This window comes from Bos taurus, chromosome 12 (genome assembly GCF_002263795.3).
Source record: "Bos taurus isolate L1 Dominette 01449 registration number 42190680 breed Hereford chromosome 12, ARS-UCD2.0, whole genome shotgun sequence".
Taxonomy (NCBI): Eukaryota; Metazoa; Chordata; class Mammalia; order Artiodactyla; family Bovidae; genus Bos; species Bos taurus.
Window position 1 is genome coordinate 53,723,022 of NC_037339.1, and position 144,179 is coordinate 53,867,200.

At 40.9% G+C, this 144,179-nt stretch overlaps 2 protein-coding genes and 1 non-coding gene across 3 annotated transcripts; 1 reads left to right on the plus strand and 2 right to left on the minus strand.

The window, feature by feature from the left end:
• Nucleotides 1–18,509: 18,509 nt before the first annotated feature.
• On the minus strand, nt 18,510–24,198 carry POU4F1 (POU class 4 homeobox 1). The gene is made up of 2 exons (XM_025000143.2): nt 23,390–24,198; nt 18,510–22,698 (listed from the first exon to the last, which is right to left on the minus strand). The coding sequence occupies exons 1-2, from the start codon at nt 23,510–23,512 to the stop codon at nt 21,556–21,558; spliced, it is 1,266 nt and encodes a 421-aa protein (XP_024855911.1). The 5' UTR covers nt 23,513–24,198; the 3' UTR covers nt 18,510–21,555.
• Nucleotides 24,199–33,314: 9,116 nt separating this feature from the next.
• On the minus strand, nt 33,315–78,225 carry OBI1 (ORC ubiquitin ligase 1). Its single transcript, NM_001105458.1, has 6 exons — nt 78,123–78,225; nt 62,251–62,386; nt 60,065–60,156; nt 57,412–57,660; nt 53,793–53,881; nt 33,315–36,069 (listed from the first exon to the last, which is right to left on the minus strand). The coding sequence occupies exons 1-6, from the start codon at nt 78,192–78,194 to the stop codon at nt 34,554–34,556; spliced, it is 2,154 nt and encodes a 717-aa protein (NP_001098928.1). The 5' UTR covers nt 78,195–78,225; the 3' UTR covers nt 33,315–34,553.
• A 52,209-nt stretch (nt 78,226–130,434) lies between these two features.
• Nucleotides 130,435–130,541, plus strand: LOC112449158 (U6 spliceosomal RNA). Its single transcript, XR_003037650.1, has one exon. It is a non-coding gene; the product is annotated as a U6 spliceosomal RNA (small nuclear RNA).
• The last annotated feature ends 13,638 nt before the right edge of the window (nt 130,542–144,179 follow it).

Consider the following 144,179-nt stretch of genomic DNA (forward strand, 5'->3'; position numbering starts at 1 on the left):
AATGTCTCCAACTTCCTACAGTGTTCCAGAGAAGAGAAAATGTGCCTGAGAAGGATGATTTATTGGGCAATTATCTCTTTCCGCCCTCTGCTCTCTGAATGTGGACAGCAGAGAAGTCGACTGAATTATATTTGTAGAGTTCTCCGGATGAGCTTCCTCTCAAGGATACACAACTTTCCAGTTACTCATGAGGCAGCTCTACTTTCTTTCTGCACAACATCTGTAATTTTCACTTTGCCTCTCTCAGCCCATACTCGCTCCTCACTGACTGAGGACTGTTTACTGCACCAAGTCACGAAAATCATTGCATCTACCCTTTGCATGTTTATCCAAAGCCCTGGCTCCCTTTTTGCTTCTCCCCTCGTTCCTTCATGCTGATTCTACCCTGGACTATCTGCTCCCCAGAACATCAAATCCTTCATGTGTGACACCATCTTTCCTCCCTTTTCCTCCAGCCATACTTTCTTGGTTTCCCCATCTGCCTCATGGCAAATATCCCACAAAAAAAGAGCTTTTCTGGGCTCTCCTTCCCCAGGAGGTCTCTTCACACCCCAGCATCCTGAGTCTCCACTTACTCCGGTCCTTCCTTGGTTCTTACGACAGTTGTGGTGACCAGTGATGAGCAAGGAAGACAGAAGCAGAGGGAAAATTGTGCTTTGGGTTCAGTAATTACTCATATTTCATCTGCACAGCCTGAGAGTGCAGAAAACCTGTTTGTATGGAACATCCTACAGTCCCAAGTGAGGAAAGCCAATCTCATTTTTCACCTGCTGACATGATTAACTGGGAACTTCCAGGCATGGGGTGACTTGTTGGTACCTCAAGCATGTGCAAGCAAACCACTACATGAAGAATGCCAATAGATTCTAAGCCATCAGGTAATGGTTTAGTAGAGGAGCTATAGCAGGGAATATGTACAAAAGAGATCAAACCAGTCAATCCTAAAGGAAATAGTCCTAAATATTCATTGGAAGGACTGATGCTAAAGCTGAAACTCCAATACTTTGGCCACCTGATGCAATGAACTGACTCATTAGAAAAGACCCTGATGCTGAGAAAGATTGAAGGCAGGAAGAGAAGGGGATGACAGAGGATGAGATGGTTTAATGGCATCACTGACTCAATGGACAAGAGTTTGAACAAGCTCTGGGGGTGGGTGATGGACAGAGAAGCCTGGCATGCTGCAGTCCATGGGGTCACAAAGAGTTGGACACGATTGAGCAACTGAACTGAACTGATGTACCAGCACCTTAGATCAATTTCAGCACACTGTTTATTTTAAACCTGTGTTCCAGAGCTATCAGGCATTTGATCATTTTACTGTTGTTTGTATTACCAAATGAAAGGAAAACAGTTTGGGGCTGAGTATTTTCAGTGTTACCAGTGACTCAGTACCAGGTACAAGACTCATTTTACTTAAGATTGTAGGTTGAACTCAAACTGGAGTCCTTGAAAAGAAAGACCAGTTCTTTATCCAGTGCATTAAAGAAAGTATTTATTTCTATGAAACACTCAGGAAAGAAAATATTGTACAACAGCTAGAAGAGCACTGCAAATATCAGGGTTACCAAGAGTTACCAAGAAACCTTTAAAATAATTTAAAGTGGTGATAGAACAAGTAACATACGGTATCTCTATTGATACAGTAATCCTTACCCCTTGAACCTAACTTGTACTTGTGCTAAGAAGTCAGTAGAACTGTTTCTGGTTGATCTCCCAATGCAACTTCCCACAGTTTAGTTGAATGGGAGTGGTACTGATGATTTTCTCATTTAGTTATCCACAAAACACTAAAAAATGTGACTCTGTTGGAATTACCCTTCTATGAAAAAAGAAAAACTATTTAAAGAAATTACTTTAATAAATGAATCAAGATAATGCTATACCATGAGATTGAAATATATCAAAGATATGTGGACCAGAACTATGATTTTCTCAATTCTTTGCCAGGTACCAAAGCAATTCCAAGAAGTCTTGTTTTATTAGAAGTCGGGTTTTTAAAATATTATCCATGTAAGTTTACAGTGAGCAGACAACTACCTTGGAAGTTGAGTTAAGAAAAAATAAAATTCAAAGGTTGAAAAACAACTAAAAGAGCAGCAAACTGCTCTGAATCATTAACAGCACTACGCATGCACACAGAGACACAAAAACAGCTAAAAAGGCAAAGACAAAATTAAACAGTAATGATGATTTATAGTAAGACACTCTGAGACATGACCGAAATCTCAGTACACCAAAAGGAAAATCTTGTTTGCTCAAATTATTTGTTTCTTCTGTCTAATGAATGTAATTCTAATATACAAGTGATAACACTGGCATTTCTTTGAAATGTTGATTCAGTTTAATTATGAAAATCACCAAGGTATTTTCTAGCTGCTGCATCACTCCCTGTACTAAGATTAATCACATCAACATCATTCATTTAATCTTCAAAGAGGAAGCAGTTGTCCACAAAAGCCTTCAAATAGCTTCATTAGTGCAATTTTTCAGTCTCAAACACTTAGCTGGCAGCATGTGATGGAGAGTAAGGTCATTATATTCATCTATTTCCTAATCTAATTTTTTTTAATGTTTCTACATTTAATGTAGATTTGTGTAAGTGTGGAGTTTTTGCCTTCCCATTGTTTGGCAAACAGCTCAAAATATGAAGAAAAATATGGATGGTGATTAACAAAATATTTAGTCCTTGTGGTTTCAATTCATAAACTGTAATGTTCAGGCCCCAAACCGGTACATTTTCCCTTTGGGGGTTTGTTTAATGTGAAAAGAACTATGCTCAGAAACCCTGTGTTTTCTCATATATTGTAGACAAAGAAAAACTTGCTGCATGAGAGACTGTTCTCAGATGAGGAACTAGAGTTAAAACAGTCATTACAAATAAAAATTCTTTGGTGTTTTAAAATGCAAAATGGGTTTTATATTTAAAAACAGAAATAATCAAACGACATAAGTTTATGTTACTCAGTTATAGCATCCTTCCCCTTGTCGAAAGCAATAAAAATTGTTTCCTGTATTGAAGACCAACAGGCATCAGTGTCCCAGAAAATCACATTGTAACATTTGATGCACTGATCAAATCACAGTACCAGTCACTAAAAACTACTCAGCTGCAATCAAAACCATTCTCGGAGATATATAGAGCACCAAAAGGGCTATGGAAGTTGAGTCATTTGTAATTACTGTACCACTTTGAAGCGTTATAAAATGTGTCAGAAAGTAAAATTTGCTGAGTCCCATTACCAAGAAGCAAAACTTGCTAACTGGCACATTAAACTTTGCATCTTATAAAGGAATGATTTATTTAACTTTTGACTGGTCCACTTGGGGAAATCACTGCTTTGCAATATTCAGTGACTACACAAAGGGGAAAGAAAGAAAGAATCGCACGGAGACATTCTCACATTAATATCTAGCAACCATACAATGCCAAATTTTTCAGGCACAATCTGGGTCCAATGGGACAAATAACAGAGTGTGTTGGGATTTTAGGCAAAGAGACGGAGGCTTTGAGTCATGAGAACAGTCCACAGCAAGTGGCAATGATATGAGGCCAGGGCACAAATTTTGTTTCCACAAATTATATGAAGACAATTACAATATTTCAAATATCAACAGCTTTTAAATCACTTAAAATAAAACTATAATGAGCTTTGTGGAACTGAATTCTAATTGATACAACATAGTTTTAAGATAAAATATAAAAATGAGAATAACCTCAGCCTGAAAAGGTTAGTGTTGCCATTTGTCCACTGTGTGTGAAATCACCAGGGTAACATGCAATTATACGAAAGAAGAGCAAGAATCTGCATTATTTACACACAGGTTCAGTATGGTAATCGGGGAGAAACTTCGCATTTCTTAACTCATGTATTTATGAAGTTTTATTACCTAGCTTATGTAATTCTGTGTTAGACATTCTGGGAAATAGAAAGGTGAAAAAGATAAAGTGTCTTCTCTTGAGAAGCCTCTAACTATGGTTGAAAAGCAAGAGAGCAAACATGACTCTATGATAGAGGGCCAAGAGACTAAAGAACGGGAAAATGTGTCTCAGAATTCACAAACAGGTTTCTTCCTATTAGAAGACCACGGAAGGCTTCATGGCATGACAACACCTGTGCTTCTGAGGGTGTACCCATCCCTAAGATGTTGGAAAAAACAAGTTTGGGAAGAAGAAGATTAAGTTTTAGAATTTAAAGTATTCTATCTACCCTTCCAAACATTTAATGCATTTTATGCCATCTGCAGAGGATGATAAAAGCTCTTTTCTTTTCAGAAGTGTCAAAATGATTTTTATAATAATATATAAATAAATTTATGAAGACTCGATGCTCATTCCAGCTGGTTTTTCTGAAACTGAGCCTAAAATACCCATTTTAATGGTTAATGTCAGACAGTTAATGCAATTAATATAAAGTGTGATAAACACAAAAAACAAAAAATTGGAGCAAGTGTACTTCAACATATTCTGGAAAAAAGAGGATGTGTTTACTTTTCAAATAACAAAATAAGCTTATTTCTTTCATGTAAAATCTGGCAGGAAACAAAATGATCATAATTTAGAGATATTTCATACCCTTAATCATGCATTTCATAGATTTTTTTTTAATTGTTTCTTCTCTCACTCTCTAGATGGAGAGAGACAGAGATATATTCAATGTCTGCCTGGCTGCAGAAGTAGAAATTCAGTGGTGAAATAAAGTGAATCTCATCTAAACACCTGTAGTAATGTTAAGAATTCAAATATTATATTCAGTAAAGGGCAAAAAATAAAACAAATAATTAATAGAGTTTACTGAATTCATCTAACTGACAAGCACTTCTGGTATGCTTCTGGCAATTTCCATTATCACCCTAAAAGTAAAGAACTAGATAATATTGCAGAGCTAGATAATACTGGGAAATCAACACACTAAAATCATGTTTTAAAATATGTTTTCCTGTTTGCAAGCATATAAAGGATAACTACAGGTGGCTCAACAAAATACAAAGGGTTCAGGAACAAAAATAATCATATTCAAACTAACACCTGATCTGAGTCCTATTCTGAGATCTGGAAAGAGTCTCACTAATATAAGAATATGCAGTGGCTCTTTTAACTTCAAGTAACTGAGAAGCCTCTTTCACGGAACTCTAAGGAGCTCAGAATCACCTTTCTGACCATCTTTCCTGTCTTCTATATATCCTCATAAAATATTTACTGTTCTTCTGAATGACCACTCTGATTATCCTTAGACTCCTTTCAGATTCCCTGATGATGTCATGGAAATGTTAAACCCATTATGCTAAGTTAGGACCTCCATCTGCAGTGACCTCTTGGCACCAGCTTCGAGGACAGCATGATATTTTTACATAAAAGTTAGTCCTCATTCAAATCCTCGAGGTCTGATCCTGAAAAGAACACTGACAGCTCAATCAACCCTAATAAATACTTAACAAGGTCCATGGAAAAAAATAATAATACGATTCCTCCAAAAAATCCATTATACATTCACAATTGAGTCATAAAAATGTCTATTAAAAGTACAATTATTCTACCACATTTTTATTGGAAAACAAGCATTTATCCTAATTTACAGATTTAACCCAAAGGTGGTACATGACATTCCTTTTCATTAAGCTATTAGAGGAGTGACGAGTGATGGCGCCCAGCTCTAATTATCTTTAATGTAGTGTTTCAAATTGATCATGCATAATGCAATTACAAATCATAATTAAATTAATTTGTATTGATTTAAGATTTTATAAGTTGCTAATAACTACAGTGTAGTACATCTATTTCCGCAAGCTAACATTAATATTTTCAAACTGCCAAAGTACTGCCTCCTTTTCACTCCAGTTTTGTTCTCATTAAAAAGTTCACAAATTTGTCAGTACTCCATGCAGGTAAAAGCTAACATCAAAACCCTACCATAGGTAGAAGCCTTGAGTATTTTTAAATCCTCCAAAGGTTTCTCTAAGAAATGATGTCTAATACATTTGCAAGGATAGGATCACCTGCATTTAAAACTGTATCTATTTCTGAAATATTTTTCCCTCATTAAGATTGAGGGCAGGAGGATAAGGGTGACAGATGGATGGCATCACCAACTCAATGAACATGAGTTTGAGCAAACTCTGGGAGATGGGGAAGGACAGGAAAGCCTGGTGTGCTGCTATTCATAGGGTCCCAAAGTGTCAGACACAACTTGGCATCTGAACAATAACAATAAATCTCCTAACTACCCCACCAGACACGACTACCTTTTTGCACTTAATTCCAGCTTCTGATAGAGTGACTACCTGTGGGAAACCAAAGAAACCCACGGAAATGTAGAATTTCCTTCTATAATATTCCAGGAGATGGAAAAGTATCTGAGAGCCAAAGGAGGCCTGACCAAACTTTGTTCAGAAACAAAGCCCAGGGAGCTGGGCCTTCCTAGATACTTTTCGTGTCTCCCTAGCCTAACCACACACAAGGAATAGAGTTCCCCTAGAATTCCACATCTGAAGGCAAACTAGAGAATCAGCTAGAGCAAGACAGCCCCCAGACCACTAGGAACATCTCCTCCGCTGTTTTTCTTCATAACTGAGGGGAAGTTGGAAGAAGGAGGGGACTGAGACATGACTCCAAAAACCCATCAGTACATTTCCACTACAGAAAAAAAATCTTGAACAAATTTGCCAGTTCAGTCGGCCCAATTTCGTCACATAATAAAAGAAGGATTCCTTCCCCTCCTCATTCTGGAATTTCATCCAGCAAGACCCACTGGCATAAACCACAGAGATATAATCCAGTCCTTCCGTTCCCCACAAGCCTTGGAACTGGGATAGGGTCGTGTAGATTGTTCCTCTCCCACCGAGAGTGGGTCTACAGTTGAGGGTGTTTTTGTTTTTGTTTTCTTCCCAGTGTCTTTCTGAATATATTAAATGCCTCAAGTTCCAATGAGGGGGAAATGAAGTAATCAGTGTTTGAGAGGGCAGGTTTGGAAATGGAAGTGAAATGTTTATGAGAAAGCCTCAGAAATGAATACTGCAGGAAGTTTCCCGGATCGCAGCTGCCTTCTCCTATGACTGGTCCAGCAGCAGGCACCAGCGAAGCTTAGGGAGCAAGCGCAGGATCACTGCCAACCTGAGGCAGGAAAGCCGCTGCTCACTAGCGACCCCTCCAGACCTCAAGGGGAAACGAGCAGAAGCGGGAGCACATCCGGGACACTCTTCCCGGGCCAGGAGGTCCGGACGGACCCATCCCTGAACCCATCCCCGAGGCTGCAAGCGGCCGGGCGTAGACTGGGCGCCAGAGCCCGGCGCAGGGAATCCAGCTCGCGGGCCGCCCGGGCAGGCGAGCGCCGAGATGTTGGAGAAGAGCATCCCTCTCGTCACCACCTTAGAGAAGCTTCGGGGGATCCTGAGCGTAAACTGGGCAGGAGAGGGAAAAATACTAACAGTAAATTCAGGCGGAACCCACGGGGGGTTCCAAAAGAAACCAGGGCAGAGGCTGCAGGGGCTCAGGGACCCTCCCCCTGCACTGGCCGCGTTGGGCTTGAATTCTCTTGTGTATGGGGTCGAACATCAGGACGATTTCAGATACAAACAAGTTTGAACGACATTTCTGTACATATTTTCCAGTTATTGTATAATACACACACACGCAGGCAAGAAAGTAAATGGGGTCGAAAACAAAGAGGGTCCAAAACTTGAATGAGTTACCAGGTCCTGCTCCTCTCTCAACCAAGGCACAGCCAGCAATACATACACCCCTCTCATCCCCGCTGAGCCGGAGGGACTGCGTGCGCAGGGCACGCCTCGTGGATAAATGCATGTGTTCGGTTATTCCAGGGTTCTGAGGCCTCAGTTAGCCCAATCTCATCCCCAGCTGACAAAATCAGTTCTTCGGTCTGATTCTGAAGACATCCATTTCCATTCAAGCACTTTGTCACAACAGATGGGATCCTGGTGGTGACTCATTCTCCCACACACTACACAGAGAAACTCTCCAATGGACCTTTGCGTCTTTGCCTAAGACTTAGGAAAGATTCTCGAGTTGTGAAGGGGCCTGGCACTAAGATCGGGTGGGAGTGGAACAAATATTTTAAAGTAATCTCCAAACGCATTGCTACGTCGGAGGATAAAATTAATTCAACCAAACATATCACATTCTTTTCCTTGACTAATAATGTTCTTAAATGTAGATGTGGACGTCCTAGGACTCTAGCTACAGTCTAGCAGTACGCTTGAAACTGCTGCCCTGAGATTGAAGTGCCAGCCATGAATTCTCCTAAGTGTTCTCTCTCTGGAATTGAGATAATGAAGCCCTACCCTCCAGGAATTAGAACATTTTTCGGCGGGGGGGCGGGAGGGGGTGCGGAATCCAACCATATGAGAGCTATTTGAAGATAAGAAAAAATAAGACCCTGATTTTTATAAAGTCTTACAATTGAGACTGAATCTAAGTGTTTGTTTGGAAAAGATGAGTTTGATATTTTGTGGGGTTTTTTTTTTTTGGTTTTTTTGTGGGTTTTTTTTGGCATCGGTATGTGTGACTAGCAGTGAGGGTTGTTAAATTTCCAAGCAGGAATCAGCTTAAAATGCATGGATTCTATTATATGTACAATTTAATCACAAGGTATTTAAAATAGACATTTCCATCTAAAATCCAATCAGAAATCAACACAGTTCCTCCAGGCATTAGATGATCATCTCGATTTTGCATTTGTAAACTGGGAGAAATAAATGTGACTTGTGGATACCAAGAGGTCAAGTACGGCTGCTCAAATATTTTTCTTACAAAATGACGGATTTATTAGACAAATAAGTAGCCCGGCTGATGCAAAACCCCCAGTGATTGAATTTTGACGTTAAGTCAACAACAACTCGAACTACATCAGTGCTTCAAGATTTAGTTATGATGGTAGAGATTACTGAACAAATAAGAGCCCGAAATGAATACAGATTTCTGAGGCTCTGCCCTGGCACCCTTTTCTTGACATTCTCCTCCATATGCTCCCCCTATTCAGACGGTATTATAATTAAAGGACTTGCTTATGCCTAACGATTGGAAAAGAACTTTAAAATAATTAGGCATATTTTTTCTGTTAAAGAAAAAAAAGGACAGGCTTGGGGGAAAAGCCAATTGAGTTTTATTATAAATTCCTTCGTGGCCTGAAAATCACCCACTATTTTCTAATAGCGAGATGCAGTCTGTGCTTAGTTTTTCGAAAGATCTTATTTTCATTAACAGTTTTAATAACCTACTCTCCTCTCCTCACACGGCTCCCCCAACCCCACCCTATCTCTTCCTTTAAAACACAGCTTTCCAAAAGATTTGAGAACGTGGGCCACGTTGGTATCCCACTCGTGGATCTGAATCCACTGCTAAATAATTAAACCGCCCCTAGAATTCAGAAGTATTTAGATTTCCCCTTTCCTGGGTCAAAGGCGACCCTCCTACTCCCCCGCCCCTGGCCTCTACCCCCCACCCCCACCCCCGCCCCGTGCCTCCCGGGAGCTGGCCACGGTGCTGAAAATCCTGCGTGAATCTTGTGGGAAGGGAAGGCTTTTGCTCATGAAAGGGGGCTTAAATAATTGAGACTATATTTAAGCATAAAGTAGTTCATTTCTTCTCTTTTCATGGAGAAGGGGCTAATCTGCTCCTAGTGTGAAAATCTGCCCTTTATTTATTCTACGTGTGACGATCTTACTGTAGTGGAATTGGTGACTCAATTTCCATTTAAGTCTTGTTGAGTCAGCCAAGAACTCATTCCTTGCACCTTCTCCTCTTGTTTCTCAATTTTCGTCTATGGTTTGACTCCCCCTAATCTATGGACCTGCTTATTTTGCAAGGACAAATCTATATTTGATTTTAAAGCTTCGTGTGATCAAGGGCTTAAGACAATTCTTTCTGTAGCCAGAAATTTGCTTTCTGGGTATCCCGGCACAGACTGCTAGAGGCAATAAGCTGGTACCAGATCTTTATCCCAGATTTTATTTAAATGCAGTAATAATTGCACTCTGTAAAATAAGTTGCCCATCTGGGGGCTTCTCTCTCAGTTTGTCATATTTCCCTTCCAGGTATGCATGTGCCCATACATAATTTTTACATATGTTTTTATCATGCTGGTTTTTAAATCATCCATTGTATTAGCTGTTTTCCTAAGTAAATAAACCTGGAAATACAAAACTGCTAGCCCTGAAGTAGCAATAGAATTCATAAATAGGAAAGAATGTTTCATAATTATTTTGTCACTCTCCAGGACTAGGTAATAAGTTATGCAATTGAAGCTCTACTACAGGGTGGGTGGGTGGGTTGGGGTCAGGTTGTAGTTCTCCATTTATCCTTTTTTAATGCTGAATAGTACCTTCAGTCCAATAATACATCTGTTTACAGTTTGCCTGAACTTGTTTCTGGATTTATATTTCAATATGCTCTTTAGGATGCAAAATCCTGTCAAATTAAAGAGTGCTCTTGTCTTGCCCGCTTCCAGCAAATCACTTGCAGCATCTAATAAATCCAGCTGGCGTTCCTTCCGTAGCCCAATGCTGCCGAAATCATTATTGTCCTGCCTCGTTTCATGTCAGAGGCCTCTTCGCCTCATCTGTCATGAAACCAATTTCACTTTATTTACATCCATTTGCTAGTTTAATTACTGTGCTGATGAATAGCCTGAAGGAATTAAGTTACGAGTCTTTGGAAACCCAATGCGACAGATATATGGGCTACCTTTTAACTACAGGGAAGGAAACGAAGGCTCGTGTGGCATGCACCAAAATTTAAAGATAATAAATGTTTCTCTGTATGCAACTACTCTTGAGATTCAGGATGATCTGACTTTATGTATTCATCATCTCCTGAGTGAAATACAGTGCTTTAGAACCCCTCATATTTACAGACTGACTGCAGTTCTCTACAAGACAATTGTCTATGTTTTAAATGCTTCTTTTTTTCTTTTACTGAAAGAGTTATAGATGATTTTTTAAGCAAACCAAACAACATAATGGGTGTTTTTAATTAAAGGCACCTAACAATGTTAACGTTTCTCTATAACTGAGGACTTACTTCTATATGAACACAAATAGGTGCATTTGTGAAAATTTAAAAAATTAATATATCCAATCTAATACACAGTACAAAGTACTCTATTTACATACTCTAAATAATGTAACAGATATCATTTATATTTTTGTTTATCCCTGAGCAGTCTCACAAGTATCTTCTTTAATGTATTTCTAAATCATAAAAAAGAACATTTTGCTGCCTGTCTCTTCTTCACATCCAATATATAGAGTGCTATGAATCTGTTAATGACAGAGGATTTGTAGAATGAGTGAATAATCTTTGTTCTCAATATATATAAAGTCAATCACTTGCATATAGATATAGACATTTAAACTTAAGATGAGTAAATTTTTCAGTCATTTCACTATCCTATAAATACTTTAATATAAGCCTACTATCATGGCAACATTAAAAATCATAGTCAAGGGTATTCTTTCTTAAATCATATCATCAATTACAGGTTGTAAATTTAAAATGGATAATCCAGAAATTGAGTCTTCACATGAGTCATAATCATTGACTATCAATTTAGAAAATAATGATACCTAAATGAACATCTGATTTTATATTTTCTCTATCCCTAGGTAACACATGAAAAGAATGGAACTTTTAAATCTAAGTGCCTCTATGTTTTCCTCTTACTGCTGTTTCTGAGAGTTCTGACATTTTAAAATCAGTACTTTCATTTGATTTCCCTAAAAATTCTAAGTTTGTGGCACATGACAAACATATTCACTGCTTCAAGAAAAAAAATCTAAATTTTTCTAATAGACTTACTGTACTTTTTCATGTATGCCATCTCCATGTTGAGTACCTAAGATTGTGCAAACTTTCTAAAGTATTTATCTAACTGAAATTATTTTAAAATATTCAAGGGGCAGAGATAATTGTAAACAAACCAGAAGTGAGAAATAGGGAGTTTTAAATGTTTTCCTATTTCCTCTCCTCCTAAAAGAATTACTTTTTGTACCCTGTAGACTCTGCAATTTCATTTATCATAAAGCCAGCTTAAAAGAAGGATAAAAATGTAAACAGTTTACATGTACTATCAGAAGAACTAAAGGTGGAGCAAACTCTACTGTCAGTGCAGATACACACTGATAAATTATATATTCATTACAAATTCTCCAGACACCTCCCTTTCTGGCCCCCCTTCTATCTATGAGTGTTTACTCATTTGCCTCATTCCACCTCTCCTACTACTTTTGATAAAGTTTGTCTACAAAACAAACTTACGTAGCAAAAACAACTTTTTGTATCAAGAGTCTTGCTTATAAAAGTTTTGCAATAAAGCAACTCTAAATAGGACTCTCCAGGTAAAATTAACTTCTATATTAATAGAACTAGATACTATTCAAGATCTTGTGGTAGGGATTTATGAACCATCTTTAACTTGACAGAAAGGAAATCTGCAGTGGATGAGTCTGTAGTTATTTCCGTTCATTTTTCAATAAGAAACACAAATGATGGGGGGTTTTAAATGCTTTCTCTTTCCATCTCCCCCCTCCCCCATTACTTTCATTCGCTCCCTTTCCAAGGCCCTCTTCTCCCTCTCCAGCTCTTTTTGATTAATAGATCCATGTGGCTAACGGCCTGACATATGGTGTTCGAAGCAGCTTGAGATAGTACCTTAGGCATCCCCTACGGCCATTAACATATTAGGGGCTTATGTGCAGTCAGACAGTCAGACCTCATCTAGAGCCGGTGTGTTCAGAAAGGCTGCACCCCAGAGCTGTTTGATAGAGAGTTTCAATAATGCACCACTCTTCAATTTTAAGGGAGTTGCTCCTGGTGCTGAAACTCTGGGGCAAAACCAGAAGACAGTTGAGAGATATGACTCCACCACACTCAACAACAGTAAAAAATTGTGCTTAGTACAATACAGTAAAAAAAAATCTGTTTGTATAGAGATATGCACGTGGAGGCGCAGCTTCAAGCTCACAAACACGCACCAGCTCCTGAGTATTATCAGTAAACAGGCAACATCAGCTGCTTGGATTTATTTTGTTTAAAGTCCTCTTTATACTGGGAATACTAACAATACAATAACAGTACATTTACTGATAGAGACGATTCAAAAGTGAAAACAAAATACAGCATAATGTTTTAATCTAATTAAATCATGTAGCTTGGTGTTTTCTCCTAGTAGATGAAATTAAGTGCATTTTTACATCTGTAGCCTTGAAATAAGAAAGGGGAAGAGAGTGATGAAACTCTGGGTTTTAAAAGATGTGATTATATTTTAAATACATTTGCAGATCAAATTCCTGGAAAGATTACTATTATTGCTCTACAAAACCTAAAGTTACAAAGTCTTGACAATAACTCTGAAAGGTGGAGGAAGCCTCTAGGATGTACATATATGTGTAAACATATATATATATATATATATACACACACACACATAATGTATACACATGTGTATGTATACAATTTTGGCGAGGGAGATGATACTCAAAATCAAAGCAGGCATCCCACTTGAAGCTTATTTAATTCACTTTAACATCGTAACTGAAGCTTGAAATTCCCTTTACTCAACGTTCTTCTCCTTCCAGCCTCCTGCTGATAAACCGCTGTACCCCTTTTGAACTGTACTCTGGCTGTTTGCTTGGCAAATAAATGCTGTTCCGCCCTATTAAACCTTTTAGGTAGTTTCATCTTCGGATTTCTCAAATACAGAGCTAATAAGGAGGTGCTTTGATGCTGTTTTACTTTCAAACTATAGCCTCGAGGCGTTCAAACGCGCAAAAAGGTAACCGAAAAAGTAAATTGCCACGAGCAAGACGCACCCTCCCTTTCAAAATCGCTCCTACCCTCTGGATCGCACTGCGTGGCAGCCGAAAATCGCCTGTTCCTGTGCAGAACTGCGTCCTGTTGGCAGCCCCCGGGGTTCTGAACCCGTGCCACGTAACCCGGAGGATGAGGAGAAGGGGAAGCACTTTTAAGTTTAAAAGCCTGGGATTCCTTGAGGGAGGGGAAAGACAGGAGGCAGAAAAGGCAAAGCTTCCCCAAAGTTGATTCTAGACAAACAAATATCAGACGGGAAGTGAAGATTAAGAAAAGGCAACCTGTTTAATCACTCAGTAATCAAACTTTTGCATAAGGCGTGGCGACAGAGCTACAAGAGCGTGTTCTTAGGCGCTAAATCTGCTTTCAAACCTCGGGCTCTGAGTACACTTTGGAAGGAAGACCCCGGCGCGTACTAACGCCTTTCACACATTTGATTCCCCTACAAACCCAGACACGCGCTCGCGCGCGCCAGCGAACACACACACACACACACACACACACACACACACACCCTCTTAGTTGAATATAAGCAAATGAAACAATTGAAACCATATCTGTTTTCTTTAAAACTGGGATGAAAGAGACACCCCTCAAAGGCGTCATGGTTCCTCTCATTTAGATATCTGTTCAGAAGAAATGAAAGCCCCCGGGAGATACCTCTGCCCAGAGTCAAACGGATCCTACCTGCTTTTTAAAATGCCTGTTTTTTCCATTGCTAACTCATAAAATACATTTTAAGCAGGGTAGCTGAGCTCCAGTCTCAGCCTCAGACCTCCTTGTCACATTCTGCTTCTCTTTCTTTCCCTTTCTTTCATCACAACGCCTTGGTAAAGTCGCGTAAGTGATCAAAATTAACATAAATCATTATTAGTTATTAGGATTTGCTCTAAATTACACTGTGACTATCGCACCAGCCCCATCTGCCGCCCCTGCTCTCACAGCAATAGATTGCAGATAAAATAAATGTCCTTACCCCATTAGAAGGTTCCTGTCTCTGTAGCCAAAAGCCAAACAAAAGCAATAAATACCGGGGTTTTTCTCTCCACTATTCAGCTGTGACTCTTTTCATCAGCTCTTCTTCTAGAAAAGCTCGATAGCTGCCTGAAAATATTGCATTTTATATCACCAAAGGGCGATTAATATTGCATTAACTGTATTTAACATTTTTTTTAAGCGCGAGTACTCTACAATGAGTTAGTTTCCGTTAATAAGTACAGGGGGTATCAGAACTACTGCAAACCACTTAAGATATCCGTATAAACACATTATTTGTCTCACACTTTGTATTTTTACATATATGTAATGTTGGAGTGTAGCGCGCGATGTTTAAAGTAGAAGAAGCCGTGCTAATGGTCTGCTTAAAGGATTCAGACACTGGAGACAGCAAGATCCCTGCCTTCATTAAATGTTTATTGTCAACACTTGGAGGGGGCGGGGCGGGGCGGGGCGGGGGGTGGGGGGAGAGACTCGTGCAAGAGAATTTCCAAGGTTGGATATTGTCAACACTTTGTTTTATTCTGGTCATGCCTACAAAAATTTGCATGCGTTATGCTGCCCTGAAGCCAGGCATCAGAGCTACCAAACTTTGGTTTGCAATTCGATTTACCTAATCAATGCAAGGAGTCTGCCTCTCTTTCTCCTGCATCCCTCCTTCGCCACTTCTCTCCAGGCTTCCTTACTTTCCCTTCTCTTTTTCCTATCCTCCCTAAATCGGAGAGAAGCGACCTCCTGGACACCCGTGTTGGGGGCAGGGGATGGGAAGCAGGCGCTCCTCGCCCCAACTCTGGGGCTCAGGAACTGAACACTGGTCCCTCTACTTGAGCTTAGCCAGCACCTCTTGGGCCCAAAAGTTTCATCCTCCGTGTTTCAATCCAGAACTCCACAGAATCCTCCGGGACGAATGCCGAGCGGCCAGCCTTCCTTCCGCGCCTGGTATAAATTCCTCCCTAATAAGATCAAATTAGTAGCAGGACTTTGCTGGGTGCATCCTAACAGCAAAACAGAGACCGAGTCTTTATTGCTCCCCGTTCTTTTACAAAATTGTCGACCAGTTTTGAAAGTTTTGCGGTGTTTAAGACGTCTGTTGACTTTAGGCAGACGGTGGGGAAGGAAGTCTTTATAATCTCTGTGAGAGACTGGTCCATTCCCCTATTCTCGCAGGACGCCCTCAGAAGCACTTACAGGGTGGGAAAGAATATTCTGGGGGCGCTTAATTACCAGCTGCTGAACTCCAGCGCAATTCTCGGAGGAGATTCTGCCCACGCACTGCGCATGCGCTAGCTTGACGCGCCCGGTGCACGTCCGGAGCGCGCCGGGTCCGCCCGGCGCTCCCAGCGGTCCGCACCCTGCCGGTCACGCCTGCGCACGCGCGCCGGACGCCGGGGACTCGTTCGTTTGACCTGCTCGGGTCATCCACACGGCCTGGCTGAGTCCCGGCCGGGGCCCGTGGGCGGTGGCTCTCCCGCCGTCCGAGAGGAGCTGCGGTCTCGGGCATCTGGAAGCCTCGGGACCCGGGTGGCGGCCGGCGGCGGAGGGGCGCAGACCCAGCGTACCCTGGGCGCTCGGCCGCGGCCCGCACACCTCGGGCGTTGGGATGCCTCGCGCGGAATGCCCGGGTGGAATGAGTGTTTCTAGGGAGAACGGGGACCGTGCCTGGTGCCGGGGAGAATGGGTCCCCTCCGGGCTGCAAATTCTGACACAATCAGCTCTGCCTGAGGTTTGAATAGGTCCCCGCCAATCCGCCCAATGCAAAGTTCAGCGGGGGGGCGGACAGGATGCCGAAGGGGGCTGGAGGGGAGGGAGCGGCATCACGGGGCCGCCTCTGAAATCACTCCCTGAGCGAGAGGAGCGTTTGCCCGCTCGCGTTTCGAGGCCCATCCGGGCCCGCGCCCCCCGGCCCTGCGGAGCCACGGGATTTCGAGGAGTGGGGGAGGGAGGGCTGCCAGTCTCCCACCAATCTGACTAGACAATTAAGAAAGTTTTTAATTAGCTTCTTGTTATCATTCATTTTATTAATTTCCAGAACTCTCAGGCCATGAATTATTCAAAGGACAAACCGACCCGAGCCGTGCCGGGCGCCCCCGCCGCACGTTCGCGGCCTGGCTCGTGCCTCGCCGCTTGCCCGCTGCCCCGCGAGGGCTGGAGGCGGCCCGGCCCCGCCAACCGCGGTGGCACAAAGGTTTGATCAAATATTAAATAACGTAATTATTGCGACAAGACTTATCTCGCAGGTGGGAAAGAGGTCCCCCCGTGAGATTTAGAATTTGGCTGCTATTTTTAAAAAATCAATTAAGCTTGCGTTCTCCTTTGAAACCCAACTCGCGAGGACTGGGGCTAAGACTGCAGCGGCAGGAACACCCATCGGCTCACCCAAACCAGAGTAATTGTTATCATCACCTTTGTCACCTCGCCGGCCGCCAAGACCTTTTGAATGGGGTGGGGAACGCTGCTTTTAGCCAGGTCAAAAGTCACAATTCCAACTTCAAGGATTAGAGAATGAAAGCCCACCCAAGTGAAAGACGGGGTAGGGATGCTGCAGATAAGATTGGCAGGAGAGACCAGGGCGACAGGGCAGGGAGTTGAGGGCGGGAGCTGGCCAGATGAGTCCTGGACCCAGGGTACCCTGTCCTCCTTTGGCGCAGCCTTGTGTAGGAACGGGACCGAAGTCATCTTAATATCACAAGAAATTAAACATCGATACAGTCACGGCAGTGAGTGCCTACGGTTTATTTATGAGTGTAATAGAAGTTGAGAGCAATTTCAGAACACGCATTAAACAAAAATCTATTCAAAAGTTAGTTGAAGCGTCTTAAGGACATCATTATCTTGACCGACACAAGGAGCGGGACCCAGAACTAGGACTGGGTAAAAGAGGAAATTTAAAACGAATGGATGACTTAAACGTAGCAGATGCATTTTATGTTTACTTTTCTTTTACCTTTCCTACTCCACCTCCGCCTGGATTTCCTGAGAGGCTGAAATGCAAACACAGCACAATTTTCCCACTCTCTCCAACTTATTTTGAGATTATTTAAAAGAACCACCCACTATTTCCACTCAACGACTGGTGCAGGAATTCGCTTGAAGTTCTCTTCAGAACCAGAAAACTTTGAAAGGTTAACTACCACTGAGTAGCAAGCCATAGCACTCTCTCCAGGAGGACATTTGTTTGCTTGTTTGTTTCTTAATGGATTGACAGTTAAAGGTATCTTAGAATAGTCTTATTATTCCTTGGGACAGTACACAGATTCACTTAATAGAGAGCAAGACATTTCTTGTTTTGCACAGTTTCCTACTATGTAAAATAGGAAACTCTGCAAAGCCTGTATTTTCATGATCTGTTTTATTAACATAATATTGTCTTCTCTTTATTTGGTAAAGATTTTACTTAATACAGAACAATCTCAGGTTCTTATTACATACATTGATCATCATTATATAATACAAATATATCTGTCTGCAACATTTCTGTTTGGGGCAGACTGATTAAAAAAACAGCCTTTGTAAATCTGTTTATTTGTTCATTCCTGGTTTTCCAACAATGAGATCTGGTTATATTTTTCTATAAAATAACATTAAAAAAAACAAATGCATTTTATTTAAAACTGATGACATTTCAAGTTAATAACAACAGAAACAAATCAATTTTGATGGAAGAGATCTATTTTTAAAAATACCTCTGCTTTTTTAAAAAAACATTAACAACTGTTTAAAATCACAGCTTTTAAAATGTACTCTTCTTTTTTTTGAACATCAAGCATTTTGTTTCACAGATTTGCCAGTGAAATTAAAAAGATTTGGCTAAAGTGGGATGACTTCAGAAGATATAAGCGTAGCTATTAAGACACTTGATACATTTGGCATCTGATCTAGTCCCAGGTCACCAATAGGGAATCTCTAATCCCTCTGGAGCAGTAGGTGGCACACTAAAGTTCCAAATGAACAGAGGCATTTGACACCATGGCTGGACAGATCAGTGGATGGTTTTTATTTATGTTAACCTCCAAAGAAAAGTTATTTAGTTACAACATCTTCTTAGAAACTTTTTTTTTTTTTAGGCTAGAACAATACATATAAACCTCCAAATGCCTCTGCCCCTGAATCCTGATTCAAATATTTTGAAGGTGCCTGGCTATTTATTACCTTCCACCACTCTGAAGTGAGGGCTGTGCTTGAAGAGATTCTGCAGTTAGAAGAGGGAAAAAAAAAAAAAAAAAAACTTTGATAAACACAGACAACTAATATAGAATTCATTTTATTCAAGAGCACCACTTTCACATGAGTTATCTGAAAGTGAATTCTGATTCAGCAGAAAAATACATCATTCTCATCCTTTCCCCTCTTTTCGCACCCGCCCCCCCAACTTAAACATCCTCCCCTTCCCTGTATTTTTGGTTGAGTTGAGTCTTATTTGTTGACCGGCTCTACTGGGACTTGGCCCAGTATAAACACAAAAATGCACCCAAATCATAAAACTGTTCTTCTTTCAGTTATGTTTTATTTGTAAGTGTACTGGGACATATCTCTCTGTTGTATTTTGGTGCACAAAAGTGGTTCTGATAAGGGAGGAGGGAAAGATAATAGAGCAAAGACATAACCAAGGAAAAAGCTCAGCAGACATCCATGGACAGGTAGATCAATCCGTGAGACATTTCAGGATTAACACTGGCAGTTTGTAACCACTGTGTGAGTGTGTGCGTTCAAGAAAATATTTACAGTAATCTTCCTTTTTTCCTTTTCCTCTAAATACAAGAATATGACAAGAATGTTGTGTTTTCGGTGAAAACAGGCAGTCGACTGTGAAATCACACTATCCACAAAACGGTCTATCAGAAAGCTAGCCCAGTTTAGTGCTCAGTTTCAAATGCATAGAATGTTTGCGCTGCAAACAATGATATACAACGTAATTAAATAAATAATGCCTAACCAGAGTGAGATCTAGTTGTGTTTCTTCCTGCACCTTTCAGATCATGCATGGTTTCAGTCTTGTTTCTTATCTGTTCTCAGTTTTTTAGTTCTTATTAAAGGATGGTAATAAACCATCTCCACCCAGTCAAGATCAAGGGTGTCTTGTGCACCAAGCAGGCATTTTACCTAACCACCTTCAATTGTTTTCTCTCTTTTTAATCCATCAGCAATTCATAAAGTACCTTGATTATTACTATGAAATACTATACATGATTTTCTATTTGGGAGACTGATAGTGCAAATTAAAGTTCTTGCTACCCAACATTTATCCCCAGCAATAAATTACTTTTGGATAGTAATAATAATGAAACAGTTGTTCTGCTTCCCCCCTCCCAACATGCAGACCCTTTTGAAAGAAATGGAGGGCTTTAAACCTGTCTTTCTCTCATCTGGGATTTAGCTGATTTTCTCACAGCCAAGTCCTGCTCCAAGTGAAAGCAGAAACTTCTCACTATTTCAATGATTTCATGTTCTCCAAAAGAGAAGGGGACCTAGAAGAGTAAGATGGGTCTTGATCTGTGGAGAAAACGGGTCAGAGTATCTCTCCTACTGTCTGCTACCCCATCAATCTATTTGAATCAATAGAGAGAAAAAAACAAACAGCAGTTTAAAATAAGCCACTTAGAAAAATAAATGAAAGGGCAAGCACGTTCTATGAGTGGAGGGAAAAGCTTATTTTGAAATGGTCTGTTTTCTAGATCTTAGCAATAAGAGCACATATGGAAAGAGAAAAACCTGGCTTCAATTGTTTTATTTTCCTAAATAAATATTTATTTCAGAGCCTCTAAAATCCTGCTTCTTAGTCAGCTCTCTCCCTAAAGACCCTCACCGACCAATCAGGCCACAGGAGTATATAGGCTGGGTCACTGGAAAACTTGGACTTCACCTAAACAAGCAGCCACTACCCCCACCCACCTCCTTCCTTTCAGCTGGCCTCCCACTTCCTTTCTGGCAATGGACAGCAGTCATCGGAGGAGTCTTATTGAAAAAGAAAAAATAAATCAAAGAGGGTTTGGATGGGGTGTAAGATTTAGAGAGAACATTAAACACAGAGACAGAACAACTAGCTTTGCTACCCAGAATTTCACCTTCGGGTTCGTTTGGTTTTTTTTGGTCTTTGACTCAGTTCATGTGCGTAAGGTTGGGGCGGTGGTGGTGCTCTTTTTTTCTCTTCCTTAGGGTTGGGGGGGGGGGGGGATGGAATGAAGCTGCAGAATACGGCTCTCTGGAGTTACATTTCTAAAGTATTTTTTTCTTTGCTTTTGTTGTTTTGTTTTAGTTTGTCTTTATTTGTCTAGTTTTTGGTGGTTGGTAGGTTTTTTGTACATTGTTCCTTGGTCCCCAGGAGATTCTGGTAAGTGTCTCTGGTCAAAAACAGTCCATTTCCCTACCCTTCCCGTCTCCCCCCACCCTCACCCCAAGAACCATCCTGCTCCTCAAAACCCCTTCTCCAGTCTCCTCTTTCCTTCCCCCCACTCCTCCTCCCCCAAGTGCTCCCCCTTCACCTCCACCCTACTCTCCCGCATACACACTGGGCACCCAGTCCTTTAGGCTGGGGAGGGTAAGGACGGGGAGAGCAGAGGGGAGGTGGAGAAGGAGCGCTCGAGGAGGGACTCCTCAAATGCAAGCAGGATAACGGCCGCTCTAAATCCGGGGGAGGCGGGGGGGGGGGGGGGTGATGGTGGTAAGCAGGCTCGGGGAAGGCCCCCCTCCCGGCGAAATGCCCCCAGCTCTGCCCCGCCCGGTCCCTCCCATCTCCCCCCTCAGTAAGTGGCGGAGAATTTCATCCGCTTCTGCTTCTGTCTCTGGTTGCAAAACCACACCCGCACCACGTTCTTTTTGAGGTCCAGTTTCTCGGCGATGGCGGCGATCTTCTCGGACGAGGGCCGGGGCTGCACGGCGAAGTAGGCCTCAAGGGAGCGCTTCTCGGGCGCGGCGATGGAAGTCCGCTTGCGCTTCTTCTCGCCGCCGTTGAAGAGCTCGGGCTTGTTCATTTTCTCGCGCTGCGCGCCCTCGGCCTCCTCCAGCCACGCCTGCAGGATGGGCTTGAGCGCGATCATGTTGTTGTGCGAGAGCGTGAGAGACTCGAACCTGCAGATGGTGCTCTGGCTGAGTGAGCCCACGCCGGGGATCTTGAGGTTGGCCAACGCCGAGCCCACGTCGGCCTGCGTCACGCCCAGCTTGATACGCCGCTGCTTGAAGCGCTCGGCGAACGCCTCGAGCTCGCGCGGGTCCGTGTCCGAGTCGCAGATGGACGCCAGGCCCGCCGCGCCCACCACGGCAGCCGCCGCCGACGCCGCCGCCACCTGCCCGGCCGCTGCAGCCGCCGCCGCCGCCGCCGCGCCGTGGTGGGCCGCCGCCGCCACCAGCCCCGGGTGCGGCAGCCCCGACGGCATGTTCATGGCGGCCGCCGCCGCCGGGTGCGACAGGTGGCCCAGGCCGTGCATGTGCGGGTGCGGGTGCGCCGAGCCGCCCAGCAGCCCGCCGCCCGGGCCCCCGCCGCCGCCCCCCGGGCCGCCGCCGCCGCCGCCCCCGGGGCCGCCACCGCCGCCTCCAGGGCCACCGCCGCCGCCGCCCCCCGGGCCGCCGCCCCCCGGGCCGTCGTGGGCGCCGCCGCCCGCCGCGCTGGCGCCGCCCGCGCCGGCCATGAGCGCGAGCGAGGGCGAGGAGATGTGATCCAGCAGGTCGCCGGGCTCGAGCGCCTGGTGGTGGTGGTGGTGGTGGTGGTGGTGCGCGAGCGGCACGGTGGACGTGGACGTACAGGGCACGCTGTTCATCGTGTGGTACGTGGCGTCCGGCTTGAACGGGTGGCTCTTGCCTTGGGACACGGCGATGTCCACAGCCGCCAGCGCCTCGGCCCGCGCCAGCAGCGTTTCGTCTAGGCTGGCGAAGAGGTTGCTCTGCAGCTGCAGGCGACACAAACCAAACCAAAAAAAACAAAACAAAACACACACACACACACAAAACAAACCAAAAAAAAAAAAGCAAAAACACGAAACAAAACCACACAAGCCAGAAAGCACAGCGAGCCAAAGGCAACACACAAAGCAACCAAAATAATAACAACGGGAGTGGGGATAGTGGAGACCGGGAAAGACAGAATAGGGACACATTGGGGACGAGATAGGGGGTCAGATGAGAAGGGACAGGAGTGTGAGGAGAGGGGGGCAGATGCAGAGGAGAGAGGGACATGGGGACACATTCCGGGGACGGGCGTGAAAGACGAAAAAGGAGGGGGAAAGAAGAAGAAATGAAGATGTAACTCGCAGCCGGGGACCCGTGTCACGCACCCGAACACGAACAGAGACCGCCTTTCCAAGGCATGAAATCAACAGAGAAAGTGGAGGGAAGTCGAGAGACCTGGCCCCAGCGCTCCCCACTCCGATCGCCGGCGCCCGACACGGAGGCGGAGGCGACGGGAACCCGACATTAAGCGCCACGGTACAAAGCCTGCCTCGCAGCGGGATTCTTCTAAAAATCCCCGCCCGCGCATCCCCGCACTGGGATCTGTGCACACATCAGCACCCGACATGCAGCGTCTCGGAGACGGGAAGGGGGCGGGCGCGCGGGCCGGGTCCGCGGGCTTGGGGCGCTTACCGGCGGCGTGGGCAGGCAGGCCCGCCGGATGGCCTCGGAGCTGGAGTGCAGCGACGGGTACTTGTGCTCAGGGAGCGTGGGGTGCATGGCAAAGTGAGGCTGCTTGCTGTTCATGGACATCATCTTGATGGCTTAGCATGTAAATCCACAAACACTCCGAAAGTCCGCGGGAAAGTGCGCACGCCGGCTCCCCCGGCCTCCCTTCGGAGGCTGCAGCCGCGGCGACTGGCGGCGCGGAGGCGGCGCAAGCGCCGGGGGCCGCTGATGCTTCTGCCGCCGCCGCTCTCGCCCTGCGCTCCTTTTGACCGCGCAGATCGCTGCGCGCCGGCCTCGCGATCCCACTTCTCCGCGAGCTCTAGCCCCGTGCGCCGACGGGATGCACTCCTCTTACACCTGAGCCCCAATTCTCGCGGCCGGTCCGGGGAGCTCTCGCGAGAGCTCGCGGGCCAGCCGCGCTGACAGGCATCAGCTGTCTCCGTCTGTCTGACGCGCGCTCTCCCTCTCGGCGGCGCCGTGCGTCTGCGCGCGCGCGCGCGCTCGCCGGGCCGCGACCGGCGCGTGGGAGCCTCTCTTATAGTGACCACCAGCTAGGACAGCGCAGGTGATGCACCTGTAGCTACCCGGACATGCGCACTGCACGCCTCACCTTTCCCATCGCGGGTCTGGAGAAGATCAAAAGGGCCAGCTATTGTCTGAGGGTAGGCACCTTTCAAGGCGGAGAAAGACGAGATGCTCGCTGGCCCCTAGGTGGTTTCCCTCCCTCCTCCACGCCCGGACCCAGATTGCTAGCCCTGAATATATGCGCATCACTCGGGAACACCTCCTCTCGGGGACGTCTAACAAGCTGTTATATAATGTATACAACTGAGCATTTGTATGTTAAATTATGCCCGCGCGTTCCTCTGTATACAGTATAAATAACACAGAAATGCAGAAGGTGCTGTCTTTTGCTGCAAGAACCTGTTTCTTTTCATGGTTTATAAATAGGTTCCTGGAGAATAATCGCGGTGACAGACATTTGTTTGAAGCAGTCAGCTGGTATTGATTTCCATATAATTTAATTTCCTCCGCACACTTCGTTGTTGTTGCGAATATAACTGTATCAGGCACCGACAGTGACAGCCACTTAGGAGCCACAAGGAGCGTGTGCTTTCTACCAGGCAACGGCTGTTGAAATGAAATTGTGCATTTCTCTTATTGTTTGTCTGCTGTAACCGTGTACAAACCCACATTTCAAACGAGCTCCGGGTGATCTGAGGCTTCTTGTAATCAAAAGGAAAAATAGTTTACAGGGTGTAGTTGGGATCCTTACCTCGCTTCAGCGTACACACACACACACTCACACACACACTTCATGTTGGAAACTCCAGGAAAAGGAAATTGCTTCAGAGAAAAGGGGATAAGGTATTGAAGAGAACTTTATTTTCCCTTACATCGTGTTGGATTGTTTGCCTCTTTCTCTATGCATCTATCTATAAATAGATGTATATACAAACACATTTTTTTTTCTTCAATAGGAGACAGAATCAAGCCAGTTTATAGAAAAGCATGACTAAAAAATTAATTCAAATAACTTTAAAAGAACCGGACTCAAGCTCTGTTCCAACCTTTAATTATTTTTATTTTATTATTGTGAAATCAAAATGTAAGAGGAATAAATCAATTAGCCAACCTGCTATATGGCCCTTATGTGGCAGACAGATCAAGGGGCTCCCGGGGAACCCAGTTCAGGTGCCCGAGTCCCCAGGGACTCAGCGCTTGCCCTGGGTGATAATAACAGCCCAGATGTTATCGCATCTGCGGCGAGAGAGCTGGATAGTGGCAAGGGGCTGCTTGTGGGAGGCAGAGATCGGATAGATAATCTTTCCAGTCTGTCTCACACCAAGGAGATCTGTATTTCCACCAAAGATTAGATTCATTTCTATAAGCCTAATTTGCATTCGCGTGGATCTCTTTGGATAAACGCGAGCGTGTTTAGCGGACCCATTCACTACTCACTACCCAAGAACAGCCCACAGGCGTCACCAGGGCTTTTTTCCTCTCTTTCTTTTCTTTTCCCTCTACCTTTCCCTCTCCCCAACCCCCTTGCAGCTCGAGAGGGGAGTAAGAAGGATGCTCTCTTGCTAGTGTGAGAAAGAACCTTGTTTTCATCCATTACGCGGTCCCCTGGGACTGCTAAATGCAACTTTATCTCTACGGGGAATGGACGGCGAGCAGGACATCGCTGGAGGGAGCGAGTGAGTCTACGGTAGTCGTCGCACCGGGTGTCCAGGTGCTTAACTTAATCCTTCCTGACACCTACGGCGGCGGTTCCCTGAGCTATCCTTCGGGGGTGGGGGCGGGAAGGTGGGGTGGAGGAAGGGCCTCGCAGAAGAGGAGCGCCTAGATCCTGTCTCCCCACCCCCCAACCCCCGCACCGCCCCCCCCCGCCCCCCGCCCAGGGAAACAGTGGCTTTTAGGGACCCCGAAGAGTGCAGGGGAAACAGAAATTCAAATAGCACTGGTTTGGGGCTACGTGACATGGATCCTGCGTTGGTGGAGGGGAGGGGCAGTGGTGGCACCTGAGTCCCCGAAGCCCATCTCAGTTTACCTTCCAACTCTTGAGAGGGTACCAACTAACCCACTAGTAAGTCCCTGGCCTGAGGGCAAGAGTTCACCATCTTGTTGAGACTCTGTTCCTAGTTCACTTGAGTGAACTGGCCCAGTTGGGGGTGGGGGGCAGATCTTTGCCCAGAGTATCTCACTTTTCTCCAGGGTTGGGTACAATTACCAACTCACTACCCACCCCTCCCAGTAACGGATTGGAAGCCCATTTAGAGCACATCTGTGTGTACCCTGGCACTTAGGAAAATACCCCATAGAACAATACATGTCTGTAAGAAGGAAGAGAAGGCAGATGGGAAGGGCCAGGAGCAAAAGGGAGTTCAGCAAGCCAGGGTCATGGGGGTGGGGGGCGGTGAGGAGGGGGGCCAAAGGGAAGATCACTGAAGGGGTCTCCTCTCTACCTAAAAAGGAATGCAGATTCGAACAGAAGGGCCTGTTGTCCTCAGGTAGAGCTGGATATCTTGATTCCAGACAGCTGTTTCTCTGAAATCATTTATTTCATCCCTCCCTCATTTACTTTCTACCCTACCTTCCTTCCTCAAATACTTGCTGAGTACCCATCTTGGCCAGGGCAAGACATTGGAGATTAAATGAAGTACAATATTCAGGTATCTGCCCTCTAGGCAGCCTATGAGAGTGGGGTAGCCACAGGTGAATGGAGTGTTTTTTGTGGTCCAGGGCAAGACCAAGGTGCAAAGACAGGGAGCTGGTGGGGGATGATGCTTGGGAGAATTAACCTGCCACTTCCCTGCCGGGCCTCAGTTCCAGGCTAGAGAGTGGGAGATGGTGGTGGATCTGCAGGCAGTTCCTTGGATCTTATCAAGCTTTTCCCTACTTTCCCCAGGGCAGTGAAAAGAAAGGGTGGCCAACTGGGGCTCAGTCCATCCACGTCACTGCTTTGTTTTCCAGGTTTGGCGAGTGCAGTAACTGGATGGCCCGTGCCTGAACTAGTGATATCCACATGGGGTCAGAGCCCTGGCATAGAATTCTGGGCAGGGTTTTTTTTTTTTTCCTGTTTAATGACCAGCACAGATTCCCTCCTCCCCCATCTCATAGCTTTGCATTTTATCAAGAGGGAGGTAATGAATGCACAGCTATTGATTTCCAAGGAATTTCTGCCCCCAGGGACAGGGAGTCTATCATCTGGATCAGAGACACATTTCTTTCCCTCATTAATTAATTTTCTCCTCCTTCTTTGGCAGGCCCCACTTCACGTTTCCTTTGGCAGCGCCTCTTTCTCCAGCTCAGGGAGCAGACGTTGGTAGGTGGGAGTGAAGACCGGCGGGAGAGAAGCAGCGCAACGGGCCGGGGGGTGAATGCCCCCCGCCTTTGACCACCCCCTCCCCACACACTCCACAGCTGCCACCCGCGAGGCAGCCTTTCTCTCTCCAGAGGAGCGCGGGGACAATCTGCCCCTACCTCCCCCCACCTCCCCCCCCGCCCCCCGCCCCGGGGTTAAACCCGATTTATTAATCCACGTCCAGGGACGGGGATGGGGGTGGGGGCGGTCCTGAGGGATGTCCACTGGAGTGGAGATTGTGTGTGTACAAGGGGAGGAGGTCGGACCCCACGTTCTTGCCCAAACCCGGGGAGCTGGGCCAACCTGCAAGCCCGGGCGCCCCCAGAGGGAGCTCTGCTCCTCGCAGATCAGGGGCGCCCCGTTTCCGCTGGGCTCCTGCCCAGAAACTCGGCCCATTCACCGCGCAGCCAGCGCCCTGCGCGGGGGGAAGTCGCCAGAACCCGGAGTTGGCCGGCTTCCGAGGCCTCACTGGCTTGTCTTCAGCGATGAGGCTGAACTGGTCAGCAGGGAAGTGGCAGGCCTAGAACTGGGGGGTCGGGATCGGTCCTTGGAGGAGGGAATGCACTTGGGCCTCAGACCCCCTCCCCCTCCGACACCGTCTGTTCGAAGGGTGGGACAGAGGAGGGACTCTTGCCGGACTTTTGCTTCCCCTCCGGGCGGCGGTGCGAGCGCCAAGCCTGGGCTGCTCTGACCCAGGGCCTCTCTACCCCTCGCGCATCCCGGCCCAGCCTTCTGGCCCGCCCGGCCCGCTCTGCCAGCCAGGCGGTCCTGGGTGGTTGCCCAGTCCTGTGCCACCCCCGAGGCCCAGCCCAGCTCAAGGCGCAAGTCCATAGCCAGGCTCTCGTTGCGAGAGCATGTAGATTTCCCGAAGGCCTCTTCCTTCCTTTTCTACCTCCTCTCCCACCTGCACCCAGGCCGCTTGTCTCGCTCGGTCCCAAAAGGCCGTGGGTGAGTTATTGAGGCCGGTGATGATCAACTCCTGTAAAGCTCCGGGCTAGGACCCGCGGCGGAGGTTCTCGAGGAAGCCGATGGATAACCCACTGCTTTCATTCCTCTGGCCGTTTAATTCAAAGGCAACGTCCGTTGGGAACATTGCGACCACCCCACTCTCTTGATACACTTGCGACCTGGGTGATGAGGCAGTAAAGTTCACTGCTGGTCATTATTACTCTTAGCCGTTACATTTGTAGATATCCATGTATATATACCTCCACCCTAACCCCTCGGTGGACTTAAACCCACCTACCTTGTGAAAGCCCTAAGGATGATGCATGACCGCGTCTCCGTCCTGACAGGGGCCGGCCTTCCCCTCCCGCTAGTTGCCAGAACCAGTTTCGCTCTCCGAGTGACAAGGGTGGGACCACTAAGCTTGGTCACAGGGCCCCTGGGGTTTAGGTCCCAAGGGAAGCAGACCTCCCCCGCCCCGGCCCCTTCCGAAAAGGGAGATCGCGCTGGTCAGAGAAGGGGCTTCGAGGTCTCCTGGTTAAGAACAGCAACGAACCCATCAGCTCTACAGTAGACACCCGCTTCCCTGACCCCACGCGACGAGATGGAAGTTGTGTCGCCTTCCTGTCCCCGGAGAGCCGCCGGCGCAGCGCTCCTACCCGAACGCGCGCTCGCGCGAGCTAAACAAAACCGGAGGACCCCAGCCCCCGGCGAGTGCAGTTCCGGGGACGGAGAGACGAGCGCCCATCGCACTCCGCAGGCTCGGCTCTGATTGCAGGAGCGGGATTCCCAGGAGGGTCCCAACGCCGCGGAGCAGAGCGCTAAGCCGAGTGCGCACGCCGAGGTGCGGAGCTGGGTCCTGCCGCCCGGCTCCAACTCTCGCCCGCGCCGTCGTCAGCCGCCCCTCCTCCCGGCTGCCTGCACAAATCAAAGCCCCTTGCGAGGGACTGGGAAATAGTTGCCTTGTCATGTAACACATTGCCCTGATTTATTATAAAATTTTAACGAAATCATGCATATTTTAACAGTCTTTAATCACTGCATGAAAATTTAATTCATGGACTGTAGCGCGTTTAAATAAATGAAGTGTTAATTCATTAGGATTAATTAATTTGTTAAAGGATTGTGTGCAAGGTTAAGGTGGAAAGAAAACTCTTTGTTGGTTTCGCGTCTTAATCGCCAGGTTTCGCGAGTAGTAATAAAATGAAAGGAATCCTCAGCGCGTGTCCCTTCTTTGGGTGGATCCTGAACGGGAGCCTCTGAGAGCGCCCTCAAGAGCGCGGGAAACTCGAGCTGGAGGGGCGCGGGCAGGTCTGTAGTCCCGAGAACCTGGGGGAGGTGGGGGAGCGTCACTGGCTTCGAGAATCCGGGAAGGAGGGGTTCGCCGGAACCAGAGGAAAGAAAGCGGGATCGCAGCCCAGACAGACGGGCCAGACCTCACCTCCCCACCCCCAGCACAAAGATGACCCGGTGAGTGAAGCGAGGTCGCGCCTTGCGGCCCTCGGAGCGCCAAGCCTCGGCTTAATGGACAGATGATGGCCCAGCCCTGCCACCTCCTGAGCCTTCCAGTGCCCAGGGAGTCACAGTCTCGCCGGCAGGCCGCCGGTTCTGGCGGCGAGGACGAGCCTGGAGTCCCAGGGGACGCGCAGAGGAGGCGGACCAAAGCCAAACTTGACAGCGCAGGCTGAAGCAATCGGGAAGCCTTTGTCCATCAGGAGCCCTATTAGGGTTTCTTCAGCACCTCTTTTGAGACGTCTGAGAAATAGGCGCCCACTTGCAGGATAGTGGATACACACGCAGAAGTAGATGTTCTCTTCTGCATCAAACTCTCATCCATCCTTAAAAGACCCAATACAAACAGCACTTCGGAAGCCACCAGGTTTCCTCTCTGCTCCAGGCTATCCCCGGCGCAGACACTTTTGTACTCACCAATGTTATATAAGAATTAGAGTGAGCCAGACCTAGGTTCTCTTTGGTATATTCCTATGTGAAATCCTTTCCTTGGGGTATTGGATCTTTACATCCTCAAATTATGTGTCACACTAGGCGCACACTTCTACACATTTGGGTAATCCAACTAACATTAGAGAGGATCTACTTCCTGTTACGGAGAAGGCAATGGCAACCCACTCCAGTACTCTTGCCTGGAAAATCCCATGGATGGAGGGGCCTGGTAGGCTGCAGTCCATGGGGTCGCTAGGAGTCGGATATGACTGAGCGACTTCACTTTCACTTTTCACTTTCGTGCATTGGAGAAGGAAATGGCAACCCACTCCAGTGTTCTTGCCTGGAGAATCCCAGGGACGGGGAGCCTGGTGAGCTGCCGTCTGTGGGGTCCCACAGAGTCGGATACAACTCAAGCGACTTAGCAGCAGCAGCAGCAACTCCCTGTTAAGACAAAGCAGACCTAGGAATGTACTTAGTTTCAAGAAGTGGAGCTTCAAAGGCATTCTAGACTGCCTCTGTCATAGCAGACTGATCAACCAAGCCTAAGCTTCAGATGGGTTCTTAAAAGAAAACTGCAACTTAATAGATGCTTCCTCTCTGAGTGGGGTTCCGAGAATTAGGCAATAAATGTTCACTATGCACTCTGACATCATTGCTTAAAAGGTTTTCTCTCTGCCAAGTATTATTAAAAGGATCGGGTTACATCATGATAGGCAAAGACTGTGGTAGGACTCCCTAGAATAGGAACAGAGACCTTCTTATGAGGCCTCAGGAAACCCTTCTAATCTAAAAGGCCAAACTCCATGAAATAAAACTGTTCTCTACTTACGTCATTCACAGGTACAAAAATGAGGGGGGAAAATTCTAGTGCATGAATTACACTTTGAATAATTGAATACCATTCAAGTATATAGAAAAAAGTTCCTGAAACAGCTTAAGAATCAAGACCAAATTTCTTCCCTTGTTCAGCGGTACCATTAGAGGTTTCAAACCAGTGTAAATATGAGTTTATAAGAACACACAGCAGATTTGATATTAAGGGGCTATATATCTTAATGTCTGCCATTTTAGGTCTCAGTTGATCCATTAAAACAGGAAAAAGACATATAATTTTGGATGGGATGGAGATTTTAAAAATTAAAAGATAAACACTAAAGGTCATGTCAAAAAAATACCTAGCATCTTGCCACATTTGCTTAGCCATAGCATTTTAAAGAGATGAGCAGTCAAAAGGTACTGTTTTTATAAGGACATGAAGTGATGTGTCTTTTCCCTTTACCACTTGCACATCTTTTTCAAACATAGCCTTAGTGCTATTTTGAAATTCATCTAAATGTCAGAGTTAATGTGAATCTTTATAAACTTAAAAGTGGCACACACACAATCCCCATCACTGAGCTTCCATTTAGGAGCAGCCTTAGATCCAGGGCACAGGCAGGAATTAAATGCTACTTGAAAAGAAACATGCTAATACTTCCAAAATACTACTTTAAAAAGAATCCTTGGAAATTTCAAATCCACTCATCCTTTGGCCTGCAAATGTGAGCTCCCGTGCATCTGATGCTTGAGGGATGAAGACTATAAGCTCTGGAGTCTGAGGCCCAGCTCCAGGACAGGGTTCTAAGCCCATTCTAGCTGTGTGATCACTAATTCTCAATTCACTTATTGGTAAACTGGAGAAAATTCTTGGCTCACAGAGTTTGAAAAGATTACAGAAGACAGAGGCTAGCAGAGTACTTGGTATCAGTAAAAGGTAGGTTTTGTTTGTTTTGAGTGTGTATATACAATAGGTATATTTTAAAATGGGACTGGGCCTCCCTGGCGGCTCAGTGGTACAGAATCCGTCTGTCAACGCAGGAGGCTCGGGTTCAATCTGTGGGTCAGGAAGTTCCCTTGGAGAAGAAATGGCAACCCACTCCCGTATTCTTGCCTGAAAAATCCCATGGACAGAGGAGCCTGGTGGGCTACAGTCCATGGGGTTGTAAAAGAGTTGGACGTGACTGAGTGACTAAACAACAAAATGAGACTACCATATCTGTCATGACATTTGAAATTATGGTAAAGAGGTTAGGAGTACAAAAGTGTCATTAAAATCAAATCCTTCCAATTATTTCCTTTAATTGAGTAATGTCAGGTTATTTTAATATGATACTTGAGATAGTGTTTTGGAGAGGATGAAGCAGTGTTTCTGAAGCAGCTGGGAAACACTCCAGCCCAAGAGAGACACCCTCACCCCCATTAGGCATTAGTCAATTAGGCTACACACTCTGCATTTCCATGACACAGTGTCAGTTTGTATTAAAAACTAACACACTCATGGTGAAAAATAAAAAAATTACAGACAGAATTAGACTGAGGTTTACCCCCAAGTTTACTCTATTCAGAAAGATTTTAGATTTCTACATTTAATATAATTTCAAATGCATATCCACATTGTCAAAGATATTTAAATGGCAGTATCTATGAAAGTTTATCCATTAACGTGAAGATTATCAGAAAGACAAAGTCATGCACAAATACTTATTAGAAAAAATATGATAGAACAAAAATTATACTTTACAGTAAGCCTTTTGTGTGTGGGGGGAGGGGCGGTTCTTATTACTTCTAAAAGCAAAGGTCATGATTTTCCAACTCATAAAAATGATTTTTTTATACTTCTATGGTTTCATTGAATCCTGAGTCAATTATAACAAAGGTCAGCAAATTTCTCTGTAAAAGGCCAAATAGTAAATATTTTAGGCTTTGTGGGCCATAAGGTCTCTGCTGCAACTATTCAGCTCTGCTCTACCAGTGCTAAAGCAGTCCTATCAGATAAAATGTAAAACGTGTAGCTGTGTTCTAACAAGACTTTGTCTAGAAATATTGAGATTTAAACCTCATATCATTTTCCTGTGTTATGAAATATTCTTTGGATTTTTTTTATTTCCAAAGTTCTTTTATTAAAAAAAAAAACATTAAAAATGTATAAAACATTTTTGGTTCACAGGCCTTTCACAAAAACAGGCACAGGCCAGAACTGGGACCACTGGCCACAGTTTGCCAACCCCTGTATAATAAGAGCAATACAATAAAAAATGCTAAGTTGTACTGGTCTTTGTAGGCTAATTCAACATGGGACAACATCAAGGATTACAGTGTTTATGACATCCTTTATTCAGTTCACATAGAAAAGCATGCAGTATTAATGTAAAACAGTACAGTATTAATGTAAAATGTTCAGTGCACATTAGATAAACAAGTCATTAACATACAAACCATTTTTAAAGGCCTATCCGGGCATACCAAACATGTTTAGAATATACCTTTTAAGAACCTAAATTAAAAATTGTGCTTAGCTCACCTATTCTCACACTCCTCTCAACACTCTTCATGAAAAACCATCTTTTTTCTGTCCTACATAAAAGATAATCTTTTAGCCAACTGCAACTTCTTTTTCTTAAGTAAGTAAAACAGTGCAAGCAAGACTGCTACCATGCATACAGAGTTTCCATAAAGAACAGTAACATGCAAACAAGAACTTTACCACGCCAAAGAAAGCTCCCCTGGGACATAAGTGGATCAAGAACTTGGCAATGAGTGCTTTTGCACCTGTGTATCTGAAATAATGAAAAGCTACCATGTTTAATCTTCTCCAAACCCAACTGTTCCCTAACTTCTTGCTAAAGTAGGCAAATTTCTGACTTTCAACACACACAAAAAGATAAAAGAATGAAAGCTACCAGACATAAAACAAAATGCATTCTCTCTTACTAGCAACACATTTTCACAAAAACTGGACAAAACACATTGTTAAAAATGCAAACATTTATGTAAAACCTAAAAAAAAAAAAAAGCCAGTGAGTACTGGACTAAGGTTTGAGTGCTGTTTCTCCATCGTGGCCTTGAACAGGGGTGCCATCTCCTTCTCCGTGAATAAAAGTTAGACTATCACTAAACATAAATAAAAAGGGGCAGGAAAAATAATTTCCACCCTAGGAAGCTTTAAAGAAAACTGTCTTATGAACAGTATTTAGACTGCACCAAAGCTTTTATTTAAGAAATCCAAATTCTGAAGATAACTGAGGCTTACTAATAGGTCATTGTATCCGAATAGATGAATCAAGATTCAAGAAAACAAAATATACCCAAACCAGACACAAAAGGAACCCTCTCCCTAACTTTTCTGGTCAAAAAGATCCCTAAATGAAAATGAAAGACTAAACTCTTCAAAATGAACAAAAGTATCCAGGGTACAGGCTAATCCACCATTCTGACTTGACACCTGACTAAAGATTATCAATTCAAAATTGTACAGAGCTTTTATGAGGGGGAAAAAAAGTAACTTTAAAACCTTATATTCCTCTCAGGACAAAAACATAAATGACATTGTCAACTTTTAGTTGCTTTTGATGGGCTGGCATTGGAAAGGCTGCTCTGGATTTTTCTTTTTGCTGATTGATTCACATTTTTATTCCTTTTTTCAGGCACAAAAGAAGTAGACCAAGGAGATTGAAGGTGGGTATGAAGACCAGGCATCTCTGAGGACATCTTAAACAAAGATGACCCAAACCTCTGATCTTCAAATAGCCGGTTTGTACTGCTTAACAAAACACCCTGGGAAAACTCAGTTTGAAACAAACAACTTGGTGGTTTGATTTCATTGGTTCCTGGGTTCGAACTGGAATGGAGTGAAAAATCTTCATTCATTTCTTGGTCAGATGGAGAGAGGAGAAAAAAAGAATTGGGTTTCCATTCATTTCCATTTTCCAACTGATCAGTAGTTAGAGAACCTTTAGAAAGGTTTGGTTTAGTTCTTTCTTCCAACTTATCTGTTTCCTCAAGGAATTCACTGCACTGAGATGACTTTGATAACCCATCCAAGTCCAGCGACTTAAAACCGTTATTACAGGGGCTCTTGCTGTTGTCTGACTCTGACATCATTGAATCCAGCTCCGAGATTTTGTCAAGGTAAGCTGCATCCATTGATGCTTCGCTGGATGTTCTTGTCCGATTCATTTCAAAAGAGCGGAGGGAATTCAACCTCTTGGATAAACACGAACCTGGTTTCTCACTCAATTTTGAAGAAATTTCTCCAACACAATTTGCTATTGTGTTCTCCTCTGAGTTTTCAAAGTCCAAGCTGGGGGCATAGCTTGTGGAACAACAATCCCAAAACCCTGTCTTCGGGGAAGTAAAACACTCTGATTTCTTTTCACTCTCACTTCTATCATCTTCTGAAGAATCTTTATTACACACATTTGGAGAATCACAGAACTCATCAAACATCAATTTTCTGAGATGGTTTGACTGCTTTTTAGAACCTCCTGCTTTGACTACAGAGCTCTCTCTATTATCTGGCGTATTGAGCTGAAGACAGCTAAGGGACAAAGGAGCACAGGAAGCTGGTAGATCGTAGAGTTCTTCATCTTTGTAGGGCATGCAGTCACTTGGCTTATTTCCCCATTCTCTTTCCAGATAGGTATCCATACTTGTATCTGTCACAGTGAGCATTGTTTCCACTCGCTTCTGATACAGGTCTTGGTTCTTAGAACAATTTGGTTCTGTTTTGCTGGTGCCTTCCTGCCTGACAGAACTGCTAGAAGGTTTTGCCAGGTGAGAACTCGAAGTGGCTGAGCCAAGCTGCTTTCTGGCACCATCACCTTGGTTCTTGGATGCCATATCCTCCTCGGTGCCTTTGCTCCCCTTGCCGTCTGTAGAAAGTGCTCTCTGACAAATGGCATTCATCGCTTCCTTCTCGTCACTTGAATTCTTCAGCTGTGTAATTTGAGACTCCAGTTCCTCTATATATTTATCGCTTCGTTCCAGCGCTTTCTTGAGACGATTGGTTTCACGTTCATACTGCTCTACTTTGGACTGCAGAGCAGCTACTGTAAACCTTCCAAACCTGCAAGGAATGGAAGGATAGTTAACTTTACAGTTTAAGCTTTCTTCTTTCTAAAGTTTAAGAATGCAAACTGTCCCCACCCATCCTAATTTCATGTAACAGTGACATTTCAGACTGCTCAATGAAGAGGATAAGAGCAAGGACAGATATAGTATCTTCAAAAGAGGGTTCCCCCATTGATGTAATTACAAGCATATGATAATAACAGGAAAGACCTAATAGGATACTTCTGTGGTCAAATCACGCTAGTGCTGACAGTGAGGCGGAAACTTGCTGATGATTTCCCTCCCCAAGTGCTGGCACTGTCAATTCAGCTCATATATGCATGAAGAGTTATACCCTAAAACAATGGCAAAGATTTATGATAACATTTGAACAGTGGTCCACATCTTGAAATATTTACATTCAATCATTTTCCTATCGTACAGCAGTGTTTTACAATACATTTCTTATACAATGTCACCTTGTCAAACATAAAATACCAATTTGAAATTCAGAAATCTTAGCAGTTCCAGCAGGGAGTGGTTTTAAATACTTATTTGGACCCTTTCAATTACATCTACCCTTGATCTGAAGTTTTCACTTGGCCTTTCTGAATACTGGGCTTTAACTCATTTCAGCTCTACTTATTTTTGGCATTTTACAACCGTGTGGGACATCAATCTCATTTCTTCTAACTTTGAGATACAAAGTCAGTGCTTGAGGTTCCAATGTAATACACAATAAACATTTTCAGATTTTCTGAAAAGTATAAGAAAAAGAACACAACAATAATTCACTCCTCTCACTTGGGATTATCTTGTGTTCACTATTTCCTTAAGAATGAGTACTGGGTTTGGCTCAGAAAGCAGTTTTTGAGTACCAAATGTATGGCTGGTGGTATATTTGGAGCTGATGATAAAATCATTGGTAGGACTGTCCAGCTCCAAGGGACATAAAATATCTACCATAAATTCTATCTGATCTGGCCACCAACCAAGGAAAATCCCATCTTTCAGGAAACTGCTTCATAGGAGTCAATAAACATAGGTTTTATATTCTAATCCCATGAAAAATAACTTCTCTCCACAAAAGCGTTTTAAAAGGCTTTTTATTAATCATTTTTTCCAACGACTTAAATAGAGATACATCTTAAAGAATTCAGGGATTGTCTGTTTGGAGCAAGGTACTTGAGAAGGTGATTTTTAAAACTTGTTTTAATCTATGGGTTTATATTTTTCTTTCTTTTTTTCCCTAATTACAAAAATAATTAAAATTAATACAATGTACTAAGTATTAAAAAAAAAAAAAAGGAGAGGGAGTCAACAGTAACTGAGCGACTTCACTTTCACTTTTCACTTTCCTGCATTGGAGAAGGAAATGGCAACCCACTCCAGTGTTCTTGCCTGGAGAATCCCAGGGACAGGGGAGCCTGGTGGGCTGCCGTGTATGGGGTCGCACAGAGTCGGACACGACTGAAGTGACTTAGCAGCAGCAGCAGCAGTACCTCTTTGAGTCAACCACTGTATGTTCTATGACTCCCACTCAGCACCCATCAACTCCTCCTAAACTAAAGCCCAATTCATTCCCCAATTCTCCCCTAACATGATTCCTGCTCTTATACTAAGGGATAAGAATAAGGGCAAAGGTAAATATAGACTCATAAAATCTCAGGATTAGAAAGGGCCTTAAAAGACAGGTTGCTGAATATTCATCTATTCCCTGCAATTAACTGAACTCCTAAAAAAGAGCATATTCCCTTCAACTTCTAAAAATCAAGCAGGCACCATAACAAAAATAAAAGCAACTACAATAAGTAGCCTCCTTGTTTTAAAGACAAAGTTTACGATTACGAGTATTTGGTTAAATCAATGATGGGTGGTTTTCCTTCTTAGCCAAAGAAAAATAATTTTGGTTTGTAAAGGTGGTATTTGACAGAGAGGCAGTTTCTGTAAGAGAATTTTAAAAGGTGAATAAAGATCTTTAAGTTCATTCAGCAAAAATATTTGTGGGGTTTGGGGACTTGCCTGGCTGTCTAGTGGTTAATTAAGACTATACTTTCAATGCAGGAGGTATGGGTTCAATCCCTGGTCAGGGTCCAAATACCCTGCACAGCTTAGTCAAAGAGCTAAAAAAACAAAACAAAACTGTGAGTTCCTGACTGTAACTACTCTGGCATAATCAAACCCACATATTTTTTAACAGATAAACTGTGCAGCATGTTTAGTTAATGCAAACAGCAAAAGTGACAGTCTTAAATTTGCTTACCGAGATAAAACTTTTTTCTTATGCAACTTTAATAATAAAACTATCCTCAGATGAAATATCAATAACCTCAGACATGCAGATGACACCACACTTACAGCAGAAAGCGAAGAACTAAAGAGCCTCTTGATGAAAGTGAAACAGGAGAGTAAAAAAGTTGGCTTAAAACTCAACATTCAGAAAACTAAGATCATGGCATCCAGTCCCATCACTTCATGGCAAATAGACAGGGAAACAATGGAAACAGTGACGGACTTTATTTTTTGGGGCTCCAAAATCACTGCAGCCATGAAACTAAAAGACGCTTGCTCCCTGAAAGGAAAGTTATGCCCAACCTAGAAAGCATGTTAAGAAGCAGAGACATAACTTTGCCAACAAAGGACCATGTAGTCAAAGGTATGGTTTTTCCAACAGTCATGTATGGATCTGAGAGTTGGACTATAAAGAAAGCTGAGCGCTGAAGAATTGATGCTTTTGAACCATGGTGTTAGAGAAGACTCTTGAAAGTCCCTTGGACAGTAAGGAGATCCAACCAGTTCATCCTAAAGGAAATTAGTGCTGAATATTCATTGGAAGGACTGAAGCTGAAACTCCAATACTTTGGCCACCTGATGCAAAGAACTGAGTCATTTGAAAAGACCTTGATGCTGGGAAAGAATGAAGGTGGGAGGAGAAGGGGGCAAAAGAGGATGAGATGGTTGGATGGCATCACTGACTCAATGGACATGAGTTTGAGTAAGCTCCGAGAGTTGGTGATGGACAGGGAAGCCTGGTGTGCTGCAGTCCATGGGGTCACATTGGACACAACTGAGCAACTGCACTGATCCTCAGATGAGGAAAAAAAATCAAATCAAAATTATTTGATTTTAAATCATTATTTGATTTAAAATCAAATAATTTTACTAGATAGTAAATCAGCTATTCCCATAGGATGTCCTTGGGGACTCAGTAGTGACAAATAAGGAATGTTTCCCAAAATATTAGCAGCTTCTTATTCTAACTTCAGGAGTTGGTGAGGGACAGGGAGGCCTGGCGTGCTGCGATTCATGGGGTCGCAAAGAGTCAGACACGACTGAGTGACTGATCTGATCTGATCTGATTCTAGGTTTTAGCCTGAAATTCAGATATAATGTCATTTTATGATGCTATATTTGATGATGCCCCTCATTTGTTATTATTATGTTTTTTTAAAAAGTTAGTTAACAAATGTTCTGAGTTGAAGTCAAAATGATAGCCTAAGTGTATTTTTTGTATTACTTTGGAGAGAAAGCCAAAGTGCATGAGAACTAACAACAGAGGCCAGCAACAAAGCACATCTGAGAGGGACAAGCAACCAGGAGTCACTGATGGAGCTGCTGTTTTCTAAAAGGTCACTGCCCTCAATTCTCCAAAGTTCTACTTCAATACTTCATAATACTTTGAATAGTCAGACCTTTTTTCCATGTTAATAAAGACCCTGGGCTGGTGGGCAAACCAAAAGATATATATAGTGAAAGTCAATGAACTGATCAACTAAATTAATTGATCCATGTAGTTTATCTGTTTTCTGTCTCTCTTTCTCATTAGAATATAAGCCCCAGGAAAGCAGGAATCATGGTTAGCTCCCTAGAACACTCCTTGGTCACAGTAGTTTCTCATTAAATATTTCTTGAATAAATGTTATTTTCTTACTTTAAGATACATCAATGCTTTACATCAAGACAGAGCCAACACCATAGGTCCTTGGGCCTCTTTTACATGTATTGTGAGTCACTGTATTAGTAAACTAAATGTTCCATATATCTGACTGTTTATTCCCTTTTTTTTCTACTGACACCAAGGAAAGCAAGAGAATGAAATACCAGTAGGGTTCTTATTATACAGGCTTGCTGTTCTATACTCCATTTAAAATAACTTTCCACTTTCACCTTAGGAAAAGAATGAAAACACATGAGACTTCTGACATATTTTTAGCTTACCCTGCTGCTGCTGCTGCTGCTAAGTTGCTTCAGTCGTGTCCGACTCTGTGCGACCCCATACACAGCAGCCCACCAGGCTCCCCTGTCCCTGGGATTCTCCAGGCAAGAACACTGGAGTGGGGTGCCATCGCCTTCTCCTTAGCTTACCCTAGATACTGATATTAAATTTGGCAAAAGACAGTTTACTTGCTCATAGAGAATAACAATTAGAGATGCATAACTGATGCTATACTTCCATGGAAGAAAACAATGAGGATAAGAGCTTATTTAACTTGGGTTTTAATACTTCCTTATTCTCTAATTCCAGATATTTCCAGAGTACATAACATTAAATGAATCAATGCCAAGGCAAGCTAGAGGGATTTCTAAAAGGGATTTCTAAAATCATTTACCATACTTCCTTTTCCTGAGCAAATTTCAAAATAGAGTATTTTTATAAACATTCCATTAGAGACCAAAGGCTTTGATTTTCAAAGCAGCGGTGATGGCCAAAGGCTTCATTACGTCAGAGAAAACAGAAAGCAGTTTGGGAGCTGTATCTGATATCAGAAGTATGTTTTGCTAGAATCTAAGTAGTTTAAGGGATTTTCCCTCTTGCAGCGTTAACTGATGTACACATTCTGGCTGAGGGCTCTCCTCTCCAAAAAACAACAGAGGTACAAGAGTGTTCCTGTCCCTACTAGAAGTAAGAGAAACGAAAGTCCTACTGGTTTGACCTCCGCGGTATTATAACTAGAATAAGGGCATCTCTAATAATGAAAAAGTCCCAAGACCAAATTTTCTCATAGCTCATCACAAAGGAGGAAAAGAATGTGTTTGAAGGGGTGAGAAGAAGTAAATATGGTAAAAGAATAAATGCCAGAACCAGGTGTGAAATGAATGAACCTCTAGAGCTCTGTGGCCATTAACGAGCTGTGAAACTTGAGTGAGTGACTTTGCCTCTCTAGTTCTCCATGGTAGTCTGAACAAAACGGATTAATGCAGCAAGCCCAGTAGGTTGCCAAGACCACCAAATTTCAGAAACATCTTCTTGAGGAACAAGAGGGGCTCTGGGGAAGTGAGCCCCTCTGCCTCAGGTACCTTTGATTTTATATCTTTTCCTAACTTGGCACCTGAGCTAAGAGTGAAACAAAGTAAAAGCAATCTTTGGATCTGGGCCAGCGTTTGTGATCCAGCCAATCTGTGACCAATCGGGTCATTTCTCTCCAAGTTTGAAAGTGACTGTGCACGTGTTACCCACTTCACACACAGACAATAAAACATAGAGCTGTGCTGTGACATGACATTTTTACAGAAATGGAAACTCAAAACACAAAACTGGCCAACAAAGATGAGATGTAGCAAACAAATCGTAAAGTGATTAATGCTAGTAGTCAGTCAGTCAGTCAATTGAGCTGCTCAGCTGTGTCTGACTCTTTGCGACCCCATGGACTTCAGCACACCAGGCTTCCCTGTCCATCACCAACTCCTGGAACTTGCTCAAACTCATGTCCATTGAGTTGGTGATGCTAGTAGTAAAGTTAGAATCAAACGGAAATATAGAGAAGAATAGCTGACCGTAGGAATGCTGAAACTGTTGCTATTGAAGAAAACCTAGGTAAGCCAGAGGAACTGGGAAAGGCGAACTTACTGACGCAAACTTAGGAATATGACCATTTGTTGAAGTGTCAGAAAAATTACTGCCTTTATTATCATAAGCTATATGATAAGAAGGCAAGCACAATTCAAATTATTGTCCATAAGTTTTCAATAAAGAAATGACATTCCAATTCTCAATGCTTCTATATATAATTCATTGTACTATATAAATATTAAGTACTAAATAGATATCAGTTTTACTATTTTTTCATCTTTATATACATTTATAGAGATTCAATGTTTTGATAAAAGTATTAAAGTTTATAGAACAATGTGATTTTTCTCACTGATTATTAAGATTGCTTTGCATGGTTTTAGGTTCAGTGGTCATTTTTATGGTTCTATACAACATGGAAAGTGAGGATTACCTGTACTAAAGTAATGCTTGGTATGTGGGAAAACCAAGTAAACTTAAGTGAGTCTCAGCAATTGGTTTTTAGAGAACTATTACACATACCTAAGAAAAAATGACCCAGTCATAGAGCAAATTTTATTGTAGTGCTGCCTGGCTACATAGCTGCAGTTGCATACCTTCTCATCCCCTGACTTGCAGAGATATCAGGCAAGTATCTTCTTCACTTTAAACATGGAGGAAAGGTAGAGCTTCAGGAGAACAAAACTTTCTATTGTTCCCTTCCCTCAGTATATTCTCATAAAGCATGATGTGTGAGCTGGAGATTCCTTAAGTCTGCAAATGCCTCTCTTTGATTCAGTTCAGTTCAGTCGCTCAATCGTGTGACTCTTTGTGACCCCAAGGACTGCAGCATACCAGACTTCCCTGTCCATCACCAACTCCTGGAGCTTACTCAAACTCATGTCCGTCCATAGAGTTGGTAATGGCATCCAACTATCTCATCCTCTGTCGTCCCCTTCTCCTCCTGCCTTCAATCTTTCCCAGCATCTGGGTGTTTTACAATGAGACAGTTCTTCACATCAGGTGGCCAAAATATTGGAGTTTCTCTTTGATTAGATGTAACTTAAGTGAGTAGTGTGTAATAGGAGCTCCTTGGGACCTGAGTTTGGCTAGAAGCAGGAAGGAAAGGAGAGGTCCCAGCATGTGCTTTGCCATGCGCATGTGTGGAGAGGATGGGGAGGGGTGTATTCCAGGGAAGGCGCACAGGGAGGGCCAGCACTGAGGCAGCTCCAGACTGTATCTGCTGGTGGGGGCCTTTCTCTCACCCGCTCCCAAAGACCTGTCTGTGTGTGACCCACATCTATTCTCATCCTTCTGGGTGTAACGGCAGGACTGGGGAGAGTGTTCTGTCTTTAAACTACAAGAGAAGCTTTGGGAAGTGCCCTAGACATTTTCAGCCACTGCTGAACCCAATGACTTGCCAGGGTTTCCTCAAGAGAGTTTTCTCTGTTTAAAATGAAAGACTCAGTTATGAAAATGCTACATTCCTTGAGACTTTGGTAATCATAAAAGTTACTATCTATGGACAATCCTGTCACAATAGTTGAGTCCACAAAAATTTATTAAGCCACATGAAGCCTACTAAGAGAGAACTGGGAAAAAACCTTCCCTCCTGAGGACTCCAAACAATGTTTCTATTCCCTGGCCCAACATCCAAATAAATAAATACAAGTGAACTCTGGGGATGGACATTACCAAAAGTGTAACAGGTAAATCTACAGTAGTGTAAGTGACGATTAATGACAATGATGGTGACAGTAACAGCAGCAGTCACAATTTACTAAAGTTTACTTGTGTCAAGTACATTGCTATATACTTGATATATATTGTCATGTCACCTTTATGAAGCAAGATCTATGTTTCTTATTTTAAGGATGAAAAAACGAGACACTTAAAGCACTCGTCTCTTGTCCCAGGTAATATAGAAAGGAAGCAGCAGGAAGCCAAGTCTTTCGAAGTCCAAATACCATGTATGAAACCAAGAGATGCCTGAACGTGAGATCCCTGCTTAAGTAATATCAGCACCTCTTTATACTATGAGGTAGTAAAAATGCTAGCATGTCTACTGAGTGCCAAGTCTAGCTCTGTTGTAATATTTATTAATACATACATTTGCTAATAGAAATATGGAGAGGAAATAACAAGATGTAGGAAGACATTCAGATCTGAATGCACAAAGCCAATAAACATTTATCAAACATCTATCATGTTCTAGACATAAGTTCAAGAGAATTTTCAAGCTGCCAAAGATCCTTTATTAAAATGGCCTTCCAGGAAACTGTAGCACAGATCAACCTGGCAAATGCCAACCCAAAAAGGGTGACTATTTTAACCAGAGATATATAAACTAAATCTGAACTAGAATCATAAACTGGAAGCTCCATCTTTAATTGTTCTATGTATAAAAAACATACATGATCTTCTTGTCTACCTCATGCACAATCAGCAGGCATTTTCAACTACAAAGAAACAAAGCTACCGATGAAATGAGCAAAATTTTAAATGCAAAAATTTTAGGACCTAAACATCACATAGTACTTACTTACACAGGGGTATAATAGGAATAAAAAACATAAGCTATGCTATACTGCATCTTAGTTTTATCCCCAAACAGAATGTGCTCCAATATTTGCAAGAATTAAAAAAAAAAAAAAGCCACAGTTCCTCCCTAAAGACAGAGGTCAGCCCTTGCAGCCATTCCTTTTTCCTCCACCTCTCAAAAAATAAAGGCAGTGTCTGGATTTGCAAGTTTACAAACACAGAACCGAATTTAAAATAATAGCTCATATTACTAACACGACTTTAAAGAAAGCTTTTTTGTGTATGTTTATTAAACTAATCATGCATCCGCCACTTCAATTCTACCTAGAAATTCTTAATAGAGAACACGCAAGTGTTGGGCAGTATATGCAAATTGAAAAGGAATAAGTTCCTTTTGTGGTAAGTCTCTAAAAAGGGCCATCCCACATCTGTATTTGCTGCCTGTGAAGATGGACTACTCTTTTTACTGTGAAATAAATTCCATTCTATTTGATAAATGTATTTCAGTTCCATACAGGAATGCCCTAATTTTCCATCCTCTAAGAGCAGCCTTGAAGTTGACATGACATAAATGGCGATCCTAATCTTTCATGGAAGGAGAGAATCTTGAGACATGCTATTTCATATCTTTTTACAGTCCTCAGAGGAATAAAGGATTTCATACCTTTCCCCAAAGTATACTAACCTTAACAACAATAAAATCTCAATAGTATAAAAGAATACAACTGTGGTTGGGGGAAAAAAGCATACTTAAAAATCTCTGGACTAATACGATCTATACATTTGTCACTACAGTTAAATCAATCTTTCTCTCTCAGCATGAGGAATAATATGAAACAAAATAAAACAAAAAACTGTGATCCAGCCACTCTGTAATTATTACTCAGATGACAGTTACTGAAGACTAATATATGCTGAGGGGCGATGAGGAAGAAAACAAAAGGACATTATCCTTGTTCTCAAGCAGTTCGTAATCGTTCTGACAACCTTACCGCTTAGTCATTAGCATGCACTGCAGGCTCCTAAAGTATCTTATCAATACAATAAAGACATGGTGACAGAAAACTGCAGTAACTGTCCACCCCCAATTAGCTGAATATCCAGAGAAGGGCCCCTCAGGCGGCTGAGGGGCCTGAGCACACCCAGCTGTCACAGTCTGGCCCCAGGGTATCATCAGGCTCCCCTGACAGTCTACAAGTTCCCCTTCCGGGAAAACCAAAGGGCACAGCAGAATCAGTCAGCGGATCAGGCTGGGGTCAAATACCAGGAATCATTGTGTTTGTCAGAGCAGAATCATGAGAAACAAAAAAGGCCAGAAAAGGTCAGGAAGAGAGAACAGCCGAGGCTAGCAAGAGCAGAGGTGTTGCTGAGGAAGCTGAAAGCCAGGCCTGGTACTGGTGGTAGGTCTTGAGACACAGTTGAGGAGTTTAGACCTGTGAACTAGGAAGGGGCACAGCTCACAGTCAGCATGGAGACGGGTAAGGGCAGGAAAACCTGTTCAACTGAGGAGACTCAGACTCAAAATACAAGCCCTGACACTGTCTCCTCTTTTCCTCTTTCAAACTCTCAATCTCTAGGATGATTTTGGAAGACTTCAGGGAATCTCTCTGCTCTCCTCATTTGGAGAATGCCAGGAAAACTTTCTCTGCCTTCTTAAACCCTATATACCTTAAGCTTCAAGAAAGCTCAAGTCTTAATTCCTGGTCAGTTCCCTCCAAACAGCAGTGTAAAGCATTAGAGTGTGAGAATGCTATGTCCTTTTGCTATGTCCCAGAGGGAAAATACACACACACACACACTTTATATAGATACACACTGAGTTCATCACACACACAAAAAGAGTCTTGGGAATTCCCTGGCAGTCCAGTGGTTAGAACTCTGTACTTCCATTGCAGGGGCATGGGTTCCATCCCTGGCCAGGGAATTAACATCCTGCAAGCCATGTGACATGGTCAAAAAAAAAGTCTTAATTCCAAGGAGTTGGAAGATTAACTGAGCATGACAGTCATGTAACTGATAATCCTTAAAACAATACAATAAAAGAACAATAGGAAATCTTAAGAGAGTCTCATAGACAAAATGACAACTGGGCTCAGTCTCAAAGGATGGGTAGGGATTCACCAAGCTGAATAAAAAATGAAAGGCTAATGGAGAGGACCAGGGGCAAAGGAAAAGACATGAGCAAAGGTACATGTCACCACATGCAAATCCAGGCCCAGTGAGAAATTCATCAGGGCCACAGCAGCGTACATGAAGAGGAAGGTTTGAGAGGAGCTAAGAAGGCTAAGCTAAAGTCCTATTAGTAAAGAGGCTCATGTACTATACTAAGAAATCCAGCCTTCAATTTGTGAAAAATAGAAAATCACTCAAGGTTATTAACAAGAGTGAGATGATCAAATTTATATTCTAGAATTCAGGCAACATACAGCAAATGCTCCAGAGCTGTGACAGGACAAGAGCAATGAGGCAGAGGGCTATTAAAATTGGCTAAGCATGAAATCACGTGGATCGAAACTAGTGGGAACAAGAAGAGGCATTACACAGGAATTTAATAGATAGGATAGAATATACTGGACAATAAGGAATGGGATGAGAAGAAGCGGTGGAAAATGCAGGAAAGGAAGACTGAGGTTTTTATCTTGGGCAACCAGATAAGTAGTAAAGCCATTAACGAGGACAGAAACAAAGCGAGAGGATAAACAGTCTCTAGCGTGGGATGGATAATGGATCCAGTTATTTAGATGCAAACCTCCACCAGTTCTCTGTGCTACGTGGTGTGCCAAGGACATACAATTATTTCATCTTCAAAGTGGTACATTAGGCACATTTTACATTAAAAAGTAATGGCTCCAACAGGTCAAGTAATTTATCGAACGTTATTTATCTGTTTATTTAATTACTCAACAAGTATGTATCAGGTGCCTTTCAGGTGCTGGGGTTTTGCAAGTGAAGGAGATGGGCAGTAAGGCTAGAATCAGCTCATATAGGCTTCATTCAGATTTCATGTCACCTGAAGAGTTATTAGAGAACAAGCCTTCTGTACTTCAAGTTAGTTGATTTGAAATATTTAAGAATTGCTAACAATGTATTTTGGAGAAGGCAATGGCACCCCACTCCAGTACTCTTGCCTGGAAAATCCCATGGATGGAGGAACCTGGTAGGCTGCAGTTCATGGGGTCACTAAGAGTCGAACACAACTGAGCGACTTCACTTTCACTTTTCACTTTCATGCATTGGAGAAGGAAATGGCAACCCACTCCAGTGTTCTTGCCTGGAGAATCCCAGGGACGGGGAAGCCTGGTGGGCTGCCGTCTATGGGGTCGTACAGAGTCGTACAGAGTCGGACTACTGAAGCTACTTAGCAGCAACAATGTATTTGCAAACATTAGTGCAGAGTAAATTAAATTTCCTGTTGAATATTTTCAAGCATTCACCTCATAAAGCCACCGTTAAATGTTAAAGAAAGGGAAGGAACGAAGGGAGGGAAGAAGGGAGGGGAAGCTAGGAAGGAAGCGGCCCTCTGCTTCTGCACCTTCTACTTCCTGACTCAGTCTTAACTGCAGTGATAAAATCATGGCATGGTGAAGCAATACAGCATAAGATTATTAGCAGACTCTGGAGCCAGACTCTCCAGAACTGAACTCTGGCTTTGTCTACCTTCTAGCATTGTGATTTGGGGGAAGATATTTAAACTTTCTGTACTTCAGTGTTTATCTTGTGAAATGGAGCTAGTAGTGGTACCTATCTAGTAGGTGGGTGAGGTTAAATGAGTTAAAGCTTGAGATGTACTTACAATAGAGCCCATAGTTAATGCACAACCAATGTTACAGTATTACCTGTCTTCTTAGCCCTTATTACTGTCTGAAATTACTTGTTTGTTTAGTTGCTTGACCTCTTGTTCTGTCTTCTCCATTCTAAACTCCACAAAGAAAGGTCATGGGGACAACTTCAGAGGACTGCTTTAGATGGAATGATCAGGAAAAGCCTCTCTGAATCTGATAATGGGAGACAGCCATATAAAGATGTGGACATTCTAAGAGAGGGAAAAAATTCTAGCATGTTTTAGAAACAGAAGGCAGCCAGTATGGCTAGAGCAGGATAAGCTGTGGGGATGAGATGGAATAGGCAAGCATCGTGACTAGCTGGCAAAGTGTCCGGATTGTATTTTAGGAAAACACTGGACAGTTTCAGATAAGAGATTTAATAGCGTGATTTACACTTCATAAAAAACCATTTTGAGTATAGCAAAAATTGAATTGGGTAGGGGAAGGAGAGAGTAGAAGAAGGGAAACTTCAATCCAGGTAGTCTGTCTCCAGAATTAGGCATTTATTTCACTCTTGTGCTTTGCAGTGAATTTAAGGTACAGGATCTTGAGTGAAAGTATAAAATAGACAGATGGAAACATGAACCTACAGTTTCGGAGAAAAGGCAAGGCCAATGATTTAGATTTTATTTTGTAATCGTTGACATATTAAGAAAATGATTATTAAAGCCATGGGAGCTGATGAGACGGCTCAAAGAACACACAAACACAGCAAGAGGGGAAGAACGTACAGCTTATGATTTATGAAGTCTATTCTGTCCTCCTAAGAACACTTCTTTTTGCGTCCTAATAGAATACTGATCACCACCCAGGAGTATCTGGAGCATTCATCTTCCTCCAGAAGTTGCTGCTACCTGCTACCTGCTAAGTGGCTTCAGTCGTGTCCGACTCTGTGCGACCCCATAAACAGCAGCCCACCAGGCTCCTCTGTCCCCGGGATTCTCCAGGCAAGAACACTGGAGTGGGTTGCCATTTCCTTCTCCAATGCATGAAAGTGGAAAGTGAAAGGGAAGTTGCTGAGGCATGGGTAAAAACTGGTCCATAATGATAAGTCTTAGGGTTGCTGGGCAGTAAAAATGATGCTTGCAGGGAAACACTATCAAACCCACAGGTCTCACTAAAGACACAATAACATTACCAAATACATAATTATAGAATGGAAAGCCATTATTAATCCAATTATAACCAAGTTTGATTTAAATGACCTATGCAATTCTATGTATACAAAATTTTGTATATGTACATATATATTTCATACCCTACACTATTAACATAAGTTAGAAGCTAAGGGCATGGGCCAGCTGCTGTTTAAGCCTCAAAATAGGTGGCAACATGGCACAAACTCTGCCCAGTGAGACTAGAGCAAAAAGAATGGCACAACTGAACAGAGCAACCTCGGAGACAGGGCGTAATACTTTCAAATGCTTTACAAGTCATTAATAAGCTTCATAATATTTGAAGCTAAAAAATCACTAGGAACTCCTAACTCTATCAAGGACAAATATATCCAGACTTCAGGGCACAGTTTAGGAATATGAGAAACGCAGTTCTACCTTCCTTCAGCTTCTTATTTTTGTTTCTTACTATGTGGAGGTGTGACACTCTTGGGATCCCCCATTAAATGGGAGATGGAGAAGAGGAAGAGGAAAAATGACTAAATTTCTTCATTAAATCTTTGGCAAAATAGAAGGGGAATTCTCTCAGGAGCTACATTTTTATTCATTTACTCAAAAGATACATACTAGGAGCAGAACTCTATAAAATGCACGGCTATAATAGTGAATAAAACTATAGCCCTCACTCAGAAAAATATGAAATAAGTAATAGTTGTTGTTCAGTCACTAAATCATGTCTGACTCTTTGCAACCCCATGGACTGCAGCACTCCAGTTTCCCCGTCCTTTACTATCTCCTTGAGTTTGCTCAGATTCATGTCTATTAAGTTGGTGATGCTATCTAACCATCTCATTCTCTGTCACCCGCTTCTCCTCCTGCCCTCAAATCTTTCCCAGCATCAGGGTCTTTTCTAATGAGTCAGCTCTTCACATCAGATAGCCAAAGTATTGGAGCTTCAGCTTCAGTCCCTCAAATGAATATTCAGGGTTGAATTCACTGGAATAGTTACACACAACTTTAATATTCATCGAAGTAATTACACAAAACACTAATTATTAGTAATTGTGATTATGTGCTAACAAGGGAAAGTACAAGATAGTAAGGGGAACCTAACCAACTTTAAGGGTCAGAAACAGAATGTGCATGGTTCAAAGCATCTAGGATACTGTCAACAAGTAAACTTTCAGTATTTCTGGGCTGGCTGGGAGAATGGCTTTTCTTCACATACCAGTCTTGCAAACTAAAAGACATTATCACCCCCTCTTGAGTTCCAAATATCAAATCTGATTCTCTTAGAAGTCCATGTTAGAGAAAACTGAAAGGGCAGGCAGATGGTTTTCTTCAGGTTAAAACAAATTAGAAGGGAGAGACTAATTCAGGAAGTGGCTACATCAAGTCAAAGAAAAAGTTGCATTTTTCTGGACCACCAGTTTAGCTATCAGGACAATGAAGTTTTGACAAAGAACAGAATGGATATTATTGAAATCCAGAAGAGTATGCTTAGTGAGATAGCTGCCACACTGCACAAAAGGGTTTCTAAGCTAAAGTTGAAAAAGGAAAAATATCCAGGTACACATTGAGATTAAATACAATGGAGGGTAAAAGACTAGAAACACAATAGCAGAGGAGATAAATGATAATCCAGATTTCATTTTAAAGATTATACCACTGTTTTTAAAAATCATAAAATACATTACTTTTATACAATACTATTTACTTGAAATCAGTGTAAATGTCTAAGTCCCCTTTGTTCACACTAGACTGTAGTCTAGTTTTGGGGCAACAGCATGATATTTGCTTGAGTGCTAAAAGGGGGGCTTCTCAGGTGGCGTAGTGATAAAGAACCCGCCTGCCAATGCGGGAGACATGGAGGTGCGGGTTCAATCCCTGGGTCAGGAAGATCCCCTATAGGAGGAAATGGCAATCTGCTCCAGTATTCTTGCCTGAGAATCTCCATAAACAGAGGAGCCTGGTGGGCTACAGTTCATGGGGTCAGAGAGAGTTGGACACAACTAAGCAACAGAGCACCCCGCAAGTCCTTAAAAGAAATACCTTCTGCCATGGACGGAACTGTATTCCCATTCTCCCCCACCCCCCCACCAAATTCATTTGTTGAAGCCCTAACCCTCAGCATGACTATATTTAGAGACAGGGTCTTTAGGAGGTAATTAAAGTTAAATGAGACCATAAAGAGGAGGCCTTAATCTAACAGAACTGCTGCCTCACAAGAAGAGAGACCAGAGTACACACTCTCTCTCTGACATGCAAAGACATAGTGAGAAGGCGGCTGTCTGCAAGTCAAAAAGAGAGCCCTTGCCAGAAACCCAAACTGCTGAACCTTGACCTGGGATTTCTAGTTTCCAGAACTATAAGCAAACAAATTTGCAATGTTTAAGCCACCCTGTCTATGTATTTGTTATGGCAGCCCAAGCTAACAAATACACCTTCCTAATTTTTTTCCCTTTCTAGTATCTAAATTTTAAAGCTCTCTCTTCTGCCTGATTCATAGAGTATGTCTGAACAACCTGAAAGATACATTAGACACTCAGGCCACGTATATAAAAAGTACACCTTGACAACTAACCGAGTAGAGGAGAAAAGTAATTGGTCAAGGCACTTCCTAATCAAGGAAATGAAATGGAATGGATGGCTTCTGTTTGCTTGCATTTACTTTTGAACTCTCGAAATTTCGTACTGTTTTCAATACAAACAGGAGTGCTCCTCAAGTGAACCAGATTTGGGTATTTTCAGCTGTGGTCAGCTTCTCTCTGCCTCCCACTAGGGCTTGGTGATGCAGAGGTAAACAAGGCTATAAATCAAATGCCATACTTTTAATACCTCAACGCATTGCACATTGATCTGGAACAGGGGTCAGTTCAAATCGTTTTTTAAGTGAACCTGTTCCCTTTCCCCTGAAGGGAAGCAATGGAAGCTAAAGACAGTGAATCACAAAGTTATATGAGATTCAGAAGTGTGACTGCTTGTGAAAACAGACAGAGGTGAGGTTTCTTTAGGTGAGATTCTTCAGTTGCTTATCAGGTAGGAATCAAGGATATTTAAAAACACACATCCTGGTGGCTAGTGCTAAATCTGAAATCTGGTGGGCAACTTTTCAAGAAATAAAAGCTACGAACAAAATGGCTTTAGTTCCATTCAGCCTGCTGTGGGAAATGGCTAATGGATAAACATTATTATGACTGGCAAGGCGAGCTGCCAATAAATAAGAAGAGCAGAGATTCAAACCACCATATATTAACGGCAACACTTCCTAAGCTTATTTCACTAATTCATCAAAGTAGGACATTATCTGAAGTGAAAAGAAAAATGAGGTTGGAGAGCACAGGGGAAGGAACTATTTAAAAGTAAAAGCTATGCTTCTTTCTCTATTGGTTAGTGATCTCTGCTTTGAGTAATTATGGTTTACTTCTACCATTTCCTGATACCACAGTTGGTTTTACTGAAGGCAATATTTTCTCCTTTTCAAATGACAAGCAGAGAACTACTTCTGGTAGGATAAATTTCCAATGTTTGTTTATGCCTTTCTTGTCTTTTTCCATTAGGAGAAAATGGCTGGACAGGAAGAAAGTGTGGAGTTCTGATATGCCACTCCTCAGAGGGATGGGGGGTCACATTTTCTTTTCACTTGTCATTTTTTTTTCCCCCTAGAACAATAACAACCTCAAGAGCTCTCTCTCATCTTTTCTTAATCTTCAAATCTTAATTCTCAACTGTTTCTTAGCATTTTAAACTAACTGTTCAAAATTTTGCAATCTTGTATCTTTTGGAATGGAGTGAAAATAACCCCATCATAAAAGAATTCATTTAATTGTACAGTTCAAATCAGTACAAAATTCAACAAATGAAGCCTTAAATTCTATTTCAGATAGGCTTTTTAGGGTAATGGGTAGTGTAACAGCTTTCAGTGTAATGTAACAGAGCACAGCTCTGGGGCTGGACTACCTGGGTTCGAATCCTATTTCCACCACTTACTAGCTGTGAAGATTTAGAAAAATTAATTTGATCTCTATTCCTCCATTTTATCATCTGTAAATGGAGAATAGTAGTTCTATGTCACAGGTTGTTGTACATGGTAAAGACAAAGCAATGGATGAATTTTAACTATCATTAAGATTATTTCAAAAAATATCCAAAAGGCATCATGTTAGTCTCCCTACTCTTTGTTAGGATCATTAAACAGTTATATGTAAAACCAAGTGGAGGCTCACCAGTCTTAGGTCACATAAAACAAACCTCTTGATAATTAGGTAAGGAAAAAGGATAAGAAGGAAATCCTTTCTTCCGACATTAGCATTAACTGAGACTAAGATTTTACCAATAACCTAAGTATACACTTGACATTTACAGGTAAGACACTCTACTTAATCTTCCATGTTTCAACAAAGAATCCAATGAAAAACATAATGTAACAGCAGCTTATTCTAAAACATTGACATAACCTGAAACATTGCACTATGAGCAAAATACATACTTCTGAGGTGATCTGTTATCAACTTCAGCTTTCAGTCGCAAATTCTCCCTCACCAGGCCACCATTTTCCAATTTCAATTTTTTATTTGCCTTAAAAAAAAAGTGTTGAAAATAATTAAGCATATGTTAAAAACAAATGTGTAAAAATTATGACATGAGCCATCTGTATTTTTTAGAGCAACAGTATGAGAAAACTGAATACTAGAGCATGTCTTCAGAAACTTAAAACCACCATTGGGAATGACTTGGGAAACTAAACATGATCACACATTTTAATCCAAATTCCCCAAGCACTTTGCAAATCTTCTATCCAGGGAAATAAACAGAGCTATGTTAGTTAGCTTAGAGTCGTTAAGGGACTAAACTAATGGCAAATTTTTTTTTTCCTTTTTCATATAACTGAATACTCTAAGCATGGTAACAATATACCACATGCAATTATTCACAAAACTAATGGTTAAGTATCTTGCATTATGAGATTGATTTTAAAAGTTTTTAGTGATAACATATCTAATATCATTAAACTACTTGCCTGCTTTCTTCAAAATGGTTTTCCCAAATGCTCTGGCTCACAACTTCTTGGATCAATATTTTCTAATAAGTATGGATTCTCTTTTGATTTTTTTTTAATCGCAAGTATGATTTCCTTCTTTGAGTTGCATGATACCTAAAAACTGCCTGACAAAATATTTATTGCTAGAAAATCTAGAGGGTCAATATTGATCCTGGGTAGCCCCAAAGTAGAGTGTCTGTTGTAGAATCTTCTTAGAAGTGACTTCTTTTAAATCTGCTAGTCACCGTGCTTCTGAATTCCAACAAAAAATAAGACTCCCTAGGCTAGGAACCAATCTCACTAACCTAGCAAGAGAAATTCATTGTCTGACTATTAACATTCAAAGTGTCAGAACAATTGTCAACAAAAAGGTTTAAACTAAGAAAATCTGAAAACAGATTTTAAAAATTGGACCAATAATTTCTAGAATTCTTGACTGTATTACTTGTCCATCCACACACAAATGCCCCAAAAGGGTGACAAGAGAAGCAGGACGGAGGACACTCTTTTCAACACTCAACCTCACTCTCTCAGATGTATCCAGGTTTCTTTTGGAGCCTGAGTACCTGCTTATCTTCATGGATGCAAACCAACCAGGACTGTGGAGAGTTAATTCTTTAAGTGACTGATAAACACCATTACTGCCCCTCTGAAGACACAGGAAAGGTAATATACTTCCTCATACACACACATGCGCGTGTGCACAGGCACACACACACACACACACACACACACAACGAATTAAGCCCTCAAGCATAGCACTGTAAGAGGAGGCACTTAGTGAATGCTTTTTGATGATGAATGACAAGCTTAAATTAGAACCTCATTTGATTTCTTTTCCCCATCCCCCTTGACAAGGTCTCTCACCAGTCCTGAGGCTTTCTAAGATGCTCTTTATGGGCTGGCTAACCCTCAATTATCAGAGATATTTTCAAGTTCAGGAGAACTGGATGGGTCAAGTTACAAAGGGGAGAGTCCTGCCTATTTGTTGCACCTAAAAGAGTAGTAAAGACTTCAGCTAACTATTATACTTTGCAATCTCAACACTGGCTTCATAATGGTTCAAAACTTACTTGTCTTGGAAACATGAGGAAAAAAGTCCATTTCACTCAAACTAGGTAGTCCTTTATTCTGAATCTTCAGCATTCCTATATTTGTTTTATAATATGCTGTTATTTCGTATTTTGCATGCAAGTTTTGCCTCTGAAGTCCATTTTTTTTAGTTTATGTTCCAGTTTATTGCCTGCTGCTGCTAAGTCGCTTCAGTCGTGTCCGACTCTGTGCGACCCCATAGACGGCAGTCCACCAGGCTCCCCCGTCCCTGGGATTCTCCAGGCAAGAACACTGGAGTGGGTTGCCATTTCCTTCTCCAATGCATGAAAGTGAAAAGTGAAAGTGAAGTCACTCAGTCGTGTCCGACTCTTAGCGACCCCATGGACTGCAGCCTACCAGGCTCCTCCATCCATGGGATTTTCCAGGCAAGAGTACTGGAGTCGGGTGCCATTGCCTTCTCCAAGTTTATTGCCTAGTTCTACCTAATTCCTTCACTAGGTATTCAAAATGGGCTTTTCAAGTATCCCAAATAATTGTGAGGTCTCAAGGTAACTTTGGGTATTGAATTTAACATATGATCTTTAAAAGAACAAAGAAAAACTGTATTTTATGTACTTTCCTTTTACATACATCCCTTATACCACTCTCTTTTTTTTCTTATACCACTCTTATAAACTCAGAGTTTTCATACATATCTTCATGCTCTAAGAAGCATTTATTGCCAAATATTTTAATGAAATTCAATAATATAAAAGAAACCATACAGAACTTGCTGATAGTTCAAGAAGGACAGTTAATGAGGACATGGCTGATTGATAAACACTAACTTCTCAGCTACCTTTACTTTCCATGTCCTCTTCTCTTCTCAAACTAACACGGTAATGGTGGCCACTATAAACCAAAGGAACAACACACTTCCCCTAGACTTATAGCAAACTCAGTGCAGTTACATCCATAGTTTCTTTTTCTCTTAAAGCACTATGTTCCCAACTTTGTCTCATCTTGGCCTTCCTGAGCCCAAATGGCATTTATTTTATACGTGGGTATGCAATTTGACTTAGTATTCACACTAAGTTGCAGATAATTCTCTGCTACTTAATCTTATTGAGGATCAGAGAGCTGGTATGTGGCAGCACATCTCTAAAATATGTAGAGCATTAATGATTTCAGGAGGTGGAATTCAGTAGTTCAGCACAGTAACAGTATTTTAAGAGAATGCAGATAGGTTGAATAGGGGGCTATGAACCTGGATACCACAAACCCATCTCTGTTCAGCACAACAGGCCTCCACTGTGGATAAACCTGAAGCCAAGACAAAAGGCTAGTCCCTCTGGCCAGCACAGCTCCACATCACTTCATTACCTCTAATGCTGATGCCATGGATTTCATCTCCTTTCCTAGACTGGCAAATCCTAGAGGTCTGCCCTTTTCACCTATGCTTTCTCTATCTTCTTGCATGGATGAAGAATAACTGAAAGAATTAAATTGTCTCTCAATATTCTTTTGCGTGGAGTAGTCTAAAGCCATCACTCACAGTTCTCTTGGAATTAGTAAGTCTTTAACTATTTACAATATTAAAACTTCAGAGAAAGGGAGTGCTAGAAAAAAGATGGTCCAAACCTTCCATTTTATAGGTAGAGAAATGGACAGGTCTGTCTTTATGCATACATGGCAGTTACTGACATAAGCTTTTTAAAAAAAGGAAGCCAAATCACAAAGAGGGAGAAATAAGAAACATATCCTTTAAACTGATGTCGTTCTTTCACAAGAAGATGTAAACTCATACAGAGGCACTACAAAGTCTCCAATTACAGTCACAAATAGAAGCACCTGATATTTCTTGGCAGCTAATAAGATTTAAGGAGAAAAAGTTTTCTTATTGTTTATAAATGCTCACCCAGGGATTTGTCCTTTCTCCCCAAATCATCTAAAGGATGACTCAAAATAGTATGGCTATTTATTCTTTTGAAGGTACTTAAAATACTACAGAATTTTAAACACAACCACAACTTACCTCTTTGAGCTTATCCACATCATCTTTCACTTTTTCATAGATTTCATTAGCTGTTCTAAGTCTTTTCTTCCACTCTGCTACAGTTTCTGGGTCAATTTTACTTGGATTATCTGCAACTGGAAGTTTATCTTCATTCTGGTTGCCCTGCATCAAGGTTAAAGGATCCAGAATAGTCTTGATCTGTGATTCCAAGCTGAGGTTTTTACTCTTAAGCTCGTCTACCTCTTTCTGCAGACAATCTATTTCATCCTGAAAAAGCATTGCACAGCCATCAGGTAGACATAGACACTAAATACATACACATGCTAGAGTGAAGTCAACGTGTTTTTAAAATTTACATAAAAAATCCTGTAGATACATAGATTCTTAATGCATCAGAATAACTTTGTAGACAGAAAGTCACATATAGCTGAAATTCTCAAAATGTATTTTGACTGATAAAAATTGGCACCTCTATTGCTTTTAATTCAATGATCATTCGTGATTTAAAAAAACAAAAATGTCAAATCTTTAATCCCATTTAAAATATTCAGTTAATTTACAATTTCAATAAAATGAAAAGTCACATGAATTCAACAAGGAAGTAGATTCCTCAGAAGAAAATTCTGAGGCATGTTTAATTCCTTTACTAAGGGGCATTTGGAGACTGCAATGGCAACCCACTCCAGTACTCTTGCCTGGAAAATCCCATGGACTGAAGAGCCTACTGGGCGCAGTCCATGGGGTCTCGAAGAGTCGGACACGACTGAGCGACTTCACTTTCACTTTTCACTTTCATGCATTGGAGAAGGAAATGGCAACCCACTCCAGTGTTCTTGCCTGAAGAATCCCAGGGACGGTGGAGTCTGGTGGGCTGCCGTTTATAGGGTCGCACAGAGTCGGACATGACTGAAGCGACTTAGCAGCAGTAGCAGCAAGGTGCATTTAAAAATACAGTTTTCATCGAGGTAATCTGTAGTTTTGGCTGACATCTCTCTTTTGCTTCATATAGAAGTAAAATATATGCCATGTCCTTTCACCTTCCACGTCAGAATAATACCTGTAATTTTGAACTCTTCTACATTCTAGCTCTTTAACTACCACTGTGACTATTTCAAATATTAGTTTTCCCCATGTAGAACCACCTTGAATCCAGAAATGAAACATTTGGGGCTAGAACTCTCTTCTGTGATACCATTTATTCATCTATAATGAATATTTCACAATAAACTAAAATTGTTAGGAATTCTGTTCTCAGAAAATAACTTCAACATGCCAGCAATCTCCTAAAGCATTAATTTGATTAGTATCTAAGTGTGATAAATATTCATTACATAAATAAGAATACATTTTAGTTTTAACACAGATAGAACTATTTACTATTTTAAATTATAATATGTTTTGAGTTAAATGCATTATAAAATGAGAAAAGAGCTTTACTCGTTTGAATAAATTAATGAATAAATAAATATAAACAAGAAAACACATATGAATGAACATTTATTCAGTCATTTATCTATGCCCTATTTTATTTCAAAAAATTTTGAAGCAGCTGAACTGGTTTCCATTTATGTAGTGTAATTTAAAGATATTTTGTGTCAAAGGAAGAGAGCAATATTATCCCCCATTTAGTCAATATAAAATGACAGTTGGACTTAATGTTTATTCAAAAGTATATATATCCATTAGCATGAAGCTAATTTAGAAAAAATTCCATCACCATGTCAAATCACCTACATGTCAAATCACATGCAGAAAACAACTGCATGATCTCACATATATGTGGAATCTAAAGAGTCAAACACACAGAAGCAGAGTTAAACAGTGGTTACCAAGAATGGAAGGTGGGGGAAATGGGGAGGTGGGAGAAACAGGAAGATGGTTAAAGGGGTACAGAGTTGCAGCTAGAGATAGTCTAGAGACCTCCTGTATAGCATGATGACTATAGGTAATAATACTGTACTATCTACTGGACACTGCCGAGTAGACTTCAGGTGCCCTCACCACACACACACACAGAAAAAGTAACTATGTGAGGAGATGGCTATGCTAATTAGTTTGACTGAAGTCATCACTTCACCATGTATATCAAAACATGTTTTACACCTTAAATATACATAATTTTTTAAAAACATGTTTTAAAAATTCAACAAACATTTAAAAAATGTTTTTTAAAACATGCAAAAAAAACAAAAAAAAAAGAATGAAAGCAATAGCATATCTCAAACCAAAATCTCTTTGTCGGTAGCTGACATAAGTATATTTTCTTTACCAGAACTTATCAGACTTATAATTAGCAGTGAATTTACAGGTAGACACAAAGACAGAATGAAGGTTACAGTACTTGTTTGCATTCATAACGCCTCATGGGGTTGGAAGACTGACTTCTACATGAGAGTTTCCTTTATCTCCCAACTTCTTGAGGGAGCAACTTAAAAAATGATGTTTCTGTTGAGCACAAATTTAAAATTAAAAGCAAGAAAAAGAGGAAATGTTTCCATCTGTTTCCCTATTTGAAACAGGAAAGGAAAAAAGAATTTATCAAATAAGATATTTTTAAACTGGCATTTAACGTAAGATTTCACTGGATACCTACTCTAAGAAGTCCAGACTGATAGCTCAGTTTTACCTAGAATTTAATGCTGTCATCATTTAACATTTACTTAGTATTTACCTCATATTCTTTGTGGAGTAATTCAAGTCTGGTTTTCCGAAGATGCTTCCTGACTGTATGGCTTAGCATAGGTTCACTTTCACTTGTTCCTCCTATAGGACAAAAAAAAAAAATCTAACCTTTCTATGTAGACTCTAGCTTAATTTCTATCCTTTTTCTTACATCCTCTTTGTGCTGCCATCCTTTTCTGTACTTCAATTCTGAGAAAAAATAAGTAAGTAACACCATCAGAAATACTTTCAGTAAAATATCATGTTATGTTTACTTACCTGTGTATCTTATTAAACTCAATGAAGGCAAAGGCTATATTTATTAACTCATTTGAACTACTGCAAATTTTGAATACCAGACAACTGTTAATAATAAAATCAGTGATTACATCTAACCAATAAGCTGTATAATTAAAATATTATTTGTTGTATAAATCAGTATTATATAATTATCAAATATATTATCTTATATGTCACATATATGATATACATATTATAATATATATTATTATAGCTAATGTATTCAAATATATATAGTTACTAGTAACACAACTGAAAAGATGAATGTGTCTTTTCACTGATTCTAACAACCCAGTTACAATGGATTATAAATCACAGCATTAATTGTATGCCCACAGTAACTCACATATACACACTCAAAATGTATTCTTTCTGAGAGCTCTTCACTTATCCTGTGGTTACTTTCTTTGTACTTCTTAGCATCATGATAACAAAGGCATTTACAAACGTTCTTTTTCACAGGACTCCATCCAAATGCAAGGATGGATAAACCATTTTACTTCAGAGAATTTATGAAATATCACTTAGATACAAATGAATGAAGAAAGAAGGGATGTGAAAAGCAGCTGGGAAAAAAACATTTAAATTATTTTAATCAACAAAGCTCATAGTCTGCAAGGAAAGACCTGACTCCTAGTAAAGATCAGTGCAGATAAAAAAGCAGAGGCTGAGAGACTGACACTCCAGTTTGCAGCACAGCACAGAAATATTCCTCTATAAGACTTCACCCAGGTACCCAAGAGAGAAACCTTGGAGCCACCTCTGATTCCCTTTCAGATTGCTTAGTTTCAAAGTTCCAATGGTTCTTCTTTTGTTCTAGCATATATATCTTCCTTTCTATTATAAAAACTTTATATAAGTCCATTTTCCCTAATTTTGGACTATTACAAAGACAAAAGGTTTTTTTCCCAATGATTCATGCTATCATCAATTCACTTTCAATTCTTCCTAAAGCAGAAACAAATAAAAATCATTTTAGCAATCTAAAAGAAATAACACTATAAAAGCTCTTTAAATGTTTCATTTTCCAAGAATCTTCCAGTTCAAGTTTTATCCCTACCACTTTCCCCACCCCACTTTACCTACATGACTATAGCACTGAATGTTCTTTTTCATACCCTTAATCCAGACTCACATTCTCCCTCACCTGGGCAAGAGTCTGACCTACTCATGTCCTGATTCTCCCCTGAAGCCCAAACTATGTATCATTACCTGAGTAATATTCCTAGTACACACTTTGGCTTATGCCATTCCCCTGCTCAAAACCATCATGCCCACTTACCCTTCTCACCCATACAGCAACTCCCTGATTCAGTCTGTCACTCGAGATGCTCTGCGCTGAAGTCTTAATTTACCTTTTCAGTCTTATTTCAACAGTCAGACCCAACTAGACTTTCCTGTTTCCCAACTGCAGTGAATGCTGCTCCCTCTACAAGAAATGGCCTCTCTCACCTTTACCAACTGAAAATTTATCTATCCTTAAATCTTAGAGGCCACTGCTTCATGAATCCCTTCTCCACGTTCCTAGCTGAGCTAGCTTGTTTGAACTCTGTGGGCCTTTTTGTTTGTCTGCTTTTTAAACTGTTGGCTGCAGTTAAGAACTGGTGCACCCATATAAATAAATAAATAAATAAATAAAAAAAAACAAAAAAAACACTTCATCCATATGGACAGCCTCTACCAGAATCAAAGTTCCAGAAGGCTCTGTGATTTCTCACAGTGCTTCACGCTCCTCAGTTGCTCCACTTATATAGATTATGCCAAATGACCAATCCACCCAGTATGATACTGGCAAAATAACACCACCAAAAGTTGTCCATTTCAGTTTTCCTCCAGACAGACACTATTTAAACACTTTTAAATCAGTTTCTATGTGTTTTTACAATAGACTCTTACCAATAATTTCTTTGCAAGGATTTTCAGGAGTGATGGGGACTCTGCAGGCTGGACATTGGCTATTATTCTTCAACCACAAGTCGATACAAACCGAACAAAACACATGGTTGTTGATGCATATGACAGGCTGGCGTACCTTTGAAAAAGGAAACACTACTTTTAGTACAGGGCAACAGTCATAACCAGAATCTCAACAGGTTTAGCTTAGAGCAAACAAATCGCTGCTCTAGAGTACAGCAGCAGGTGCTTTAAGAAGCCATATCTAGTATTCATAAAAACTGCTTCTGCTACCACACTGTTTCTTACACACGTGTGACAGTTACTAGCTTACATATCTGGTCATAGAGATGGAAACTTTTGATACATTAAGAAATGGTTTTATTTTGTTCCAAATCACACTTACTGCCAAAGAGAAAATGCATTTTGTTCCACTAAGGCTGGGGCAATTTTTCTTCAACTGTTCTAGTCAAGGATTATAAAATGTCAGGTCTAGAAGGTTCTTTGAAGATTATTTAGTCCAGTCATCCATATAATGCTTGAAATCCTTCCCTCAATTCATTCCACTATATTACAGAGCAATAGCAATCAACAATTTAGCACTGACGTCTTACAAGAATGCCCTCAAAACCAGAGGCACGAAAGTTAAAACAACCCTAAAAGACAGGACATACACTCAAGTGGTTTATAATCTAAATAGCAAACAATGCTGACAGAAATACTGCCGTACATCAAATAAATCAATCTTTGACTCAATGCAATCAAGTACAAATACTTTACATTTATATTGTCTTATATTTTACAATGAGTTTCCCATGCATATCCTCTCTCTCTAATCCTGAAAGATAAACAGTAAATATACTTTACAAATAAGGAAACCAAGGTGAAGAGATCAGGTGGCTTGCTCGGGGTTAACAATGTATGTGTTTTGTTTTGGCTGTGTGTAGCTGTTGTATCAGAGAGAAAATAGAAGAAGCTGATTTAGTTTTCTACCTGACTTTATACATTAGTTTACATATTTCTTATAAATTTGAATTTATCTCCTCTTTTAGAATGGAAACTCTGGAAGAGCAATAACTTCCTTCATATCATTCACTTCTGAATCTCTGGTACCTAGGGACAGCCTAGTACACAGTAGGTACTCAATAAAGGTTTGTTGAATAAAGTAATTGCTATTAAGACACTATTTAAAATTCCACATATTGAGGAACTTGCCAGAGGGAATAATGACTGAATATTCTTCAAACAGCATAAATGTAACAAGATAAAACAAAAATAGAAAAGGACACAGAAGGCTTTCACTTTATTTATGTGGTATTTTTACCATGGGACTCAAAATACTTTATAGCCATTTTCAGTATTTTGTTCTAATAATAAAAACACTACCACTGTAGAGTCCTTCTGCATTAGGGACAAGAAGATCAAGGAAAAGTGGAATGAGTAGAGGGGGAATGAAAGGCAGAACCACCACAAACCACTTTTCACAAACATCGATGTTGCTCTATATCTGCCTCAGAAGGATACTGAGTATCTTGCTCACTAATTTGAAAGGGGTCCCAACTCTCAAAGAAATCACAAATGTACAACAATCCATGCCAGGCAGGCAGTCATTTTAAGTCTCCCTGCAAAGAGCTCTCTGGGTTTAGTTTGGCTTTCCAAACATTCAGATGCTCCCTTGATTATGAACACTAACAGAAGAAAACTAAACAGAGAAGAAAACTCTGCACAGATTTAGACTTCCTCTTGGAGAAATACCAATTCTAATTCATTGAGTTCAACTGATTTGATAGGGCTAATTAAAACACAGACAGACAGACTTTCAAACACAGTAAGACCATGAAGCACAGCACTCCTTCCCAAGCGCTCCTACCAACAACAAGGAATGAGGGCTCATCTGGGAGGTACTCCTGGTCAGAGTCTCAAGAGGCAGACAAACCTGAACTCTCTTTGAAGGTTAGTTTTTTCTAAAAATTCATCTGTTTCTGAAGTCCAGACCATAATACATTCACGGGTGTTTTAATCTTATCCCTAAGTCAGAAAATGTTTTCAGAACAAAAAATTCTCAATGAAAGTACCAGGAAGATACTACTCTGCCTATCCGGTAGCTTCCCCAAACACAGGCACACAGACACACACTCACAAGCACATACTCCATGTTCCTAGAAGGCTCCTGGCAGGATGTGTACCCCCAAATTAAGATGGCTGGTTAACAGTTATCTCCTTGGACTTTTAGGGCAGTGAGTTTATTTCTGGTTTTAGTCATTAATTCATCTGAAAATGAATCAAAGTCAATGCTCAAAACATAAAACCGTGCATATTAAGGGGATTCAAAACACTCTTCCGCTCCGTATAGGCTTCCCTCATTAGAAGCACACATCTAATTGGCATTTTCTAAGTAAATGCTCTCATAACAGCTGGGGCTGGACCCCGGCTAACAAAGATTAAATATCCAAACTAAAAACTTCCCTGGTAGCTCAGCTGGTAAAGAATCCACCTGTAATGCAGGAGACCCTGGTTTGATTCCTAGGTCGGGAAGATCTGTTGGAGAAGGGATAGGCTACCCACTCCAGTATTCTTAGGCTCCCCTGGTGGCTCAGCTGGTAAAGAATCCGCCTGCAGTGTGGGAGACTTGGGTTCAGTCCCTGGATTGGGAAGATCCCCTGGAGAAGGAAACAGCTACCCACTCCAGTATTCTGGCCTGGAAAATCCACGGACAGAGGAGCCTAGAAGGCTACAGTCCATGGGTTGCAAAGAGTCAAGACACCACTGAGCAACTTTCACTGCAAAAAAGAAGGCCTCACACGTGGTGGAAATCAAGAATTCTGCTTTGGTCTATTAAGTTTGTGACACCAACCCGGCTTTTAAATGGACAAGGCAAGGTCTGAGGATCATTGGCATAAAAGATGGCATTTAAAGTCACAGGACTGGAGAAGATCCCCTGCATGGGCAGAACAGTATACATTCCAGCACACAGAGGAAGAGGAGGAGCAACTGGCAAAGGGAAATGAGGAGGAGGGACTGTGCTGGAGGACAGGAGAACATGGTGTTACACAGGAAGTTTTTCAAGAGTGGTCACTCATGTCAAATGTTGAAGAGAGACTGAATTTGATGTGGACAGAGAAGTGACTACAAGATTTAACTGCATGGAAGTCACTGTGGTCTGTAATTGACAAGCACTGTTTCCAGTGAATATTGGCACTGAGATGGAAACTTGATTCGAGAGTGCAAGACAAGGAAAAGTGAAGAAATGAAGACAGAGACTACAGGCAGGTCATCTTTCATGTTTTGCTGTAAAGGAGAGAGCACAACATGTGGCCACGGAAAGGAATGATAATGCGAATGGTATGGTAAAAAAGCAGATATTAGTTAATGATAGAGGAAGACAGGGAGGGATCAGAGCCATAGACAGCAACGTTGCTAAGCAGTCAAGAGGGGAATGAGATCCAAAGCACAAGCAAGCAGATTGTGGCTCATATGGAGTGAGGAGCTATCTTCCAATTTAACAAAAGGGAAGAAAACCAAGGCTATAAGAACAAACACAGAGGATGGAAGATCTGTTGATAGAAAGATGGGAGAACTCATGTTCCAACTACTTTTATTTTGTCTATCAAATAGGAGGTGAGATTACCAGCTGTAAGTCGGAAGCAGGGAGGAATATCAACTGGAGAAAATAGATTAAAGCAATTATTTTGAAAGATGAGAAAGTACATTTACTAGGGTCATGTATGGAGCAGGATGGTCAAACACCGTTGAGTCTGTGAGTGGCAACGATGACATGAAAAGGCTGAAGTAACACTGGAGGAGTCGGTGTGATGAGAAGAGGAGCGGAAAGTGAGACGCTCACAATCAGATTACAGGAGGTGGCATAGCTGCTTTCCCTCAAGTTTTGTCCTGGGATACCTTATCTGACAAAGTTCTATTTTCTCTCAATCTCATGTATTACATAGTGTTAACATCTTTTCTACAGTAATAGTTCCTGAGAAGCCTCTGTAACTGGATCTCAGTAAGTGGCAGAGCTTAGGCTTCAAAAGAAACCTGGGGCAGACTCCAGCTCTACTACCTATTGAGCTGTTTGACTTTGGATTAGCCCGTTAGTTAAAACAATGGCATCAGTTTCCGGTTCTGAGATATATGGTTTAACCTAGTACACTTTTCATTCAGCTGTTGTTTAAGATTTAATAATATAAAGATGTAAGCACTGAGACTTCCACTTAGCAATTCCTCAAGAGAAAAGAAAGAAAAGGAAAAGAAAAGAAAAAAGGGTGGGGGCAGGGAGACAAGGACTATATTCACATGCCCAGGAGCCAACTGCATGTTGGGATCTTAAAGCTGCCCCAACCATAGTATGCCCAAAGATAAGCCCAGCCTCCACACATTCACCCCGCTCCTGTACTCTCTCTTGTCTAAGTTAATGGCATCTCTACCTCATCCCTTGGTCTAGAATACTCAGAGTTCTCTGACTCACCCTTTTTTCTCACCTTCACCATCCAATCTGGCACCAAATTCTGTTATCATGTATCAGTTTAAAAAGCCAGGGATTTTAAGATATATCCATATCTTCTGTATCACCAGGAAAAAAGGATGAAAAATTTAAGACACTGGAGTGGGTAGCCTTTCCCTTCTCCAGGGGATCTTCCCAAAACAGGGATCAAACCCAGGTCTCCCACATCACAAACAGATTCTTTACCAGCTGAGCCACACAGGAAGCCCTGTAAGATGCCATGGCTTATAAAATACAACAAGACTCCAGAGATGGTATAATGTGGGGGAAAAAAGTATATCCCCAAATAGTCGCAATGTGGCAAACCTACCACTAAATGTTCTTTTACTTACCATCTATCCCTTCTTTTTCTATCTTCAACTCAGTGAGTTCAGGTTCCCCTTCTCTTACCCCAGCTACTGCAATGACCTCTTCCAAGCATCCTTGCTGTCACATGTTCACTCCTGTCCACCTTTCACACTGATGCCAGAGCCACCCAGCTACAATACGGAGCACTGCTCTCCTGCAAAACAACTTTTTCCCCCTACTCACAGTTTTGAGTACCGCATCCAAAGAATAATGCAATCTGCTTCTTAAATGGCCATTTCCTTTAATCCATTTCAATACTGGACAAAACCAATACTTCAACCACATAGATATACACCTGATGTTCATCAAAAAGAATATGAAGAACACAGACTTATTATTTACTGGGCTCTCATTTTTTAGCTTGATATGTTCTGCTGGCCTGCAACTTACCCAATCAAAATAAAATCCTTCCCATCTTTTGAGATGAAAATCAAAGTTTACCTCTTCTGTAAGACCTTCAGTAATCTTTTTTTTAGAATTAATTGGATCTTTATTGAATTCTCATAAGCGCATTTCTTATGCAATGATTTAATGTTCACTGGACTTGGAAAATTATCTATATCCTGCTTTCCCTATTTGATTTTAGGCTCCCAGGGGGCAGGGGCACTGTCCTGCTCATCTTAGTCTCCACCACCAACAACTTATACAATGCACACTCTAGTATTAACATAAGTGAATTTTGATGTATTAAAATGAAAGGCTGAGATAATGCTCCTAAAAACATCCAAGAAGCAAAAGGTCAACGGCCACTGCCAAATTTTGAAAAAGTGTAAGTTTAACCTTTTCATTTAATTTGCCAAAATGATACCGAAGAACAACCGCAGGCAGACTACTTGGCTGTCAGCTGAAAGCCGCTGGCAGTGTCACCCAAAGGAGACTCGTCGGCACTGTTAATACCTGGTATTATGGCCACCGTTGTGCTGGATTTTGAAACAGCTCACTACTTCATTTCTTTGGACCATGTACTTATCAGATGAAAATTTCTAGACAATGGTTTAAATTTACTTAGGAGAACAGGAACTGATAAATGAGAAGGAACTCCTAGAACAAATTACTTGTTATTTATTTGACCATAAACTACAGAAACAAAATACAAAGAATGTAGCCCTCCCTCAACTCCTGTCCACCCATCTCCTCTACTCAGATCCTGCTATATGTAACAGCAAAACACACACACAAATAATTTCCTTTAATAAGATCTTCTCAAGATATGAAATAGTCATAATTTGCCTATATTATTAGACTTTTTATTCTATTTACTCTCAAATGAGATCTGTGGCATTAACATAGTAAGCACCCTTATGAAAAAAACATGCAAGACAACAATGGCAAAGATAAGTGGCATGTACAATTCCAAACTCATCTGGAGTAAGCATGCTGAAGTGACATCCCAGGGTAATGCCCAGTGAAGCTGGTGAGAAGGAGGAAGAAGAGAAAGAGAAGATGAAGGAATGTGTGAAAAGAAGGCTCTTCTCTCACTGGAATGGGCCTGAGGAGGCAGTCCTAGGTACAAGAAATATTAGCCCAATAATATATAATTCTACTACATAGTGTCTTTTATCTGAAGATGTTTCAGTTTTGAGAGACTTTACCACCAAAAATCCCTTTCTTAAAAAGCAAATATCTGGAAGGAGTCAGACCTAAAGGTGCTGTCCATTACTATCTATCCTGTGCTTAGTCACTCAGTTGTGTCTGGCTCTTTGTGCCTCCGTGGACTGTGGTCCACAAGGCTCCCTGTCCATGGGATTCTTCAGCTAAGAACACTGGAGTGGGTTGCCATGCCCTCCTCCAGGTCATATTCCCGACCGGCAGACTGAACCCAGGCCTTCTGCACTGCAGGCAGATTCTTCACTGTCTGAGCCACCGGGGAAGTCCAAAATCTATCCTAGACTTCCCTAACAGGAGTTACACAAGGGTTTAGGGCAGGGTTTGTCAATTTTGGCACTACTGACATTTTGGAACAAAAATTTTTGTGTTGTAGAAGGCTGTCCTATATATTATGGAAAGTTTAGCTAGAAGCACCCTGAGGCTCTGTCTACTAGATGTGAGTAGCACTGCTCTGAAGACAATCAGAAATATCTCTCAGTTCACTTCAGTTCAGTCGCTCAGTTGTGTCCAACTCTTTGCGACCCCATGAATCACAGCACGCCAGGCCTCCCTGTCCATCACCAACTCCCGGAGTTCACCCAAACTCCTGTGCATCGAGTCAGTGATGCCATCCAGCCATCTCATCCTCAGTCGCCCCCTTCTCCTCCTGCCCTCAATCCCTCCCATCATCAGGGTCTTTTCCAATGAGTCAACTCTTTGCATGAGGTGGCCAAAGTATTGGAGTTTCAGCCTCAGCATCAGTCCTTCCAAAGAACACCCAGGACTGGTCTCCTTTAGGATGGACTGGTTGGATCTCCTTGCAGTCCAAGGGACTCTCAAGAGTCTCTTCCAACACCACAGTTCAAAAGCATCAATTCTTTGGTGCTCAGCTTTCTTCACAGTCCAACTCTCACATCCATACATGACCACAGGAAAAACCATAGCCTTGACTAGACGGACCTTTGTTGGCAAAGTAATATCTCTGCTTTTCAATATGCTATCTAGGTTGGTCATAACTCTCCTTCCAAGGAGTAAGTGTCTTTTAATTTCATGGCTGCAATCACCATCTGCAGTGATTTTGGAGCCCAGAAGAATAAAGTCTGACACTGTTTCCACTGTTTCCCCATCTATTTCTCATGAAGTGATGGGACCGGATGCCATGATCTTCGTTTTCTGAATGTTGAGCTTTAAGCCAACATTTTTTACTCTCCTCTTTCACTTTTATCAAGAGGCTTTTTAGTTCCTCTTCACTTTCTGCCATAAGGGTGGTGTCATCTGCATATCTGAGGTTATTGATACTTCTCCAGGCAATCTTGATTCCAGCTTGTGTTTCTTCCACCCCAGCGTTTCTCATGATGTACTCTGCTATGTAAGTTAAATAAGCACGGTGACAATATACAGCCTTGACGTACTCCTTTTTCTATTTGGAACCAGTCTGTTGTTCCATGTCCAGTTCTAACTGTTGCTTCCTGACCTGCATACAGGTTTCTCAAGAGGCAGGTCAGGTGGTCTGAGATTCCCATCTCTTTCAGAATTTTCCACAGTTTATTGTGATCCACACAACAAAATGCACTTCCATCCTATTGAGAACTGCTGGTCTGGGAAATGTACACGAATTTCCCTAACAATCTAATGGGGTTGATAGTATCAAATTAATTTGCAGCCAGTGGAAACTGAGACTCAAGGAAATAAATATGTGTTCTAAGTGGCAGAGCCAGCATTCGACCACCATTAAACATGCAAATTGAGTGCTCTTTCAATTAAGAAACAGATCTTTCTTCCTGAGAGCAAGTTTAGTAAACAATAATCAGGGAGTAAGAAATAGAGGAAATACACCTGAAAGAATCAAGACACTGGGATCAGCAGGGATTGCAGAAAAGAGATACTATATTAATGGAGGTGATGCAAGGGAAAAGGCTGTAGATAAACTTTACCAACTGGTCTGGCAAATACATTTAAAATCAATTTCTCTGCTCTTCAGTCACCTTTACTGGAGACTAGAGCTAACCTTTCTTTTCCCTTCTCTTGCACCAATATCAAAACTTCACGGGTTTCACTAGAGGAGGCCTACTACAGAAAGACTGAAGAACAAAGCTGAGGGATAAATGACTGTAGGAAGAGCCTACCTTCTCAACCTTACAAATTTGGCAATTTTTAAAAACAAAATTCCTGGATTGCTCTTGCTATGTTGCAAGAAATCTTTGGCTCTGGGCCAGAATTCAGGACTAGAACTTTAAAACTGTGTGATCCTGAGAACTAAGCTACTTAATGCCTATTGGTCTGGGTCTCCAATTCTGTCTGGGTTAGAAAGAAAGCTAATACACCTCCCCTCGCCCACCTTTATCCCTACCTAGAAGGCTTTCAGGATAAACTGGAATCTTATTTGTGAAGTAAATTATATGCCAGCTATTATATGCCAAACTTGAAAATTACCAGAATATATCAACACTTTTTTGAATTAATTTTTATTATACTCTATGTGAAAACACACTATTGTTATACTTTTCTGAAAGTGTCTGCATTCTTGAAGCTTATTTTAATCTAGATAAGGGAGAAAAAGCAACACTTTTACTCCACATGGCTTTTTTTCAAAGCAAATTCTTGTGATGATTATGTACAAGGCTGGTTCTTAAATCCACTCTTGGGAGCTGAGGGGCAATCAAGACTCAAACATGGATTCAATGTACTGAGGAGGATGGCTCTCTGGCCAATCGACAGCCCTTGATGAGCACTGATTAATGAATTTAGTCAACCGAGAGTTAGGATGCTAGGTTGCTAAGGTGTTACCTCTGGCCCTAGAGGTAACACCTAGCCCTACCTCTTTTCAACCTTTTAAATCAATGATGTGTGTAGAAAGCAAAGCAAGAAGTCCTCCCTGAAAGAAGGGTTCTTTCCCATAGTATTCCCAGTGGAAAACAGTCTATCCTACGACTGGACACATTGTAAGAAAGCTAATTTCATTTCTGATTATTTCAGCCAGAAAGTTTCCATTTATATTAAGTATAAATCTTAATATTGTAGAGCTACACAAAGTTTGATTCCCTTCCAAATGGAAATACTTTTAATTATTTAATGAGTTGCTATCATGTCTGTTCACTCCAACACTATTCTGTTCCATCTATATTCCAATCTCAATTTCAAATCCTTTCCAAATGATTTCAAATACTTCAGTTTATGTATATTTATCTTAAAGGGTGGTACCCGAATTTGGATTCATTCTCAAGTGAGAAATAATTGGATATGCTATATCATTGTTAAACGGTATTAGAAGTCTAGTCGCTTGCCACTTCTCTTGAGAATCTCCTTTGTCCTTTGATTAAAACCAACTGCATTCCACATTTGGCTGTCACTCATGGCAAAACGCAGAGTTGGTCAATAAAACTATTACGTGCAACAGTTTCTTTTCACAGCTTGAATCCTAATTGAAGAGATAAAAGCCTGGATTACCTAGAGATAAACTGGTCTGTAGAATTCTGGCAGCAGTACCAAAATGTCACTTAAATATCCTGGGCTGGGTCATTTCAGCTTGCTGGCCTACTAGCCCAAGGCACGGGAAAAAATTACAGCGGAATAGGCCAGAAAGTGTTATATATGAACTGTCTCACAGGGTGTGCACTTCACCTCTCCAGGTGACACAGAGCTCTTACAATAGTGGCAACGCTGCTAAACACTGAACAGAGATAATCCACCTTTAAGACTGACGTACAGTTGGGGGTGGCAAATGCAAAATGTTTAAACTTTTCAATTTTAAGTACATTTGTATTGAAAAGACAAAGCATTAACCACATACATATTTGGGCTATCTCGACTACTGCTCCCCACCATTCTTCACCTTCACCCCCATTCCAAGCAGCAACTATCTCTTCAAATTCAAAGTCTCTCCCACCCCTAATTTCCTTAAGTAATATGCATCTTTTTTTTTTTTTTAACAGTAACTCTTCGGGATAATGGCCCCTGATTCTGTTGAAAAATAAAAAATGAAGACCTGTTAACTCTGTAAGGGACAAATGGCGAGAGCAGCAAAAGATGAGGCCTAGCCAGGAAGGGCTTGAAGGCAGACTCCAGAGGTGGCCAGAAATGTGTGCGTCAGGGAGATGAAAGACTGTCTCCAGCACCCCATAAATACTGGTGTGGAGGGGAGGCCGAGTAGCACAGGCAGATCAGATTTGCTTTAACTACACAAAAGGCAAAAGAGTATGGAACCAACAAAAAATCACTGGATGTACTGTGGCAACTTCCAGAACAAACAGGTCCTACTCTTCTGGAAATGTAAATCTTCATCAATTGAGTGTACTGGCCTCAGGAAGCAACTGGGAGGAGCAGTGACTGAAAAAGTTGGTTTCCTCATTTTTGAGGGTTTGTCTGCCTCAGTGCCTGTAACAAAGGTTAACATTTCTTAAATGATAAGTGTCAAGATTCACACTATGTCTGTATGTGCTTAGTCACTCAATCATGTTCGACTCTCTGCGACCCCATGGACTGCAGCCTGCCAGGCTCCTCTGTCCATAGAGATTCTCCAGGCAAGAATATTGGTTGTTATGCCCTTCTTCAGGGGATCTTTCCAACTCAGGGACTGAACCCAGGTCTTCTGCATTGCAGGTGGATTCTTTACTGTCTGAGCCACCAGGGAAGCCCTAATACTATTATCATTCCCACTGTACAGATAAGGAAACTGCTCTTAGGGACATTAAGTAACTTGTATAAGTTAAGTAACTTGTATAGAATTAGTTAAGTGGAAGACCTGGATTAGAACTTAGTCTGAATACAGTACTCGGGGCTGTCAACCAATTGTGCCTTTTTGTCTCCACAGTAGACATGAGAAAATGTCTATTTACAAATCATTAACCTTTTGCAATATTGCATAGGAATCTGGAATGTCAGGTCCATGAATCAAGGCAAATTGGAAGTGGTCAAACAAGAGATGGCAAGAGTGAATGTCGACATTCTAGGAATCAGCGAACTGAAATGGACTGGAATGGGTGAATTTAACTCAGATGACCATAATATCTACTACTGTGGGCAGGAATCCCTCAGAAGAAATGGAGTAGCCATCATGATCAACAAAAGAGTCTGAAATGCAGTACTTGGATGCAATCTCAAAAACGACAGAATGATCTCTGTTCGTTTCCAAGGCAAACCATTCAATATCACAGTAATCCAAGTCTATGCCCCAACCAGTAACGCTGAAGAAGCTGAGGTTGAACGGTTCTATGAAGATCTACAAGATTGTTTAGAACTAACACCCAAAAAAGATGTCCTTTTCATTATAAGGGACTGGAATGCAAAAGTAGGAAGTCAAGAAACACCTGGAGTAACAGGCAAATTTGGCCTTGGAATACGGAATGAAGCAGGGCGAAGACTAATAGAGTTTTGCCAAGAAAATGCACTGGTCATAACAAACACCCTCTTCCAACAACACAAGAGAAGACTCTATACATGGACATCACCAGATGGTCAACACCAAAATCAGACTGATTACATTCTTTGCAGCCAAAGATGGAGAAGCTCTATACAGTCAGCAAAAACAAGACCAGGAGCTGACTGTGGCTCAGACCATGAACTCCTTATTGCCAAATTCAGACTTAAATTGAAGAAAGTAGGGAAAACCACTAGACCATTCAGGTATGACCCAAATCAAATCCCTTATGATTATACAGTGGAAGTGAGATTTAAGGGCCTAGATCTGATAGACAGAGTGCCTGATGAACTATGGAATGAGGTTCATGACATTGTTCAGGAGACAGGGATCAAGACCATCCCCATGGAAAAGAAATGCAAAAAAGCAAAATGGCTGTCTGGGGAGGCCTTACAAATAGCTGTGAAAACAAGAGAAGCAAAAAGCAAAGGAGAAAAGGAAAGATATAAACATCTGAATGCAGAGTTCCAAAGAATAGCAAGAAGAGATAAGAAAGCCTTCTTCAGCGATCAATGCAAAGAAATAGAGGAAAACAACAGAATGGGAAGACTAGAGATCTCTTCAAGAAAATCAGAGATACCAAAGGAACATTTCATGCAAAGTTGGGCTCGATAAAGGACAGAAATGGTATGGACCTAAAAGCAGCAGATGATATTAAGAAGAGATGGCAAGAATACACAGAAGAACTATACAAAAAAGATCTTCACGACCAAGATAATCACAATGGTGTGATCACTGACCTAGAGCCAGACATCCTGGAATGTGAAGTCAAGTGGGCCTTAGAAAGTATTACTACGAACAAAGCTAGTGAAGGTGACAGAATTCCAGTTGAGCTATTCCAAATCCTGAAAGATGATGCTGTGAAAGTGCTGCACTCAATATGCCAGCAAATTTGGAAAACTCAGCAGTGGCCACAGGACTGGAAAAGGTCAGTTTTCATTCCAATTCCAAAGAAAGGCAATGCCAAAGAATGCTCAAACTATCGCACAATTGCACTCATCTCACACGCTAGTAAAGTAATGCTCAAAATTCTTCAAGCCAGGCTTCAGCAATATGTGAACCATGAACTTCCTGATGTTCAAGCTGGTTTTAGAAAAGGCAGAGGAACCAGAGATCAAATTGCCAACATCTGCTGGATCATGGAAAAAGCAAGAGAGTTCCAGAAAAACATCGATTTCTGCTTTATTGACTATGGCAAAGCCTTTGACTGTGTGGATCACAATAAACTGTGGAAAATTCTGAAAGAGATGGGAATCCCAGACCACCTGACCTGCCTCTTGAGAAACCTGTATGCAGGTCAGGAAGCAACAGTTAGAACTGGACATGGAACAACAGACTGGTTCCAAATAGGAAAAGGAGCACGTCAAGGCTGTATATTGTCACCCTGTTTATTTAACTTACATAGCAGAGTACATCATGAGAAACGCTGGGGTGGAAGAAACACAAGCTGGAATCAAGATTGCCGGGAGAAATATCAATAACCTCAGATATGCAGATGACACCACCCTTATGGCAGAAAGTGAAGAGGAACTAAAAAGCCTCTTGATGAAAGTGAAAGAGGAGAGTGAAAAAGTTGGCTTACAGCTCAACATTCAGAAAACAAAGATCATGGCATCCGGTCCCACCACTTCATGAGAAATAGATGGGGAAACAGTGGAAACAGTGTCAGACTTTATTTTTCTGGGCTCCAAAATCACTGCAGGTGGTGACTGCAGCCATGAAATTAAAAGACGCTTACTCCTTGGAAGGAAAGTTATGACCAACCTAGATAGCATTTTCAAAAGCAGAGACATTACTTTGCCAACAAAGGTTCATCTAGTCAAGGCTATGGTTTTTCCTGTGGTCATGTATGGATGTGAGAGTTGGACTGTGAGGAAGGCTGAGTGCCGAAGAATTGATGCTTTTGAACTGTGGTGTTGGAGAAGACTCTTGCGAGTCCCTTGGACTGCAAGGAGATCCAACCAGTCCATCCTGAAGGAGATTAGCCCTGGGATTTCTTTGGAAGGAATGATGTTAAAGCTGAGACTCCAGTACTTTGGCTACCTCATGGGAAGAGTTGACTCAATGGAAAAGACTCTGATGCTGGGAGGGATTGGGGGCAAGAGGAGAAGGGGACGACAGAGGATGGGATGGCTGGATGGCATCACTGACTCGACGGACATGAGTCTGAGTGAACTCCGGGAGTTGGTGATGGACAGGGAGGCCTGGCGTGCTGTGATTCATGGGGTCGCAAAGAGTCTGACACACTGAGCGACCGATCTGATCTGATCTGATCTAAACCTTTTGTTATTAGATGTAATTCTAGAATACAGCTAACCAGTATAGGAGGGAAAAATTCACCAGAAGTGTCTGCTGTTATGAATGAGTTCATCTGAGATTTTGGATGTAACTTATTGAAGACACAAATGCAAACAACAGAGGTTCAAATGCTGGAGATTCTACGCCTTAGTTTCCTTATCTGAAAAATGGGGAAACCAGCCCTACCTATCTCACAGCACTGATAAGAGTGGTAAATGAAATAATAAAATGCATACAAAAGCATTTTGTAATCTGCAAATCACTATATTCTATTAGTTATCATTTTTGTTAAAACACAGAAAGCATAGGTATGGAAAATCAACCGGGCAGAAGACATCTTCAACACAGCCCATTAACTAATGGAAACTAGATATAATGTGCACAACTACAACCAAGTGAAAATTATTTTCCAAGGATATTTTATCAGCCTTTTAACAGGCCACTGTTGGGAGTAAATTCACTCAGAAGTTAACTTGTGGAACTTCAAGTCAAGAGCCAAATGTAGACTGCAGCAAACAGAATCATCTTCTCCTCCTCCCAGCTACAAAGGTAGGCAGTACTAGCAAGTACCAAGCTCAAATAACCACCTTCCAAAGGCCATTCTTAAGCTCTCCCATCAGAATTGATCAAGCCATCTCTATATCCTCTCACAGTATCTTTGCTATTTCCTTGGCATTTCATTCTGATGTATATCAAGAGCTATCAGTTTCTCCCAAGCCTGACTTCCTACTACTTTCTGAACTCAGAAAATTCACATAGACTTAGAGGATTAGACGATCATACTGACTGGCACTCAAATGCTTTCCCCATGAAGTCTGCATTTCTTAACGCTATGCTTGTGGTTGCAGTTTCAGTGTAGGGCATAAACACATCACATTTATCCATTCCCCACAAACGTAAAACAATTCACCGTGGGGGGTGGGGTAAGTTTCTTCTGGACCTGCATAGTAAAACAATATATTCTTTTAAAAACCGAACGGGAGGCACAAATGGAAATGAAAGAGGAGACAAACGCATGAGAACCTTCAAAACTCCGTTTCTAATTCAGAACTCTTACAACTTTCTCCACCTGGTTTCATAAACACGGTAGACACCTCTTCCATCACAAGAGAGAGGGTATTCTACCTCGTGGCTGATCCGTTCTTGGAATTAAAGACCACATCTCCCATTCTAAAAGTCATTCAGGGGTACGTACTATTTACTTTTTCAAATTTTGAACCCAGAGCAAAGGCCACTCTCAAGGCCGAGTGAAGTTAAGAAAATTATCTTGAAAATGGAAAAGCCTCCCCAGCCAGCACCGAAGGCCCAAGAACAAAACACTCTAATTCGTGCAGGGGACGATGGAACCGTCGCGAGGCTCCCAGAAAACGTGATTTCAGCCGCAATGGGGTGGCACCGGGGGGGGGCGTGAATTGCAGGGATTCATTTCTGACCAGGCCTCCTTCGACGCCGGGAGTCACCCGGCTGAGGCCACCTTACTTCCCCACCCCACGCCGCTGTCATCCTCTTCCGAAAGGCGCACAGATGACTCCGTGAGTCCCGACTCGTCCCCTCTGTCCCCCGGGGACGCGGCCTCCCTGGCCAGAGGAGAACACAGGGTCGGCGTCCTCACCTAGCCCGGCGCCTCGCGCCGCGTCCCCGCCGCACACCCAGCCAGCCCTGGGCTCCGGAGGGCCCCTGCACACCCAACCCCGTTTAGGAGCCGTGTCAGGCATCACCCATTACCTTCCCCAAGCAGATGTGACACGTGATGGGCAGAGTGAGCGACAATGTAACGTTCTGCACGGTCTGAGCCATGGCAGCGTTCAGAATCCCGCCAACACGGAAGTCCCGCCGACCGCGGCTTCTCCCAGCGACTGAGGCCGCGCGAGGCCGGCTACGGCGGCCGGGCAGGGCCACGACGCGCCGGCCGCGGAAACGAAAACGCGCTTTCCCGACGCGCGGCGGCTGGCGTCTGGTCCCTTCCTCCTTTCCTTCCTTTTTAGTTCGAAAACAAACTTTCCTCGGTTAGGGAGCTGCAAGGATTCCTGAGAACGGGAAGGAAGCCGGGTTACTACGGGCGTCGAGGATCTTGAAAGTTTAAATGAAAGTTTGGTAGCGAGAGGAGAGGAAGGATGCGGAAAGGCGATTTGAAATCCCAGGATCTTTCCCGGAAGATGGGCATTTGGGGGAGAGTTTTCCACCTAAAGATTAAACCTGACAGTCTGCAAAGGCGGCGCAGTCAAAAACGGAAGAGGAAAGACATTGTCTCTACGTTTAAATTTTTCCAAGCAACTTTGTGCGTTCAGCTCTCTTTACATTCTTAAATGATGTAATATCACCTTAAAACGACACGCGGTGGTTTCAGAAACGTTGGGTGCATTAATCGCTGCTCTCCGTGAAGACATGCTTTCACTGTTGGTTCTCCTGTAGTTTCTATCTGAAAGAGACTTAACGATCAGACCCGTGGACTGTGATTTACACCCACATGTGAGAAGCTTCTAATAGTGTGAACCATCCACACTCGCCTACAGCAGTCGCACAAGCGTTTAATTCTTCATTTCAGGCGCCTGGCTGGGAATGAAATGTACCCCTAGGCTGTTAAGCTCTGAGGAAGAATGTGAGGCTATAAGTTAGCAGTTCCTACCAATGGAAAAAAAAACAAAAAAACAAAAAACAGTGAATCAAGTATAAATAACAGATTTGGAGTTTAACTTCAATTTAAGTAAGGAAGAGCCAGTGTGATCAATTTATGTAAACAAATGCAATCTGTGAATAAGATTTAGAAACAAAACTGTAACTATTTTTAGTACTCTTCTTGCAGGGGAGAGCAGTATAATTACAAGAAGCAATCTCATGGTTAAAGGGATTCTGCACCTGGACTGCAAGGTAGAAATCCCAGCCTGAACAAATTCCTGGCTCTACTGGCTTTTATTTGTTTAACTGTCGTTTAACCCCTCTGCTTCTTAGCTTCCTCATTGGTAAAGCGTGTGTGTGTGTGTGTGTGTGGTGAATGAGGTCAGTGTGTGTTTACTATCAACTCTATAAAAAGAACAGATAATGAGATTGGCACAGCCAGCAATTCACTTGAAGCAGCCAGTTCCAGTTCAAAATCGACTAATAAGTGACAATGAGAATTCTTCCACACAGCTCAGTAACTTAATTTCCTAAGAATTGGAGACCATCCCTGAGCTTGGAATTGGAGATCTGGGCAAAATAGTCACATTGTTTGTCTGTTTAACAGCCACTTTTCCAGAAAGCCTGGGCTAAAAGTCATCTGGTTTGGCTATTTTCTGGCTATTTGAAGTCATATTCAATGGGGTCTAGGCTTCACATGTTTTGCTAAAGCATCTTTTGTATTCCTGGCTATAGGTTAAGGCTTAAGAATGAGAAAGATCCAGGTCATTACCTACTGTCATTCAAGGTTTGCCTTTTCCCATCTTACTGTGTTCTTCCTTGTTCTTGTCTCCTTGTTTAAACCTATCATGGTGTTTTTGTACCTGTCATCCCCACAATCTTGAATGGGATAAAGGGCTGAGAATATTCTGTCTCTCCCACAGATCCCTGGAGACTATGCAATAGGAAGATATGTTGAAGATAATCTGGAAAAAAAAAAAAAAGACTTTTCCAAAGCTACTAGGGAAAGTTCATTTATTAATTATCCTGATGATTGGTGTTAATACTGTCACAAAAAATATATTTAGAAAATAAAAACCTGCATTTTAAGTAGAATGATTAAAGTGAAAGTGTTTGTCACTCAGTCTTGTCCAACTCTTTGCAAACACATGAACTGTAGCACACAAGACTTCTCTGTCAATGGAATTCTTCAGGCAAGAATACTGGAGTGGGTAGCCATTCCCTTCTCCATGGAATCTTCCTAATCCAGGGACTGAACTTGGGTCTCCCACATTGCAGGCAGATTCTTTACCATGTGAGCCAGGGAAGCCCCAGAATATTTAAACCTAGACCATTTCCAACAGCCCTCCCCAGGTTAGCTATCATCATCATAGCTTCTGAATGCTCTTCTAGTGCTCTGACCATGTAGCTGTTTCTGTGCTAAGCTAACTTTGTTACATTTTATTATAGTTGTTTATGTGCTTGCCCCCACAACAGTTTCCTGAAGTCTGGGATTGTATTCAATTTATCTCATATCTAGTACTGAGTGACTAGTCCACAAACCATAATATTTTCATTAGCCACAAACTAACTTTATGAGCAAAGAGTTGGACACGGCTGAGCAACTGAACTGAACTGAACTGAACTGAACTTTATGAGAGACCCGGCTACCTTAAGCATTGTGTTTACCTGTTATTCACTTCAAAATGGAAAACTGTTTTACATTGTGCTAATTATAACCATAATAAGAATCATCTTGAAAATGATGCCATTTGCACATATATAAAATAATAAGCAAAAGTTCCCCTAGCCTTACGCTTCACCTCTAGATCCTGTGTGGTAATCACTATTAACATTCTGTAGTATATCTTTACATTTTCATTCATGTATTACTGTGTGCATAAGCACAGATAGGCTCATACCATAACATACCTGCTCTGCTCACTAATGCTTCGTAGATAAGTAACACACACACACACATTTCTGAGTAATACTGTTAGCAATATAGGCTAATTAGGACTTTGTCTAGGTCCAGATTGATTCTAGGTCAATTCCCAGGCTTTGCTTTAAATAATGCAAATGCTTTAAGGCCAGGAACTCATTCTTCCCTCTGCCCCATGAAAGGCATTTCTCTTTTTTGACAAATCATATTCTAAACAGACATTGTATGGCCCAAATCATTAAATAGTATTGCTATTATGTTAATAGGCAAGAATACATGGCTCATTAACTTTCTGCTCAATTTCTTTCTCAACTTCTTCATAGCCCCATGAAGCATCCTGTGACCTGAGCAGTTTGATCAGATACAGCACCTGGAATGGGCTAAAGCCCCTCTGCTGCTGCTGCTGCTGCTAAGTCGCTTCAGTCTTGTCCAACTCTGTGTGACCCCATAGACGGCGGCCCACCAGGCTCCCCCGTCCCTGGGATTCTCCAGGCAAGAACACTGGAGTGGGTTGCCATTTCCTTCTCCAATGCATGAAAGGGAAAAGTGAAAGTGAAGTCGCTCAGTCGTGTCTGACCCTCAGCGACCCCATGGACTGCAGCCCACCAGGCTCCTCTGTCCATGAGATTTTCCAGGCAAGAGTACTAGAGTGGGGTGCCATTGCCTTCTCCAAAGCCCCTCAGATCCTTAGAATTATAAATTTTTAGAACTTGGAAGGATCTTTAGGGGTTTATATTCAGGCCTTTCCTTTTTGCAAATGGGGAAATCAAGACTAGATAAAATAAATCACCAGGTAACGGTAGAAGAAAAACTAAGTCCTAGATTGCACTTAAACTCTTTGAGATTGTTGGCTAAATGCCTTAGTGTAAGTGCAAGATGTATTATTATTAATAAAGTAGTTCAGTAATAAAAAGTCAGTCATAATAGAATTTCTTTGCTAAGAAAACCATCAAATAGCCATGGAACACCTTTTACCCCTTGTTTAAATCAGATTCATTTTTATGATAAATTATTTAAAAGAAAGTTTAAAAAAATATAAAATCTTAAGTGCTATTAAAAATTGATTAGGAATGCATTATTTTTCATTGACCCAGTTCAGATTGTTTTTTAATTTTTTTTGGTCAAAGCTAATAAATTTGAGTAGATGTTTCAGACAGACGTTTTGTAATCATTTGGTCATCAGTCAATTAATCACAACTCCATAAATATTGATTTCAGATTACGTTTATTTTTCATTCCTGAAGAAGAGTTTTTTTTCCCCTTGGTTTTAAATTTATACACCCCCACTTGGATTGTGGTTAACACTGAGAAAACTCATAAAAGTTGGATTAAAAATTAATCAGAGGCGCTGGCCCAATTGTGTGGATGTCAAGCATGGTGCCATCTTCTCACAGACTGGAAATTCTGAGCTAAAATGTCTCAGGATGGTGTCATGAAAGATGCTTGTTACTACAACAGACAGAGGAACTTAGGCTTTCCTTCCACAGTGGTTTTTTGTTGTTGTCTTCTTGCCATTTTTCTTTTTAGAATAGATGTTGGAAGTTAGCATTCATTCATTTAATGTATTTTTACTTAAAACATTTCAGAAGATGAACTCAAAGTTCATCTCATGGAGCTTACATTCTAGTAGGAAAGTTGCAGTTATACTGCATTGGCTTAGAACCAAATCCTGGCCTCTTGAGTAGCATTTGAGGTTTTAATAGTGAATTTTCTCATCAAATTTGTATGTAATCACAATATAAATGATCACAGAATAAATAAACAAATGTAATTAGTTGTTATTCCACCAACATTTAAATATTTTTTATGTGCCAGGCACTGATGTAAGAGTGGATAGACAGCTGTAAATCAGACAGTGTCTCTGCCTGTATTTATTCATTCAACAAATTATTGATTATCAGTGACGTGCCAGCCCCTGTACTATTAATGAGTCACTTTATAAATGGGAGGACTGAGTCCAAGTCTTCTATTCCACTGTAAAAATGTCTATTTCGACAGTGATTTCTCTTTTGGGTGTTCTTATGGTTGGTTAGCCCCTGGCATTATGATGTAACAAGTTATAACTTTTAATATTTTTAAATGTTGCAAATTGGGTGGTTGTTTTAAATCAGGTAATTTTTAAAAGAATATTTTAGTTCCATTCTGAAGGAGATCAGCCCTGGGATTTCTTTGGAAGGAATGATGCTAAAGCTGAAACTCCAGTACTTTGGCCACCTCATGCGAGAGTTGACTCATTGGAAAGGACTCTGATGCTGGGAGGGATTGGGGGCAGGAGGAGAAGGGGACGACAGAGGATGAGATGGCTGGATGGCATCACTGACTGGATGGACATGAGTCTGAGTGAACTCCGGGAGTTGGTGATAGACAGGGAGGCCTGGCGTGCTTCGACTCATGGGGTCACAAAGAGTCGGACATGACTGAGTGACTGAACTGAACTGAAGGCTAAGAGGTACTTCACAAATGTTTGTTGAATAATGAAGAATAAATGTAAGAAATATTACCTCCAGGAATATTATAGCAGGAATCACAAGACAGAGAGGTTGTAGGACTTGTCAGAGTAGCAGAATAGGAACCCCAGCTCTAAGATTCTGGTTGGTTTGTCTTTAAGGTGCCCCACAGGGACTCCCCTGGCAGCCCAATGGTTAAGATTCCATGCTTCTGTTACCAAAAGAATATGGAGTCCAACTGCTTGCCACTCAAAAGCCAATAAACAGTCCAAATAGGTGGAAAGGAAAGTTTATTTTATTTCAGATGCTGGGAGCTGGTGTTGGGGGGTGATGAACACCTGTCCAAAGGCTGACTTCCCCCACTGACAGTTAGAGGGGAAGAGCTTTTATAGATGGAAGGAGGGGGCTACATGCAGAAACAGTATAGTTACCTCTGACAGCTTCAGATTGATCATCAGTGGTCTGACCAGCAGCATCTTGTTTTAGGTACAGTTAATCTTCATTTCCAGGGTCGGTTTATTTCCATTTCTTTGAGGCCAGTTCTCAGAATTGTGGCTGTTTATGTCATGGGTATCAGAGAAGGCAATGGCACCCCATTCCAGTACTCTTGCCTGGAAAATCCCATGGACGGAGGAGCCTGGTGGGCTGCAGTCCATGGGGTCGCTGAGGGTTGGACATGACTGAGTGACTTCACTTTCACTTTTCTCTTTCATGCATTGGAGAAGGAAATGGCAACCCACTCCAGTGTTCTTGCCTGGAGAATCCCAGAGACGGGGGAGCCTGGTAGGCTGCCGTCCATGGGGTCACACAGAGTCAGACATGACTGAAGCAACTTAGCTAGCTAGCTAGCTATGTCATGGGTATAGTTTGATCATCACATAGTTAACTTCTTCCACCTGGCATTTCAGTAGCTATAAGATAGTCCATAGTATATAGCTCAGAATATTATCTATAGCCCTTGAGAAGGAACTTAAAGATCCTTGACTATGCTTAATGACCACATTATCATTATTTGGTCTCCTTTGACTGTTTTCTTTTGTTTCTGCATTTCTCATTCCTCTGATTAAATTTATTCTTTGACTGAAGTTTTCCACAGATAAAAGGCAGGCAAAGGATATGGTGGGGTGGAGGTGGGGGGTGGGGCAAGGACTATAGGGTCCTGCTCTGTTTCACTTGCACTGCAGGGGGCACGGATTCCATCCCTGGTCAGGGAACTAAGATCCCACACCGCCATATGGTATGGCCGAAAAATAAATACTTTTAAAAGAGAAATTTAAAAAAATACTTAAAAAAAAACTATTAAAAAAAGATGCCTGACAGATAACAATCCTGTTCTTCTTGCCCTTAGTTTAGATGTGAGCAGTCTTTCCAAGATGAGAGTCTCCCATAGGAACTCAAAGCTAGGACGCTGTTCATCCTGTTTACTGAAGCCCTACAATTAACTGCATTCCACCTCTGAGTACCTCTCTAACAAATGCACCCTGCACTTGGCCATAGAGCCCTCAGCAGCTGGCTGGTGTCTTGCTGAGTGGCTTTACCTCTTTTAGGTAAACCCTCTTTACACACTCAACATTCCCAGTCATTGGATTTAGCATTTGAATTTATTTAGCAGTTGAATCATTACAAATGTTATTTAAAATATAGCTTCATTTCCCCACATTGCCACCCTCAATTCTTTGATCTATGACTTCTCTTTCTTTTCCCCCTCACTCCATTCATGGAGCTGACCAACTCCATGACCAAGTCTTAAGTCTCACCTCTTTCATGATGCTTCTTCTGTCTGTTTCAGCCTCCTTATAATCCTCTTGCCTTTCACATGCTTGATCACTTGTGATCTATATCCACCAGTTTTTGTACTGCATGCATTTATTCTGCCAACTATTATTTCACACCTATAGTCGATCACTTGGAGGGGGACATGGCAACCCACTCCAGTATTATTGCCTGGAGAATCCCCATGAACAGAAGAGCCTGCCAGGCTACTGTCCATGGGGTTGCAAAGCGTTGGACATGACTGAGTGACTAAGCACACAGCACAGTGGATCAGGCACCACCATGACAGATGCTAAAGCTAAAAAGCTGAAAGACAAGACCAGCCCCATCCTGGTGAAAGTTACTTTCTAAATGCAGGAAGTTGTCAATTATACACTGAGTTAATTCCTACAGGAGATGAGAGGGAGAGCACCCAGCTGAGCCCTGTGCAGAGGCAGATACACCTCTGTGGGGCTCTACATGTTTGGAAAAACCTCTTTATAACTAAACTGGAGGCCCCTAAGCAAGAGGAATCCTGCATTATCCATATGTGACACAACGCGCAGTGGGTCTCAGCAAATAATGGTTTAGTGACTGGCTGTCTATCCCCTTTTATGCTCTGTTTCTCTATATATTTATATATCACCATTTTTAAAATGTGTATTAATTTATTTGAGGTTGTTCTCAGGATTAGAAAGAACAATTGTATGTGTGTGTTTGTGTGTGTATGTATTCTTACTCAAGAAGGGTGTTTTCAAATCGTCATTCAAATTAAACAGCGAGATCTGTCTGGAAAGGCAAGTCTCTGGGCAGGATAGCTGTGCAGTAAAGTAGTCCAACAGCCTCTTCTGTTACCCAGCATGTAAATTCAATTTAGAGGAAAAGGTGCAGCCACATCACAGAATGGGCTTCCCAGGTGGCTCAGTGGGTGAAGAATCTGCCGACAATGCGGGAGACGCAAATAGCTGTGAATTCGATCCCCTGGAGGAGGAAATGGCAACCCACTTCAGTGTTCTTGCCTGGAGAATCCCATGGACAGAAGGGCTACGGTCCATAGTGTCAGAAAGAGTTGGACATGACTGAAGTGATTGAGCATGCGTGCACATCACAGAATAGGTGATACATGATATTTTCTCACGAACAGCTGGGGGGATCATGGCATAAAAGTGCCTTTCTTTCACTCCTACTTCAACAACTGCTTCCACGGTCTTCATTACCCTCCCTTAGACAGTGCTGTCCTCTACTTTCAGAAGCTTGACATGGCCTCCAGAGGGACAGTAGACTCCTTCCTAGTAGCTAGTTTGATGACCATTCAAAGAAAGCATGAAATTTTATGATCCCTTTAGAACTATCACATACACAAAACAGTTTTGAAATTGTGGTCTTTTTTCGCGCATCTGTTCGGTCAGTACTTACCAGACTCACCTTAATCAAATTCATGGACACTGAAACAAGAAGATTGCAAAGTCATGAAAAATACAGAGGCAAAGCCCTTTCCGATGACTTGTCTCTTTCATGTAGTGATGGTTGTTTCAGGAGAATGAAGAGTCTGGGGGGACCTTGTTCCCAGCTATGGAATCCTGGAGAGAGAGTTACCAGAAAACTCTCCTTTAAAAAAAAAAAGCTTTTTTAATTGGAGGAGAATTGCTTTACAATGTTGTATTGGTTTCTGCTGTATAACAACTTGAATCAGCCATAATTATATATTTATATATCCTCTCCTGAAAACTTTTCTCTGATCTTTGGAATCAGAGGCTCTCTTTACTGGACCGGGTTGGATACACAGATACCGCTGATGAGTCTCTGCGCCTTGGAGTCTTGGTACTGCTGTCCTCCTTTAGTGACTTCTTTGTCCTGTTGATGTGCCATTACTACTGATTAGCTGCAGCCAACCTCTGCTTCCATTCACCTCTGAGGCCCTCTGCCTACTGCAAGTGGATATGTCAGAGGCGCACATTTAACTTTCAGAGGGTGGCCTGGTCTTTGGGACAGATAACTTATCACCCACAGGTATAAGTACCTTTTAGAGGTCAAGCAGCTGGACCACTGAACTTTTTGTCTTTTATTTATTTTTAAGATTCCTCAGTATATTAAAAAATGAAAAAAAAAAAACTCCAAAGTAGTTATCATAAATGCTGTCATGTATTTTGAATATTGACATTTAACAGATTAGTTCCTTTAGTATTATTGTTGTTCAATCGCTAAGTTGTGTCCAACTCTTTGTGACCCCATGGACTGCAGCATGCCAGGCTTCCCTGTCCTTCACCATCTCCTGGAGTTTGCTCAAACTCATGTCCAATGAGTCAGTGATGCCATCCAACCATCACATCCTCTGTCTACCCTTCTCTTGCCCTCAGTCTTTCCCAACACCAGGGTCTTTTCCAATGAGTCAGCTCTTCATATCAGGTAGCCAAAATATTGGAGCTTCAGCTTTAGCACCACTCCTTCCAATGAATATTCAAGGTTTATTTCCTTTAGGATTGATCTTTTTGCAGTCCAAAGGACTCTCAAAAGTCTTCTCCAGCACCACAGTTTGAAAGCATTGTTTGTTCATCCTCTGGCATCAATTGTTCATCCTTTAGAATGAAATATACTAAAAAAAAAAAAAATGAAATATATCAAATCCTTCATGGCAAAATAAAATACAGTATAATTACTTTCACATTGACCAAAATAACTAGAAGATTCATCCTATAATCTTAATTCTTGGCACTAAAGGCAGTGTTAACTTGTAAAAGTTTGATTTGTTTTTGTCTTCAATCCATGGGTTGCATCCCCATGAAATCAATCAGTGAGTGAAAAGCAGGGAAACCAAGGTATAAAAATCTCCTTTACCCTCTTTCCTTCAAACCAGGATGAATTGGCTAAAATTTTTTACCTGAAATTTGTGTTTGTCCCATTTCTAGACCACAAGCCCTTGGTAATTTATACTGATTTTCTTCCCTTTTCCCATTCCGTCACCTTCACCACCATCTGTCTTAGTTGCAGCCAGCACACCGAGAAACTTTTAATAGAAGAGAACAGAATATAAACATACAAAGCTTTGCCTGTGGTGATGGTATTATTTTGTGCTGGGTTGTGATGCAAAGTAGATAGTTCTAACTGTGGTTTATACTAAAAATGTTAAGAGACAACTATTATCTTGGTATACAAATTTAGGCTGAATGATGGATGTTTCTTTTTAATATCATCAGTGTGTCTAGGATGAAGTTTTTAGATTCTGAGATAACACTGCAAGTCAAAATTTGAGTCATCTGATAAATGAATCTTCTCATCCTTGGCCTGCTAAGCAAGAAGGTTATTTGCAATCCAAAGGGGCTTTGATGGAAACTTTCTTTCCCTGTTCCCATTCCCTCCTCCTCTTGCTGCTGCTGCTGCTAAGTGGCTTTAGTCATGGCCAACTCTGTGAGACCCCATAGATGGCAGCCCACCAGGCTCCCCTGTCCCTGGGATTCTCCAGGCAAGAACACTGGAGTGGGTTGCCATTTTCTTCTCCAATGCATGAAAGTGAAAAGTGAAAGTGAAAAAAATCACTCAGTCGTGTCCAACTCCTAGTGACCCCATGGACTGCAGCTTCCCAGGCTCCTCCGTCCATGGGATTTTCTAGGCAAGAGTACTCCTCTTACCCCTCCTCCAAATCTCTAAATAAATAAGAAATCATCTCAATTGCATTGCTTTAACTTTGCAGAAACTAAGGAGGAGCAAAAGGAAAAGGTCTGACTTTCACCATCATTTCCTTCACAAACATGTAACTCTGACAGAGCTGCAAAAGGTAACCCAGTGAGAATGGTGGTCCAGCCCAACAGACATTTCTGGAAAGTGTCCAACGTGTTCCTTACAACCATGATAGACAGCCCTCCATTCTTCCTGTTTTATAGCTAGAAAGTCAAGGTTCAGAGAGGTAGCAAAACTACACAGCTGTTAAATGCTGTAAGTAGTTTTTCTGTCTCATGTTTCAGTGGCTGTTCATTTAACGATCATTTGTCAAGGATGTCCAATGTTCCAGATAACACGTCTTATACTTGGAGGATATTAAATTGAATGAGACATGGGATCTACCCTCTAGGAGCTTGAATCACCCTGGGGTTAAAGATACGTTTAAAACTTGATCAAATGTAGTTGGATAAGATAGCCGTAATAGCCAGAATAATGGCCCACTTATTCTGAGTCCAGTGGGAGGTCACACCCCTTTGGGGACCTTGAGGAGAAAGTCTTTTCAGCGTAGGGATCAGGGAAGTTTTTCCATCGCCAGGAAAGGACACTTAGAATATCTAGCAGTCATAGGGAACAGCAAGGCCCCTCAGAACAATGGGAACCATGAGTGCAGAGAAATTCTCAGGAAGAGAGAGCCTTCTTGTTAACAGGATGTGGGGAAGAGGGCAGCACGGTGCAACCTATCAGAACCCAAGGGGGCCTTCCCTGTCCACATCCTCTGCTGTAGCTCCTCTCTGAAGTACCCAGATAAAAGTATCTCTTGCATATTTCATGAGTTTTTCAGATGCTAAAGGACAACCGCCAAATGGAGGGAATCAACTACGTGACAATCAGGAGCACGTAGCCCTCAGACCTTCTGGCACTTCCCATTGTTACTATTACTATGACTTCTGTGACAGCACCCTGTGACCTCATGCATGTTTGCATGGTCAGTCGTATCCCATTCTTTGCAACCCCAGGACTGTAGTCTGCCAGGCTTCTCTGTGCATGGGACTTCCCAGGCAAGAACACTGGGATGGGTTGCCATTTTCTCCTCCAGGGGATCTTCCCAACCCAGGGATCGAACCGGTATCCCCTGCATTGGCTAGCTGATTCTTCACCCCTGAGCCACCTGGGAGCCTGTGGCCTTATAATCAACCAATCAGAGAATTGACCAGGAGCTGATTACATACCCCACACCACCCGCTCCTTATTTGGCCTTTGAAGATGATTTCCTGAAACCCCTGGAGGAGTCTCAGAGGGTTTTTTGAGCATAAGTCCTGCGTTCTTCTCAGATGGCCCTGTGATAAACTTTTCTCTGTTCCAAACTCCAACATCTCAGTTTGCTTGGCTTCACTGTTCAGTGGGCTCAGGAACTTGTCTTCAGCAACAAGGACTGTACCAGAATTTCTAGCTTGCACAACAAGGTAAGGAGTGGAATATGGGCTATGACTGAATTTTATAATTTACTCAATTTTCAGCATTGTGGTCCTTGGTACTCTCTGCCTGGAAGAATGAACACTTTCCAAACTACCAGGTTTGTGTGCGTGCTAAGTAAGTCACTTCAGTCATGTCTGACTCTTTGTGACCCCGTGGACTGTAGCCTGCCAAGCTCCTCTGTCCACGCTATTCTCCAGGCAAGAATACTGGAGTGGGTTGCTATTTCCTCCTCCAGAGGATCTTCCCAACCCAGGGATCCAACCTACGTCTCTTACACCTCCTGCTTTTGGCCACTAATGTTGTCATAAATAAATCAGTTGTGGGCAAAGGTGATGTAATGAAAATCAGGTTTTTAAAAAATTGTTGCAGGAATTTATTTTAGAAAAACAGAATATAACTTGGGACACTTCAATATGCAAACCTCCCCGTGAAGGAGTCTTATGTCTTGATTTCAAATCTATACATAAAGGATTAAAAACCAGATTAGTGAACTAGGACAGTTCAGTTTAGAAAGTTTATATAGATATGAGAAACTAATGCAGTCGGTGGATAGTGGACAGGTCTTCACCGGAAGATCCAGTTTTATTGAATGATAGCAGGATACTGTTAAAAATAAAATTTAAATGTATCCAAGTTTCAAGGGATATGTCTTTATTTTGGCAGTTCTACCATTATTTGGATAGAGGTGCAAGAGGTGAAATACCATCGTACTCTTTAAAGTACAAAAGCACAAGTCTTTGGAAGTCAAAGCACGTGCTAAGTGGAAAAATTTTAAATTATTGCCTAAAGCCTTTTTTTAAGCTGGTGAAAATGTTTTATTAGAATATTCCATGCTTTTTAGGGGAACGTGGAGGCAGTGTTCTAGAAGAAGAAAGCAAAGCCGGAAGGAAATGTATACATTCTATATTCATACTGTGTGTGTGTGCTATATACACACCCTACCTCATACACACCTCCCTTCACATACCTATATAACTGACATCTCTCATAGTGAGTTCAAACAACCAGAAAGCTCAGATAATCAGTGTCAATACTACACAATTATAATTGAAATTCTTTATGATGATTCCGTGACTCTGAAGAATCCTGAGATGCCTCTGGGATCCTCAAGGGTATATTAAATTATGTCAAGGTCAATATTCTTGTTAATTATATTTTATTATATTATTTAAATATTGATTATCCTTCCATGTTATACATGTTGCTTTTATTTGACCTAAATAGTTAATTAACTATGTTTTAATTTGTGTGTGTGAATATTTGTGAAAAAAAGGTGCTAACATGCACATTTAATTTCATAACTGGTCTTCAATGGTAGCTGCAAATGTGATGCTTAGTAAAACACACCTTTAGTATAAAAAGACTATAACCTAGATACCACACTACTGCCTTATTTATATGCTTGCTTCTACATTAAATTTTTGAGACATTTGGTTGGAAAAAAGGGTTTCATTGGTTTATGAAAAAAATTGACAATGAGCTCTTTTTGTCCTCTACTTTAGGGCTTAGTTCCCAAGTTTTTGTTCGCTCACTCCGTTTGTCTGTATTTGTTCCAAGTTCTGATCTTCAGTGATAATGCTTGGTTTGAAAGAGGCATCTCTGGCAATCAACATTTGCCAGAATGTGCTCCCTAATTCTCTCTTGATTTGCTATTCAGAGTAAGCGAGATTGGGTATTCAGGTTAGGGCACCCATCCTTTTGAAGCCCTCTCCTCATCCTCAGCCCCAATCGGTAGGGATGATTTTTAGGATGGTAATGATGGTCAGCTTACAGGATTCCACTTACTGGATTCCAGTCACTGTTAAGAGCGTTAAGTGCTTCTGTTCATTTAATTCTGGGGACAACCCTATGAGATTGTTACTATTTCACTTTTGAAAAAACTGAAGTGCGTTCATTTGTTTAAAAACTGAACATTGAAGTCAGACTGTGGACCAGGAGCTCATCCAGGTTTGGGTCCATAGCAATGAATACAATAGACACAAAATCTCTACCTTCTCAGAGATTACACTCTGGCAGAGGCTCAGAGAGATTTGGAAACCCTGCTTAAGGTAGGACAGTTACTATGGGACATAGAGCATGTGCTCTAACCCCTGCTTCAATATTGTTTTCTCAGCCTTGTAAGTTCCACAGGAAACCTCAATCTATGGTGACTTTGGACTTTAAGTCAACTTGTCACAGAATTGAGACTTCCCTGGGAGTCTAGTGGTTAAGAACCCACCTGGCAATTGCAAGAGATGCAGGTTTGATTCCTGGCCAGGAAACTAGGATCCCACTTGCCACGGGGCAACTAAGCCCACATACTGCAGCTATTAAGCCCGTGCACCACAACTAGAGAGTCTGCAAGCCACAAGATCCTGTGTGATGCAACGAAGACCCAGAGTGTCACAACTAAGACTTGACACAGCCAAATAAATAAAGATTAAAAAAAAAACAAAAACAGAAAACAAAAATGTTGCAGAATCTATTTGGTTCAGCAAGTATTGTTGAGTGCCTGCTATTCATGGGCTCCTCTGTCCATGGAATTCTCCAGGACAGAATATTGGAGTGGATAGTGTTCCTTTCTCCAGGGGGATCTTCTAAACCCAGGGATTGAACCCAGGTCTCCCACATTGAAGGCAAATTCTTTATCAGCTGAGCCACCAAGGAAGCCCTTAATGGGAATAACACAAGACTAAGAGTTGTGCCTCTGACACTATTTAGGGACAAAGTTCCAAACTTCTCTTGCCTTATAGGTAGGTAGTAGATGAGATACCACCGAGTTAACTTGATTTTTAATGACTCTATATATCTAAAACTTTAAGTACAATGTTTAAAAATGTACACTTTCCAAAAGCATATGCCTCATGCTGACTTTGGAGGCTGTAAGCCTCTTGGAGGGTTTTGTAGTTTTCAAATACTTAATCTGATTAGCTCAGCATAATGGCCCAGCAAACAGGTTAGAAAGATGCTATCATTTCAGCTTTACGTTTGTGGAAACTGAGGCTAAGTGGCTTACCCTTGGGCACAGAACTAGAAAATATGGGGACAAACACTCAAATTCCTGTCTTTGCACAGACTCTGGCCCAGCTGTCTTCATTGAGCTTGTCTTGGAAAGAATTGTTCTTTACCCTCTTACTATACTGAAGGCTCTATGAACAATGGTAAATGGAATATGGTCCCTACATATTCTTAAAGCACCTGTAGTTCAGCAGTTGGGAAGAATGCTTGTACATAAATAACTCCTAAAAAGGAATAAAATGGTAAGAGTCTTAAGAGAGATTCAAATATGCAGCAATAGAAATTGATTGGTGGGAAAGATTAGTTTAAGTTGACTAAAGAGAAGACTTCCTAGAAAGATACTGTTTGAGTTTGTTGTATACAGATATATGGAGTAGGGGAAAGATGGGAGTGACAGCATAAACTAAATTATGGGAATGTTGTTATCGTTGTTGTTGAGTCATGAAGTTGTGTCCAACTCTTTTGCTGCCCCATGGACTATAGGCTCCTGCCAGGCTCCTCTGTCCATGGGATTTTCCAGGCAAGAATACTGGAGTGGATTGTCATTTCTTCCTCCAGGGGATCTTCCTGACCCAGGGATCAAACCTGTGTCTCTTGCATTGCAGACGGATTCTTTACCGCTGAGTCACCAGGGAAGCCCCATAGAAAAGCACTAAGGAGAAACCCACAGTTCAATTCAGCGAAAGCATAAGTAAGTCATGAAGGGCAGCTATAGAGAGACTGGTTGGATGGGCTGAGACCAGTGGTGAAGGTCCCAGGACCTAGGACTTTGTAAGCTCTTGGGAGCCAATGGAAATTTCTGATCAAGGGAGTATGTGATCAGAGTTATTCTTCAGAGAATCCAACCTATCAACCAATGTAAAAATGGATTGAATTGTGGAATAAAAAAGCAGAATATTATATGTACTGAATACAGCCCAGAATGAGAGAGATGAAGCTCCACAGGCTAGAATATTGAAAGAATTTCTGGAGCAGGAACAACTTGGTCTGGACTTAAGAGGAATGGCCGAATTTGCTATGGGAAGTCTTGGTAGATGACTTGCCGTGAGATTAAAGCATTCACTCTCATCAGGGCACCTGCTAGTCCTTCAGGGATTAAAAAGACATATGTTCTTTGAGCAACAAAGTGAATACTAAACAGGAGAGTGCCCTCCAGAGTGAATCCAAGGGTTCAGGAAGCTCTGAAATTGATTCAGAAATGCAGAGTTAGGGGCCAGAAATGCCTCCTGGGCTGCATGACCTAATCTTATGACAAGCTTAGGCCAAGAGGAATCCCTAGCACCTCTCTGGGGGTCACAAAAGTGTAAGTTTGACTGTTAGAGAGAATATCAACCTTTATGATAGTCCCAATAGCATCAAAACTTAAGCAATCATCATTAGATTTATAGAGGGGAGATGGAAGAAATCAGACCAGGTGGCTGGACAAAGCACAGAAGCTCATCCTGAAGCGATGTAGCTCTGCTGTAAACAGCTGGGAAACAGCTGCCACTGACAACCCCTGCTGACATGCTGCTGCTAGCGACAGGCATGCTCAGCGCCAGGAAAGGTGACATGAAATCTGCAAGGCTAAGCACTGGGGCAAGAGGACTCGTAGGCCAGGCCTGAAACGTATATTTGAAGGCAGGCCTCTTCCTGCTGCTTAACTTACCCTATTTATCTTGCCCAGGAAAAATGCCAGCCAATTATCCTTGTTTCAAATGGAGATTGGGAGGCTCCATTTTGAGTATCTTAGGTCTTATACGCCATTACTATCTACATTGCAACCTTCCTGCAATCGTCAGACTTCAGACTGTGTGTGTTTCAGAAATTGGCAAAGTGTTATCCAAGGCCATTCATCATTGTACACTCCTCCCAGCAGTGCATGGGAAGTCCAGTTGCTCCACAACCTCTCAACAGTTAGGTTTTATAAATTTAGCCATTCTAATAGGTGTGCAATGTTGTCTGTTATGGTATTAATTTTCATTTCCCTAAAGGATCTTTTCATGTGCTTATTTGCCATCCCGTGTCTTCTTTGGTAAAAATGTCTGCTTAAATCTGGACGCTTTTTTTCTTTTCTGGTTGAAAGAGTCCCCTACATATTCTAGATATAAGTTTGTGGTCAGATAGATATATGCTTTGCAAATAATTTTTCCCAGTTGGTGGCTTATCTTTTTATTTTCTTAATTGTATCTTTTAATAGCAAAAGTTGTTAATTTTGATAAAGCCTTGCTTTCTTTCCCCCATCTCTTTGATTCTTTCAAGTCTAGAAAAGAGGCAGACCTTGGCTGTTGTTTGAGCTAGGCTGTAGCAAATAGTTCCCAACTTTAGTCCAGAAATTCCTCTTTCTATTTGATTGTGATCCCATGGTTTTTATGGCAAATAGTAGAGACACAGAGTAAAGGATCAGGTGAGGTGGAGGTTTTCTGAGATCTATCAACAGATCTTAAGTCCATCCAAAACCAGCATTCAATATACTCAAGGATTTCAAGGGAGTTTCTCTTCTATTCAGTGAAAGCAGATTCCTTGACATGTTGCTTCTTAGAACTCCTTGCATCCCTTGATAAATATGACTGTGAGAAGGAAGGGTTTGATTCTGAGCCTGTGACTTATGCTGGTAGATTTCCTTGAAGGACATCTTAAGTGACTAAAGTATTGACTATTCTTGATACACTTTCATCATCACCCAGACACTTCAGAGGTGACAAGACTGGTTTTTTGTCTAATACATTTGTGGTTTTTTTGGAGAGGATAGAAAGTCAAGACTGAGAATAATGACCTTACTCCCAGAAAGACATCTGGAATATCCTGTAAAAAGCATATTTCGTGTTCCTCTAAAACTTTCTAAATATCAGAACCAGCTAAGTCATAGCAGATATTTGTTTCCATCCCTATGCTTACTAAATCAGAGTTTCTAAGCTGTTTGTCTCCATGTGATTTTCATTTACACCCCAATTTGAGAACATGGGCAGAAATGTCTTTTCTTTTATATTTGATCAGTCATGTCATATGAATTCCAGGCTTTGTGTTGGAGCAAAATGATCCCAGGAAGGCAGAATTTTTATCCGATCCATGTCTTTTACGATCAAAATTATGTGCTTCCAAAGAAAGTGTAAGGAAAACAGGAAGAGATTCCCATACCTGCCTCTGGGAGAAAAGGAGTTAACTTGCAGGATGCTAACTGATTATTACCTGCTCTAGGCAGGAATGTACCTAAGTCTATTGGCTGCAGGCAACAGAGTCCCTGAGGGGTGTGGAGCAGAGGCTTCTGTGGTTGGGAGGCATTATTTGCTGCCTGTTCTGTGGGGCTGAGAAAAGTGGATGTCATTTTATTGAAGTCAGGAGTGGAGAAGAATGGCAGAAGTCATTTCCTAGAGGTTTGGCATTTGTCTGCAGAGGTATGATACACATTAAAAAGCATGATTTAAAAAATTTTTTTTCCAACAAAACTCAAACTTTCTTGTAGTTGTTTACGGTAATCGGCAATGTTAACACAGTGCTGAAACAGAAATGGTATTCGTGAAATACAAAAACAACAACAACAACAAAAAAACTGTGGGCAAATGAGACATCCCTTCATTACATAAGACCATCCAAAGCCAATGGAACACTGTTCCCCTCCCCTCACCTCCTCCTTGCTCCTGTCTATGTATTTCCCCCTAAGTATTATCATCATTCAATCCATCTTTTAATGATAGGCATAAATACCAAGCACTGCTAAACTCATGCCTATCCTTTACCCCCGTTGTTTAGCTTGAAATGTTCTCCACTTCTTGCTACTGTCTCCTTTCGGTTCTTCCTCTCTGCAGGAACTCATTGCTTTGCTCATCTAGGTATGTTTCCTCACTATCATCACAGTGCCAGACATGTATCAACATCTGTTTCATTGTACTTGCAATTTTTTCCCTTTGCCTAAAATGTTTTTCCCTTTCTACAATTTTAATACCACTGAAAATTTAAGATCAGAATAAATTCCATGTCTTTCTCAAGTTCTCACCTGCCCGTGGAAGTCTACCATTATTTCTGCCTCTTCTGCTACTCTAAGAGTCTGTACCTCTTTGGCATTTTTCACAATCAAATGAGCCACTATCTTTTCATGAGTTTTATTTTCTTAACCAAATTGTAAGTTTCCTCTAGGCTGTATGTCTGCCCTCACCTTCTTCACATTCTCCCATTCTCAGAAATCTGGCAATTTTAGTACTTCCTGGAGAAATTCAATATATGAAGAGGAGATTCTAGAGACTGGAGTAATACAGAATTGTAATTTAAACTGCAATTGAAAGCATATCTGAATTGTACCTGTACTCAAATGATTACCAAGTTCAAAATGTCAGTGGTGATGAAGCTGAGAAATCCTGTAGCAGAAGAGGCAGAAATAATGGCTTCAATTGTGATGTGGAAAGTGTTTGCTAAAAGCAATGCTAGACGCTATGCCCTCGTCTTTGTATTATTTCTTTTTTCTGGGAGACTTTTAGATTTTCGTGAACAGTTGGGAATGAATTTATAATCACAGCAACTTGTGATATGAGAGTGGAACGGCTTGGTTCCTAAGTATGATCCATGCTGGAAATAGAAGTTAAAAGCTTTTGTTCATGCAGGGTTCTAGAGGTTTCCTAAAAACCTCTCTATGCAACTATTTGAATTAGTTTCAGGTGAATTTAAAGATGATCAAAGCTTCATGTGTGAAAAATCAATCCCATAGAGATTCAGAATAGCTTCTCCTGGTCATTTATGAACTGAACTGGGGAACTTTTTGAGTTTTATGTACTAACTGTAGCCATGCTCCCACATAAAACTGCAGGGGGAACTGTACTTACGCAGGAGAGACTGTGGTATGTAGCTGCATGCACGCACGGCTTTCAAATGACTTCCACTCACCTACTTAGACCAAAGAGGCTGTCAGTTAATTTAACAAACTATCCCTGTTCCCTGATCTTTGGGCCATAAAAATTGTTCATCTGCTCAGTCACAGGCCATTTAATTTTGGATGCATCGTTGCCAGTTGGTTACAGTAATTAGCATTCCCTATATTGTGGCAGCTTCCCCGAAGCTATGCTAAGTAGGGTTGCACTTTTGTGTAGAAACATAAGCTGGGTTGTGCAAATGAGCCTGGCCACCCATCTTCGAGACAGAAGCCCTAACTACCATCTTCTTGGCTCAGGGTGCCTTCCAGGCCCACCTGCAGACCTTATTTACTGATTATTAATGACAAGAACCGTAGGCAGCTGTGAAAGGCACAGCATGGCAACTCAAAGCTGCAACTCAGAACTATCCTCCGTGGGACTGTAATTTTCTTGAATGACACCTGACTTCATTTTAATTTCTTTCTTTGCCCCAAATGCACTTGTGCTGGAGAAATGCAATAGAAATTCAATGAGCTCCCCGTTTAATAGGCAGACTTGCACCATTTGTTGGTGCATCTGCTAGGTTCCTGGCAGAAGTGGGGCATTTGGAAAGGAAATATACATTTGTGTTTGTTCCAGAGTTGGCACACAACCCGGAAGGCGATGATTCAGCAGAGCCCCTGGTGAGATACCAAAGAACAAGGTTACCTAGTGGTTTACTAGCTGCCAGTCTATGGAGATCATATATTATATGGGTTTAAAAATCAAATTTGATTGAATACATGTTAATTTTCCAACATTATTGTGCATGTGCAGGAGATCAGATTTTTATTCCAATTTTGAGGGACATGGTATTTTGTGGAAAACTCAGAAAATGAATTGGCTTCTTTAGGAATACAAACTGGAATTCGTTCTTTGAAAGGCACACATCTGCATTTTAGTTTGTATATCTACCGAGTTTTGGTTTCCCAGGAAACCACCATGCAAGACTTTGTAAGAAGGGTTCACCACACATTGCTTTATATCCATGGTGATTTTATTTCTTTTTCTAATGTGCCAGAAAGTAGTATTTCACCAATGGAATTCATTGTTGCATGTTTAACTTTCAGATTAATAGGATGAAAACCTTGAATGTAATTAAAAATAGGTTATGTTTTCTTCTATTGATGGATGCTAATGCAAATATGGGGCTTTAGCTCACATTACTTGCTTTCTTGTCTCTTACTGACAGGCTGAATTGTTCAGAGGAATGAAAGCATCTTAAGTTGAAATTTTGGGGGGGGTGAGGAACTCATAAATTTTATGATGGATTAGTCATTTTGCTGTCCTATTTAATCACCATATTCTCTAAGTACAGTGAACTCTGCTAATTAAAAAATGATCTACATAGTCGGGGTACAATTAATCTTTATTTGCATACGTTTTGAGGTAAAATAAAGTAAATATTACAAGGAAAAAAAGAGAGCTACTAGAGTATTTGGTGATTGTGTGTGCAGTGGGAAACGGTGAGTGCCATTGATGAGCTAGAGACAAGAGAAGCACTGCTTAGTCTAGTTATTTTACTGAAGTTTTTAAAATGGAGTCTACAAAGGCTCATCTTCATAAATGCCAACATAAGCATAGGAATCCAATAAGAACGATGGATGTTTGGGGAAAAAATTGGGCCCAAGTACAATAGTTTCTCATTTCATTTGTTACTAAAAAAAAAAAGAAAGAAAGAAAAAAGGTATGGAAAGCCCAGCGGAGTAGCCACAGCAGGACAAGCAAGGAGCAAAAGGATTTCAGGACCCAATTTTAGAAATTTCTTTAGCCCACATCACAAGAGCTACAGCGGGAGGAAAAAGTGGGGCATGTCTGCATTGTCCACAATGTATTTCTATGAGAGCAGGCATCTTTCAAACTCATACCAGGAGAGAAAAGCTAAGGTCTGCTTTCAATGGCCTTCTACTGCTATTCATTTCTTTCAGGTAACAAAAATGATCTAGCTTTCGATAGGGGTGGAGGAAAGAATGTAAATCCTTGCCTGAGAATGTTGTGGTGAAGGGCTTTGGAAAAGCTTTGTTGACAAGTGCAACCTCAGTTATAAATGACGGGAAAGGCAAAGTGTTTGTCAAGGCAGTTTTTTTTGGGGGTCTCCCAGCAGGTGATTCTGGTCAATGTCCAGAATGGATCAAGAATGCAGGTATTCAGAGCCACTAAAATTCTGAGCTCCATTTACCACCCTCAGTGACTGTGGAGGATAGGGGATTAGAAACTCAGGAAATGAGCAATTTATTGAGTGATCAGGAAGAGCGTTCATTTTGGCCAAGACTTTTTCTAGGAGAGTCTATGGTACAGGAAGAAATGAAGCCCTAAGTTTTTGAACCTTTCACTAGTTATTACTGCTGCTGCTGCTGCCAAGTCGCTTCAGTCGTGTCTGACTCTGTGCCACCCCATAGACGGCAGCCCGCCAGGCTAGTATGGGACAAATATACATATTGTATTCAGTTTTATCTGTTAACAAAAACCGTTGATACCTCTTGGTGATCCTTAGTGAACTGGATCCAAAATGGTGAGAAAATAAAATGACCGGTGACAGTCATAAAATCATATAACTGAAGAACTGAAAGGGACCTTTAACATCATCAAAGTACAAAAAGCAATTAATTAGAAATGAGTTTCTTCCCAGGAAACAAGTAAAATACAATTTTTGCCCCATTTTAGCTTCTATTTAAAACAGTGGCTATGCTACTTAGTTCTTTGTAGATTGGTTCTGCATTGCTATTGACACCAGGAAAATGAAGAACAGTTATTAGATAATTGAAACCCAGCATTCAAAAATGCTCTGAAGAGGGGAATTCCCTGGTTGTCAGGTAGTTAGGACTCTGTGCTTCCATTGTAGGGGACATGGGTTTGATCCCTGGTCGGGGAATTAAGATTCCACAAGCCACACAGTGAAGCCAAAAAACAAACAAAAGATTCTCTGAAGTGGATAGCTACCCTGCCATTGCAATTGTCACTGCAATTCAGAGGTGGGTCTGCACCTGCCCCAGCTTTCCACTTGGATGATACTACATCTCGGAAGTTACCTTTAGGAAACCAAGTATTCTCTAGTCATCCTGGTTATTCACATCTAGCACCATGTGGATTTGGAATGGGGGCGGGGGGAGGTGTTTATCATTAAGGAACATTTTGGCACCAAAATGGTGACATTTTGGCATATTTAAGTTTATGGGGATATTCAGCCAAAAAAAAATCATCTGAGGCAGGTCAGATTTGCTGACTACAGTGAAATGTCCTTTGGATTTTTTTTTTTAAATTTAATTTTATTTTTAAACTTTACAATATTGTATTCGTTTTGCCAAATATCGAAATGAATCCGCCACAGGTATGATTTAATCAGATGTGATGAGGCCAACAGACTGGGAGACAACTGCCATGAAGGAAGAAGCTCTGACTTCCAGTTCCCTAGAAGCAGGAGGCATGGCACACAGGGCCACATGGGGAAGCACCTGGGTCAGTCAGGAGGCAGAGAGGGGAAGGGACAGCATGGCCACAAGCCTGTAGTTTGGTTACTGTGGGAAAGGCGAGGCAGGGCAGCGTAAACACCTTAGGATTGGCTAGTTTGAATAATTTCAGTGGGCTATCCCTAGGCTATAGGGATGATCCCTAGTTGTCTGGCATGATTTATTTGGAACAGAGGAAACACTGACTTGGTGTTTGAAAATTAGTTAAAAGAAGTGTTTGAGGTTATGGGTTTTGGATCTGTCGGTTTGCATATCAGAGGCTCACTCCCAGGCAAATTGCTTCCTATCTCTAGGAATTAGCTAACCTTGAGAGGAGCAGGCCCTCCTCTAGTCTGCAGGGTCCCCAAGATGCCAAAACATCATAAACTGTACAAAAAAGCATAATTTATTAACTCTACTTCATTGACTCTACTTCAGTCCTAAAGCCCCATCCTGTAGGACTAACCCCCAATCAAACATAAGATCTTGAAGTTAACTGGATATTGGTCTTCCTCTCCAAAGGGAAAGTGGAGCCATGACAACAGATGGGAGCTTATTTTAAATGTTTGGCCAAATAACTCTCAAGGCAGCATAATAATAATCATAATTACTACCTATTGATCTGTTACTCTGTGCCAGGTACTATGTTATGCACTTAGCATATATTATTTATTTCTTTTTTGACAATGTAGGTACTGTTTTCTCCATTGTGATATGAATAAACCAAAAGTTTGGAGAGGCTTAGCAACTTGTCTACAGTTACTTCAGCAATAGAAAGCAGAACAGGGCTTCTTATCCAACTCAGACCACAGAGGTTAAGGTTTGGATCCTTAACCTGTACACTCAGACTCTGAGATTTCACAGGACAGTAAACAAGAAATGGCAACAGAGATAGAGAGTCTGACAGAGGTTTGGCAGCATTTTAGCTTTGCAAAACAAGACCATTTAAAAATGGGGGCAATGGCCAGTGGGAATTTGCTGTATGCTGCAGGGAAGTCAAATCCAGCACTCTGTGACAACCTAGAGGGGTGAGATGGGGTCGGAGGCAGGAGAGAAGTTTAAGAGGGAGGGGACATATATACACCTATGGCTGACTCATGTTGTTGTATGAAAGAAAAGAAAGAAAGTGTTAGTCGTTCAGTCATGTCCGACTTGTTGCCATCCCATGGACTGTAGCCTGCCACGTTCCTGTGTCCATAGGACTCTCCAGGCAAGAATACTGGAGTGGGTTGCTATTCCCTTCTCCAGGGGATCTTCCTGACCCAGGGATCAAACCCAGGTCTCCTGCATTGCCAGCAGATTCTTTACCATCTGAGCCACAGGGAAGCCCATACTGATGTATGGCAGAAACCAACACAGTATTGTAAAGCAATTATTCTCTAATTCAAAGTAAATGGATTTAAAACAACAGAAATAAATAGATAGATACACATAAAAAAAATGAGGCGTTATTATTAGACTATTCCAACAAAAGAAAAAAACAGAAGAGACACGTAATCTCAGAATACAAGGAACATGTTTCCATGGAAATAAGTGTAATTTTATGAAAACTCACTGTAGTGTCTTCATTTTTCTCCTGCTACCAAGAATGGCATCTGATGGGCCAGGTCTGGGATTGGCGTGGGGCAACACAGCTGTACAGAGTAGTGATGAGGGGCTGTGGTAGCCCCTGGCACTGCTCAGGATTTGCTGTCAAGCCCTGCAGGAGGGCATCCCCCAGTGTGGTGAAGGGGGCATGAGGCTGGGGAGGTAGATGACAGCATACAGCTCTTTCTAGAAACACCACTTTCAGAAGCTCAGACAAGGCATGCAGGAGATTTAAGGCAACTATAAAGAGAAAGGGATGGATCTGGTATCTTGTTTAAGTGAAAGACAACAGGAAAAATCGTGTTCAAGACAAAATTTAGCAAGGCTGATGGGGAAAAAAGTATGGATGATTGACTAAGAACATGGGAACTTTTTGCAAAGATGCCAGGGGACCAAATGTCCTACATCCTAATTAAGGACAAAAAGGGGACATTGGTTAAAATAGCAGCAGCAGGAAGGTAATAAATCAGATGGAAAAAGCACATGATGGCTGTAAGTTTCCTAAAATACTGGAATTACGTGTACGAAGCTCGGTTCCAACCCTTAGCCTCATTAATTCTTTGCTGTTGACCAATATGAACGATGGGATTCCTTTTCTTGTTCCTTTCATTTCTATTTAGAGCTGAAGTGAGTTCTAAGATGGGTCTTTTCCATTTGCCATTGTGCTTTTTCCACTCTGAGAAAATATTTTTGCATTTCTCTTTTAGAGCTATTGTTGGAGAAGGCTACTGAGACGGCACAGTTGCTAGTTGACCCTTGAGCTGAACCCAGGCAGTCAGACAATCCCACCCCTCCTGCGTCCTTGGAATGTACATGCTGCCTACCATTCCCATAGTGGAGACACAGCCTTGAGAGAGTAAGGTCTTGTTGAGATCGCCTGGGCTGTGCCCATGACTGAACCCTGTTAAGGCCTCTCTATGAACTTTTAAAGATGCTGGCAGGTGGGTGTGGTGAGCTAGTCATCTTGTAGCCCCCAAGATGAGCCTTATAAGTAAGTTTCCTTACCTATTTTAATGGCCACCCACCCATCTGGAGTGGGTTCTGTCTTTCTCCAATCTCTCTTTGCCTTCTATGTACAGGGGCCAATTTGCAAACCAACAGCTCTCCAGATTAAAATAAGGGACTTTCTTTTTTAAAGCTGGGAAAAACAAGGTAGATTGAATTGGGAGATGTCCTACTTAGGTATCAATTTGGCCTTTAGAAATGACACCAATGCTATGTCTTTGTATACATAGACCGGTGCTACCTATGACTGTGCCCAGGAGTTTATAACTCAGTGATTCAGGACACAACTTGTGGGGGAAGGGGGAGGATGAGCTTTGTGATAAGGGTCCATCAAAATCAAACCCAGTGTGTGAAAGATAGTCTGGCATTCAGGAGACTTCAGTTCTTATTTTTTCTTTTTTCCTATCAGTTTTGGAAATGTTAGTTTTCTCTCTTTGCACTTATCTTATTATCCTAGCAAGCTATAGTTATTAGAAAAGAAATGGCAGATATGTCTCAGGCTTCTTGCACAATTTGAAGCATGACTTTATGAAGTCTCTTTATCTTTATGACAACGTGGCAAGGGAGATATCATTTTATGTATTTCATAAATGAGGAATCAGAGACCCAGAAAGCTTAGCTGACTTACCCAAAGCCACACTGTAGTGGAGTTGAGACTGAAAACCAAGGCCTTGTTCTGGTACCCTGCACAAGGGCTTCTCCAGCTGTAGTGTGTATATGGGCTACCTGGAGACCTTGCTAAACTGCAGATTCTAGTTCAGTAGGCCTAGACCTGGTCTGAAATTCTACTCTTCTAACATGCTCCCAGGTTTTGCACTTGCTCTTGGTTCCTGGATCACACTTTGAGTAGCAAGGTATTACATAGCCATTGTTGACAAATAGGCAGAAGGCTTAAGTTGTGTTCTCCTAGAGTTTAGGGGAAAGTATTCATTCCATCGTTCACCGTGAAGTACCACGTTGGCTATAGGTTTCTGTAAATATATTTTTCAAGTTAAGGAAGTTCTTTTCTGCTCATAGTTTCCTGAGAGTTTTTATCATGAAGAGATGTTGAATTTTGTCAAATACTTTTTTCTGCATGAATTGATATAAACAGTAAATAAATAAAACAAAATGAAAACAAACTCCTAGATATAAAGAACAAATAGATGGATGCCAGGAGAGGGACAGGGGATAAATAAGGAAAGGGAACAAGAGGTGCAAAACTCCAATTACAAAATCAATAAACCATAAGGATATAATTATAGTATAAAAGAATGTTCAATAATACTGTAATAACTAACATAATATTGAACATCTACTATATTTCGGTTTTAAAAAGTGACCAAAAGCAGAGTTTCCTCATATATCACTTGTCCCCACACATCTTCTCCTATAAACATCTTGCACCACAGTGGTACATATGCTAAAACTTATGACAATATATTAATACATCACTATTACTCAAAGTCCATGGTTTCTACTAGGGCTCACTGTTAGTGCTGTACATTCCATGAATTTGGACAGATTATCTTTTAAAATGTTATCTTAAAAACATCTTTAAAAATATTTTTATCAAATTGGTATTGCTATCTCATATTATTAAATTTACATTTCAGTTTTTATGTTGGTGATTCTTATGTACTCTATTGTGTTTGTTTATGATTATTTACTTTGCCCATGATATTAACATGCTTTCTTATGTTATTTATTTATAAAAGATTTTTGTATATTAAGGCTTATAAATAAATACAATTTTATTTTGTTAAATATATTAATTTACTGAAATCTCTTAATAGTTTCAATAGTCTTTCTGTTGATTTGTAAAGACTCCTTGTGGTCATCCTGTCGTCTTCAGACAAGGACAGTTTTCTCTTTTCTATTCCTTTCCTTTGCAATATGTGTATACATCTTATTTCTTAATTTAGTCTTTTTGCACTGGCCAAATTTTCCAGAACACTGTTAAAAATAGAAATGACAGTGAGCATCTCCTATTTCTGTCTTTAATTATCAAGGGTCCAGTGTTTGCCATTTAGAATGATCTTGATCATTAGCTCCTAAAATAAACTTTTAACGTGAGAATGTTTTTTTTCTATTTCTTGGTTACAGTGAGTTATTATTAGCAATAACTGATTCCTGATTTCAGTGGGAATAGCAACTTCACTTTCACTTTTCACTTTCATGCATTGGAGAAGGAAATGGCAACCCACTCCAGTATTCTTGCCTGGAGAATCCTAGGGAAGGAAGAGCCTGGTAGGCTGTCATCTATTGGGTCGGACTAAATTTGTGGCATAGTAGACCAAAACACATGCCTGATATCAAGACAAATATTTTTATATTAAATTGGATGTAGAATAGAATGATATTCAAGGTCAGATAATACCCCAGTGCTAGACTTAATGGTTGGCCATTATGATCCAGGACATTTTCAACTACATGCAAGTGTAAATATGTATCACTTGCACATGTCATGGTACATTCACCAGAATGTGTTACTAGTGTGATTAAAGGTAAGGATTCAGGTTGTTGATAAAGGGGATTTATTATCTCATTCCCTGCATTACCAGTTTGGTCTAAAGCCTTGCTACTTAAAGCTTGGTTTGCAAGTCAGAAGCTTTGGCAGTTATTGGGTACTGGCCAGAAAAGTGATTATCTCATACCCCAACCAAGACTTTCTGAATCAAATCGGATTAACAAGATCCCCTAGATGATTCACATGCACATTACCTTTAAGAACCACTGGTCTAGTGCAGTAGCTCTTGAACGTTTCTATGGAACTGAGTTGCCTAGCAAGTCTGCCCAGGTATCCATACCAAGTAAACCAGAATCTATGAAGGTCACATCCAAGGTCTCAGCATTTTTGAAAACTTCCCATATGGTTCCAAATATGCAGCCAAATTTGAGATCCAGTGGTCTGGAGCCAATGCAGAAATCTTCAGAGAGAACCCCCTCCACACCCCTGTGGCTTTTTATAAGCTTCCAATTTCAAATTGGAGTTTGAGAGCAAGAGTAATGTCTTCATCTGAGCTAGAAGCCTCTGAGACTAGAGAAAGGAGGTTGGATTCTCTATGGGTTCCCCAGAGACTCAAGCCTTCAACTCTATATTCTCCATGACTTTCAAGAGCTCGTAGATGCTGTTAGTTAGTGGTAGTGTCTTCTCTAATGTGATTTGTGTTTGACAGTCTCTAATGAGTGTTATTTGGGGTAGAAGAGTGACTAGCAAGGTAATTACCATACTGTACAGGGTATCCTGTGTCTCTCACTGTAACTCTTGTTATTTTCATTTATAGTGATGGCAGCCCAGAGTCAGTGAAAGGCACCATGGGAGCCGTCTACCAGGGGGAACTTCACTGTCAGTAATCAATCTGGAGGCTTTGGCTCAACACTTGGGTGATGGGACTACATCCTAAAGCACACCATTGGTGCTGCTTTGAGAAAGACCTATGCCCACAAAGTTCCCTAAGTTAATTTTTTTTCCTGCTGGGGAACTGCCTTCATTTGCTCTCAATGACCTACCTTCAGGCAAGCACCTGCCTGCAGTCAGAGGTGTGGCTTAAAATAGAACTGTGTATTTAATGAATAGCAATTTCCATGGAGGGCTCTTGGTGCTATCTCATGCGAGCAGCATCTTGTAGCCCTGGCTCAACCAGGCAGTAGGTAGGAGACTGCCTTTGGTTAGGACTAAGTATTCATAGAAGCGGTTGCGCAAGTGATAACAGGGCACCACACAAAACCTCGGAGACTTTCGACCTAAAACCTCTTGTTCATTTCATTAATGTGATTATAGCTTTTTAATTTTTTCTTTTATATACTCACTCGTGACTTGGATCATTAGCACATGCCCTTCCCAACAGAGGAGGCTGACTTTAGGTGAGAGGGAAACAGCAGGAGAATATGAACTTGTAAAGTTTCAACTTCCCTGGTAGTCTTGTAGCTGGAAAACAGACAGAAAAATAGGGACAATATCATGAATCAGCTAAGGTATTGTTGATTCGAGTTGTTGCAAGTAATTTCCTGGGATGTAGGCAATTTTTAATGTAGAAAAATGCCCTTAGGGGCTTGGGGAATAAAAACAAACCACCTGAGATATTTAAGTTTAGGAAAAACAGCTATTTAGCCTGCATAGTGGCTACCTTTTCTGCTATATTTTAAAGTATGCAAATATAGTTTATATTATGACAATAATCTCATGGCAAGTCCGAATGAAGTCAATGTAGATGGATATTTGATGCAATTTCGATTTGAAATTACTGTTAGAATATTATGAGTGCATTGTAGGGGCAGCATACAGATAGGGCTAGGAGAGAATATTGATTTTTTAACACTCATTTTAAAATAAAGTGTTGCATGTCAAATGATGTGATTAGGCAAACTATTAACATTGTAAAGCTCTCCATTTAAACCTCCTGATGTGAAGAACCAACTCATTGGAAAAGACCCTGGTGCTGGGCAAGATTGAGGGCAAGAGAAGGGGATGACAGAGGATGAGATGGTTGAATGGCATCACTGACTCAGTGGGCCTGAGTGTGAGCAAACTCAGGGAGATAGTGAAGGACAGGGAAGCCTGGCGTGTTCATGGGGTCTCAAAGAGTTAGACACAACTTAGCAACTGAACAACAAAGCTCTCTTTAAGGTTTACTTTTTATGTGTTTTAAACAAATCAATATTGAATTCTACTGTTAGTCTACTATATGTATGTATACTTGGCACTACTTAAGGTAAGGAGGGAGTTATCTTATATAGCCAATTCAAGGATTTTTTTCATAGAGCCATTAAAATTTATTTCAATATAAGCCATAGATATCTACTGCTTTTTCATTTGATCATTAATCCTTTTTAGGTATCTATAATTGTAATCACAGTGTAGAATTCTGGTTTACAGGGTGGTAGCCAAGGTTAAAACCTGCATATTCACAGTCTTGCTGAGAAATTCTGATGTCATCACTCAGTGATTATTGAGCATCCATTGGGAAGATCCCCTGGAGAAGGAAATGGCAACCCACTCCAGTATTCTTGCCTGGAGAATCCCATGGACAGAGGACCCTGACAGGCTACAGTCCATGGTGTCGCAAAGAGTCGGACACAAACGAACGACTTCACTTTCACTTTCATTGTATGTAGAATTCTTTAAGTTGGAGGAATCATAAAAGTTATAGAAATCTTGATTCCTAGCATGAGAGGAAAACAGAGGGAACTACTGTTTAAATTTAGGCATCCACTCTTTGGGCTTTCCAGGTGGCTCAGTGGTAAAGAATTTGTCTGCCAAAGCAGGAGACACAGGAGATAATGGCTTTGATCCCTGGGTCAGGAGATCCCTTGGAGGAGGGTATGGCAACCCACTCCAGGATTCTTGCCTGGACAGAGGAGCCTCGTGGGCTACAGTCCATGGGATTGCAAAGAGTAGGACATGACTGAGCAACTGAGCACACACACACACCCATTCTCCACCAACCACAGGCTTATTCTCATGTAATTAAAAAAAAAAAAGCGCACACAACAAGCTCCTGAAACAGTTATTATCACTGTTAACAAATGTAAAAAGTCAGTCATTCAATATCGTACAGATTATTAATGTTAAACCAGGGTTCAAAGTCTGGTCTCTCTTATATCAAAACCTTGCCTTTTCTATTAGAAATAAGTAAAGCATACATGGAGACATTTTGCCATGATAACAGTTTTTCTAGACCAATATATCAATGTTGATGGGATGCTAGAAAAATCAAGACCTAGAGTTAATCCTGGAAGACTTACTGGAGAGGGTATTGGTCTTTTCAGAGAGCATATTATACATAAGTATTACCATGGCCCTCATCTACCTGGTAATGTTATTGATTTGTTGCTGTCTTCTGCCTTATAGAATCTTGGTGATAACTTCCTAGCATTAAGAAGTATGCTCATCTTCCTGAAATCGTTGATGTGAAATAGCTCTCCTATCTCTGGCCATTTCTGTGTAACCATATTTTTCAATTTATATTACAACTTTATAAAGTGTGGACTTTAAAGCAAATTATCTCCCAATAGTCAGTAAGAAATAGATCATTCACTCTTAAAGCAGACTGGAATAGTGCTGAATTGATTTGCATCTATACTATTCCTTGGTATTTTTATAGCTCCTTCCTTTCTTACAAAATTAGCCACATCAACAACTTTGATAGATTTATATAAGTTGTGTACCTTATGTGATTTCTTACAAATGCTAGTAAACCAACTTCTGGATGATAATCTTACTGCTTACTGTGTTTACAGATAAGAGAGGAAAATAAGAAAACTTAGGGAGAGGTTAAATTACTCCTGAGTGAGACTTCCTATGCAGTGATGTCTTCCAAGGATTCAGTTTCAAATTATGCCACTGTTGTTTCAGGCTGGCAGGATTGGACCGGAATTCTATTTAGTAAAATGAGTGGTAACACAGTCAGTATCACAGGTTGTGCTAGTTCCCTCTATTTTTGTAATGCTCATTTCCTGTTAAATTAAATAATCCCATCTTTGGCTTCTATGAAATACTGAATTTATTAAGGCAAGCTTTCTGTCCCTATTTAGGGCATGGTCTCCAGCTGAGCATGAACTAGAGGATTCTATAGAAACTGATTGTTTGCCTCCTCTAGAATGATTTCGGGGTCTCAGAGCTCTTTGCATGACTATCCACAACTAATCCATAAATCAATACTGATATTATGATCTGAGGATAACTTTATTGTATTTTATGTACTAAAACATAAGCCCCTGATTTTTTTCTGTAAAAAATAATGTTGATCTATCTTTTTTGAATTCATGGTGTGGATCCTAATAGCATAAAATTATTTTTAAAATTTGATATTAAATGACCTCCTTTGAGTCAAATGAGAAATGAGTAGCAAAGTTATTGCTTAGAAAAGCTGCTAGTTTGTAGTACAGCCACTATGGAGAACAGTGTGGAGATTCCTTAAAAAACTGGAAATAGAACTGCCTTATGATCCAGCAATCCCACTGCTGGGCATACACACTGAGGAAACCAGAAGGGAAAGAGACACGTGTACCCCAGTGTTCATCACAGCACTGTTTATAATAGCCAGGACATGGAAGCAACCTAGATGTCCATCAGCAGATGAATGGATAAGAAAGTGGTGGTACATATACACAATGGAGTATTACGCAGCCATTAAAAAGAATACATTTGAATCAGTTCTAATGAGGTGGATGAAACTGGAGCCTATTATACAGAGTGAAGTAAGCCAGAAGGAAAAACACCAATACAGTATACTAACGCATATATATGGAATTTAGAAAGATGGTAACAATAACCCTGTGTACGAGACAGCAAAAGAGACACTGATGTATAGAACAGTCTTATGGACTCTGTGGGAGAGGGAGAGGGTGGGAAGATTTGGGAGAATGGCATTGAAACATGTAAAATATCATGTATGAAACGAGATGCCAGTCCAGGTTCAATGCACGATACTGGATGCTTGGGGCTGGTGCACTGGGACGACCCAGAGGGATGGTATGGGGAGGGAGGAGGGAGGAGGGTTCAGGATGGGGAACACATGTATACCTGTGATGGATTCATTTTGATATTTGGCAAAACTAATACAATTATGTAAAGTTTAAAAATAAAATAAAATTAAAAAAAAAAGAAAAGACTGGTAGATATGAGCACACACAAAAAAGAAAAGCTGCTAGTTTGATACAGCCGGAAGTGCTGTTGAAGCTGCTGTTGGCTAGAGGTGATCGTGAAACCACTTAGAGAACTTTCAGACGCAAAGTTAACTCTTAAAAGGACAAGCTCTATTTCTCTGGCTTGAAGCCAGGCCATGACACCAAGAGCTGGAAAATCTAGGTTCTGTTCATGATTCATTACTGTCTAATTATCAAAGCAAGTCATTAAGACCCTGTGCCATGTCCTGTAGGAATGCTTACCTCTTGAATATGTGAATAAGCCAAGGATTAAGAAGCTACTGCTTATAATCATCTCTTGGCATGTTATGTTTCCTGAAACTTTAATTATATGTGATTTCAAATCTGCCCTTTGAAATTACTGATAGTAATAGGCTCATATTTTTCACTGGCAGTTTTTGTTGTTAAATATTACCTCTGCTTTTAAAATGCATAATTATTCTATACATGAGGAATGGATCACTCTTGCTACAGTTCCAACCTATGACTTATAGTTTACAATGATATTAAAAGTTTTACTTTTAATACTTTTACTTTTATGCTTCACGATTTTAAGCTTTGATAGAAGCTCACCATTTCTCCTCATCGATATTTACCCTGATTTGTCTTCTCTTAAAAAATGTTTTTTGTCTTCTTTTAAAAAAAAAATTGTATTTTATGCTTGCTTTATGGGCTTCCCTGTGACTCAGATGGTAAAGAATCTGCCGGCAATGTAGGAGACGAGGGTTTGATCCCTGGGTTGAGAAGATCCCCTGGAGAAGGGAATGGCAACCCACTCCAGTATTCTTGCCTGGAGAATCCAATGGACACAGGAGCCTGGCAGGCTACATACAGTCCATGGGATCACAAAGAGTTGGACATGACTGAGTGATAATACACTTGCTTTCTGTTCATGTTGGGGGTCCTCCCAATGTGGTTTTATTTATTATGAAAATGTTCATCTATCAGTGCCTCATTTTAGAGGAGTAAAGGACATTTACAACTTTAAATATGACTTTATTTTATGGTGTTCAAATTATTTTGAATACAAGGCAGGAAATGAGAGGCTCAAGCAGAGTTGTTTTGGAAAGGATGAAAAAGCAAGAGAAAACAAAGGAAAACAGGAGGAGAGAGTGAGAAGACACAAAGAAGCTTTGGAAACTGCCTCTGTCTTTCTAGGGCAAGACCTGGTATCTTTGACACTCTTCTGCTCTGGAGTCCTGTGGGAGAATTTCCATTTTTCTTAAGCAGCCCACTGAGCTTATGAGTGTGCTCAGCCATTGCATACGCTACAGAAGGCGGTAGTATATTTAATGGCATGTGTCTAGTTAGTTACCAGTTACAATAAAAGGGAACAACCTCTTTCCAGATTCTACCAATTTTGAGATGTTGGAAGAGAGAAGAGTGTGCCTACAGAATGTGCCTGGCACATGGTAGGGATTTAAGAAATGTCCACTGAGTGAATGAATAACTCAAGGACTGTGAGATGAATAAGGAGTTGTCTGAATCTAGGTGGAAGCTGAGAAAGGCACAGTGCTATACCATGGAGATGCCAGAGTGAAGTCCTACAGGGATTGGCTCTCGATCTAACCTCACCATCAGTTACACTTAAGCCAATGGATTTATGATTAATGTGATATAAATAGCATGATATAGATTGTAAATGTCTGGTTCAATAAGTTCTGACAATTGCATAGCATTTGGTAACCACTACCGAAAAAAATATATAATTGTAATCGTTCCAGAAGATTCCCACATGCCCCTTTCTGCTCCCATCTTTGCATCCACTTCTGTAGATTAATTTTTTATCTGGGTTTCGTGTAAATGGAATCTGGTTTCCATTTCATAGAAATGTGTGACTTCAGGAACTTAACAATGTTTTTGAAGTCCTCCCATGTTGTTTTGTGATTAGTAGTCTTTTTTAAATTGTGAAGTAGTAGTCTATTGCAGGAGAAGGCAGTGGCAACCCACTCCAGTACTCTTGCCTGGAAAATCCCACGGACTGAGGAGCCTGGTAGGCTGCAGTCCATGGGGTTACTAGGAGTCGGACATGACTGAGCCACTTCACTTTCACTTTTCACTTTCATGCATTGGAGAAGGAAATGGCAACCCACTCCAGTGTTCTTGCCTGGAGAATCCCAGGGAGGGGGAGCCTGATGGGCTGCCGTCTATGGGGTCACACAGAGTCGGACACGACTGAAGCGACTTAGCAGCAGCAGCAGCAGCAGCAGCAGTCTATTGTATGGATATACATCAGTTTTTTCATTCATTCTCCTGTTAATAGACATTTGGATTGTTTTCAGATTTGGGCTATTGTGATTAGACTTGCCATAAACACTGAGAACACCATCCCTAAACCCTGACAACCACCAATCAGTTCTTCATTTTGATTCTTTTGTCATATTAAGAATGTTGTATGATAAAACCAGGCTTCCCAGGTGGTACTAGTGGTGAAAAATTCACCTGCAATACAGGAGATGCAGGTTCCATCCCTGCATCAGGAAGATCCCCTGGAGTAAGAAATGGCAACCCACTCCAGTATTCTTGCCTGGAAAATTCCATGTATAGAGGAGCCTGGTGGGCTATAGTCCATGCGGTCACAAAGAGTCAGACATGACTGAGCAATTAAGCAGCAGCATGAGTAAAATCATTTGTAACCCTTTGGGGTCGACTTTATCCACTCAGCGTAATGCTCTGAAGTTTCAGTCAGGTCAGTGAATATATCAGTGATGTTCTTTTTTATTGGTGCTTAGTATTCCATGGTTTGGATGTGCCACAGTTTGTTTAACCATTCACCATTTGAAGGAGCTGGGCTGACTCCAGTTTTTGCCTCTTGTTAGTAAAGCTTCTATAAATATGTATGTGCTTAAGTTTTCATTTCTCTGGAATAAATACCCAGGAGTGCAATTGCTGGGTCATATGGTAGTTGTGTTGCAAGTGTTGTTTTGTAAAAAACCGCCAGACCATTTTTCAGAGCAGCCATATCATTTTATGTTCCCGCTAGCAATACGTGAATAGTCCAGTTTCTCCATCTCTTCTTCAGCATGTAGTGTTGTCATTATTTTTTATTTTAGGCATGTAGTACTGCCTAAAAAAACCCTCAGTAATCTAGAGAGTAAATAGGTTTTCCAGAGTTCTATGGCAGTTCTCCATCTCTTCTTCAGCATGTGGTGTTGTCATTATTTTTTATTTTAGGCATGTAGTACTGGAAAAGTGTTCCCAAACCCAATCTGAAAGTATGTGGAGGCTTCTCCACACCAATACCCTGCTGGTGTCCAAGAATCCAGCTCAATTCTGAAGCTGTCTACCAGAGATAGAATCAGATTCCACAGAAAAAGGCCTCCTTCCGAGTGGCTAAGTGATAATCTGCCTGCCAATGCAGGAGACACAGGTTTGATCCCTGGATCAGGATGATCCACTGGAGAAGGGGATGGCTACCTATTCCAGTATCCTGGAAAATTCCATGGACAAAGGAGCCTGGCAAGCCACAGTCCATGGGATTGCAAAGAGTCAGACAAGACTGAGTACACACACACACCCACGTGCACACACATACACACAAACCCACAAGGTCACCCTCCTCTTCAGACATCAGTCACAGGTCCAGGTTGTTACCTCTGCTTCTTGCTGTAAATCAGAGGTTCCCACAACCTTCTTTTTGGGTTCAATTAATTTGCTAGAATGGCTCATAGAACTCTGGAAAACCTATTTACTCTCCAGATTACCGAGTTTTTTAAAAAAGATATTAAAGGATAGGAACCAGTAGCCAGATGAAATGATTCACAGGGCGAGGTCTCAAACTAAGGAGAGTCTGTCCTCATGGAGCTGGTGGTATTCAAAAGAGTTCTGTTCCCCAGTATGGAGGTTCTCCAAAAAGGGCCAAAAAACTGTCCTTTTGGGTTTTTATGGAGGCTTTGTTATGTAGTCATGATTGAACAAATCATGAGTCAATGCAATTTATTCATCCTCCCAGCCTTTCATCGAATCATGGGTGGGACTGAAAGTGCCATCTTGTGATTTTTCTAATCACAAGGTTGATTCTCCTGCAACCAGGCCTCCACCTTTGGATGGGGAGCTAAGGACAAGAGACCAACGATTATCCCATTGTTCTGGTCACTGGGGAGATTTCAAAGGTTTCCCAAGTTGTGAGCCAGGAACTGTGAATGAAGATTAAATATGTATGTTTCCTATACATCACAATATCATAGTAATGAAACCTCATTGTGGTTTTAATTTGCACTTCCTTAATGGTTAATGATGTTGAACTTCTTTTCATGTATTTCCTTCCCATAAATATTTTCTCTTCTATGAACAGTTTGTTCTTGTCTTTTGCTTATTTTTTGATTGGATTGTCTGTTGTTTATTTGTTTACTGTTGAGTTTTGAGAGTTCCTTGTATATTCTAGATACCAGTTATTCATAGGGTTTGTGTTTTGCAAATATTTTTTCCCCAGTTTTCAGCTTGTCTTTTTATCCTGTTAACAGGGACTTCCCCAGAGAAAAGGTTTCAATATTGATGAAGTCTAACATAAATTTGCCTTGGTGTTAAGTTTAAGAATACTTTGCCTTAGACCTAGATCCTGAAGAGGTTAGCCTGTGTTTTTTTTTTTTTTCCTAAAGTTTTATAATTTTATATTATACATTTCATCTGGTGTCCCTTTTGAGTTAATTTTTGCATAATGTGTAAGATGTCCAGTTGTGCTAGCACCAATTGTTAAAAGGCTACCCTTCTTCCATTCAATTGCTTATGCATCTTTGTCAAAAATAAGTTGAGAATATCTGCATGGATCTATTTACAATTTCTCTATTATTTTATTTTTGTCTATGTGTCTATCTCTCCTCCAATACCAAACTGCCTTGACTGTATAGCTATATTATAAGCTTATAGTATAAGCTATGTGGATAGAGTGATTCCTCTTATTTTATTCTTATTTTTCAAGACTGTATTAGCTATTCTAGCACCTGTGCTTTCCATGTCTAATACAAATTGTAGAACAAGTAAGCTTGCTTACTTGTTGTCTACAAAAACATAGACAAAATTCTCATGCTGAGATTTTGATAGGCGCATTAAGCTTACAAATCAGTTTGGAGTGAATGGACATCTATTATGTTGAATCTTTCAATCAATTAATATAGTGCATCGGTCCATTTAAATGTCTCCTTTGATATTTGTCATGAGCATTTTAATTTTCAGCATACAGGTTGTATACATGTTTTATTAAGTTTTATTTTATTTGGAGCAACTGTATGAATGGGAATTTTTAATGCAGTTGCCCTGTTTCTATCCAACCATCATATATAAATGTGTGTTAAGTGGAGGAGGAAGATAGCTTGTCTTTTATTTTGTGGAATCCCAACCTGATGGAGAATACTGAGTCTCCCAGTCTCCCAGAATTCATAGGCTTTATGCTGCATTTCACAACTAGATAAAATTTGGGGGTTGTTATTTTTGAGAAGTGTGTGAATGTGTTCTATGTATGTGAAAAAAAGAGCACATGGTCTTAAGGTGGCCAGAAAGTGGACTGTGGTAGAAATTGTCTCCTAATATCCTGTTATTCCTTTTTACACAGTAATAGACTTTTTGGTTAATCATAAAACCATCCAATTTATGGCTTCATTTTTCAGCCTCACTTATACCTGCATGTGGTCATGCCTTTACGCTCTGAACAAGGGGATATTAGTGGATGTTATTATGGAGTTATTGAGCTGTACCCTTAAAGAGAAGTGTAGCTATTATGATTTGTCTTCCTTCCTTCCTGCTATCTGGTTTGTGACTGTATGGCTGAGCATTTTTTGATGTGAATGAAGGCAATACTCTTCATTCACATTCAGGAGATGTAAACAATTGTAGGGATATTAAACAAAGAAAATAGAAGGAGCTCACGTCCCTAAATTATGAAGCTACTGTATCAGACAAAACTGTTTATCGTCAGTTTGGGATCTTTATACAGGAATGAAATTTGCATTCTAACCTATACTCTGTCAACCAAAAGATAAGCACGGTTAATATTTTAGGGTGGCACTGAGCAGTCAATTCTCTGTGTCAGTATCATTATATGGCTGAGATTATATACTCTATTTTTATTCCTATTTGCTTACTTTTTCTAAATAATATGTTGTGACTATCATTATTTGTCAAAAGATGCACATCTATGATTATAGTTTTAAATAATATATTCCAGTATGCATCTACTATAATTTAATTAGTCATTTTCTCAATTTTGGGCAACTTTTGCTCTGATAGCTAGTACTACAGTAAACAACATTTTGTGTAAGTATTTGACCACATTTTTGCCCATTTCTCTTGAATGGATCATTAGAAATAGCTCTTACTTGATCAAGAGAATAAGCCTCTTAAAATTGATAAATTGCTTCCAGAAAGTTGTACTAATTTATTTGCCCACAAACTTGTAGGAGAATGTATGTTTTCCTGTCGCCTTACCAAGATAATTAAGATTAAAAAATGGTTTTGCTATTCAGATATGTGAAAATAAATCTTATTTTTATTTCAACTTGGACTTTTAAAATGACTAATGATGTGGAATCATTTTTCTCATTTCTTTTCCATAAATTGGCTATTTGTATTATTAAAAGATAAACTGAGGCACATTATATGTTTAGAGAGTTTATTTGAGCAAGCATCAACTTGAATAGGACAGTGCCAAACTGGATATGGTTTGAAGTGTTTCACCAGCAGGAGCTAAGGATGTGAAGACAAGCAAAGGGATTGTTTGATTGGCCATAGCTTAAGCAGTCACTTTTTTGGGAAAACCTCCTTGGCTGTTTGTGATTGGTTGTGCTTGATTTTCGGAGAAAGCACCCCACTCCAGTACTCTTGCCTGGAAAATCCCATGGATGGAGGGGCCTGGTAGGCTGCAGTCCATGGGGTCGTGAAGTCAGACACGGCTGAGCAACTTCACTTTCACTTTTCACTTTCATGCATTGGAGAAGGAAATGGCAACCCACTCCAGTGTTCTTGCCTGGAGAATCCCAGGGACGGCGGAGCCTGGTGGGCTGCCGTCTCTGGGGTCACACAGAGTCGGACACGACTGAAGTGACTTAGCAGCAGCAGCAGCAGCAGTGCTTGATTTTCAACTGAATCAGCTCTGGCTTAGATTGGTTTCTAGGCTGCCACGGTATTAGAGCTACCTCAGTTAATGGCTTCCTTGTTTAATTACTTCAACAATATTTCTCATATTACTGTTGATTCTTAGATAATGTTTTCATTATTCAGTTTCCATGAATGCTTCACACATTGAGAATTCTCCTGTATAACTTTATGGCATATGTTTTCCTATTGCTCTATGTCTTTTAACCTTACTTTTGAGAAATTAAAATTTCAAACAAAAAAGTAAAGATATACCTCAGAGATATTGTGGGTTTATTTCCAGACCACGGCAATGAAGCAAATACCACAATGAAGTGAGTCATGTGAATTTTTTGGCTTCCCAGTACAAGTAAAAGTTATGTTTACACTATACTGTAGTTTATTAAATGTGCAGTAGCATTATGTCTAAAAGTGCAATGTATATACCTTAAATAAAGTCCATAGGGTCCATGGGGTCGCAAAGAGTCGGACATTACTGAGCAACTGAACTGAACTGAACCTCAAATAAAAAGTACTTTATTACTAAAAATGCAAACTATCATCTGAAACTTCAGCAAGTTGTAACTTTTTTGCTGGTGGAGGGTCTGCCTTGATGTTGACAGCTGCTGACTGATCAGGGTGGTGGTTGCTGAAGGTTGGGATGGCTGTGGCAATTTCCTAAAATCAGATGACAGTGATGTTTGCCATGTTGATTGACCCTTCCTTTCATGAATGATTTCTCGAGCATGCAATGCTGTTTGATAGTATTTACCCACAATAGGACTTCATTCAAAACTGGAGTCAGGGCTGTTGCTTTATTGACTAATTTTCTGTAATACTCTAAATTTTCTGCTGTCATTTTAACAGTCTTCACAGCGTCTTTGCCAGTACTTTCCATCTCAAGAAACCACTTTATTTGCTCCTTCCTAAGAAGCAACTTCTCATCTGTGAAAGTTTTATCATGGGAATTATCATCATGGGAACTGCAGAAGTTCAGTCACGTCTTCAGGCTCTACTTCTAGTTCTCTTGCTGTTTCTACCACATCTGCAATTACCTCCTCCAATGAAGTCCTGAATCCATTAAAGTTACCCATGAGGTTTGGAGTCAGTTTCTTCCAATCTCCTGTGACTGGTGTGATCTTCTATCAAGACCACTAATACTTTCTCCATATCAGCAATAAGACTGTTTCATTCATGTGTTCACTGGAGTAGCACTTTCAATTTCCTTTGAGAACTTTTCCTTTGCATTTTCAACTTGGCTAACTCTTTGGCACGTGAGACCCAGCTTTGGCCTATTTCAGCTTTGGATATGCCTTCCTCATTAACTTTAAATGTTTTCTAGCTTTTGATTTGAAGTGAGAGATAAGTGAGTCTTCCTTTCACTTGAACACTTGGAAGTCATTGTAGGGCTATAATTATCCTAGTTTCAATATTGTTGAGTCTTAGGGAATAGGGAAGCCCAGGGAGAAGGAGAGTGATTGGGGAATGGCTGGTTGGTGGAACAGTCAGAACACGTACATTTATAGATTGAGTTTGCTGTCTTATGTGGGTACGGCATCCCCAAATCATCACAAATCATCATAACAAATATAATAATGATGACAAAGTTTGAAGTATTGGGAGAATCACCAAATTGTGACTCAGGAACTTGAAGTGAACAAGTGCTGTTTGAAAAATGACACTGAGAGACTTGCCTGATGCAGGGTTGCCTCAAACCTTCACTTTATGAAAGATGCAATATCTGTGAAATGCAATAAAAATGAAGGGCAATAAAACAAGGTTTGCCTGTATTTAAAATTTGTTGATGTTTTCTAAGCTCCCCTTAGTTTCCAAGTCCCATTAGTTTCATGGGAAGCATTTCTTCCTTCAGAAATAAGATATTCTTTTACATTTTCTTGTATTTTTAAATCCCTTTATGGTTTGTAGATTTCTGAAAGCAACTGAAAATGTATTTCGGTGTATGGTGTGAGGAATCTAAATAGCTGTTTCTATATACATAGTTTTCTCAGTGATGTAATTTGAATATTTCGTTCGCTTTCCATTATTCTTGCTTGCTCCATCACATATTAAATTTTTACATATACAAATGTTTATATGAATTATTTATGTTAATTCATCCATTTCTTCTTTAAGTTGTAATAATATTTTTATTAGTTCCTTTGGCAGTCAATTGTCTTAACCACTCAGCCACCTCATCAACTGGCTCTTTTAAGTTTTAAGAAAAAAGTTTTAAGTGTAAAAAAGCAAAAGAATAATATGAAAGTCATTCAGATTCTCACTACCCAGCATTATTGCTTAACATGTTTGTATTGATACAGTATTATTTTAGTGATTTTAGCTTTTTTAAAAAAAAATTTTGGCTTTTTAATATTTTATCAGAACTGGTAGGGTAAATTTCACTTCAACTCTTTTTTCCCAAAAGTTTCTTACCTATTTTTCTTGTTTATTCTTTAGATGAACTTTAAAGTCATTTTTTAAAATTCTCTTAAAAATTCATTGAGAGTTTTTTTAGAATTTTGCTGAATCATAAAATAATTTACAAAGAATTGATATTCCCAAACAGAAGAAAGAGGGCTTCCCTGGTGGCTCAGAGGGTAAAGAGCCTGCCTGCAATGTGGGAGACCCAGGGTGGATCCCTGAGTTGGGAAGATGTCCTGGAGAAAGATGTGGCAACCCACTCCAGTGTTCTTGCCTGGAGAATTCCATGGATGGAGGAGCCTGGTGGGATATGGTTCATGGGAATCACAAAGAGTCGGACACAACTGAGCCACTAACGCTTTCACTTTTTCATTTTCAACCAAAAGAAAAGCATATTCTCTTATTTTTTATTTCATCTTTCATATTTCTCAATAGATTTTTTGAATCTCACATATTTTGAACTGGATTATTTCTGATAATTAATGATTATTTAAAATTTTGATATCTTTTTTCCCCTATTGTATCTTCAGATTGGTTATTTCTGGTGTACTTTTGCCTGTATATCCTCACATTGAATTTGAGGAACTTAGTTTGGAATTGTTAGTTACCATACCCAGATTATACAGTGAGGTGGGAGAGCAAGATTCACACCCAGGTCTTTTTTATTTAAGGTACACTTCTCTTTCCATTCTATCATATTCTGACATTTGGCAAAGACGACCTAAAAAATACTGGTAAGAGCTAGAGTACAAAATGTTGTGTCGAGTACTGTGGTGGAGAAAGAAGATTGTGGGAACTGGCCTTCTCATTCAAGACACATTTTTTGAAAAACAAAAACCTACTGGAAGACACATGCAATTAATTAAAAAGCAATGAAAGAGAGCAGCACATTTGTTTTGCAACAGTGACGGCTCAGTGGACCTCTGTGAATTGAATGCCTGAAAAGCAACGTGAGCTTTTACTAGATTTCCTGTTTTGTTGTTGCCACTTAGCCCCATTTTTGGCTGCTGTGCTTTTCACTGCTTATGCTTATTTTTGTTCTGGCTCCTAGCGCCTGTGGCTGTGTATTCACCAATGTTAAATGAACTGTCTGTATCCTCCAGCTGGTTGCCCTGCTTTTTGAGAAATGTCTGTGGTTTTATTGCAACAAGTCCTAGTGAAACGTGGTCCAATTACATAAACTTATTGAATATTATATGAATAACATTGTCACCGCACTGATGTATGTTGTGCTTCACTCCCAACTCGACTGACAGTAAATAGACATTCCCCCAGACAGAAAAGCTTTCGCAGATGGCTACCTCTGCTCCTCAGCTGCCTGCTGCTCCCTCAGAAAGCTGCCTTGGCTCTACAGCCACGGAAAACTACAGGATAACCAGGATGCTGATGAAGAGTCAGCCTGGAACAGGGTGGAAAGGGAATCATATACGACAGATTAAAATGTCTTTTCATCTATAGGTATAGGATGGAGGTGGGGGTTAACATCGGGAGCAAAGTTCATCTGACAGCTTTATTATTTAAAAAAATACAACACTCCAATTCTCCTGCCTGGAAAACTATATGGACAGAAGAGCCTGGCGGGATGTAGTCCATGGGGGTCACACGACTGAGCACGCACTCATGAAGGGCTAGAGGGGGATGGGTTAGTAGCAATAAACAGAGGTAGAAGTTAAAAAAAAATGCAAATACCCTAGAGCTTATATAAACAAGAGTTGTTCTCTCAAAGACATTCAATCATCTCGTTAGCATTGAATGAGTTTCTAACTTTTCTTAAGAGATTTCTTTCAGAATACTGTATTTCACATATTTCCAGTGAAATCTCATCTTATTCCTTTTTACAGTGACTTTGATTTCTCCAAATAGCCAAAATTCACTGAAAATTACATCTACTGGGCAAAATTGATAAATAGAATACAGTTCGGTCACTCAGTCGTGTCCAACTCTTTGCGACCCCATGGACTGCAGCAGGCCAGGCTACCCTGCCCATCACCAACTCCTGGAGCTTACTCAAACTCATGTCCATTGAATCAGTGATGCCATCCAACCATCTCATCCTCTGTCATCCCCTTCTCCTGCCCTCAATCTTTTCCAGCATCAGGGTCTTTTCCAATGAGTCAATTCTTTGCATCAGGTAGCCAAAGTATTGGAATTTCAGCTTCAGAATCAGTCCCTCCAATGAATATTCAGGGATGATTTCCTTTAAAATCGACTGGTTGGATCTCCTTGAATAAACAGAATAAATACCTGGATTTTTGATGATGATTGAAATGTGACCCTGATGGGACAAAATAATTTTTTATTTGAATTTTGAACTGGTTTTAATGACCATGGAGTTAAACATAATGGCAGCTTCATTGGTTTACAAAAATTTATAGGTTATAATTCCTTAAGTTGCTTTCTTTTTTAAGGTCAAAACTCATCTGTAGGAATACATTCTAGGTTGCCTAGTTAAATGCCAGTCATATTATCTGTATACCTCTTTCATGTCTTGTCAGGAAATTGTGGGATTAACCAGAGCCTCCCTCTGCTGCCAAATTCAGACTGCTTCTCATTTAGTTTGTTTCCTGTCCAGGGGCCTGATAAAACCCATTCATATCATGGTCTAACTCAGTCCCTGATGAAAGAGACAATTTCTGAGTATTAGAATGATTGATTGATTACTTGTTGAGCCCCTTGGCCATTTTGGGCTCTCCTAGTGGCTCAGCTGGCAAAGAATTTGCCTACAGTGCCAATGCAGGAGACCTGGGTTAAGTCCCTTGGTTGGGAAGATCTCCTGGAGAAGGGAAGGACTACCCACTCCAGTATTCTGGCCTGGAGAATTCCATGAACTGTATAGTCCATGGGGTCGCAAAGAGTTGGACACGACTGAGTGACTTTCACTTTGGCCATTTGAGTGGTTTACTTTTTCTGGAAAATTGTAGCCATTTTATTTCTTGCTTTGTCATAGTTTGATAAAACCCAAATTTACATTTATTATCTTAGGTAATTTCTATAAAGAACTTAGAGAGACCTTTTAAAGTGATTTGAAGAAAACATTAAAGGGTTTACTCAGCTCAGCTGAAAGCAAAAAGCAATCTGAACTCTTAGATTATGAAATCCAGTTATCCACTGATAACTGTGGACCAAAGAGATGCACAAGGACAGAGTTGCGAGTTTTTAAGTTTTATTTGGGGCAAATTTTATTTGCACCTTTGGAGACAGCACCTCAGATGGCTCTGAGAGACTGCTCCAAAGAGACAGTTGGGGAAGGTCAATATCTAAGATTTTGGTGAAGGGGGAATTCGGTGCAGTCAAGTGCTTACTTTGCAAAAGATTTTCTACTAGTCACAAGGAGCTGATGTCACCATGAAGGGATTTAATGCTTTTCTAAAATTTGAAGAGATGCAAAGATTGGAATCATGAAATCAGTTCCTGAACATATTTAACTATCTAAAGACCTGTTCCACCAGTTTCCCTGGAGCACAGAGTGCCTCACTTTCCAACCTGAATTCCCCTCAGGCAGTGTTGAAAGTCAGTAGCTGCAGCAGCACGCATGTAGAGGCAGATGGCAAATGCCCCTTTTTTTCCGACTCCATGTTATGAATTAGGAAACCAAAGCTTTGTGGCTCAGGATCTCAAGTAATAAGTAGTAGAACTCGGCTTTAAAGTCATGTCTTTCTAACTACAAAGCCTGTTTTATTCTTCTATGCCTACTTGATTCGTTGACCATTATGGTGGGCCTTTTTTTTGTTTGTTTTTTTACTTTTTGGCTATGCCCAGAGGCATGTGGGATCTTAGTTCTCCAACCAGCGCTGGAACCTGCGCCCCCTGCATTGAGCCCAGAGTATTAACCACTGGACTACTAGGGAAGTCCCTCCTATGTAGAAGTGATATGAAACACAAAACACAAATATCATCCAGGTTTGGGGCCCCGAAAAGCAAAGTAATGAAAAGAGACAGCATTGGCCTGCTGCATACAACAGCCCATGAAGTGAGTTTATTAAAGAATAAACACATTTCACAGTCATCGTTTTGTGCAATTGAAAATATGTGAGGGAGGTTATCTTTACACAACATTACAGCCTTTGATGTTCCTGTTCACTGTGCCATTTTGACTTTCTGATACAACATTTACTGTAGAGTCTGTCTCCCTTTGAGGGTTTTCTTTCAGATCAAAAAAGATAAGATGGAGTAGCATGGATGATTTTGGTGTGTGCATGGCTCCTTCTCTGAGGCAGATATGTTTGCTTTTCTACAGTAAGGTCACCAGGAGACTAGCTCTGCACGTAGAATTTCAAATATAGCCTTTGTACTCCATTTCTCTTGGTTAATTTACATATTGTTGCTGTATCACCTGTTAGTGTTGCAGAGAACAGATATTCAAGTACAGTGGGAAGTTTATGGTTGCCCGATGACAGGAGCTATTTATAGTAGACAGAAAACTAGATCAAAGTTAGAAGGCTTGCTTCTAAAATTCTTGTCCCCTCTATCATTTAAACCGATTTTGAAAATATCAAGAGAAGTTCTTTCCTTTGCATCATCTTTCATGATAATATTGTTTGTCTCTTTCCTTTCCTTTCCACTTTTTTAAAGCTTATTTTGTAATATCTTGCCACACTTGATTGTTAAATTGCTTGTTTGATCACCCATGCCCCCCTTAGATCAGAAACTCTCTCTGTCTTGTTCAAAACTGCATGCTCAGCACAGAGTCAAGCACTGTGCACTCATGAAATATTTGTCGAATAAGTGCATGTTTATTTAATTTTTAAAAATTATTTTTAATTGGAGGATAATTGCTTTACAATGTTGTGTTGATTTCTGCTGCACATCAATGTCTATCAGCTGAAAGTTAAAAGTGTTAGTTGCTCAATTGTGTCCAACTCTTTTGCCACTGCATGGAGGATAGCCCACTAGTTTCTGCTGTCCATAGAATTCTCCAGGCAAGAATACTGGAGTGGGTTGCTGTTTCCTTCTCCAGGGGATCTTCCTGACCCAGGGATTGAACCTGAGTCTCCTGCATTGCAGGCAGATTCTTTACCACTGTGTTAATTGAGTGACTGACTTTTTTTTTTTTTAACTGGATCACTAATACTTTCCCCTCAGTATTCAACCAGATCATTTTGAATAGTGGTATTTTTTTCTTGTAATACAAAAATTTGATACATAAGTACATTTTGTGAAGGATATATAAAAAGACTAAGATAAGCTAAGAAATTGGACAGGAAAGGTGTTCTCACGAATGCAAACAGTTATCAGCACCCTTTTCCCCTCTGGTTTCAGAGAGATTGACTCTTCTACTTGTACTACCCTCTGCAGCTGCTTGCCCATGGGGACTCTGGAAGCATCCAGAATTGTGCAGTCGCTACGTTTGCTGAGAAGTTGTTGCTTACGGAAGACTGAGGGGCAGTGCTGACTTTGGCTGCAGTGCAGCTAGAATTTATATAGATTTTAGCATTGTAATCTAGATACTTCTCACAACTTCAGAAAGACACAAGTTTTAGAGAAGGGGCCAACCAATATAAAGGATAAACCTACTACTCTTTTTTAAATTAGAAAAATACAGGTCCTACCGAAGATAATGTAGATTCTTAGAAATCCATCTTTATCAGTTTTTATTTAACTTTCCTTTCACATATCCTCACCTTTATTTCAAGTCTCTCTCCTTTTTTTTTGATAGAAAAGGAAAAAAAAGAATGCAGAAACATAGAAAAATTTGTTATTTTAAAATTTTTTTCTCTGAAATAATACGAAGTATCTACTTATAGTAAAAGATTGACATAGATGAGTTAGTCTAAGATGCTTGCATGCTCAGTTGCTCAATAGTGTTGGCCTCTTTGCAACCCTGTGGACAGTAGCCAATTCCTCTGTCCACAGGATTTCCCAGTCAAGAGTACTGGAGTGGGTTGCCATTTCCTCTTCCAGTAGCCTAAGATAAGTCAGGTGTATTCCTCAATAGGAATATTATAATATAAGCCCATTTAATTCAATTTGACAAATATTTGTTGGGTTTCTTTATGGGTAATGAAACGTGTTCCATATAAATATACTAAGCATTTAAGTAAAACTAAAAATGAGACCAATTGTTCCAACCATATGTAGGAAAAATGAACACAAAAAAATGTAGACAATGTTTTTTAAAAATTCTAGGTAGAAAACAGAGCTTTTTATGGGATCTTCCTTTATTTTCACTTAAAAAATTATCTCATTTAGTGCCTGTAATTCTATTTTTCTTCCAAAGTTTGCCAGCAGAATACATGAGTTGCAAACCCTGTGGACCTCAGATACTTGGAAAGTACCTAGAATGTTAAAATTTCACATAGTTTGGATATTCCATTTCCTTAGGCAAATGATTTTTCTTGTGTTGCCAATTTCCACTGATGATTCTAGAAAAATTTGAAAAAGAAATCTTCAGAGTTTTTTTTTTAGTCAACTTACAAAACAAAAACACTTTTGCCCAGTGTATTAGAATAGTAGCTTCCTTACAATTTCTTGGAAAGTTAAGTGATCAGAAAGAAAAGTGATAGGAAATACTTACTTTTGTTCACTTTAAGGGCAAAAACAAAACAAGAATAACAAACATTCACTATTCTGAGAAAGTAAAAGGATGCTACCATTCTTGATATTAACAAGAGCAGCTTGTTAATACCATGCGGCATTCATAATCTCCAGTTATTTGATATATTTGAGAGATAAAAGAGCCAAAGACTGAAAAGTTGTAAAGTAGTAATTTTGTACACATGCATATAACCATCATGAAGTTTGGGGAACACATGGTTAGTCAGACTCATTGGTTGAGCTTTTTTTTTTTTTTTTTTTTACTGTTTATTCACCTTAATGTTTTTATTTTATTTTAATTTTATTTTATTTTTAAACTTTACATAATTGTATTAGTTTTGCCAAATATCAAAATGAATCTGCCACAGGTATACATGTGTTCCCCATTCTGAACCCTCCTCCCTTCTCCCTCCCCATACCATCCCTCTGGGTCGTCCCAGTGCACTAGCCCCAAGCATCCAGTATCGTGCATGGAACCTGGACTGGCAGCTCGTTTCTTACATGATACTTTACATGTTTCAATGTCATTCTTCCAAATCTTCCCACCCTCTCCCTCTCCCACAGAGTCCAGTCTCATTCTTTGCCTATCATTGCTGGGTTAGCCAGAATCTGATCAAACAGAAATAGTCTTGTGAGTACATGCTTAGCCCAAGCTCGGTAGAATGTCTAGGAACATAGGGGGCATAGAATGAATGTGTTCATACAGTAATGCCTGTATGGCTGAATTGAGAACAAGTTTGGTTAGACAAGAATGGCTGAAATTAAAAAATGAAAGAACAATGCTTGCTTAATCTAAGTTAAAAGGGTAGAGGAAGCTGCTACTTATATATTGTGATTTGAAGTCCGCTGGATTTTTGTTCAGGGCCGTTAGTTGGAACTTCTTTCAGATTACACTACTGAAACAGCTTAAGGCATTGGAATACAGAACTGGTAAGTTTTAATGTTGTGTCTGAGATCTGAATTAGAGGGTGCCATTGGACAAGGCAGCCTGAACAAAGTATTTCTGTGCCAAAGACAATTGGCAGCATATAAGCATAGGGGCCTATCAGATGGACTTCCAAACCAACAGGGGGCGCTGCAAGAGATTCTGGGGACAATAGGGGGGACTGCCTTATTTTAATAGTTCTAACTGGAACAAGAAATTTTAATTCTGTATTGTAGACTCTGCAAATGCTTTAGAACTCATACTGGTTTCAACACATATATGATACCCTCTTTTGACAAAACAGCAACATTTTAGTTTGTCTTCTATTTTCCTTTAAAAAATTGGTTGCCAGACAAATATCATGTGATGGCAGTTATATATGGACTCTAAAAACATAATACAAATGAACTTATTTACAAAACAGAATAGACTCATCGACATGAAAAACAAATTTGAGATTACCAAAGAGGAAAGGGAGTAGAGGATAAACTAGGAATTTGGGATTGTAGATACACACTGCTGCTGCTGCTGCTGCTGCTGCAAAGTTGCTTCAGTCGTGTCCGACTCTGTGCGACCCCATAGACGGCAGCCCACCAGGCTCTCCAGTCCCTAGGATTCTCCAGGCAAGAACACTGGAGTGGGGTGCCATTTCCTTCTCCAATGCATGAAAGTGAAAAGTGAAAGTGAAGTCGCTTAGTCGTATCTGACTCCTAGAGACCCCATGGACTGCAGCCTACCAGGCTTCTCTGTCTATGGGATTTTCCAGGCAAGAGTACTGGAGTGGGGTGCCATTGCCTTCTCCATAGATATGCACTACTATGTATAAAACAGATAAATAACAAGGACCTACTGTTTAGCACAGGGAACTGTATTAAATATCTTCTAATAAACAATAATGGGAAGGAATCTGAAATACATATATGTATGTGTGTGTATATGTATATATACACATATACATACAGGCTGCTGCTGCTGCTGCTGCTAAGTCACTTCAGTCGTGTCTGACTCTTAGTGACCCCATAGACTGCAGCCCACCAGGCTCCTCCGTCCAAGGGATTTTCCAGGCAAGAGTATTGGAGTGGGTTGCCATTGCCTTCTCCGATATAATATATACATATATATAACTGAATCACCTTGTTGTACATCTGAAACAGTGCAAGTCAATAATACTTTAAAAAAATTTGCTTGCCATTTGCAATAACATGAATGGACCTTATGGGCATTATGCTAAGTGAAATAAGTCAGAGAAAGACAAATACCATCTGTATGATGTCTTATATGTGGAATGTGAAGTCTAAATACATAAATACATAATAAAATTGTAAATATATATTTTATATAAATATATATTATTATATTCCACATGTAAAAACTGTGTGTGTATAAAACCACCCTCACAGACACAGACAACAGATTGGTGTTTGCCTGAGGTGGGGGATGGTAGGTGGGAGATATGGGTGAATTACTTTTAGTTTTGTTTTTAGCTTGAATACATTACATTTATTTTAAAAATAAAACATAAAACAAAAGGTTGTCATGGCTTCATATTTTATCATCAGCTAAAACCAATTTTAAATAGCATCTTGAAAATATATCCAGATGGTTTTAGCAAATGTATATTGACCTTTATAAAATTGTTTTGGTACAGAGATTGATTTCTTTTTTAATCACATATTTCTTCTCCACTTTAAGACCTGCTGATTGTGCTCACTTTGGCAGCACATGTACTAAAATTGGAATGATACAGAGAAGATTAGCATGGCCCCCGTGCAAAGATGACATGCAAATCCATGAACCATTCCATATTAAAAAAAAAATTTCCTGCTGGCTTTAGAGTTCTGAGCAGGACTGGTCCTGTGAAGCTCCTGTCTGCCAGCTCTGTTCCTAACCATCTTGTCTTGAACAGGAGACTTTTGGAACATGTAAACAAATGATGAAGTACAAACAGATTTCTCTGTCTCTCTTTTCTTTTTCAATCTCTCTTTCTCTCTCACCTTAGCTCCTAAATAATAGATCTAATGCTGGGTATAAGCAGTTACACAAGAAATATTCATTTCTTAATCTTTTCTAGTAAATCATTTCTAATGTAGAAGTAGACAGTGTATTTCCTTCCCACTAAACTAGTCTACTCCAATACTCTTGCCTGGAACATCCAATGGACGGAGGAGCCTGGAAGACTGCAGTCCATGGGGTCGTGAAGAGTCAGACACGACTGAGCAACTTCACTTTCCCTTTTCCCTTTCGTGCATTGGAGAAGGAAATGGCAACCCACTCCAGTGTTCTTGCCTGGAAAATCCCATGGATGGGGGAGCCTGGCAGGCTGCAGTCCATGGGGTTGTGAAGAGTTGGACACAACTGAGGCACTTCACTTTTCCTTTTCACTTTCATGCATTGGAGAAGGAAATGGTGACTCACTCCAGTGTTCTTGCCTGGAGAATCCCAGGGACGGTGGAGCCTGGTGGGCTGCCATCTATGGGGTCGCACAGAGTCAGACACGACTGAAGCGACTTAGCAGCAGCAAACTAGTCCTATCCCTGGAAACTCATTCTGTCATTTACATGCTAAACAATCATTGATGGAACATCTGCAGGGCAGTAAGCATTGTTCTAGAGCTAGGTGGTACAGACATGAATAATCCTCTGTACTTGTGGAACTCATAGTTAATGAGGGATATGGACAGGAAATTGGGAATCCTAATTCAGTATAGTAAATATATGCCTATGCCTGCACAGGGTGCTTTATGAGCACAGGAAAGAGCCCTGTAACTTAGTGGAAGGAGGGAAGGGATTAGAAAAGAAGGAGGTCATGATTCAGCTGAATTTTTAAAGGATGAGGGAGATTTAGTTATGGTGGAGAAAACTGGACAAGGTGTTTTAGATCAATAGAAGAATGTCAGCAAATGAATGGTGGCAATGGGGGAGGGTCACTTTTAAGGCTGAAGCATTGGCAGAGCATGGGGATTGGGGAAGATCAGAAAGAAGCCATAGCTTGGCTTTTCATGTCAAATGTTCATTGCAGCACTACTTACAACAGAAAGGACATGGAAGCAACTCAGATGGCCATCAACAGATGAATGGATAAGGAAGTTGTGGTACATATACACAATGGAATATTACTCAGCTATAGAAAGGAACACATCTGAGTCAGTTCTAAGGAGGTGGATGAACCTGGAGCCTATTACACAGTGAAGTAAGTCAGAAAGAGAGAGACAAATACCATATATTAATACATATATATGGAATCTAGAAACATGGTACCGATGATCCTATGTGTAAGGTGGCAAAGGAAACACAGACATAAAGAACAGACTTTTGGACTCAGTGGGAGGAGAGGGAGGGATGACTTGAGCGACTAGCACTGAAACATATGCATGACCATATGTAAAACAGATAGCCAGTCGGAGTTTGATGTATGAAGCAGGGCACCCAAAGCCAGTGCTTCTGTGACAACCTGGAGGGAGAGGGTGGGGAGGGAGGTGGGAAAGGGGTTCAGGATGGATGGAACACATATATACCTATGGCCAATTCATCTGGATATATTGGCAAAACCCATCACAGTGTTGTATTTATCCTCTAATTTAAATAAATAAAAGGATGCAATAAACATTGGTTGTTTTTTTGAATGGAAAAAAAAAAGAGTAAAGACTTTAATCCAAAAGCTGGAGGGTCTTTAACCCAAACTACTGGACACTGAAGCATTTAAAAGTGAGTGAGTGGAGAGAGGTACTTGCATTTTGGAAAGTCACTCTGGTAAGGTGGAGGAGTGTGTTTGGGTTAGGGTGAGAGGAAGCTCTTCCTTTGAGAAGACTGGTCAGGAGACGTGTAGTAACTCAGCTGAGATAGGAACAGTTTTTGAGCCCAGACATTAACCATGCATTGTCAGTTATATTAGATGTAAAAGACAGATGTAAGAGTTACACAGGAGAAAGATTCTTTCATGCTTGGAAGCTGATGATACCGTGAGGAGAGAATCTGAGAGATGCTCAAGTCAAGCATCATCTCTAGGTTTCTGATTTGGGTAAACGGTGGTGATCTTTACTAATATTAGCATATGGAAGAAGAGGACTTGGGGGTACAGTGATGAATATGTTGAATTTGAATGTCTGTGGAGTAAAACTGGAGATATCCAGGAGGCAATGTATGTGGAGCTCAGAAGAGTCATGTGAGATGGATAAAGATGGGAACCTCCTCGGAGAGGAGCTTACGCACAGCCCTGAGTGTGGTTGAGACACTCAGAAAGAGTAGAGGAAACTCAAGGTTAGTAACAACATGGATATGGACATTATGTTACCTGTTATGTGATAATGTCCTGGTGGCTTCCCTGGTGGCTCAGATAGTAAAGAATCTGCCTGCACTGTGGGAGACCTGGGTTTGATCCCTGGGTTGGGAAATTCCCCTGGAGCAGAGCATGGCAAACCACTCCAGTATTCTTCCCTGGAGAATCCCATGGACAGAGGAGCCTGGCGGGCTGAAGTCCATGGGGTTGCAAAGAGTCAGATACAACTGAGCAACTAAGCATAGAATAACATATGTGATAACTGATTAGGAATGGAGCCCCGGTAGCTAGTGTGAATATTTTAGTCCCTGAGAATAATGAAGAAATTTCGAACTGATATTTAACTCTCTTCTTGTTTACCATGCCTATGTTCTTTTACTCTGTTTTGTGTTATTCTTTGCAATGTTGTGACCAGCTGATCTGTACTTTCCTGGTTATATTATTATATTAATATATATGGTTATATTATACATAACATATTTAATATAATATATAAATTTAATATATAATATGTAATTATATATTTAATATATATAATATATACTTATATATATTTAATATATATATGGTTATATTATCCAGTACACATATTACTGGATTAACTAGGTAGTTTCCCTTCACTCTTAACCAACACTTACTTTGAAAATTTACTTTTTTATTATTATTTTTCTCATTTTATTTCCATCATCTGATGTGTATTTTTTTTCTACCCCTAATTAAAATGTGAGCGTTTCACTTCTAGGCTTGCATGACTTAGGTCGCTCCAGTCATGTCCAACTCTGTGCGACCCCATGGACTGCAGCCTGCCAGGCTCCTCTGTCTGTGGGATTCTCCAGGCAAGAATACTGGAGTAGGCTGTCATGCCCTCCTCCAGGGGATCTTCCTGACCTGGGGATCCAACTAGCATACCTTATCTATCTGTGTTAGCAGGCAGATGCTTTAACTAGCACCACCTCAGGGCTGAGCAGCTGAGTGCACAGAGTTTCAGGGAGCATCAAGATGATAGTGTATGCTCAGACTCACCCCTCTGGTTTTTGGCCCTCCAGATTATGCTGGGTGGCTCTCTTCCATCCTTGGCTACATTACCACTTCTTAATGTTGTCCTTTTATTCTAAAAGGACTCCAAGTCAACTCAGCATAATTGGAAGAGCATCTCCTGTATATAAGACACTGTGCTAAGTGCCAGAGGTAATATCCAGAAAGAGTTGCTGTCTCTGTTTTAGAGGGGCTTATAATTTCATGAAAGATATTTGCATAAATGATGAAAGAGCATTTTAAGTCTTTTCTTTCTTTGCCTTTTTCATGAAGTGAAGTGAAGTCGCTCAGTTGTGTCCAACTCCATGGACTGAAACCTACCAGGCTCCTCCATCTGTCCACAGGATTTTTCAGGCAAGAGTACTAGAGTGGGTTGCCATTTCCTCCAGGGACATCTTGCTGACCCAGGGATCAAACCCAGGTGTCCCTCATTGTAGGCAGAGCTTTTACCATCTGAGCCACCAGGGAAGTCCTTACTAAGGACCAATTCAATTTCACCTACAGGAGAGAACTAGTTCATTTCACAGTTTTGTTGGGTGCGGTGGCGGTGGGTGAGGGGAGCGGGAAACCTTTCCTGGTAACCCTTTCTAAAATAGCAGCCTCCCAGTCATATATGGATGTGAGAGTTGGACTGTGAAGAAAGCTGAGCGCCGAAGAATTAATGCTTTTCAACTGTGGTGTTGGAGAATACTCTTGAGAGTCCCTTGGACTGCAAGGAGATCCAACCAGTCCATTCTAAAGGAGATCAGCCCTGGGTGTTCTTTGGAAGGAATGATGCTAAAGCTGAAACTCCAGTACTTTGGCCACCTCGTGTGAAGAGTTGACTCATTGGAAAAGACTCTGATGCTGGGAAAGATTGAGGGCAGGAGAAGAAGGGGATGACAGAGGATGAGACGGCTGGATGGAATCACTGACTCAATGGACATGAATTTGAGTGAACCACGGGAGTTGGTGATAGACAGGGAGGCCTGGCGTGCTGCAATTCATGGGGTCGCAAAGGGTCGGACACGACTGAGCGACTGAACTGAACTGAACTGAACTCAGACACACTCTGTCTCCTTTCCCTGCTAAAGGTCTTTTTTGTGTGTTTATCATTATTTAACATGGTATATGTGTGTAGCTGCTCAGTCCTATCTGACCCTGTGTGACCACATGGACTATAGCCCACCAGGCTCCCCTGTCCAGGGAATTTCCCAGGCAAGAATACTGGAGTGGGTTGCCATTTCCTCCTCCAGGGGGTTTTCCCAACCCTGGGACTGAATGTATCTTCCTTGTCTCCTGCATTGGCAGGTGGATTGCATTCTTTACCACTGAGCCACCTGGGAAGTCCATTTACACTGTCTATATTTTACTTGTTTTTCTTATGTGTTACCTGTCTTCTATGCCATGAAGACAGGGATTTTTGCTAGCTTTATTCATTGCTGAATCTGTAGTGCCTTGGCAAATATTTGTTGAATGACTGAATGAATAATTAAGTGCATGCACTTATTCTTTCAACAAATACCTACTGTGTGCCATGCACTTGGAAGGAAATGGTAAATGAAACTTCCATGATCCTACCCTCATGTAGTTTACATTTGGTGAGAGGATTGACATTAATTAAATAGTCACATAAATATGCAATTATAAAACTAATCCATATATCCTACCCTCATGTGATCAAGAAATACTAACATCAAATTTTACACTATAAATCCTCAATTTTTAAAATATTTTCTAAATATTTCTAAATAAATCTGCAAAGTAGATTTAACATAAACATATTCATAAAGAGAGTAAAATAGAACATTTCCTGGCAAATAGACATGTTTAAGAGTTAATATAACACTATACTGCCCTCTTCCAGTCCATCTAGTATTTAGAAAATTAATTTGACAAAGGAAATTAATATCTTATACATATAATGACATTTTCTTACCTGTTTAGAATATTTATCCAGTGGGATACCACTCAGATGAAAGTGCTTTGAATGTGTGTGACTGCAGTTATATTCTGGATTAATTCATTTTCAGAAGAGCCTCTTGTTTCAACAAATGAAGTTTGGAAACTTTTAGTGCTATAGCCAAGATATCAGATTTTTCAACTCTAGTTGTGGAATATTCTTAACCCACTGAGTTTTATTGACTGTTAAAATAAAATACAACCCAATTTGAACTTTCAGTTTCAAAATATGCGTGTTTTGTTCATGCAATCTTTTGAAGTTTTAGCTTGCTATTTTAAAGGTTAATATCACTTCTTTGACTTGAGATAGAAGTCTTAAGAGCAGATATAGTAACACTGGTTTTTGTGGATTATTTAAGAAGGATGTTAATCAGAAACTGCTCAAGTTCCTCTTAAGTTAACTTACTAAAACATATAAATTATATTTGTTTGAAATTTCATCCATGATTAACCTCAAGACTGTAATGATACTTCTTATAGTTCAATTCTTGTAAGAAGCAGTCTTCTGCGAAATAGTTGGTAAATAAAGTTATCCTATTTATTGACAGTCATAACTAAAGTATCACTGTCTGCTGCCCCTCCTCCCCGCAAATTTTAGGATCACAGAATTAACATAGCACATTAAAAAAAAAAAAAAATCCAAAAACCTACCAGCTGCAGTCTTTTAAAGTCTGGTATCATTTTGTTAGCACAATGCCTGCCTACGTGAGCAAAAACATGGGAACTGCAGCCCAACGCAGTTGACAAGATTTTTTATTTTCATGATTACTTCTCTGCTTTTTTTTTTTTTTATTTTGCCTGCAGGCAAAGGTTGGCATACATGTCAAGAGAATGTTCTCCAGCTGGGGCCTGCAGTACAGAGAATTGTATATACCAGGGGGCTCCTGGGACTCTAGGCAGATTATTATGGTAATATTGGAGGCTGTTGTCCTCTCTTCCCACAGCTGGGCCGCCTCTCTCATTGTAAGTATTGAAGCAATATGTTTTGCAAATTATACGTTGGGAACAACAGGGACCCAGTAAAGTGAGGAAAAAGAGAAACATTGCAAAATGTTGCCTTTAATATTATATTTTTTCTTGTTCATCAAGCAAAATAAATGAAAGCTTTAATTTTTTTTAATTAAATGAGGATTGTATATGGAAAAAACAGAGCTCTGAGAGGAGAAACTTAATATGGATTTTATTGAGTGAGAGTTTTAAGAAAATATCGTTGCAGAGAAATTAGACAGTAGCCTGATTCAAGAGAAACATGGTAAGATGACATAATAGCCTTTATTATGGATTTCAGAAATCCTTTTGAGTCCAATGAAGCTGGGCTAGCAAAAACTGCACAGAAAATATCATTTTAATTAGTGCTAATGTGATCTCGTCATGGTCCAGCTGTTTCACGCAGGAGGAAAATTCGTGTTACTTTATTAGTAATGCATCTTAGAAAAAATGTCACTTCTGATTTTAAGCATTTGTTATTAAAGTACATTTTAATACAATAGTAGAGCAACATGATTGATTTGGCAAAATGAGGCATTAGTGAAATTCAGGCAAAAGGGCTTAAAAGCCTTCTTAATTGAGGAAGAAATGTTTTCCTTCTGTCTGGCCTTCCTTTCTGGAAACATTAATAACAAAACAAGAGTCATTTCTCTATGGCGGATTTTGAAGACATACCATGTAAGAGAGAGTTAAAATGTCAATAATTCACAAATGAGCACTTTTTCCCTTCTGGAGCACAAAGTTACCCCTCAATTTAAAGTTGTAGGCTAATTTTAACAAATGCTCTGCTGATCCAGTTTTCAATAATGAATTTAAATTTATTCATCAGCAAACATTTTCACATCTCTTTCCATAGAGAATGCTCAACTTATTCTTTTGGGTCCAGTTTTCATTATTCCAGCAAGTCTTAACACAACTCCTTCATCCAGACATCAAATTCTGCATCCTTTGAAATGAGAAAAATCCCCTGATTTAAAAACTTAGGAGTATGGTTCAAATCTTTCCCTTAAACTCTTATTTGGTTGAGCACGACTGAGCCTTCTCACAGAAGACAATAATATTAAGCACAGTATTTTTATTTGTAATATGTCTTCTATTTCTTTGCTATAGACCTGTAAAACAGCTCACTATGTGAAATCTTGTGCCACACTAATATATTTATCCAACCTCTTTATTTGATATCATGCCAACATATTCTAGTTTGCTATTATAGGGGTGTTCGGATATAATTTACTACACTCAGCTAGAAATTCATTTAAGAGGAATTGAGTAAATCAAAGGCTGGTAGGAAGTGATGATCAACATAAATGCCAGCCTCTATGATCTTTACTGAATTACAGCTATCATTTGGAAGTGGTAGTTGAGGGAGGGAAAAGCCAGCAATTCTCTATTGTTTTTTACTGCTGTTTCTCGTTTTTCTAATCACTGTCTCAGGGTTTAGTAAAAAAAAGAACACAAATAGTAAACTTGATTGATGCTACCAGGGAACTTATTTGTCTGTGGCAAGCCTTCACTGCTTCATGCAGGAGACTGCAGTTTTACCATCCTTTTATTCTTCTTGTCATATGGACTTAAGCATATTGATTACTTTGAAAGTCCCAGATACCGAACCAGAAGTAACTTTTGATTTTATAAAATAGGCTCTTTTTTCAGTGACTTTTTTCTTGGTAGACGAGAGCCTTTGTAGGCAAAACAATTTTATATTAAGTCTGTTTAAGGGTTAAGCAACCAATTCTTTTGAATGGCAGCCCAACACATGTATACACACATATGTTTTTTTCCTACACATAATATCCTGCTGTCGTGAATGGTGGTAACAAGGCTCTCTTGTGTTCTTGCTGGAAAGAGAACGTGGGCACCATAAAACCCTGAAAAAGGAACAGAGGTGTGTGTCTCCACTTTTTTGGTCATGACAATTTTTATACTGTGTGCTTCATTCACAGTGAGTGGGTGAAATGTTATTTCACATCAGATATATTCTCATTTTTACTTTGAAGTTTTGGTTATATGGAAGCATGATTTTGGGGATGATTTTTTGTGTGTATTGAAAATACAGGTGTCTGTCTGCTTGCCAGCATGACTAGCCTTTACTTGTTGGGAGCCAAGCTGAAGAAAATATTAAAAACCCAATAATTGCTGTTTGGTCACTCAGTCATGTCGACTCTGATACCCCATGGACTGCAGCACATCAGGCTTCCCTGTTCTTCACTATCTCCCAGAGTTTGCTCAAACTCACGTCCACTGAGTCGGTGATGCCATCCAACCATCTCACCGTCTGTCATCCCTTCTTCTCTTGCCCTCAATCTTTCCCAGCATCAGGATTTTTCCAGTGAGTCAGCTCCTCGCATCAGGTGGCCAAAGTATTGGAGCTTCAGCTTCAGTATCAGTCCTCATAAATATTGGTTGATTTCCTTTAGTATTGACTGGTTGATCTCCTTGTAGTCCAAGGGACTCTCAAGAGTCTTCTTCAGTACCACAGCTTGAAAGCAATAATGGATGCAGGAATATTTTTCCCTCTTTCAAACAATACCTAGAGAAATGCATGGAGAAGATTGGGTTCCAGACTCAGGCTTGGATTTCTACCATATAAAAGACAAGATTCTTATAATGTCAAGCCAATGTACAGAGTGGCTAGGAATGGAGGCACGTCATGATGCAGCAATGGAGGGTGTCACGGTGGCTCTCAGTCCTAACAATTGAGTAGTTAGCTTTCAGGAATAGTTGTAGTACCAGTGAAGATTTTCATGATATTCAGTGTGTTCAATTCTCATCAATCAATCTTTTTTGAATGTCTACCATGTGCAAAGGTGTGGGCTAGGCATTGTGGGGGATTCATAAGAAAGTGGACATAGAGTTCGACTTTAAAGGAGCTTTTGTTTTGCTAGAGAGACAAAGATAAAGGGTAAGATCAAAATGGCCAGGTTCTGAACGACAGACCTTAAGGGCTTCAGGACAGAGTGATCACCATGGATTATTGCAGAATATCAACACAGTCCAACTCTTTTGCAACCCCATGGACTGTAACCCACCAGACTCCTCTATCCATGGGATTTTCCAGCCAAGAATACTGGAGTGAGTTGCCATTTCCTCCTCCAGGGGATCTTCCCAACCCAGGGATCCAACCTGAGTCTCCTATGTTTCCTGCATTGGCAGGTGGATTCTTTACCACTGAGCCACCTGGGAAGTCCCTGAGTATGCACACATGCATGAAAAATGCCCAGGTTCTGAATGACACAGACCTCAAGGGCTATACGACACTAGAGTGGTCACCAAGGATTAGAATATCAACATGGATTTCAGATGGCAGGCTGGATAGGAATATCAACTTCCGGGAGAGAGTAAAGGAAGTGAGTCAAAGGACTGAATTGGGGATGTGATGAAATCAAGTGGAGAGTGTTTCAGTATCAAATGAAGAATCTCTATTCACTCTATCATTTAGGGGACAGCTTAGTGATGCATTTCAGTGGGGACATTCTACCAGAACATTAGTCTGTAGGAGTATTGACATAGGTATACATGGGTTGAAGGCTGACTTCCCAGGTCTGAAAATTAACATCTCACTTGTATTGATTCCATTAAATTATAAATTATTTCAAAGTCTTGGTACAATTCCTATCTGTGGTCAAATTCTTCTGGAAGTATTGCTCATACACCTGGCTTCATACAGGTAGATTCAGTTAGTAGAACTTGACATTTTCTCCATCATTTATTAAATATCAAATCTTTTGATCAAAGTAAAATTTTTTTCCTAATGAACACCAGTGGCTTCTACATAGATATATCCTTTCACAATCCAGGGAAAACTGGAGAATGCTAAAGCAATCCAGAAAAAACATGAAAGGCAACAACAACAAAATTCTGCCGATATTTCTCACAAGTAAAGAGGTATATTTACATATTTGTAAAGACTTGCTAACATAATTAAGGTCTGAAAATTTCTTTCAGGTGACTGGTTTCTTGGCATTGCTTTTATACTTTTTCGATATCTTTAATGAGTAAAAACTTCCCTTTTGTTTAAGCTTCCTTCACAGTTAACTTTTCTCCTATATCCGTTTTTTTCCAAAGCACACTCAAGGGAAAAAAATGATGATAATCTGGGTAGCTTCAGTATGTAGGTAATTCAGTGTGTAGGACTGAGAGAGTCTCAAGTATACTGGACTCATTTCATCACATACCGTTTCAAAATTGTTTCAAGCATTCTTTGTCATTTAAGCATTCATGCTCACTTAAAAATAAGTATGCATTTTTAAGAGCCGCCTGACCTGCCTTCTCAACTGTCATCAAGATATTAAAGAATAGTCATTAATTAATTAGTTAATTTTTGGCTGTGCTGGCTCTTCATTGCTGCATGGGATTTTGCCTAGTTGTGGTGATAGGGGGCTGCTCTCCAGCTGCAGTGCATGGGCCTCTCACTGAAGAGGCTTCTCTTGTTTGCAGCACAGACTCAGGGGTGCATGGCCTTCAGTAGCTGTGGTACACGGGCTCAGCAGTTGGATCTCCCAGACTCTAAGACAACTAGGCTCAATAGTTGTGATGCACAGGCTTAGTCACTCTGAGGCATGTGGGATCTTTCCAGACCAGGGATTGAACCCATGTCTCTTACATTGGCAGGCGGATCCTTATCCACTAGACCACGAGGGAAGCCCTACAGAGTAGTCTTAACATTAGCCATAGGAGGCTTTGGCAGCATTAGTTAATTTGGCCTAGTGTGCACTGAGTAAATTATACTCTCCGGAAGACATTATATAGTTGGCCTTTGTACAACTTGGGTTTGAGCTGTGTGGATCCACCATTCCAATTTTTTCAATAATAAATACTACAGTACTACACAATTCATGAGTTGGTTGAATCCAAGGATATGGAACCCCAGGTAGGCAGGAACTGAGTCTATATGGAGGATTGACTCTAAAATATAACTGAATTGTCACCTACATGGAGGATTGGTGGCCCAACCCTGCGTTGTGCAAGGGTCAAATATATATATATATATACACATACATATGCACACACATATGTATATTTATTATGTGTATATGTATTTATATACTATTTGTATATTTATTCATTTATTTATATATTTGTATAAGCGTTCAATGTGTGGTTTTCTGAGCAGACTTACTAAAAATGCAAATTTCTGGGCCCCATCATAGGCTTTCTGAATCGGAATCTCTATGAGTAGTTTAAATGATCTGCATTTTTCATAATATCCCTCCTTGATACTTATAATAAAATATGAGATCTACTAGTACAGAACTTTTGCAATGCAAACAGCACTTCAGGTCAGTTCAGTTCAGTCACTCAGTTGTGTCTGACTCTTCGTGAGCCCATGGACCACAGCATACCAGGCCTCCCTGTCCATCACCAACTCCCGGAGCCACTCAAATTCATGTCCATCAAGTCGGTAATGCCATCCAACCATCTCATCCTCTGTCGTCCCCTTCACCTCCTGACTTCAATCTTTCTCAGCATCAGGGTCTTTTCAAATGAGTCAGTTCTTCGAATCAGGTGGCCAAAGTATTGGAGGTTCAGCTTCAACATCAGTCCTTCCAAAGAACACCCAGGACTGATCTCCTTTAGGATGGACTGGTTGGATCTCCCTGCAGTCCAAGGGACTCTCAAGAGTCTTCTCCAACACCATAGTTCAAAAGTATCAATTCTTCGGCCCTCAGCCTTCTTTATAGTCCAACTCTCACATCTATACATGACTACTGGAAAAACCATAGCCTTGACTAGATGGACCTTTGTTGGCAAAGTAATGTCTCTGCTTTTCAATATGCTATCTAGGTTGGTCATAACTTGCCTTCTAAGAAGTAAGCGTCTTTTAATTTCATGGCTGCAATCACCATCTGCAGTGATTTTGGAGTCCCCCAAAACAAAGTCAGCCACTGTTTCCACTGTTTCCCCATCTACTTGCCGTGAAGTAATGGGAATGGATGCCACGATCTTAGTTTTCTGAATGTTGAGCTTTAAGCTAACTTTTTCACTCTCCTCTTTTACTTTCATCAAGAGGCTCTTTAGTTCTTCTTCACTTTCTGCCATGAGGGTAGTGTCATCTGTATATCTGAGATTATTGATATTTTTCCCAGAAATCTTGATTCAAGCTTGTGCTTCATCCCGCTCAGCATTTCTCATGATGTGCTCTGCATGTAAGTTAAATAAGCAAGGTAACATTATACAGTCTTGACGTACTCCTTTTCCTATTTGGAACCAGTCTGTTGTTCCATGTCTAGTTCTAACTGTTGATTCCTGACCTGCATACAAATTTCTCAAGAGGCAGGTCAGGTGGTCTGATATTTCCATCTCTTTCAGAACTTTCCAAGTTTGTGGTGATCCACACAGTCAAATGTTTTGGCATAGTCCATAAGGTACAAATAGATATTTTTCTGGAACTCTCTTGCTTTTTTGATGATCCAGCAGATGTTGGCAATTTGATTTCTGGTTCCTCTGCCTTTTCTAAAACCAGCTTGAACATCATGGCTCACGTATTGCTGAAGCCTGGCTTGGAGAATTTTGAGCATTACTTTACTAATGTGTGAGATGAGTGCAATTGTGCGGTAGTTTGAGCATTCTTTGGCATTGCTTTTCTTTGGGATTGGAATGAAAACTGAACTTTTCCAGTCCTGTGGTCACTGCTGATTTTTCCAAATTTGCTGGCATATTGAGTGTAACACTTTCACAGCATCATCTTTCAGAACTTGAAATAGATCAACTTGAATTCCATCACCTCCACTAGCTTTGTTTGTAGTGATGGTTCCTAAGGCCCACTTAGGAAGGCTCACTGTTTTTCACATTCCAGGATGTCTGGCTCTAGGTGAGTGATCACATCATTGTGATTATTTGGGTCATGAAGATCTTTTTTGTACAGTTCTTCTGTGTATTCTTGCCACCTCTTCTTAATATCTTCTGCTTCTGTTAGGTCCATACCATTTCTGTCCTTTATTGAACCATCTTTGCATGAGATGTTTCCTTGGTATCTCTAGTTTTCTTGAAGAGACCTCTAGTTTTTCCCATTCTATTGTTTTCCTCTATTTCTTTGCATTGATTGCTGAGGAAGGCTTTCTTATCTCTCCTTGCTATTCTTTGGAACTCAGCACTTAAATGGTATATCTTTCCTTTTCTCCTTTGCTTTTCACTTCTCTTCTTTTCACAGCTATTTGTAAGGCCTCCTAAGACAGCCATTTTGCTTTTTTGCATTTCTTTTTCTTGGGGA

Bases quoted from the DNA above. Each gene is read 5' to 3' on its own strand.
- OBI1 (NM_001105458.1), bottom strand. From the start codon at position 78,194: ATGGCTCAGACCGTGCAGAACGTTACATTGTCGCTCACTCTGCCCATC. The intron at 53,882-57,411 runs GTAAGTTGTGGT...TTTTTTTTTAAG, and splicing joins ATGTGGATAAGCTCAAAGAG to GCAAATAAAAAATTGAAATT. The intron at 36,070-53,792 runs GTATGTATTTTG...CATTCCTTGCAG, and splicing joins GATAACAGATCACCTCAGAA to GTTTGGAAGGTTTACAGTAG.
- POU4F1 (XM_025000143.2), bottom strand. From the start codon at position 23,512: ATGATGTCCATGAACAGCAAGCAGCCTCACTTTGCCATGCACCCCACG. The intron at 22,699-23,389 runs GTAAGCGCCCCA...TGTCGCCTGCAG, and splicing joins CCTGCCTGCCCACGCCGCCG to CTGCAGAGCAACCTCTTCGC.